The 142160-nt window shown below is 46.3% G+C and overlaps 3 protein-coding genes across 3 annotated transcripts; 1 reads left to right on the top strand and 2 right to left on the bottom strand.

The window, feature by feature from the left end:
- Window positions 1–21548: 21548 nt before the first annotated feature.
- On the top strand, window positions 21549–45488 carry LOC132329369 (exocyst complex component 3-like protein 2). The gene is made up of 12 exons (XM_059850392.1): window positions 21549–22045; window positions 23380–23974; window positions 25610–25715; window positions 29278–29352; window positions 31493–31593; window positions 32594–32686; window positions 33990–34122; window positions 35065–35175; window positions 36955–37110; window positions 40109–40230; window positions 41700–41885; window positions 43733–45488. Exons 1-11 carry the CDS (start codon window positions 21760–21762, stop codon window positions 41878–41880), a joined length of 1959 nt encoding a protein of 652 aa, XP_059706375.1. The 5' UTR covers window positions 21549–21759; the 3' UTR covers window positions 41881–41885; window positions 43733–45488.
- A 22197-nt stretch (window positions 45489–67685) lies between these two features.
- Window positions 67686–85204, bottom strand: TNFAIP2 (TNF alpha induced protein 2). The gene is made up of 12 exons (XM_059850391.1): window positions 85073–85204; window positions 79154–79502; window positions 76912–77539; window positions 75538–75652; window positions 74194–74319; window positions 73377–73477; window positions 73189–73287; window positions 72890–73013; window positions 71810–71932; window positions 70781–70936; window positions 69602–69723; window positions 67686–69183 (listed from the first exon to the last, which is right to left on the bottom strand). Exons 2-12 carry the CDS (start codon window positions 79488–79490, stop codon window positions 69042–69044), a joined length of 2073 nt encoding a protein of 690 aa, XP_059706374.1. The 5' UTR covers window positions 79491–79502; window positions 85073–85204; the 3' UTR covers window positions 67686–69041.
- Window positions 85205–97905: 12701 nt separating this feature from the next.
- EXOC3L4 (exocyst complex component 3 like 4) lies at window positions 97906–121782 on the bottom strand. The gene is made up of 12 exons (XM_059850390.1): window positions 121443–121782; window positions 119517–119907; window positions 115910–116561; window positions 113210–113327; window positions 112084–112209; window positions 110723–110823; window positions 109260–109355; window positions 107139–107253; window positions 105048–105170; window positions 104614–104766; window positions 103107–103228; window positions 97906–100957 (listed from the first exon to the last, which is right to left on the bottom strand). The coding sequence occupies exons 2-12, from the start codon at window positions 119848–119850 to the stop codon at window positions 100795–100797; spliced, it is 2103 nt and encodes a 700-aa protein (XP_059706373.1). The 5' UTR covers window positions 119851–119907; window positions 121443–121782; the 3' UTR covers window positions 97906–100794.
- Between the last annotated feature and the right edge of the window lie 20378 nt (window positions 121783–142160).

The raw sequence follows: 142160 nt of genomic DNA, 5'->3' as shown, positions 1-142160 counted from the left end.
GAGCTTCTCTGCAGAATACAAACCAGTGTTTGATGGCAGTGAAGTTCCTGCCTTGGAAACCTATCTTTTCTCTGTATGTCTCAGCAGTAAGTGGAAATGCTGGTGTTAGGAATCAGGGAAGCCAGGCTTTCTCAGTTTGTCTTGGTAGCAGCTTTGGCTATGGGCCTAACTGGCAACCACTACCATTATCCAGCAGTTGCATGCCTGTGGTTGGCAAATCTGCCTGCTACATTTATATGGTTGCTGAAAGAAGTGGATGTGGAAGATAAGGAGTCCCTGGGAATACAGCTTCCAGCTGAGAACATGCTGTCAAAGCTACCTGCCTGTTCATAATGCCCATTAGTAACCACTGCATTTACATTTCCCTGCTTCTTGTCATAGCCAAGCTTCAGACATCAAGATCTGCCTGTGTGTTAAGTTAAATCTCTCTTCCAGTATCGTTTTAGCAATCTGCACTTCTGTTTTGTTAAAGAAATTGCTCAGGCCCTCTGCAGCTGTTGTGCTTTGCCAACACATCCACAGATTAATCCCCCTTCATCCTTTTTCTTTGGCTTCTGATGGTCTGTCTGGCAACCAGTACTGTGATTATCACTACAGATTTTCCAGCAGATTTAATTCTAAGTAGTAAAAAAGAGTCATGAGTACTTAGAGTTACCTTTTGGCTTTCTGCTTTTCCTAAGGGAAATGTATGGTAGCCCCTGCTACTGAGAGCCTATCTCCAAACCTCCTCCCAGTCTGGGGACACCCTGGACGTCTTAAGTGCTCTCACAGCCCTTCTTGTGTGAGCTAAAATGTGGCTGCTGATCTTGTTTCTAGGGGTCTGCCCTGCTGAGTGCAGCAAGTTTTGCTCATTTCTTCTGCCCATTTGGGCATGGAGGAGTTTCTTTGCTGTAGAAAAATACAAGGCATTGCTGGGAGAGCTGAGCTTTGGAGGCAGTACTGAGGCCCATGTAGGAATTAATCTTGTGCTTCTGCTGCCAGCTCTAGGAAGAGGATAAGACATCCCAGATGCCTGGGCTGAAAAGAAAGCAAAAGCCAGTGTTGAAGGCAAAGGAAAATTTTATGTTCTCCAAAATAAAACCTTTGAAGGTGCTGCTTGGCTGGTGCTGTGCATTTGGAACAGACAAATCACAGAAAATATTTTTTTTCTCCTAAATCTGATTTTAAATTCCCAAGAGTTGCCTCTCTTGCAACATTGAAGGTATTTTTCAGGGAACGACAGGTCCTAGAGGATAATGTTGAATTTGTACATCATGGCTGAGAATTTGCTGCTTGTTTGGTATGTTTAACCAGCACCTTGATTACAGCTGGTGCCAGCTTCTTAATAAAAACACAAGGATTACCTTTTGTAATGAAGCAAATAATACATGACTGCCATGCAGTGCCAAAGGCTTTGAATACTTTGGTGGTTTGCAGCTCAAATATTTATATTACTAAAATAAATTATTTGCCAAACTACAAAACAAAGCAGGGGGAGTGGTACTTAAATAGGAAAATAGAGGCAAAATCTTTGTCCTATGGTTTGCATATGCTAAGTGTTATGTATGCTTAGGGTATTACACAGACTAGTAGCAATACTTGAACAGCTAATAACACACATGGTTTCCAAGACTGCTGTAATAAATTAAGTCTGGTTTTGGCTGGTGGGGATTCTTTGACACCTAATAAAAGCTGACTTGAAGCACTAATAATGTGCTCTGCCTGTGAATGTCAGTGTGTTTGGAATTATGCAGGGGTTCAGGAACAGGTAAAGGTGCTGAAGACACAGGCAGGTGCATACTCACACACAAACACATTCACCACCATTGCATAAATCTTGGTTGTTTAAAAAATGAGGCTAAAAATATCCTTGAATATGAATCCGGGTCAAACATGGTGTTGACTGTAAAGTCTAGCATGATTTTATTGACCTAATGTAGACTTCTGTTTTTGAGAATGACCCAGGGGACACTGAAGGGAAAACATTTTTACAAGGATTTTACTGCATTAAGTTGTTTCCAAAATAAGTTTTTCAAAAGTCTTAAGACACAGAGCTGGGCAAGTGGAGGCTCAAAGGCATAATGTCTGGCGAATTTTCCCTTGAAGCTCAAGGGTGTTATTTGAAGAAAAAATTCTTAACCAATCTTAGTGATTGTTTTTGAGCTTTTTACTTGGGATAGTCTTAGGATACAAGCTTTCCTGAAAAGGTCTTTTCATAGAGTTGAAGAGATCTAAAATAAATGCTAATGATGACATGATTTGTGGCTACCACACTCATTTGGGAAACTGTGGCACCCACAACTGAATTACATTATCTGGTAGCTGTGAACATTTTGACACTGTAATTCTTTCAGAACTTGATTTTGGGATTCCAAAATGATTGTGTGCATGTGAGTGAGATCACATGTATAAAGCATTATTTGGCACTTAGTCTAATTTATACTTATTTCACCAGCGTCCTTAGGATGCATTTTTCTTAAGCCTTATTTGCACAAGTAATTTTAAGTCCAGTAGCATTTTTGCTTCAGTGCTTGATGTAGACATGAGACATCTGAATAAGCTGCAACTTGTTGCACAGTTCTCCATGGATTTTGTATCTGCTATGTCTTTTTTGCAATAAATGACACAAAGTAGGACTTCCTAAAGTTCCTCAGAACCTCTCCAACCTCTAAAAGATGAGATACTCAATACTCTGGCTGTTTTCAGTGTTGTTTGCTGCATCTCACCCACATTTAGTTTTTAATCATTCTCATGAATGATTTACTGTTCCCTTTCTATCATGTTACTTTTTCATTGTTGCCTCCAGCAGACAAAAAGCTTTCAAAGTGTTCTTTAGGGCTTAATGTATTGTTTGTCCTAGATATTTGGCATGACTTATTCAGAAATGTGTAATAAATACACAGCTCCTCTCATTTCTGATTGTTTGCACATCTAAAACATATCCTTGTACTAGCCCTTGTGAAGAAAATTAACTCTACCCCAGCTGAAACCAGCAGAGACATTTGACAGATTAATGCATGACCAGATGATGGATGAGAAGCCTCTTCTAGAAGAAGTTAGGAAGAGTGTGTGGGTGCAGGGGGGATCTCGAAGGTCATGTGTAAATACATGTGAGCTCATTCAAGTGTGTGGGGATGCAGCATTTTATACCAGTGGATAATGTGCTGGTTTAACTCACAGTCTTTACTTCTGAGGCATCTGTCCTGGTACCAGCTTTGTGCACTTACCCCTGATAAGGGATATAATGCTTCTGTCTTCAAAGACATATGCTTATAAAAGGTTACTTTTTGTAATCAGATATCCAGTTCTTTTGATTGGTTGAACCTAACGTGGCTAAAGAAAGCCTTTACTTTCCCTGCTTGTTTGTTTCTTTTTTTCCTGGTGCACTGAGACAAGGAGTATTGGTACAAGGGGTTTTGATCGCTTAGTCTATCTGCTTTTGATGGTAAGTCTCTGTGTGGATCTGTGTGCTCTGAAGGATGTTTACTAGTAGAGAGTTGCTAAAACTTCTTTTATTTTTATAGATAATGAATTGTGAATCTCAGTGCCACTGCTGCTCCCACAGAGATTTGCAGTAAACACCTGAGTCATACAGATGAAGCCTGAAATTCCTTCTCTCACAGCTGTGATGGAGTGCCACTGAGTTCCTTTGCAGAGAGCTCTGAGCTAATGAGTTCTGCACCCTGAAAAGCATTAGGGTGGGCAGGAGGGTGAACAGCTTGTCCCCTGCACCTCGTCCAGGTCTGTGCTAACTCTGGTGCTCAGGAGGCATATGCTGGGATGTGTGCAGGCAGATTGCTCACAGCTCACTCACATCCTGGAGCAGCAGGGAATCAGGAAAAGTAGTGGTGGGCTGCCAAGTTTCAGCCTGCTGGCCATGTTGCTTGAGAGTCAGCACAAACCTGCTGGAGAGTGAGCCACTCAGGACTTCTTTTACCCTAGCAGAGGTCTTAAAGGCAACTCTGTAGCTGACTTTAGGTTGTGGCAGATTCACCTGATTTTTGCCTGTTTACCTATTGTGCCACAGATCTGCAAACAGTGTTGTGTTTTCCATACTGGTTCTAACCCATCTTAGTATACCTCCTGAGAGATCTTTGGGAGACATTATGAGTGTTGGGGAGGTCTGTCAGTCTATATCCATGGACTCTGCACAGGGCTGTTGCACAAAAGGCTGTGCAGTATATTCTTCCAAAGACCTGCTAATGAGAATACATGAATCAAAGGAGAGTCAGTACTCATGGGTTTCCCACAGCAGCCTCTTTCATACCTGATAACTGATGACTGCTTGTCAACAAGTATATAAAAATATCAGATAAATCAAAGAGTCTTAAGCCTGTACGCAGAACCAGCTAAGCTTCAGCCATTTGCTCTGACCACTTTTGAAAGCTCATGGATTGCTTGCATGGGAGAGCTGTGCCAGAGCTGAGAAAAGCTGTATATGTCTTAATTTGTGTTCTGTGTCTTTTATCTTGCCCATTTCCCACAGGCACTGGCTGCATTTAAATCTTTCTAGAGGTCCTGTCATTGTCCTGTCTATGCTGCTAAGGTAGGGACAGAAAGTATTCTGTTCTTAAATCCTGCTTTGAAAATCTCTTCATAATATGTCCCTAGAAGAAATTTCTGGTTTGTTTATTTTGATTTGTCCTTTGGCTGTGGCTGGATGCCCAGTCATGGGCCAGAATCAAACTGGCTGAGTACCAGCACAGGGTAATTTGCAGCTCCTTGTAAGTGACTTCAGTTCATTTTGGCTGTGTCTCTGCAGCATTTCCCAGAGCCAGTCATCTGTGCTTCAGCTGATCAGGGTGCAAGCTGAACTCTGACTTGCCTGGCGGAGCCTGCCAAGAAAAGCATTAGCTAAGCAGAAACAGTGTGTGGCTAGGGGCGAAGGTGAGCATGCATTAAGTATCCACATCTTGATACTAAAAGGATGCAGCTACAATCTAAACAGTGTAAAGGGCACCCAGCAGACAGACAGCTGCCTGGGGTGACCCAGGAGTGCTCGCCATGTTGCTTGCTGAGAAAGGCCTCTTTGTCTCCCTGCATTAAGCCTGCCCATTTTGAGTGAGATACAAAACAAATGCAAGAAACCAAACTATATGGCCTTCATGACATTCTTCTGTTTCTTGGCATTGGTTTGTTGTGCTTAGAAAGGCCTTGAATGCGTGTATCTCATCCCCGGGCAAAACAGAGATATTTGTGCAGCTGGATTGAAGTTCCCCTCTCCCTTATATCCCAGTCTAGGGGATGGAGGGGGTGTCTGAATGCTGGCCCACCAGGTGAGAGACAGGATACAGATACTCAAGTTCTTCATCTGTGTTTAGGAAGGAGTGAGGAGCAAAGGTGGGGAGGAGACCTTTAACCATCACCTGCCCCTTTATCACCAGCTGTTGTCTGCCAGTATTTGTACTGCTTCCCTCTTCCCATTTAGATTACAGTTTGACCAGTGTGACCTGGATTTTCAGACCTTATTTTAAACACAGCTAACGCAAGTTTTGCTTTAGTTGATGCTCTGCTGTGTCCATGAGTATCTCTCAAAGAGACAGGAGAGTGTTTCTTATCAGTTTTAGAGAGATAGTCTTACCGAAGTTCTTGTACTTCACCTGGATATGTGCAGTTCCTTTTTGTTGTGACAAGGCTTTACCACTTTGATAAAGTACTCCTGCCATAGGCTATAGATAACAAGATAAAATAGACTTCACTTCAAGTTACAACTGGTTTTCTTTTCAGACTGTCTTTCGTATCTATTTCTGCACTGACAAAATGGTCAGACTGTGGACCTTGAAGTTGTAAGACTGAATGTGAAAGACACCAGTTCTGTGTTTCCCTGAGCTTTGACAGCATTCAAAAGTTTGGATGTCCACCTTGACTTCCATAACTACCAAATACCTGTTTGGCTAAATATTTTTCTTGAATGGCACATCCCATATCTGTATGCAGCTTGGCACTGTTTGGTGGGGCTGTTTTGCAGGAACAAATAACTTCGTGCTCCTGCAGTGGGTTCAGATCCAGCCAAGGGACTTGTTGGGTGAGACAGCAAAGTTCTATAGCAGTCCTGGCTGCTGTCAGTGAAAGGCAATTCTAGCAAAGTAAATGCTTATTTCTTTTAGTTGCACCCTGCTTTAGTGTCTGGTAGTGACAACCTCTGAGCCTATTGGCATGGCAGTAGCTTTGGTCACTTTCGGAAATTTGGGACTGTGTGGGCTCAGAACCTCTGCCCTTTCATGAGAAGGCTGAGAGAAGCCCCACATCTGAATTTCCTGTGTCTTACACAGGAAAACTCCCATTTCACATTAGCTAAGGAGCTTTATAAGTTAAACAGCAGGCAGACTCTCTTCTTCCTTTGTACCTCTCATGTTCGTTCCTATTTCAGCTCCCTAAGGGGAAAACCAAATGTCATTTGCAGTTCACTGCTGTGTATTATGTTTATTGCTCCTGTCTTGCTCTCTTTCAGAGCATGAACCCAACCAATCAACTTCTTATCAATTTGACAGGCTGTGACTGTTGTCCTGGTGACCGGTGTAGTTGCACTATCATCATGTACAGAAGGCAAAGAAAGAGATGCCTCAATGTGTGGGTGTAGCTGTGCATGCACATGACCTGCCAGGAAGTCACTGGAATACGTGAAGATAAGATCCAAGTCTTGGGCTGTGTATGTGAAAGATGAAGCAAAAACAAAACGGAGAATCCTGAGAAGTTAATAGCTGTGAGAGAAGAAATGGGATTGTGTGTAGGAGTAGCAAATGCTCTGCTCTTCTCAGCATCTGATCTATGTGCCCATAACTCAGTGCAGTTGTATTTCAGAGATACTTGCCCGCCAGCCTGCTGTCATTTTCTACCCACTCCATTTACCCCATTTCTTACTTAGGTTTATGGACATGAGAAAGAATAATGTTAGTAACACTTATGAGTCATGTTTTCCATCCAGACACACCATGCTTAACCCATTCATACACATGACCGTGTACAGTGTTGACTTCAGTTCACTAATTACTTACATGAATCAATCAGACTGAGTTTTGCAGTGCCCTGTCACAGATTATCTCCTACGTGCTAACAGAAAGCCCTGCTTTGAGCAGCATATGATCCAAATGGATGCCAAGGAAAAACAGATGTAAAGAGATGGGTAAGGGAGCACAAAGAAATAGTGAGACATCATTACTCAGCACATAGGCAACAGTGTCAGCGCACCAGCTGCCTAATGCTTGGGACTGCTTTTGCAGGCTACGTGGTGTATTCTTTTTTTAATGTTGGCTGGTTCATGTAAATGCCATCAGCTTTCAGCCAGTGAAGAAAATGTGGGATAGGGTAACCTAGATAAAACCTAGATGAAGCAGATCCTCCTTGTACAGGCTATATGGAACTTAGGGGATAAGAACTTATTCAGGTCTTATCTTTCACCTACAGGTGAAAGGATTGTTGGAAACTTGGCAGTTTCTGTCCTGAGTGGGGACAGCTTTAACCTGCTAGGGTGAAGGTGGGGCACAGCCCAGGGGCTTGAGTTCCATGTGTGGTGCAGTGGTGCTATAGCTGTGGTTTCTATGGGGAGGGAGTGTCTGGTTAATCCCCAGCCCAGCTAATCTTCCATAGCTAAATGAGAATTGAATACATTTCATTTACTGTAAAATCTGGGCTTTCTGGACACTGATTACCAAGTATAACTCCAGAGTCATCAACTGAGTTCTGCACTAGAAGCAAAAATTAAAGGAAGACATGTCTGATCTGCTGCCTGTCTTGTTTTGCTTGCATATCTATGCCCCCAGCATTGCCCTTGCCTGGGTTTGCTTATCTGTGACCTCCAGAGGCCTTGAAGCAGATAGGATGCTCTGCTAGACCTGCCAAATCTCTGCTCACATCTGTGTATTCCAAACAGCCTGCTTGGGGGGGCATTTCAGTGGCACACATTGCAGGCAGGAGCTGATGCAGCAGATCTGTCTCCTCCAAGGCAATGCTTCAGGGCAGGCTGTGTTTTAGGGGTGGTCAGCAGGGAGAAGGAATAGGCCTGAGAACAACATTAGTCAGACCCTGTGCCAGGACTCCTGGTGGGATGTGCCATATCTTCTGGCTGAAGGATTAGAGTTCTGATGACTAACAAGGAGAGGTTTAAATATGCTGTGGGATGGAGCTTCTGTCATGTAAAATTCATGGTGCTGGCAGGCCATTCTTTATAAATAATCACCCTCTCTGAGGAAGCCACATCTTATTTCACACTTATTAAAAAAAAAAAAAAAAAAAAAAAAAAAAAAAAAAAGGTAAAAGGTAAAAGGGATATTTAAAGAATGAGTCTGATGTGATTTTGAACTTGTTCTCCCAGCAGCTTTGTACTGGAATGACACATGGACACATGAACATTCCCATGAGGAAAGGTAGAGTGAGAGGAACATCACTTTGGTGAGAGGAGGAGATGACTGGAGTTTTCTATTTAACAGGAATAGAGGAGTTGCATTTCTTACCACTGCAACACCTTTGCCTCTGCAGTGGCTCTGTGATCTTCAGAGACATCATGCACAGTGCTGGTGGGATACAGAGCAGGCCTGCACCAGCTCTCCTGTTACAGCACAGCTGATAACCCAGCTCCCATTGCACATTTCCTTCTCCTTTTTTGGTTGGCTTGTGATTATTGTCCTGCACTCATTAGTACTTCTTCTGTACTTCTTCTGCTACCAAGACCAGACTGTTTTCCTTTGGGCTACTCATAACTTTCATGGGTGTTGTGAATACTGAAATTTCTAAGATACTCATGGAAGTCCTGTGTACCTTGAGCTAGTAAAACATGCTTATGTAGCCCTTCCTTTGAAACATGAGTTCTTCCTCTTAAGGGAAGCCAGATAAATGAAGAAGAAGCTATTGTTTGTTGTTGTTACAAAGGGCTCTTGAGTTAAATGGGACTCTGGCACCAACCACCAACTGTGTAATTTCAGGAGTGTGACTGAAATGGCTGGAAATCTGTTTTTGCTGTTAATGAGTGCAGTGAATAATTGCTGCTTTCAGTTCTTTTTCAAGGCAAGATAATAAGATAGAGAATGCATGTGTCAGTGACAGATTAAGTATATGTGGATTAACTGATCCCCCCCAAAATATGGTTACAGAAAATTCAGTGCAACATCACATGCGAGCTATTGCAGGTTATAGGTAGCTGAAGTCATCTGTATGTGAGTATTATATGAGGGATGGAAAAAAAAACTGGAAAATTTGGGGTGTAAGAAGCTGTCTTTGTAATGTTTGTCCCAAACCAGTGGTTTCCCTGGGAGCAATATTAGAAACATGTGGCATATCAATGTTGGATGATGGGGTAGTGAAGCATGGCTAAGCCTCCAGCCAGCTTATATCAACCAGGCCATTCCAGCTTTCAGAATATTCCCCATGTTCTTGAAACACTCCTGAGTATGCCTGAGTGTCATTATTCCTCTCTGTGTCTTAGACTCAGAGTGGAGTTCCCATGCTATGCCATGTGTAACAGGGCCTGTCCTTTCCCTGTTCATTTGTGCTGCTTCAGTTTGCAGGAGAACCTGCTGCTGTCTGCCCTGCGTGGAAGATGGGTAAATCCATCTGCAGGCTGTACCTGATGCTCTGTGGCAGCATGGTCTCACTGGAGAAAGAAATGTTATTTAGGGTTTGGAAGGTGAGTTTGGTCTGCACCAGTTGTCTTTGCCTATGTTGCTTCTTTTGAAGTTCTTGTTTCCTTTTGTAGGTACCTGGATGGTACCAGGTGTTACCTGAGGGAGGCAGGATGCTTGGGATGGGAGCTTCAGGCTTGAGATCAATTTCAAAGCACAGATGAAAGTAACTTTAATGAATTTTAGTGTGTGCAATGTGTTTGTGGATTGCCAAAGAGGCACTTGAGACCCCCTTATTCTGGGGTAGCAAGTCTTGGGCAAGAGACAGAGACAGAAAAGGTGTCAGCAGACACCAGACTCTCCCAGCCAGCTCAACATCTTCCCTTCTTCAGTGACAGGAGAAGATTGTTCCCATACTTTCTTCCTCTCAGCACCACATTCTGATGTTCCTTGTGCAGCTTTGAAACCAAGAAGCAGAGGTGTTTCCCAGTAGTGCAGAAGCTCTGGGCTGGTGGTGGTGTTCTGGGGAGGTTGGCAAAGAGGATTCTGTGTGGAACTTCCCTCCTGCTGAGGTGACTCACCCTAGCAAACAACCTCTGCTTGCACAATCTGCAGCCCACCATGGCCATGAACCATCAGCCATACAGCTGACCCCGTGCCCTCATAGATAATTTACATCTGTTTTTTTCATAAGAATGGAAAGTCAGAAGACCCTTGGGCCTGGAGATGGGTTCCTGACATTCTTTGTTGTGGTTAATTTCTGGAAATTCAGGCTGTGGTTCATCTGTTCTGACATATGCATATCAGTGGCTGGGCTACTCATTCTGAATTCCTTCTGCTGCTGAAGAAGAGAATGAGGCAGTGCTGGTGTGCTACTTGACTGGCCTATTTTAGATATCTGCATTCATTTGAGAGGAAAGACCCTGCCTATTCCTGTATATTTTTCTTATAGAAGCAATTTGGAATATCCACAGAGATGTACACTTCTTCACACAGGCCATTCACCTCGTCAGAACTTGAATAGTCTGATGACTTAAGCACTGGGCAAAAACTCTGGATTCCCCAGACAGGCCAGGTGAAAGCCAGGCAAGTAGAGACCTGGACACAGAAGGTCCTGGCTATAGGGTCCCTCTCTTCTGGCTTGTTTGTCTGATGGATATCTGCCAGGGTTGTGACCTCTAACCTGCTAAATGAAAAGCTGGTGCAGGATTTTGGTTTTGACTTGTTTCATTTGTGTCAAGGAGATAAGAAGAGCCCTCAGAAAATAAACTTGAATCTCTGGACAGGTTTTCTGTTCACTGAACTGGGTTTTCCTGACTTTTGTCTGATTGCTGAGATCCTGGGTATACACTTTCAGGAGTTGTGAAGATATGCATTTCCTATTATCCTTCTAACTCTGCCTGATTCCCCATCTCCCACAACCCTCAGCATCTTTTCTTCTCCACATCCTCATCCCTTGCTACCTGTGTCACTATCTTGCTTTTTCATATTCTCTCTGTGCTCTTGTCTGGTTTCATTTGCTCATTTCTGCTTGTGCTTTGTTTCACTGGTGGCCGAGGCATGCAGCCTGCAAGGTCTCTCAGAAGTCTGAATTTGCCTTTTAAAAAGAGGCCCAAGATCTCAGCAACCTACCCAAAAAGCTAAAAAAACAAACTACCCCAAACAAGACAGTCAGGAAAATATACAGTGGATCTTTCAGTGTGCTCATAAATAAAAGTCAGACAATCACATGCTTTTTTAAAAATAACATCCTTAGCAAGTGTTTTGGTAGGAATAATACTGACCTAGTTTGCAGGTTGCCCACGTGCAAAAAAAAAAAAAAAAAAAAAAACGTTGGTGAGGAAAACCCATTTCCTGAGAGAGTATTTGCATTTGCTGAACCAGATCTGAATTGAGAGGCTGTCAAACAGCTCTTATAGTCTCTGCTTTGGGCAATACTCTCAGGCACATGGTGTGACGCTTGAAGATTTCCTGTGCAGGGCCAGAAGCTGGACTCCTTGGAGGATGATCCTTGTGGGTCCCTTCCAAAATTCCATGATTCTGTGATTCTTGGTGGCCCCTCTGGAGGTTTCAGAGGAGAGAGGATTGGGAAATGCTCACTGGCAGCATGGCTCACAGCAGTCACTTGTCTTCTGTGTGGGCTGGATGTGTAAGTTGCATCTGTGTGGTACAGTCAGCAAGGGTCCACACAAGCAGAAATTCTTTTCTGCAGCCTCAGTCTGGGATGTTTATGTCTGAGAAGGGGCAGGATATCTCTGTAATCTGTGGACCTGAATTTGTGTATGTGAGTTTAGATTTCTGTCTTTGTCTGTGGCACAGATTGAAACGTTTTGGTGTTGAAGGAAATGATCCTTGACTGCCCAGCTCCTGCCCACCCCACAGACTCAGTCTGTGCCCCTGTCCTTGTCCCTGTGGCCAGGACTGCAGGAAAGCCCCAGGGCAGGAACTGTACCTTGGGGCATATGAGAGAGTCATCCCTGTCTGCCAGCTCCTTCTTGTCCCTTCTGAGTGGATATTGTTCAGGTCCTGGCCTGGACCTGGAACTGCTCTCTGTGGGCAGCTCAGCATCAGTGACAACAGTGACAGCTGCCATCAAGGTAGCATCCCTCACAGTGATGGACACCTTTGGATTTCCCGGAAATCACCCTAGGAGATCACTGGTCTTTTGAGTATTATTGGTTAATAGGCAAGATTACTGAGAAGGGCATGTGCAGAGGCCTGATAGGATCTCAGGGAAATGAGGGAAAAGTGGATCAGCAGCAAAGGCTGGATGAAAAGGTCCTTTTCCCAGGGCTGACCCCTCATCCTCTCCCCCTGAGCCTACTATTATCTTTATATTATTGAGTGCCACAGGACATGCCTCCCCTGTGTTGGAGAACAGGCAGAAGGAGAAGTGTCCTGCAAGGCTCACCAGCCTTATTGGCATTGCCTTATGGAGGCTCCCAGGGGTGATGATGTGCTGAGTCTGCAACTAGATCCCAGCACCCCCTGGCAGGGCAAGCTCAGCAGCCCTCTCTGGCCCATTTCCTCCTGGTGTGGTGTGAACCAGCAGCCCCTGATCCAGCCCAGCCTCGCTTGTGGCAGGAGCTGCTCCGAGCGGCTGGGAAGCTGCAGTGCCTCGGGAGCAGCAAGGTGGCCATGCTGCTGTGTGCTCCTGTCCTCCACAGCCTTGGCACATGCAGCCTCTCCTCGAGCTTGGCTGCCTGGCCTGTCATCTGTGCTGCGAGGAGGGCTGTAGCCCTTTCCAGACTCTGAAATGAGAGCAGAAGTGTGTCAGGGAGTGTTCTCTGGGGATATTAATAAAGATTTTAAGGCAAGCGGATGCCATCGCTGTCCCTTAAGATCATATCCTCTTCCTTATTTTTCCCATCTCTCATGATAAGTGATATATGAATTTCTGACTCTGAGCAGCCTTGATGCTGGGAAATGCTCTCATTCAAGCAGAGAATCTAGGTCAGCTGCTCATGAGAATAGATCAAGCCTTCATTGAATGCAGTGGACAGACCTTCAGTTGGATGGGTTTTTCCCTGGCTTGTTTTGTTCACAGTGAGCTCCAGAAGTTGACAGGCATTTTGTGGACAGCAGCTATAGCATCCTGCCAGCAGGCTCGATGCAAGCTTTATTGAATCAATGCATCATAGGGGAAAATTAATACTGTGAGGTATTAATTGTGATTTTAAATTATTTTTAATCTAAGATAGGGCCCTCGGTAATGAAGATCTGTAGCTATGGTCAAGAGGATCTGATTGGTAAGAACATATATAATAAAACGGAGTTTGAACTTTTTCTCTGATTTTGCACCTCTAAATAACTGCTCTTACATATGGCATCTAATTATTTAATTGTATATGCAGATTAGACAGTCATTTACATGCTGTCATCAATGACTGCAACTAATAGCACTGGCAGTTATTTCCAAGAACACATGGTAATGCCAAAGGTTTTAAATATTAGTCAGTACCTGCCATATATATCAATATCTCTCCCCATCTCTTCCTTTCAAAAATGTTAGAATAAATTAATAATCACAAGGTGCATCTGCTTCTTCTTGGAATTAGTTGCAGATCTGTTGTATTATATATTTTATAGAAAGTTGCAGTCCATCTTGGAGTTTCTGATCTATCTGGCTGTGATGGCGCCTTGAGACTGGGAAGGAAGAGGAAAGAAAATGTTAATATGTCTTTTCTCCATTTTATTTACATATGCAGAGGGAGGGGAAAGACAGTTGCAGACATGAAAGACTCAGGTCCCACTAGAATGAAGTGTGATCCATAGACATTTTTATCCAGAAGATATTTAGCAGCTATTTGGCCTTGCTTTTGTGTAGACTAAATTGTTACCCATGGTAAGGTTAATAGGAGCAAGGGATAAGGAGTGCCCAGTTCCTCTTCTTGTCCTCATCAACAAAATCAGTGCAGCCATCTTTTTCTTGATGTAAAACAGGTTTTGAGCATGACAGCTTATATTTTTGCTGCCATTTTCCATGTTTTGCCCACATGTGTAAGGTACACTGAACTGTGGAGTGTGGGGTAGCAGCAAAGGAGACCTCAGTGAACATACACCCATTATTGGGCTTGGGAGCTCCACATTAAAACCTTGTGCAGAAAATACTATTTTTGACCCATTTATTCAAACAGACAAGCTCCAAGGCAGCTGCCTGAAAATCCTGTTCTGTGTCAAGATCAGCTGTGTTAACTTGGTTTGCAGTTTGTGTGGATTTCAGAGGTTATTGACTCCAAGGCATTTGTTGTCATGTAGTCATGGAGTGTACAAACACCACGCTGCACCACTACTTCCTGCTCACTAAACAGATGTGTACAGTTAAGAGGCTGAATTTGAAACAAAAGGAATTTGTCAGTAACTTAAATCTTTTGTTGCAATGTGGCCTTTATGCTCTTTTTTTAATTCATTTTCAAGAATGGCTCTTGGCTATTGACAACCAGTAAATAACATGTGCAGGAGATCTAAGGTCCTAGCAGTGCAGATAATGTGCTTGTCCATGATGGGGAAAAAATAGCCATTTCTTTTTAAATTTGCTCAATAATTTAGAAACATCCTTCCAAGTCACCTAATTTTAGTTCCTCGAGGACCACATCTTCTTTCTTTGCAGGGAGAATCTTTCTGTGAGCAATGAAGGAGGCAGAGTGGCTGTGAAGGAGGCGGCAGGGGAACAGTGCCAGAGTGCTGGCAGTTGGTGCTGTGCAGCTCTCAGGAGCTGGGGAGTGTCTCTGGATCTTTATATAGAACAGCCTCTACTCTGCTGAGACATGGGAGGAATTGGAAAGATGAGATACATCCTGATACTGACAGCAGATGCAAGTGTTACAAATTCTCTTCCCTTCCCTTTACCTTGCCTGTTCCTGATGCTTCCCTCCCCAGGTTTTGCCCACCTCTTGTTTTCTTGGTATTTTTTTTCATTTCTGTAAGACAGGAATGGGTCTGAAAATGTTGAAGACCCTCAGGCAGCTTCCACATCATGAAACAGTGCTGAATTTTCTAGCGCCATTTCTCCTCTAAATGCTTTTCTGGTTTTGGAAGAAAACCCAGTGATGTAGTGTAAACGTTTTACCACCATGTATTTGGGAAGCCTGCTTTATTCAGCCTGAACTGATGCTAATAAAAATTTAATGCTTTTCTTTGTGCTCATGAAGAGTTCCTCCTCAGGGTATTTTTCTGAAGTAGTTTCAGAGGATGATTGGCTCTCTCCTAGGACCCTTTTGGGTGCCTCTTGCTGCAGCAAGTCCCTCACTGTAGCTAGCAAGCTCCAGTGCTAAGATTGCAAAAATCTTTCAAAATGGACCTTTTAACTGTGTGATTTGGCGTCTTGAATATCCTGAGCTTTACCTGGGCTAGTGGCTAAACCAGACTGCTGCTCACTGTGGGGTGGGAGTGGAGTTCTTGTTCAGGTTGTCCAGAAGTGACAACAGGAGACACTTTGTGCTGAACATTTCTGAAGATTAAGTGTCTCTACAAAAGATGTTCTCTTTTCTTCTACCTCCTCTCCTAAATAACCTGTTCAGCCATGAGGATGAGGGCCCTGACTGGTGTTGTTAATATACCCCACCCCACACTAATAAATATATTCATATATTGATATACTACTACATTACATATTTATATGTCAATGTGGTAATATTAGACTATATATTTATTTAAATGTATTCATATATCAATATGCCCCATACAATAGCTCCTGTGTCAGTGCAAGTCCATGGGGCATTCCTGCCTTAGTTTGCAGCCAGACACACTTGCAGTGGATGTTGAGGGGAGAAACAGTTGAGCTTTGATATTTTGTCAATATTGAAATACACCTGGCTCCTGTCAGAGGACTCAGGTCTCTGCATATGCTGCTCTGTGTAGGGCTGTGGGTACAGACGTATGAAGGAAGTTTCCTCTGAAGTTGAACTTAAAGCTTTTACTGCTGGAAAGAATTGATGTGAAAATGCACAGAGGAATCCTGTTGATCTAAGGCAAGTGAAGAGACTCAAAATTTTAGGCTTGTCTGTCCAAATATAGATGGAATATGCATAATACAAACGTTCCCAAAAAAACCCCAAACATTCCCAAAAAAATCATGGATCGTCTTGAAATGAGACATGGTAGTGGTTGAGGTAATCACACTAGCAAACAATATCCATGATTAATTTTTTTAAAAAGCTCTTTCCATTCCTAGGAGACCAAGCAGCATTTAAGTTGTAGATTTCCTCTGGCAAGTTGCCCTTGGAGTTTTCCTTGGATAATTTCAGATAACTCATAAGATTATAAACCAAGTTGGGTGACAGCTCTTCAACGTAACCAGACTGGCAGCCTGCAGTGCTGTGGTGTTTTATATGGCAGAAAACCTTGCTGAGGACTAAGCTGCTACTCTAAAAAGTATTGTTTTATAGAGTTGGTTACAGCAAGTCTTCTCTTGCTATGTGGATTAAGATATTCTCAATGCAAGGGTTTTTATGGCCACATCAACCTCTTCTATTGCCTGGCTCTCTACAGTTCATCCTTACAATTTTGGGGATTGTGTGTTCTATTTATTATTACTACTATTGCCATTTTTGTCAAAAGAGGAAGCATCTTCCTTAAAGCAAAGCTTGTTTCATTCAGAAAAGAAAAAACAGAATTAGGCAAAATCCCCAGGAATTAGCTAAAAATGTTCTAAAGGAACAGCAAAGTAGGTTACTAATTAAGTGAAAATTGAGGTCAGTACAAAATGGGGTCCTCACGATCCAGGGGAAAACAGAGGCAGTACAAAATTTTATATCACATCCAATGAATGCTATGTTTCAGTGTTCAGGGCAGGGGAAGGAGTAGCATCCAATTCTTTGGGGAACATATTCTTTGGACTTTAGTGTTGTTGCTGAAAATACTGGGACCATACAGTGTCTCTGTCAACCCATCTGCCTGCCCTCTCCTCGGAAACCAAATTCCTCCAGTTTCAGACAAATCCAGAGAAGGACAGAAGTTTCAGATCAACTCTTCCAAAATGGCATAAAAATGAGCGGCTGAGCAGAGAAAAGCTACTCAAGCAAACACACTCAGAAAGAGAAAGGAAGAAGCTTTCTTCTTTCCCTTTTGCTCCAAAATTGGTGGCAAGTTTGGGGTAGCACAGACCTCAGGCAGTGAGAGGTTGCAGTTTGGGGCAGGGAATCACTCTAGGGAAGCAGCTCTGTTTCATCTGTTGCTATAGGAGAGGCTGCCTGTATTAAATATTTGTGCTGCTTTATTTGCACATGCACACAGGTTATCTGGGGAGTGCAGGGGATTTGGTGAGCACCAGAGGCAAGGAAAGCGGGTTTGTGTACCTTCAGACTGAGCTGCTGGGTGGAGCCTCTGATATCAAATAAAGGCTGAGTTCATGCTGTGTTCCCTTCCTTAGCAGGGGCACTGGAGGTCTATTCTCTCCTCAGATGTGTATGTTTATGAAGTGTGTAGGGATGGACTATTTTGTGTGAGTCACCTTCTCTCAGTTTGGTTTAAACTGGCTTTAAAACTGGTTAAAACTGACTTCAAATCCACTCTTGTGCATTAGGGCAGGGGATCACATGAGTAGAGAGATACATGCAACCTCTGGCTGTGTTGTCTTGTTTCCTTAGGAAGTGGAGTTATCCTTAGGAAATAAGAATTAATGTATGTTTTTCACAGATGATAAACATCTGACTGTGCACAATGGGCTGTCACCTCTTGCACACACCTGTGATGGCAACTCCAGCTGCAATGTCAAATGTGAGGGGAAGGTACTTTTGTTTCTTTGTTGGTTTGTTTGTTTTGTATCTCTCCGAAAAAACCTACCTTGCTTGGAATAGAGACTTGCTCTTCTTTGATTGCTGATGAAATCAAAGGTGCTGTGTGTGAGTGGAGGAACACCTTGTCTGACTGCATTATAGCTTCACAGAGTGGTTTTGCATGGATTGATATCCTAGGAAGCCAACATCTTTCTGTGCTATATTCTGCACATTTTATCATCGTAATTAATATTCCTTTCTGCCATGTTTCATGCCTTTGGTTCAAAGCAGTAGAAAGTACCAGCATGTTCTGGAAACAAAAGAGGCAGGTGAAAAACCCCTCCAGATACTGCAATCCTGTCTCTCAGGACAAAGTGTATTTCATATAACAGATGCTACTGAACACAAAGTTTCCATTGTCTATGCCTGACTGTGCTCATGTAATGTCCCTGCAAAGCAAGCAGAGGCATCACTGCATTGCTGAAATTGGAATATTAATGTAATTGGACTCTTGCAAAGTAATTTAATTTGTAGTGCTAATAGTCTAACTTCGTCTGATTAGCATGAAGATCAAACACCTATTGTTCAAGTTAGGCACACAATCCACTTGTTATGAAGAGATTTTATCTATATAGGCAGAAGAATTGGGAAATAGCAAGATAAAGAGTTAAATCAACAGGGAAACAATATAAAAATTTCTCCAAGATGTTCACTTGTTTAATGGAAAATCCCAAAGACAAAGAAGTTACAGTTTTTCCAAGATAGGAAGACAGAGTCTCAGTGATGTGGGGAGGCTGTGGACTTTTCTAGGAGCTCCAGGAAATGAGGGAAACTCCTGAATGCTGGGGATGTTCCTAGGAGACAAATGGCTTCTCTTTCACAGTAAGCATAGTAAGGGTCATGGCAGGGAAAATGACCCTGCTAGGAAAATCCCACTGTTGATAAATGGAGGCATTGAAACACCAGGAAGAAGGAGAGGGCTGGCTTCCAAGAAGTGGCTTTGGAGGGAGAAGAAAGTCATTTTATACACCTGACAAAGGAGTTTGTTCAGAATCAGAACTGTCCTTGTTCTTGGTCCTGTGTTTTTCTGGTTTCCTATTGCCCTTCTTTCCTTGGAATGGCTCCCCTTGGTTGAGCAGCTCAGGAGCCTGTGGAAGGAGCAGATAAAATGTGGCTGTGCACCAGTTGCTTTGCCCAAACCAGTGGTTTTGGACAGCAAAAAATCCCCTTTGCATTATGCAAACTCTTTGTGAAAAACCTCTGCTCTAGTTTGATCTCAACACTTTGATGTGAAGGTGTAGCTTCCCTGTGAGCTTTGCCTGTCTCAGCATAACAGCATCCATGGGAGCTCTGTGGTAGATGATTCCTAGAGACTCAAATCATCCCCATGTTTTAGCTGCAGGATTTCAGCCTGAGCAGTAACATATCATTAGAGGGGAGAGACAGAGGGGAGAGACCTGTACACCCTGTGTGTGCTGCTAAGGCACACAGGAAAGCAGGCTGCTGGTGGCCTCTGGGCAGCTCCCTTGTGCCATGTTCCCTCCTGCAGGAGTGCATTCCCCTCAGAGACAGCATCCTTCAACCCAAAGCCATTGTGGGCAGGGCTGCAGAGTGGGTGACAATGGATTGCTGGGGCATCACTTCTTGCTGCTGCTGGGCTCAGCACCTTGGTCAGACTGACCCTCCCCTCCCTGCTGTCCCTTCACAGGGTGCTCCTGGCCCAGCACCTCCCCACCCTGCAGTTCCTTCACAGGGTGCTCCTGGCTGCCTGCTGCTGGAGGCCATGGCCTGCTCTGCCTCTGCTTGCCCTGGTTTGTGGGTGAGGGAAGGCAGGACACAGGAGCCATGTGGGTTGGTGGTGCTGCAGTGCTCGGTGGACTGTGCCCTGGGGGCACTCTCATCTTGGGGAGTGCCTGACGTTTCCTTGATTGAGTGGGTCAAGCGGTGCATGAGGTAAGAGTTGGTCCTAGCCTCAGGATGTCAGTCCATCTCTGCAGTCACTCCCTGTTTTCCACAGGCTTGTATTGTATTCCCTTGAAAGAGGCTTTCTGGGAAAAGACAGCAATTCCCACACATCATGCTGCCACAGCTTAGGGCGCGATCTGCAATTGTAAGTGTGCTCAAAATCTGTGTACTGAAGGGAGTCGTGCCTTCAGGACTGGCGCTTTGACATCTAATTTCCTTCCACAGAGAAGTCTAAGGAAATGGTTTTTGTTAGAGACAGGCTTGGAAAAATGCTGATGAAGTGAAACATAAACATATTCTGTTGGAATTTTCATGAGACTATATTGCTGAAGGGTTTCAGCATGCCTGGAATGCTTCTCTCAGTACTGACCCTCTTACTCCACTTTGTATTCATATACTGTGCAGCTATAACATTCCAAATGAAACATTTTAACTTCAGCCAATTAAAAATTAAGGTCAAAATGGAATGTGTATAAAACCTTTAAATTTTCAACTTTATTCACGACCTGGGGAAACACTGTATTTTGCAACCTCAGTAATTCCTACTGGCAGCAGCTCAAATGTGTGACCACTGCTGGAATTTCTGTTTCTCTTTCCAAATGAAATGTATTTATTTCCTTCTCCCTATTGTTACTAATGAATCAAATGGCTTTGTGATAACATGCTGATGGAATTCAGCACTGATAAAAGAGCCAGAACAACATAACATTCACATGGTTTCCAAGAAGGAAACTAGTGGAATTTTACTGTCATGAAAATGTAGAAAATCTTGGAAGAAACTGCAGGCATTAAACCCAGTAATATGAATTAACATATTTGAAACAGTCTAGATGGCATGTGGAAAAATCACCCCTGAAATTCATACCCCTGAAATCATTGTGGCATAGTGCATGGTTTTGAATCAATGCAGCTTGTAATGATTAACAGAAACTATCCTCAGCTTATGAAAATGCTCAAATTTTTGATTTGATTGTTATAATAATGGAATGGAGAATTAAACCCAGTTTGTAATTGTCTTGCAAGAGGGGCGTGGTAAGGACATTTCAACTCCTCTCCAAGTTCTCACAGCAGTGTAGGGACTTAAAAAAATCTATTTTAAATGTAAGCTCCTGGATTTAAAGGATACTTTCTGTGGAGGAATTTTTTCTGTGGTTTATGGTCAGAACCTTTAGCAGCCCAATATGGACCTCGTGCTAAGCAGAAAATCTCCTTTTTCTTCTCTTGTGGATATTGGCTGGTGAACAGATCCATATGTGTGCCTACATGTATGGACACACACACACACACACACACACACACACACACACACACGCTGGATTGCTGCAATGTTATGCTGTTTATATCTATGTGTGTGTTTATAAATTTAAAATAATACATAATAATGTACATAGTTGCTGGAATATTGCACATTCCAGAAGGCTGAGATCCCTCTCATCTCCTCTGAATGGTGTTATTAGAACATGGAAACCAACACCCATTCTCTGAGCCTTTACATCCCTGGTGGCTCCCACTAGGCTTGCTGGGAGGTGAGGGAAAACTTGGCTCCAAACCCAGATGTGATCTCCCTGCCAAAGGAAAACTCAGGTGCAGCCTGGGCCTGCAGGGTGGGTGGAAAAGGATGTGTGCTTCATAAAAGTTTTTACTAATCAACTCCCTTAAACTGGTAGGATTGTCATCAAGATAACTGGCAGTGCAGGGATATTTTAATCATTTAGAAAATGCCAAAAATCCCCCGGCTTTCCCCCAGTGGTTGTGGTTAGATTATGTATGAGGTTTTTGACATTATTTACCCAGAAGAGGGAAGGATTACATAAGAGGGCTGGAAGCCTATAAAAGTGTCCTCACTTGGCACAGACAGGAACCAGGTTAGACTTTTTCAAAGGCAGCTGAAGCCTGTAGCTGTGCAGAAAAAAAAACAAGTCAGAAGAAGAGAGAACTTCTCTCTGGGAGACAGACACTAAGATAACTTTGCTTAGAACTGTTTCTCATGTTTTCTTCTGATAGTATTCCCAGTTGGACAGAGAGCACCTGAATCTGCTTGGATCATGCAGAAGAGAAAGCATTCCTGGGCAGCCTTTGTGGGAGGAGGCAACAAGAAAGGGGAGGAATTGACTGGGGAAAATGCAAGAATACTGCCCAAGGCCACACATGAGGAGAGAAAGAAGCAGGAGGCAAAAAGGAAAGGGAAATTGAAAACCTTGGCAGGCAAATTGCTGAAGACTGTGGTTGGTGGGAAGGAAACGGTGGAGAAGGCTGGTGCTGAGGATGTGGCAGGGAATTTGCTGAAGAGGCCAAGCAGTAGGAAAGGAGAGGAGAGAGGGACGCCCGCAGGTAACCTTGAAGTTATCTCTAGGTCCAGGCCTGGACCTTCTTTGCCCCTCCCATCCCACAGGCTCTTGTTTTTCATCATTTTCTGGGTTAGGTGCTTTCCACTCTCCTCCTCCTCATCCTTCACCTGAATTCTTGTCCCTTCTGAACTCTACACTTGCTACTCTGGGCAGTTCTGTATTTCACTTTTTATTTGCTTCACAAATGTTTCTCTTTACTGTTCTTATTTTTATCTCTGCAAAGCTCCTGATGTGTCTTGTGAGAAAGATGATGTAGGTGTGACTGGCACCCCAGCCATGTGACTGTGCTGTTCCTCCACAGATGGGAGGGGGATGTGGGTTGCACACAGGCTGGTTGTGCCAATTAAACATTTCCCATGTGTTGTATGTACCAAGGCAGGATGGGTGCAGCTTGGAGGCCCCTCCTGAATAACTTGCCAATTGCTTTGCTGAACATCCTTGCATCAACCCTTCTCCATTTCATGTCATGTTCCTCCCTCCAGTCCTGTTTGATTTAATTCTTACTTCACATATGAGATGTTTTCATAGAGGAAAGCTAGGAAGGATATAGGCAAAACATAGCGGAAGCTCATACTCCTTTCATTCTTCACTCTACATCCAAAGTTGTATCCTGAATTATTTAAGTCCCGCTGCTTCTGGTTTTGCTTAACTTTCCCTGCATTCTCATCAAGTTCAATTTGTCCTCTGGGCTCTGCTCCAGATACCTTTGGCAAACCTTAACCCTTCATTGCTCAACCTTGTAATCTATAAAACACATGAAAAAGCACTGCAGCTCTGTGCATCTGTTGTGAGAGGACATTTAACTCTTGTTGGTTGACTGGATGTGCTAGGTAAGACACATTGGAAACAAGCAGCACTGAAAATCTTCCTTCCAAGGGAGCTTGCAGCACTTTGGTCCTGCCAGGGTTTCTGTAGAGGAGGCAGAGAATTCCTTCCAGGCTTGGCTTTCAGCTGTTGGCTTGTTCAGAAGATGTCTTTTCTTTTATCTTTTGGACAGATGGTACATTTCTTATGGAAAGATTGTATTTAATGAACCTTCATTTCTCACATGAGGAGGTCTCTGGAATGATGGCAGAAAGCTGCAGATTAATCTTCAGGCTTGGTTAACCTGGAGGCAAAAGGATGAAAGAAATTTAGAAACAAAAAAGTGGTTGCCCTGAGGAAACTGAGAGGTGATAGTGCTAGACCTTAAGTGGGCTGATCTTGAGTAGATCCTGAGGAATTCTGGAATAGATATAAACTAGATACTTCATAACTTGGATATCAAAGTGATTGTCCCATAGACCTGTAGCAAGTTGTGTTCTTATTCCGTTGCAGAGGAAACCATCTGCAGATTCATTGAGCAAGGAAAATTTTTGGAAGCTTGTGATCAAATTCATAATCTGGAGCATTCTGGCAATGATGGTATGGGAAATTCTGAATCACTTTATGAGCTGCTGGCTGAACGAATGTGGACTGTAGTGGGAGAAGCACTCAGTGGAAGTGATAGGATGCTCCTGGAGCCATTGCAGTCAGTGGGGGAATCACTGAAGTGGGAGAAGCAGAAGGAAGCAGAGAGGCTTGGCAACAGCCTAGAGAAAGATTCTGTTTCCACCTGGAGCCCAAACTTCTGGAGAAAAGATCTGGAAGAAAAGCTAATGCAGTACATGACAGCCCAGATTCCCCCATTTGCTTCCTCTACTGACACAGATGAGACTGCACTAAGACAGCACCTGAGTCACCTGGAAAGGACATTTCTCCCCAGCCTGGAGCACAGAAGTGATGTCTTCAGGGAAGCAGGACTGCTCGTCACCTATGCCCGCTGCTGTCATGCCTCTCTGTGTTCTCACCTTGCCACACTTACTGACAGTAACTGTTTCAGCTTCAGCCAGAGCCTTTTAATTTATGGATGGAGCATTAAAATGTACAAAAGGTATGTCTGAAGGACTTTTTTTCCTACATTTTTTATAGCTCTATTTTTTTTTTTTTTTGTTTCTGAGGACAGTCCCCGCTTCCTGATAACGCAGGGATGATCAGGACTCTTGCTGAGTTTAGCTTTGCCCACTGTCTCTTTTATCTTCTGTGTTCTCAGAACCAGAGCCTTTTTTCATTGCAGTACTGCCTCTTTCTAAATCCTTAATACCAGATTCAGGGGTTTACCAGAGGTGGGCAGGTATTTTTCTGCTGGACTGCTGTTGGACATGCATGGTTTTCTGCTTTATTGAACAATTTCTTTCCTTGCATCAAGCCTTTTTTAACAAGGTACTCTAATACTCTAATTAGCCCAGAGTAATTTTCCCTGGCCTTTATGTCAGCATGGTGCTCTGTGGATTTCTCTTGTTCTGCCCTTGGTTCTCCCACTGCTTTATCCAGCTTGTAGTTTTCCCAGTTGTTTCTCTATTTCCTTCATTAGTGTTCAGATCACAGGAAAAACACAGATCATTAAATTTCTGCCCAAGTCTGGGGAAACAGATATTGCTTTCCCTCTGAAGAGTGGCACATCTGGGGCCCTTTGGCCCAATGTGAATTCAAAGCCTATGGGTGTCATCAAAGCCGGAAACTTTCTTGTAATTTCTTTTTTCATGGTGGATTCTCTGTGTCTGTGGTTTAATTGCTACTGGGCAGCTCCAATCTACTTGTGCCTAATAGTTCTCAGCCTTTTTTGGATTATTTGATTGCTTTCATCCAAGCCCACAGCTTCTCTGTTCCTTGTATTAATTACACTTATAAACCCTTGATTAGCTCATTAGCAGTTCATCAGGTGGTCTCTTCCCCCAGCCAGCTCCTGAAGGAGGGAAGCTGTGTGGTGGGTACACACTGGCCGTCATCAGGCATATGGTAGATGTGGTCAGGAGGCACCCCTTTTACTGCTGCTTTTAAAATGGTAAAACTTTGGAGTAAAGAATTTATTAAATATTGAAAGCTTTAATAAAAGTGGAGGTGAAAAATAATGTAATTTAATTATATAAAGAAAAGTAGAATATAGGAAACAATGTATTATATAAATGCAGAATTTCTTCAAGAAAAAAAAAAACCCTAACAAATAAGACAGTGACTCTATTAGTCACATGGTAGTGAAAAAAGTAGAAATGAGAAGAGCAGAGATGCCAGACTTCAGCATTTGATTTTTCCTGTCGAAATACAGTTACAACCTCTATGAAGGCTCATGCATAGATGCAGTTGTCTTGATATATAGCTGCTTCTTATTCCATTCAGAAAGAGTATGTGACACTTGCAAAATTGTGCATTCATGCAAGTGTGCTTGGGAGACTCTCCCTGAGCTTAAGAAGGAATTGAGCAGCAGTGAGGGGAGAGGGGAACAACAAGCAAAAACCTTAACTTGGGCAGCAAATGTAGGAAGAAGGAAAAGAAACAGCACAAAAGAAAAGCTGGCAAAAGGCCATTGTCAAGATCATCTACTGTACTGTGGCTGCCCAAGCTCGGCAAACACTGCTGGGTTCTTGCAGGGCACCCTGTTTGCTTGGTGGGAGGCTGTGGTGCCAGGCAGGCGCTGCTGCGGACCCGCGGGAAGCTGCCCCTCCGGCTGAACTCCTGTTTCTGTACACAGAGGCAGCCAGGCATGTGAGAGACCCGGGCACAGCCTTTCCCTTGGTGCACAGTGCCTCGTGTGGATTCTTTTGAAGACTGAGGAAAAGTTACTTGCAACCGCACAGGTAAGAACTCAGGAGTTTTACCTGCCGGTTTTATTCCCATGGGTTTAAATTAAGGGGTGCCCTTGTTAACCAGCCAGCCCTGCTCAGGCATGTGTGGGTCCCAAGGTCTCCATCTTGACCGAGTTTCATTGCCAAACCCAGGTGTGAAGATTCATGATTGTCTGCTGCCAAAGGAAGGCTGCCTTGTCCTTGTTCCTTAGCAAGGAAATGTTGGGACTTTTGCAAATCTCTCTTCATCCCATTGCTGTATGTTCAGAGAGCTGCAATCTGCTCTTCTCAGAAGCCCATTTATCTGGAAGAAAGAGAGACTATGGGTGAAACCCACTTCCTTATTGAAGGCCGTTTCAAAACGTTATTCCTCTTCTCTCCATCTGTTAATGATCCCATCGTGTGCAAAGCTGGGCTGTTTTACACCCCCTTTGCCTCAGCTGTGCAGGATATTGAGGCTGCTAAGTTTGCCTGTGTGTGGACCCCTCACAGTCCTCTCCAGCCCGTTGGACTGACACTGCTGATGTTAGAGCAAAGATTATTTCCAGAGCTCAGCACAAGAAAATGTGCAGCTGGTGCCCACCCAGCAGCCCTCTCTAGAGAACCCTGCCTTGTGATCCCACAGGTGACCCCAGCCCTGTGGCAGCAGTATCTCTTTCTCTTCTCAGCGAAGTTCCCTCTTTGAAGAATTCTGTTGAGACATGTGGAATACAAATGAAGCAGGGAAGATGTGTTGTGGCAATGGGGAGTTCCAGAGGAAACCACGTTATTTGGAAAACTCAGCATGGCCTCATTTATCCAGCTAAAGCTGAAATGCAACAGCAGGAGTTACCACACTCAGCTCTTTTGCTTTCCATTTCCACCAGCCCCTGGGGAGCAGAGGAGGGGAAATTCCATGGCAAATTGCTGAATCATCCCTGGGAAAGTACTCTGAATTGCAGAGATTTTCCTCAAGAATTATTCCCTGAAGAACAAGAAGGTAGTCACAAACATGCAAGTAGAAGCGCCAGCTGGTGACAATATGCTTAAAGCCTACTGGTTTCAGTGTTTAAGTATCTTTATGGGCTGTTTTTAATCATTACCCTGGGGAAAACCATGTGTTCTCAAGCTCTTTTTTTAGCATTTGTTTCAATGAAGGAAGTGACTTAACTCAGGGTAGTGCCACTGAGGTTATCCTAGAGCAAGTCCCTGAGTCATTGACAAGCCCTCAAAGATGCTGACTAACGGTGATGGGAAATTTAACTTTTTTTTTAGCTCCCTCTAACGTAATAGCTGAAGAATGCTTTGCTTAACTGTGGGCTTTCTGTTTTCCTGATAACACCATGTGCTGAGCAGGCTCACCTCAATCTGGTTATGAGCTTCTGTGCCATGCTGCCCTGAGTTTTCATGCCACCTTGGATCCTGAAGCATCCCAGCTCTATGTGGTGCTGAGTTGTACAGAAAGAACAGAGCTGGAAGTGCTGGACAGTGTAGCACAGCATTGCCCCAGCTCACTTCAAACCTGGCAAGCTTGGGAACAGCTCCAGATTCAAGCTAATGAGCTTAAGTGGACATAAGCTGACTCCATATGGAAAAATTATGGATGTGTCTTCAGCTCAGTGGCACAGCTTATAAAACCTGCTTTATCCCTCTATTTCTGCTTCTAGGGTAATTCAGCCCTTCATTATGCTAATATACAGGCAGTTGTTATTGAGCAAATATCCTGCTGTTATCTCTTAGCAATTGTCATGTATTATTGTGCCTAAATCACATGGTGTGTATTTTGCCACTTCAGTGGATGACTAAAATTTCAGAATGAGAAGATCCTGACCAGAATAAGCCATGGTCTGCTTTGCTTATGAATACCTGGCTTATCTTTGGGTGTGGCAGCCTGATATCTGTGCAAACTGAAAGCACTTTAAACAGAAATGAGTGCTGAGAACTGTGAGCATATCTGAAGGTGCTTAACTCCAGATGCCACGTGGGGTTCAAAACCACTTTGAAACTCCAGTGTGAGGAACTCAGCTCTGCATGAAGGCAGCATTCCCTTCAATCTGGACACACCTGGGGCAGGGGAGCTTTGTGCCTTTGAGGTTACAAAGCTGGTGAACTGAAATGCTGTTGCCATCAATTGGGTTGCCAATTTGTCACCTCTGCCCTTGCTGTACTGGGGAATTTGACAAGAGTGCAAGGCAGACTTTCCAGCATGATGCCAGGGCTCATTCTCATGCTCATCTCCAATGGCCTGCAAAGGATCACTGGGATCTGTGTCTTCTCCCCACCACCCCTGTATTTTTTCAAATGGACAGAAGGAGGACTGAGAAGTTTGTGCTCTGCAGTCAGCACAGGTGTACTGACCATCCATGGATTTGAAGCCTTGCAACATTTTGGTCAGATAGGAAGAAATAAGAAGTAAACTGGGCCTGTTTATTACAGCAGAAGTTCTGGTTCTCTCCCCATTGGAGCTTTGGTGCCTGATGTGCTGGTATCACTACAAGAGCTTCATACAAGCAGGCTGTTTCTAATGCAGACACGTAATCTGATCCAAAACAACTAAGTGCTGTCCTCAACAAGTTATTAACTGCCTTGCAGTTCCTCACTAAGCCATGCTTTGTCCCATGGTGGGGGGCAGGCTTGAAGTGTTTGTGCAGCTCAGCAGGGATGTGCTATCTCAGCACATAGTGTTCACACATTTGGTCACAGTCAGGTGACGGCACTTGTGAGGAAAGAAATTTTTCTCAGTTGTTTACAACTGCTTATTTGTCTTTGATTAACGCTTTTCAGTGAATATGGGAGAGCAGTTGTTTTGAATATACTTTTGATGAAATTCTTCAGCTGACAGCCACAAATTTCCTAATTCATCAGGCAGAAAAGAACAAAGACCAAAATGGGAGATGAGCTTTTATATTCCTTTGAGGAAGATTCAGAAATGAAAGAATAAATAAGCAAGCCAGATTTTTGAGTTTAAAGCTTCTATAAAGGTCAGATCATGTTTTAAGCAAAAAGCCCTTTCTCTGCAGTGCTAGTTTTGTTTTTACAGCCATTCAAACTAGCATAAGCCAGCCAAGTCTTGGGAAATTTCCCATCGTGCAGCCTCATGGGGCCCGTCTCACCATGACAGTAGCTCTAAACACTAAGCCTGCTCCTCTTTGCACTCACAAGTCCCTGGCTCAAGCAAGGGAATGATTTTAATTAATGCTGGCTGGTTTCTCTGGATGCTGGTTGGAGAGAGGAAGGGTGGAAAATCTCAGCTACAGTAGCTGGCAGCATGGAAGTGTATCTAAGCATTGTTTTGTTGTGTGGGCGCCTTCATTGGAGCTAAGCTAACTAGGGAAGACTGTAGATAACCCAAGCTGACACTGGGATGAAAGAAAGCTGCAAATAATTTAAGCTCAAACAAACAATGTAGAACAAAACAGAAAAATGTTATTAGGTCAGCTGGAAAATAGCCAGGCTTTGGGTTAAATGAGACAGCCAAAAAAATGGAGGCAGAAATTCATCGACTCCAAATGTCTAACGAGAGGCTGGGAAACCTAAGTCATTGTGAATGCCATTGTATCTTAACTGTACTTTTTAATTTCCTTTTATCATTTAGAAGGAAGTGGGGAAAGCACTGAAAGAAGCCTTTGATATTGGGAAACCACCTTGGGCAGATGCTGCAGTCATTGAGGTAAACTGGGGGGAACTTAAAAGCTCTCAATCTTTGGGGCAGTCGTGTTTTTTGCACACAAGCACGTGGGTATTTCGCAAGACCCCGTTTTGCATGTCTCTAAGCTCAGTGTGTTAAAAGCCTGCAAGCTGGCTGCCATACTTAAGCTGTGTCTGTTTGCTCCCAAACCTGTTTTTGCTCTGGGCATACATAAAGAAAAAATACCCCCTTAATAAGGGGGTAAACTAAGGATAAGCCTGAGCTGATTCAAGCTAAAGCTGCATTTTCATACATGCTCCTGGATCTTTATGTAACCTTTGGAAAGTGGTGGTGTGTGCTACCCAGCCTGTTCTGTGTGAGCTCTGCAGAGCACTTTTATAAAAGCAGGGAGAGCTGCTGAGCCGTGGCAGGGCCCCTTGGCCGGCAGAGCAAACTGCAGGCAGGCTGCTTCTGCTCATCCCTGCTGGGACTGCTGCCCCGGAGGTGCGGGGGGTTCTGCAGAGCACAGCACAGTGCTCCAAGGGCACTGCAGGAGCACACCCTGCTGACTCGTGAGCAGCATGTACTGTGGGCAGAGGGGGTGTGGATCACGACCTGCAGAAGGATTAAAATAAATCCTGGAGTTTACATGTGGGTTTAAATGATGCTGGAAATCAGGGGCATGGCCGTGGGCTCTCATGACTGTATCTCTCTTCTCTGCTTCCACCACCCTGGTGACTGTCCTGTTTCAGGCCATGAGAGAGGCAAAGTAGCCCTATGGTCCTTTGGGATGGCAGACAACCTCAGGCATTGTAAGCATTGCAGATCATCAGCAGCTGGTTTTCCTTGTGAGGATACAGCTTTAGCTGGCAAGCACAGGCTCTTCTGGCCCATCTCAGACCGGGGCACCAAAAGCAGAGCTCACATCAGGGACTGTTTCCTCCTTGCCTTGCCCTGTACCTGCTGGAGCCATGGAGCAGTGATGTGCCCAGTAATGTACCTGTGTTAAGGTGATGTTTAGCTATCAAGATGTTTTTTTTTTTCCTTCTCCTGGCTCACAGTGGAAAGTTTTCTAACAGGAACTAGGACAAAACATGGTTTGAATCCCATAGTCCTCATATCTGTAACATCTGGCCATGCTTCAGCATGAGTGGATTCACTCTGTTGTGTATGCAACTGACAGTTTTGATTGCTCTGGAGTGGGTGATGGAAAAGCCTGGATTAATAGGAAAGCCGTATAAAATTACCACCTCCTCAATTTTCTCAGGCTGACACTTAAACTTCAGATCGAAAATGATCAAGGTGTCATGGAAACTCATCAGCTGTGGTTTTCTGACACTTTGGGGTGGCTTATTTTATCCAGCCCCTTTGGGTAAGCTTTTGCATCTTTGATGAGCAGTGGAAAAACCCATTCATGATGTGAGTCACGCTTTGTCTCTGGCTGATGAGCACTGTGAGGGCACAGCATATGGGTCCATCTGTCTCCTTTTATCCATCTGGCTCTCCTCTCCTTGCAAGCTTTTGTTTCCACAGAGCAACTAATGGGCAGCATTAAGTTGCCACCTGCTCAAGCCTGCCCGATATGGGGTGAATTTTGAGCTGTCTGGCACAGCCCACCTCCTGCAGACACCTGGGCCACCCAGCTGGGGTCAGTGGGGCAGGACATGTGCTGTAGGGTTTAACACTCAGAGCTGTGCCAGGTGTGAGTGGTGGTGGCTGGGAAAGTGACACCTCCCCTCTTCAGGCATCCCATGTAGAGAGCCTGGCAGAGGTGCAGGGCACACAGATAGGTCTGCATAACCTTCTTTTTAGTGGCTGCACCCAAATTTATCTGCCAGGGTGAGTCAGGTAGAAGCACAGATACTCCTGCAGATGGCAGGTCTGTGTATGAGCTGAGCTGCCAGGCTGGATGTGGCCAGCAGGGAACATCTGCAGGGACAGGCTTTTACACAAGCCTGCTGACCACAACAAAAGCAGTGGTAGCAAAGGTGTAGGGTTAGGCATTACAATAAGGCTGACAAAAAATACATTTATTTTCATGAGGACTCTCAAAACTGAAGCAGAAGTTGGTGCCTAGGGCAGAGGGATTTGCTGCAGGGTGACCAGTGGGATGTTTTCCTGTTCACTGCATAGGGAACAAATTACTTTGGCCAGTTCTCCTCTCACACATTGAAATCCACAGATACTAACAGAGAAGACAGAGGCTGCCAGGCAAGTCAGTGAGAGCCTGAGTGAGAAGGTGGAAGCTGAATGCCTGGAGGAGTGCCTGAGGTTCCTGGAGAGGTAGGAAGGATGCTGTTTTCCTCCTTGGTAACATTCTTCATGCTCAAAAGAAAGAAATCCCAAGGAAGCAGCTGGTGATGCTGTGTTCACCTGGATCTTGATGGCTGTTTCCCATTAAGCTGTTACTGGAGACATAGCACTTCACTGCTGTTTGAGTGCTCAGTATTTGTAGTTGGACTAAAGCCGAGGGAACAAAGTGCCCTGGAGTAGCTGGGCCAGGATAAAGACTTTGGGGGAGATCTGGAGAGGCTCAGACCTTAAAAACACTTGGGAAGAGGGGCAGCATAGAGTCCAGGTCCCAGGCCTGGCCCTTCCTACCCTGGCTGTGCATCCCAGGTGCAGTGCTTTCTTCTGGTTCTGTGTCAGGGTGGGGAGCTCTGCTCTGTCCTAGTTCTCATAGCAGAATGAATGCCTTCTCACCTAGCCTCTCTCTTAAGGGAACCACTTCCTCTGGCTCTCTTAATCTGCTTTTTGTTCTTGGGTATTTCTCTCCCCATGTATCCCCCTCAGCAGAAAATGCCAGGACTGCTGGTTTAGGTAGTTATTTCAGATGGAGATTTGATTTAAGATCCTTGGCCCTCCATATGATGAAAGAAATTCCTATAAAATGGAGTTATGCAGAAGCCCTTTGTGAGACTGAGACTGACAAAGCAGTTCAGAGACCTTGTGGGTTATTCATACACACTGCAACTTTGTTCTGCAGCTTTGTTAGCAAAGCCTGAGTTGCTTCCCAGAAGGAAGTGTTACAAATCAACCTCCTGCCTCTTGGTCCCTGGCAAAGGTACCCAGGCAGCTCCAGGGCTCTCCCTGCTGTTCCTGTGTTTTTATTCTCCATCAGCTGGGCAGGACAGAGACTTTGTCATGCTGTAGATCCCACCTGGGGGATTGGAACTGTGAGATAAAAAGACAAATAATCACACAGTATTTCTTCAGTATGCTATTGATGTTCGATGTTATGGAGCATGCCAGATTAAAGGTGCTTCTTCCTGTTTTAATTTAGCTATGAAGATGAAGTAAGAAGTTTTATCCAGCTTGATGACTGCCCACAGATCTACAGCACCTTACAAATCCTGGAGAGTTGCTGCCTTCTCAGGTTAGAAAGCAGAGCCTCATGACATGGGGAGTAAAATGAGTTTTCTGCTGGTCTGATCTCCTTCTGATTCTAGTATGAGCCCAACCTTGCCTCCAGCTGGGTATGGTCATCCAACCCTGTGCACACCAGCCTTTAAATGTGGAGGAAGCCAGCTGCTGTCAGCAAGACTCCTTCAGAACTGCCCTGGCTGTCCCAGCAAGAGAGGGAGGCTGAGATGGGGGCTGTGACTGTGGCCAGGGCCACAGGGCTGTACTGCCACTTTTTGCCTGCTCTCAGGCCCTGCGGGTGCAGGGGTTGCAGCCATCTCCCCCTTCCTGCACTGAGCGGGAGGCAGGCAGCAGTGCTGTGTCATGTGTGGGGACACTATCCTGGCTAACCCCACTGTGGGTTGTGATATCCTTCTTCTCCCTGGCCTGATCATGCTCCAGCAGGAAAGCCTCATAAAGGTTGTGCTGAGATGTGTGTGCTACTGCACTTGGTAGGTGCAATCTTAAGTGCCTGAATGAAACCCCAAGGAATATGCCAGGCTTTCCCTGGGGTTGCTAGGAAGGAGGGAAGCAGTAAAGCACAGAAGAGTGGAGGAGGATGTTTGCACTTACAAGCTAATTTCAGAAGCACTTGCAGCATCGGAGAAAACAAGGTTGCATCTCTTCTTCCTGTGTAAAGTTATCCAAGAATCTCTGGAGTCAGCAAAATGCCAAAATCCAACATATGCACAGTGATTACTTGACATCAGAGCCTTGGGTTGAGCCTAGGTAGCTGCTTTGTTTGTTGTATTTGCATGTTGCTGATGCTGGATCCTAGACTGAATAGTTATGAGTTTCCTTTATGTAATCCTTCACAGCTTTACTTAGAATGAAGTAGTACACTGAGCCTTTCCACAATGTAGAATGTCTGGTTTCAAGCTGGTGATAATTTTAACCAGGATTTGCTGACTGAAAGACTGTTCTGAAGGAAGAATTGTTTGTCCTGTATTTGTAGATTGTCAAAGGCACATGGGATGCTCACAAAGGCTCTGTTTATCAAGGCTGCTTCATGCTTGTTCATTTTTGAAAATACTAGAATTTTTATTGATCTGATCTCACTAGTGACGGGTACAAGTGGCATTTGCATGCACTGAGATGTCGTGCCCTTGTGGCAGTGTCTTAAAGAGCACAGAAATGCAGCTCACTGAGCTAGCTTTGGACCTGAGCATGTGTCCATTCAATGACCCAGGCAGCTGTGTTGGTAGAAAGAGTTTTGATCTGAGAGAATAGCATGATTTGATCTGATCAATACTTTCCATATTTATTTTTTTAAACAGAACTGTCTGGCATAAGCTAACATACATTTGCAGCGTCAGCACTCAGCAGAATGTTAAGGTAAATGGATTTCTACACAGGATGGAAGATGACATTATGGAGCATTTTCTGCAGACCATCACTACTAAAGTCAAGGTATGGAAGACCCATTTTAATTCTGACTCTTTGCAGACCATATGGCTGGCATGCACTTCCCTCTCACATCCTGATTTGGAAAAGGTGAAGCCATAGTTTGACCATCAAGCCTGGTATTCTCCTCTGCCTCATCAGAATCTGTATGTGGACAGCTTCACATTTTCCAGTTTTGGGATCCCAGTTTCACTGTTTGTAGTGTTTGCTGTTGTGCTGCCCAGACCCCAGAAAGTTGAATTTCACCTGGTACCTATTAATTCCCAGTAGATGGGCATCTTCCTAGGATAGTGATAACTCACAGAGCCCAGAGCTGTGCTGGGTAGTCAGGATGTAGAGAAGGCTGACCAGAAATGCGTCCCTCCCTTGAGATAAAGTCCCCTCCTTTCACACTTTTTAGTATCAGTCTGTTAGCCCAGGCACTGTTCACCCTTGTGTCTGGAAAACACAGAATTCCAGGCTCCTGACAGTTTGTGATCCTGTGCATTTCCCTGGGAAGCTCCTCAGAGCATCTTCAGCCTCATTGCACAGGCTCCCTCGGGCATGCTGGAGGCTGCAAAAGGAAAATGATAAGAGAAACTCTGGCTACACTGTGCACTTTTGGTCTCCAGAGCTCATTGACAGCCTGTCCCATGGGCCCACACATCTATTTGGGAACTGGGGGTGGCTCTGACAGAGCACCAGCAACCCTGGAGGGGGGACATGAAGCCCAGGGCCCAGGTTTTCAGTCTTCAGGTTTGGGCTTAAGAACTTAGCACATCCTTCCTGAGCTGGAATTGTTTCTTTCTTTCATGTTTTGATTTTCTTTGAAATAAAAACACAGGATGCTGCAGTTGGTGGTGAAGTCTGTTTCCAAGAACAGAAAGAGCAAAGACACAATAAGCTGTGTCTGTTTGTTTGCTGTCTCTACATGTGCACTCTTTGACTCTGTCTGTTTCTTTTCCTCAGGGAACACTGAAGGACCACTTCAAAAAGTGTGACAGTGGTTTTGACCACATCCTTGAATCCTTAAAGCAAAATCTTTTGACCTTTGGGAAGAAAAAAACAGATATATATGAGGTAAGAAATAAGTAAGAAAGTGAGAACAATATGTTACCTAGGAAATCATTCTACAAGAAAGAAGGAGAGGGATTTTTTCCAAGGGCATGTAGTAAAAGGACAAGGGGGAATGGATTAAAACTAAAAGAGAATAGGTTTAGATTAGATTTTAGGGGGAAGTTCTTTGCTGTGGGAGTGTTGAGGTGCTGGCAGAAGTTGCCCAGAGAAGCTGAGGATGCCCCATCTCCGGAAGTGTTGAAGGCCATGTTGGATGGGGTACTGAGCAACCTGTTCTGGTGGAAGGTGTCCCTGCCCATGGCAGGGGGTTTGAACTAGATGATCTTTAAAGTATCTTCCAACCCAAACCATTCTGTTCTGTGAAATCACTAAAACTAGTAATTGAACATTTGGATGGCACTGTACTAGAAAATTAATCTAAACTGCAGTTTTCTCTGTTGTCAAATGGGCTTTTAAGTATCTGGTGGTCTCAGTCCAATACCTCTATTCACCAGGGTTGGGTAGTGACAGCTGGGACCTTCCTGTAATTTCAGCAGAGAAACCAACAGACGAAGAAATGTGGAAACTGATTGTACCTCCCAAATACAGAGGGGATAGCTGGGCTCCCTCCTCTCCTACAATTGCCCCAATACCATTATATTGGAAATCTTCTCAGCTTCTAATGTGTTTCAACCTTATTTGTAAGGATTATTGATCCCTTTGATGTAGACTGGACACAGAGGGGTGAAAAGTCCAAATTCTTAAAGGGCACAGCATCTCATGCAGAGTAATTGGCAAACAACCTCACAAAGTACCCAAGTTTTTTCACCTTTACAGTAGCCTAAACAACTTGTCTAGGATTTTACAACACCCTTGAGTCTATCTCTTCAGCAATGAGCTTGTACCTGGGGAATCCTCTCTTTTGTGCAGGCTGGACTTGCTGCTGCTACATGTGCCATGTGTACTCCTAAGCATGGGACTCCCAGGTCTACAGTCTCTTTGTCAGTGATGATTTTAATTAACATTTTGCAATATGGAAAAAGTAATGGAAGAGAAAAAAGTAGGATCTATTCTGCTGTTGTTCAAAGCCTGTCACTGGACATTATGTCACATTAGTGCTGGGGCAAGCAGCAGCTCAGTGGTAAAACGCTGTGCCAGAGCTCTCTGTCTCTTGCTTTGTCTGTTTTGGACAGAGCTGGGGATTTCCTGTACCTTTGGACTGCAGCCTAACCCTGTTCTGATTTCAACTGCTAACAAAATGTGGTTTCTGGGCAGCAGCCCGCCCCCCCAGCAGAAACACTCACAGTCCCTGTCAGGCACTGCATGGCCTCTGCACTGGGGTTCCTCAGCTGGTAGTGGGAGCTAAGAAGGAGTTGCCCAGGTGACCTCTCTGTGCTCAGCCATAACTGTGTGCCCAAGGGCCCTGTGTCAAGTGTAGATGCTGGAGGGAGGCTGCATCTGGCTGTGTCTGCAGCCCAAGCTCTCCCCAGGTGATGTATTTGTTAGCCAAGCCAAGTGTTGCTGCAGCTCTGGAGTGTGAGTGACCTCTGGCTCAGGTAACTGGTCCCATTGCTTTTGATTTGATGTCTCCACATTTACCATTGAGGTTTGTCATCCACATGCAGCTTGGAGATAGTCCAAGTGTTACCAAGTGTTAGATCAAGCAATTTAAATTAATACTTAAGCAAAGAAAAGGGACAGCCATCTGCATGGGCAGAATATCTGCTCTCTGCCCTGGTACAGGTGTGGCTGAGCCTTGCTTGGTGCAGGGAAGTTAATCTGGGTATCTTTGCTCTGGAACAGGCCCTCGTCAAGGCTGTCAATGCCATCATTATTACAGAATACATGCAGGCCCTCCTGACCACTCCCAGGAAAACATCTGCTGTGCAGAGGAGGAGGATTGTCAACAAGATAGAGGAAGATCATAGGATGATGCAAACCATCTTTAAAGAGTGTTTAGTAAGTCTTTGATATGGTTACAGTTTTGCTCTTTGTCATCAAGAACAATACCAGCAGAGGAAGAGACTCTGAAAACTACAAAAAAGCTTAAGAGTTTTTACCACAGGGGTATCAAGCTTCACTGAAGTGACATTCAGATGTGCTGACAGCCCTTCTGAACTGTCAGAAGCTGTTAGTTCTGATGGTTTTGAAATGTGTGACTGGAAGATGCAAGTTTTGCACTGCTGCCACTGACACAAGAATGAGGCATGCTCCTCTGAGCTGGTGAGACAGCTCCAAAGCTGCCAGCTCCACCATCAGGCCTCTGGTACCTGGCATGGGGTGGCAGTGCTTACCCTGGAGCCTCTGGAGTGATGAAGCAAACAGGCACACTCCACCTGCTCTGTGGATTGCCCTGCAAGGCTGCTCCTCCCTGGACATGGGGTGTGCATTGCCACCCCTCCATCCAGCCTCCTCCCTCCCCACAGGCCCTTCCCAGCCCCTCAGAGCTGGGATGATGACTGCCTGAGCCATTTCCCTGTGCTGTGGCATTTCCTCATGGCAAAAACATGCTGATGCTGTTGTGGCTGCTGACAGCTGTGGGGAGGAACGAGTCTTCCTTCAGGGCTAAACACCTCACACCATTAGGAGGTGAAGGCACATTGCAGAATATTGGGTGTAAAAGCAGAGCCACACCCCTGAAGAAAACTTGTGCAGAAATGCTGGTTCTGATTTGCAGAAACAACTTCAGAAGCTTTAAAAAGTCTCATCGCATAATCTGGTGTAATTGACAGTGCAGCAGACATCATCTGTGGGTGCCACCAGGTTGTCACATGAGTCCCTTGGTTACCCAAGGGCCAGGACTGCACTGGCAGCAGCATCCCCTCCTTCAGCTGGTGCAGTTGGAGAATCACTGCTGTGCAATGTCCCTGGCATGGCTTATTAGCAGATGCAGGCTGAGAGTGCCCAGGCATGGTGCTTCATAAGGGGCTGGGCTGAGCAGCACAGCAGTGGTTGCAAAGTCAGTCTGGTAACAGGACTCAGATGTGATAGCATATAAACCCCCTTGGTTACACTGGTTTTAATAATTTCACAAATGCTGAATCATTCTCACAACTTGCCTATTTAAGTGCTAGGGACTGAAAATCTATTTTCTCACAGATGAGTCCCTTGCAAGCCATATGTCAGCAATTCTTACCTTGTCCAATGAATAAAATGAAATAAAAATGATCATCTGTAGGCGTCTCTAAATCCTCTTAGACCCATTATAATTAATGCATTAGATTCACGGCAGAAAGCTGGGAGCTGCCAGTGCTTTTAGCTGAAGACCCACCTCTCTTGGAGTGATCGATCACAGATAAATTAATGCTTTCAGCAACTGAGACATGGGGAATAGCAGGAGGGTTCTCTAATCTTAACTCTGAAGTTTACCAGAAATGCTGTGCTCACCATCAGCTTTGGATGTAACGTGCATGGAACACTGCAAAGGAAATAGAGGAAATCTAATTATCTATTAAAACCCTACATTAAGCTTGGGTGAAAAAGGGCTCTATCTGGTTAGAATGTTTTCCCCACTGTCCCCAGTGTGTGCACTTTCTTACTTGATGTGAGAGTATTGAAAGCCTTGGAGGTGAAATGCACAAGAAATTTTCAGGGGACAGCCTGCTCCTTAGTCATGAGGCTCACGGTTATGCATGCCAAATATGAACTCTGCTGCAGACTGAATTTATCATGCAGTTGTTGCACAGGCTGCACCTGCTCCCTGCCCTGCTCTGCCCTCTCTCTGGGCTCTTCCTTCCCCTCTGCTCTCAAAACGCATTGGGAAATACCTTGGTTCTCTCCTAAGAGCAGTACGTGTCAAAGGCACTTTAACACTGCTGACAAAACTCTTTTTTTCCCCTTTAGACTGCAGGCTGTTTACCTCTGACCTTGCCTGACTATGTAGCGCTTAACTACATCTGACGCCTTCAAGTTAATTAGCATTTTGTAATAGTGAGCTTGCCAAGTATGAAGCTGTACAGTACCAGTGCCTCAGGAGCTGAGTACAGCTTGTGCACTGAGCAGAGCTAGACATGCTGTGTGCCTGCAGTGCGGGGGGAGAGGGGGAAGGCTGTCTTCAAATATTATTATTATTTTTAATTTATGTTCATTGCAGAGGAGCTGCATGGAGAATATGACCAGCTGTTTCTAATGCCCCCTGCAGACCAGGGGAACCTGGGCTTCTCCTGCCCCAGTTTGGCAGCCTGTTCTCCAGGTTTGCTTTGTCACAGAGTCTCTGTTGATGTGGTGGCATCAATAATTCAGGGAAGCAATTAAGTTGCATTACTGCACTGATGAAAAATGTGAGCAAGACCTGAAGCTCTCTTCCTGGTGGTTCATCTGCATTCTGCTTCTCCAGCTCTGCTAAAAATGCCATGTGTTTTTTGATGAGACTTTTTTCTCCTATGTGCTCCAGATTAGAGGGAGATCATTGTGTGCAACATCTACCAACCATGTCATGTTTTCTCCACTGTCCAGCCCTGTTTCCTACTTTTTTCCATTAGAGGATCTGTGTTCTCTCATCCTCTCCCTAAGGTTGCTTTTCTGTCCCTGGGCTTGCTTTGGGGTGGCAGAAATGCCAGCATGTTTGGCCAACAAGACTTGTTTTCATACAGGTCAAGCACAGGGCTGTGCTTACCTCCAGAAATAAACCACATTCCACGAGGTGAAATGGCCCTGAAAGGAAAGGCAGTTTAGGGAAAAATGAGGTACATTTGCCAGCTTTGCCAAAGGAAGAGCAGGAGGGGATTCTGCACTGCTGAAGATGGTTGCCCAGCCACCCTGGAAGCAGTCTGTGGCTACTCCCCAGGTTCTTTTCTGCTATCCTGGGGGAAAATCAGATTTCTATACATGCACTTCTATACATATTCCTGCAAAGCTACTAACCCACACAGAGAGGTCCCCAGTCTGACACGAGTCTAGCTCTTAATGTGCTGTGCTGTTTCTCCTGCCCTGAACACAACACTGCTTTTCTCCCCAGGGCCCTGCAGCTGGTTCTCTCAAGGATCCCATCAAAGCAATTTTAGAGCTTGTTCAAACTTCTGATCCTGAGGGGATGAAAATAGCACTTCTGCCCATTCTAAAAGAATTTCCTGACCTCAGGTAATGTCTTTGATTGCTTTGACTTCTGTACTTTCTTACATGATCACTTGAAACCAGAAGACTTACAGCATTATTAGTCCTGTAATACTTTTGCAGTGTGTTGGGCCAGGCACAGTGACCCTTTGAATGTACTCACTGGTGCCTGGTTTATATCCTTGTCAGACATGAACTGCTGAAGTTGAGATGTGCTTCTGTAAAGGTGGAGAATGGATGAAATTGCTGTCAACAATGCAGAAATGCTGCAGGAAAAGTACTACCTTAATGCAGAATTTACAGGAGCATATGTATCAAATGTAGGTTTCAAGAACCTCTTTAATTTGGGCATTTCATAACTTTCAAACACTTGGCTTCTGGCTTCAACACTTCACCATACCTTCTATGACTATTTTCAGAAGTTTCTAGGTGTGTTCAGCAAGAATATACACTTGTATTTCTTACAGAAAATTTAACAGAATTGAAACACAGGTTTTATTAGGAAGGAGAGATCTTAGATAACTGCATTTTTTCCAAAGCCTGTGGTTTACTGCATCTATCTTTTGTTCTGATGTGCTGTGCCTGTGTTTTTCCAACTTAACATGATTGCAGTGTAAAGCTCACTGTCACAGGATGCTGTGAAGGCCAAAAGTGTGAATACCTTCAAATGTGGGGCAGACAATCTTGGCAGATAATTACTTCACTGCCTATTCAACATGACAGTCATCATATAAACCTGCAACAAGGGAAGTCTCTAGACTTCTGTAGGAAGGACTGCGGTAGGCAAAGAAAAAAATAGAAAGACAAAGAGATTATGTTATGCTTCATCTGGTTTCTTACTTCTTTTTTACTTTACTACTTTTGAAGGTGCTATTGAGCTAAAAAGCTGCTTATCTGATACAGCATAGCAATGATATATATATGTATATACATAGTATAGGAAGTGGGCATAGAAAGTTCTCAGAAGACCCAGATCTCAGAGGAGGTCATCCTGGTGTGAGTGGATGCACTGTTCTTGACTACAACAGATTTCTCTGTTTCAAACTGTTTGGCTTGGATACATTTGCCTTATAACCAATACAGTATTTCCCTGCTGAGGGGAACAGTGCTCTGTAGAACACAAATCCCGTAACCTTCTAATGAACAAGAATTAGCTGCATTTGAGGGGAGAAAAGATATCAAAAATGCCTCCAAATGGTCAAATGTAGAGTTATCTGAAACCTATTATGATAGATACAGGTCTTTTTCTAGGAATAACCTAAGCTGAACATTTTCAATACATCACAGGGATGCTGTGTGCTCTGGGCTTGGGACCCAGGAGCTCAGCCCTATCCCACACAGCTCTTGGGATGTGACCTCCCCCTTGGATAGCCAGAGGGTGTCAAGAAGCAGCTTCCAATATTTGGTCTGGTCCAGCAAAACTGAGGGATAGAAAACAAAGGTTGAGGTTTTTTTCTTGACTCATTCACTTACTGCCCTCTTGTCCTTTTGGAAAGGAAGGAACATCTGAGTGCAGTGCTGGACATCAAAGATTCGCTCAGCCGAGAAGACAGAGCTGCTCTCTTGAAGGCATTTCATGATAATTGCAGGGAATCAGAAACAGAAGCAAACTTGCTTTTTGCAGATATAGAAGTAAAACCTAGAAAATGTGGACTCTGTGGCTGCCTCTGCTGTTAGCAAAGGTGGGTGTGTGTGAGTGTGCTTGTGTGTAAGGTGTATCTGCCCAGGCACAATTCTTACAGGGAGGTGAAGCTGTAGCCTCACCTGCCCAAAGTTGCTCCATACACTGGCTCTACTTCCCTCTCTCTGCCTGCAAACTTCCACACCTGGAGGATTGTGTTGTAGGCAGTGCAGGGTGCTGAATTCTTAGATGAGTGATTCAGGTTACATCAGGAACAAAGGAGAAGACAGGGCTGGCTCTTCCTCCCCATCTTTCGCTCCTGTCTGTGTCCCTGCAGCAAGGTCTCTCTGCAGCATCCCGTCCCTCCAGCTCTTACCCTCTGCCTGGGCACAGTCTCCCAGGCAGGGGCTGTTGCCTCCTAGCAGGACAAGCCAAGGAGGATCCTCTCAGTGATCCTCCTGCTTCTCTGGTGCAGAGGGGAGGGATGTGTGAGCCCCACCACTGCCCCCTCCATGACAGCTGCATTAGTTCAACCAGGCTTGGCCCCATTTAGCTGACTGTGCTGTGCTGTGAGAACCAGAGCCAAGTTTGCCCACTGTGTGCTGGCAGAAACAGCAGCTGATGGCAGAAGGGAGGAGGGTTAAAAACAGAGGGGTGGCTGTCACTTCAAGGAGTTAAATCCGATGGTGAGAATTGCCAAGACTCATTTGGGATACTTGCAGTCACTTTTCAGTCTCCCAAGGGACTTCTTCATAATCACAAATGAGCTTTTTTTCTTTTTTTTTTTTTTTTTGGGGGGGGGGGGGGTGGGACAGGCTAAGCTGCAGCAGATTTCAAATTTAAGCAGTTCCTAATGGATTTAAAATACTGCCTAGTGGAGAACATGCATCTATTTTCTTCACTTCAAATAATTGACAACTTCTTACTCCAGCTCAGAGGTGGAGAATTTTGTTTTATGTTGGCCAGGTCAGAGCCCTGAGCGATCAGAAATGGTCCTGCTCAGTCAATAACTACAGATTGTCAGCAGTTACATTCTGTTGCATAAGCTGACTAGACTGAGGTTGAGAAGCGCAGTCCCTTTCCTCCTCCCCTCTCAGGTGTCACTATTTATTTATAGTTACCCATGTTAGCAGATCAGGGATGAGGTATGCAGGACTCTGCCCTCCAGGCACAGGCAGACAGCAGGCTGCCCTGGTAACAGGGAGAGAAAGCAATTAGAGAAACAATTAATAAGCACAAAAGCTTCCCGTCCTAATGAAAACTGATTCTGATATAATGAACTGGCTGTCAGCCACCCATGTTTATACCCTGCTTTGAAGAAATTACCCATAGTGTCACCTTTGCTTTAGTAAAGATATCGAAGAACAAGTTTTAAAGCCTTGTAAGTCCCTGAATCTCCTGTTTGCTGAAATTCCCTGGGCAAATAGGCTCCCAAATCCCAGCAGACCCAGCTGAGCATGCAGTGTGGTAGACACACACACATGCCTAGCACAATTTGGTGGCCTCACCTGAGTTCAGAGGTGTCAGTAAAGGTGAAATCAGTTATGGGATGTGGTGTGACCTGTAGGGTCTCTGAGAATCAGCTGCTTCCTCCTAGCCAGAAACACATTTCTCCCTCCTGTATATGGAGGTGGCAGGACTTTGGAAGAACACTGGTTTTGGTTGTTTCATGTTAGCAAGAAATGTCCTTCCAGAAGAGACGTGAGAAGGTTTGGCTGGGGAGGGCAGGTAGCAGTGGGGGTGCTGCCCATGGTTTGTTTAGCCCAGGAGGTGAGGATTTCAGCAGGTAAGTGTGGATACAGCTTCATGCAAGATTGTGCACAGGAGGGATATTTCTGCTGATTGACTCTTGCACATGTTCTGACGAGTGCTATTTAATTATCCAGCTTTCTTCTTGGCTTCCCTCAGGCCTGCTGGGAGAAACATGAGGCCTTGCTCTGCTGTGCCAGCATCTGCAACCACAGCTCCTTGAAAGCTTCACATGCAGCTGGAAGCATGGAGTAGCCTGTCAGCTGTGGAAGACAAAATTTCTGCACTTTTTGCAGGAAAACCGTGAGGCTCAAATCCCAATCTTATATGTAAAGTCCAGGAGGAAGATGAATGGGATATGGTTGAAAGACATTTCTTCAAGATTTCCTAGAGATTGCCATTCAGCTGAGTCCTGGTGGCTATTCCAGGATGTGGCAAGTGTGGAGGAGGGTTTCCTCTCACTGAATTCCTCTCTGTTTCCACCCCTTGTTCCATGAAAACTCCAATGAAACCAGGGACTACTGCACAACATGGTGTCCCAGCATTGCAACCTCCCGAGGGATCCAAGACCTCTGTTAGGGAATATTGCCTGGCTGATGGTGCTGGCAATACCTGCAGATCTGAGTGCCTCAGTTTACCCCCCCAAAAGCCTGACCTGCACCAGGAGGGTGCAGACAGAGCTGTCTCTTCCCTCTCTCATGAAGGCTGTGACCTGCTTTGGGGACAGCCTGCGATGGTGAGGTGTGAGATGGGGAGCTCTTTCTGTATGAGTTTTGCAGCTGGCTCAAGAGCATAGTCTTGCATTAATTTTTATACCTCGGTTACTGGAAGTTTCCTCTTGGAGAGAGAGGAGAAAACCTCATGGGAAGCAGACAGTAAAATGAGCTGTGTGTCCCAGCCTCTGGTCTTTGCTAGTTTTCAGATGTAAATAGGCAGTTCTGAAGGAAAAACACTGATTTTTCTTCCTCGTTATGTATGGACTGGTCACAGGCCCCAAGCGGGATGTGCTTCAAGGCCCTCCTTTGCTGTTGTGTGAACATAGGCCATTACTGCTCCTCTTTGACACCATAACCAAGCAAAAAACTCTACCTCAGGATGTGCCAGTGCTTTTCTGAGCAGCTATTCCCCCTCGGGTCTGCTACCCTAACAAGAAGAAGGAAAATTTGTGCATAACCTGCCAAATTGTATAGCAGGGGACATGTCATGCCCTGGTACCCTGAGAAGAACAGATCCAGCTGGGTGCTGCCACATTCTGCAGTGCTGTGCCATCACCCAGGGACACAGGTGCCCCATCCCAGAGCCCTCAGTGCAGATGGGGTCCTGTGAGCTGGAAAGGAGCCAGGGCACGTTTGAAATTGTCATTAACTTTGTTCCTGGTGCAGTGCTGAGCATGAAGTGAGTGTCAGAGGAGAAGGAAGAAACAGGTTGCTCCATCTCCAGGGAGTCCTCTGCATGCTTTCAGGGCACCAGGAGACCTTGGCTCTGTTACACTTCATCTCTCTTATCACTGTAGGGCAGTGAGAGCATCCCATAGCCTGACTGCCTGGCTGCTCAAAAGCCCAGTGCTGGTGTCCCTAACTTTTCATAGCTGTCCATTGTGGCTTCAGTGAGACCTTCCCTGGGATGTGGGAAGGCTGGGGAATCTGGAGGAGCTGCAGCCTTGCTGGGTGGGCATGGGTTGGGCTGCAGGGCTGGATGAGCACCTGCCTTCTGAAGGTTGCCAGCTCTGCTGGGCACTGTGGGCCAGTCACCCTCCCCTCCTGCTGAATTGCACAAATTTTCAGGGAAGGGATGTCAGACCTGGATGACAGACCCTATTGTGATGGCAGGGTCAGGGTCAGCCTCTGCCAATGGGGATTTCAAGCAACAAACCTTCCAGAGAAAATAAATAAAAGCCTCTCTGACATTTCCATCACTGTTGGGCTAAAAATAATCCTTCAGCATGTGGACAGCTCTGGCCATGCACATGTCAATGTGTGTCTGTGCTGTTTGACATCTGCAGCCAGACAAGGGTGTGTTCGGCTTGGAATCAGCAGCTGGGAGCCCTGAAGGGCATCAGGCTTGCCATTGCTGTGTGCAGATCAATGAGGTTTGGTAACAGCAAGTTTTTGCACCATGTGTGAAAACATCCACTCATGGAGAGACCAAATGAAGACTTGAGTTTGTTCATGAGGTTTAATGAAGTTTTGCAGAGCCAGAGAGCCCAGGGATGTTGGCTGGGGGTGATGGGGAGAGGCAGGCAGGTGTGGAGGAAGATGGTGTGGGAGGGATGTCCTTGGGTACCCACAAGTCACCTGTGGAGAGCAGATGGTGTGTGGGGAGGCTCCCTGGAGGGGAGGCAGTGGCAAGGCAATGCTGGGTCACTCCCTAGGATTGTCTGAGGTGATCAGCGAGGGAAGGAGAGGCTGCAGGGAAGGAGGATGAAGGATTTGCCTTGTTTGATGGAATGGATGAGGGATTTTAACCCACTTGATTGTGTGACCTGAACTTCCCAAGTGATCCAGCCTCCTCCTTTCTAGCTTTCACCCTAACCTGGGGTTAAAGCGCTTGTGTGGGATTTGTGCCGCTCTCTGAAGAGGGCCGGGAAGCAGGGTCACACTCAGGATCCTCCTGTAGGATTATCCTGTGGCCTTGGGATGTGGGCAGGGACAGCCCTGCCATTGCCACCAGCTTGCCAGCGCCACCATGGAGCTGTGCTATGCATTTCCCACTTGGCCTTTCTTCCAGTGACTCCACCTCTGTGAACAGGACAGCATCACTCAGAGGCTCCCTGCACAAAGTCTCTATCCCACTCTCTTTTCACTTAAGGTTTCACTGGGATCCCCTTGGCACAAGGGTTGTGCCACTGCCATGCTCACCCATCACCCAGACACACCAAGCTTGGGATGTGGGCAGAAAGGAGTGACAAGCTGCTCTGGCTCTTTTGGAAGCTGTGTTCCATCACCTCTCCAGCTCTGCTCTGAGCAGAAGGGTTGTGTCATGAGCAATGATTTGTCACCTGAGTGCCCCACACTGCTCAGGGCCAGGGTTTGGCTGGCTGCTTTGAAGTGTTGCTAAAGGGCCTTGCCAGCATTCCCCTCATTTGAGCTGCCATTTCTGAGGGTCACCTTCAGGGCTTGATGCTGAGGGCAGTGGAAAGCAGATGCTCCTTAATTATGCTGCAAGGTCTGAGGAAAGACCTGACATTTGCTGAGGTGCTGTCTGTGCTTCCCTGGTTTATCTAGTGGCTTTGCCAAGGATGTGACAGGGAATGGAGGGCTCGATAGTGAAAAACACAGATAATACTCTGGGACATGCTGAGCTCTGCTGGATATCAAATGTGCATGAGGAGAATCAATCCCTAAAACTGTGAGACCTCAGAGAAGGCAAACCTTCTGATTGCAAAATTAAAAAGTAAATTGTGTTTTATTCCTGTTCCTCCCAAGAGGAGCCTGTCAATGATGGGAAACTCATACATTAATCCCAATATTAATCAAAATAAATTCCACCCACGTTTGAGGCTTTCCTCTCCAGCACCCAGCTGGGAGTGATGCCTGGTCCACAGGTGGTGAAAGGGAGGGTGTGTGTGACAGGCAGCATGGCAAAAGCCACCACAGGCTATTACCCCCAGCACACGACTGAAGGCTGAAATGCCTGCCTTTACTGCAGCACCTCAGGTCCATGAAGAAAAGACGAGGAGGACGCGAGTGCTGAGGTCTCTGATTCTGTAGCAAGGAAGGGCTGGGCTGGATACCCGCAGTTTCCCCCAGTGGCCCTGGGAACACCCGGGCTGGGAAGGGTACACTCCTGGTGCCATCTAGTGGCACTGGGACATGGAAAGGGCCGTGGCTCTTTCATGTTCGTTTGTGTTATTATTATGGGACATTACAGGGAAATATTCCTTCGTGATGTATCAATTGTGTGGCCTGTGAGTGGCCCCTTACCAGAGTGTGAGACTTGCAGGACAACAAAACGCTGGGAACTCAACTCTGCCGCAAAGAAGGAGGCACAGAGCACTTAGATGTGTCTGCCTGCCAAACAACCAGCAGGTTTATAGGAAGGTTGTGAAAGACAGTGATGAGCAAGATAAGTGGGATGTGTCCTGTGCTTTACAGAAAGAGCTGGAGCTTGTGAGTGTGGAGAGGAGAGGTTGAGAGGCAGTGCTGTAGAGCCAGGACCCAAGGACCTGATTTTTTCTCACTCCACAGCAGCTGGGCTTCCTGCTGCAGTAAAGGGCTTTAGGATAAGATTTTAACTGGCTTAATCTGACCTAAGGCCATATGGGCACCTGAAGATGGGTTTCTGCTCTCACCCCGGGGTGACTCCCCACCACTTCATCATATGGGTCCACTTACAGCAAATTAGCAGCCAAAAGAAATAATCCCGCATGGGTTTGCCTTTCCTATTTGCTTTTCAGGAGCCCTGGTTCCATCTCTCTGAGCTCCAGCTGCCAGTTTCACACCTTCTGACTCTCCTGTCTCCTACTGCTATCCTGGTTTTCAGCCTGGTCCCAGCTGCCATCCCCGAGCTGCCCCTTGCTCCAGGGGCTGTGGTTGCCTGTGCTGTCCAACTTGGCTCACACAGCCTGTGTGGGACCGTTGCCTATTGCCCCAATGGGCTGTTCTAAAAGTGGTGCCAGTCTGCCAGCAGTTTAAAAAAAATGGACTGAGTTTCCCAGCAGCTGCTGGGAAAACCCCTGTGCTTCAGGGCTGGCACAAAGTACTTGCAAGAGCAGACTGTCTGGAGCTGTTTGTTCTATCATATACCCTTGCAGGGTTTTGGAAAAATTATAAAGCCTATCTTGGTTCACAGATGAGTATTAGGCTTTTTTCTTCTCTGGATTCTATCCTCTGAACTTCTCCACACTGGTCTTTTGTGCCTAACAAAATGGGTTTGTGCTATGAGGAATGATGTCATTTTATTTCCTTCCAGGCTGCCCAGTGCTGAGAAAGATTCAAATTTTCATTCCCAGACACTTGCTGCGGCTCCTGCTGATGGTGCCACGTGGTCCATGGCCCATTGTGCCCATGTCTGCTGGGGTCTCATCCGGCACGGTCCAAACTTTGGAGGGGGAGGAGGGTCCGGGAAGGGGGAGGATAAGGCCAAATGGAGGTGTTACAGCTCGGGCAGAACCTGGGGTAGAGATTAAACATGAGTTTTTCACTGAGAGCTCTGTGGGAGAGGAGGGAGAACCCTCCAGAGCGCAGGCTGAGGGATGACCCCTTAGCCGTGCGGGTCCCCTGGCAAAGGGCCCCCTCTCAGGGCAGCCCCGGCCCCGCCTGTGCCCCCTCGGCAGCGAGGGACTCTGCCGCGGCCCGAGCCGAGCTCCGGACACCGGGGTGCCTCCTCCGGGCTGCCGAGCGCCGTGTGGAGCCGGGATCCGCCGCTAGATGGGAGTAAAACCTGCGGGAACGGCCGAGCCCACGCGTGGGGCCGCGGAGCGGGGCATGCCCCTCAGGGCTGGCAAAGGAGGGCTGGCTTCTCCTTCCGGACACGGCCCAGCGCCAGGGCCGACTGGCGCCCTTTGGCAACTGGTAGCTGATGTTCCTGAGCCCTGTCCCACCGACTTTCTGCTTAAAAACTCAGGACAGCGGAGCTGGACTCGCTTATGGAGAGAAATTTGCCTCCTCTTCAGACCATCGTGAGTTCTGTCCTAACACCCAGCTGGGCCCTGGGGTGGCTCCCTGGTCCCTCAGCCTGGGGGAGCTTCCTTCTCCTCTCATGTTTACACCTAGGTCTCCCACAAATTCCCACCAATTCACTTGTCTTTCCTCCCTGAGATATCAGCCCTGGCAAAAGTGCTGTGCCCATCCTTGCTTTGCCTCCGTCCCTGCCGTGGCGAAAGCCCTGCAGCCAAGGTCCCCTCCCTCATGGACTCTGGTCACGCCGGGGCTGCTGCAGCTGTCCTGGCTGTCCTGGCTCAGGCCTGTGCCCAGAGCACAGCAGGTGTCCCGGGGAGTCCTGGGGCAGGAGTTTGTGCTGCAAGGGGAGAATGCCATGAGGAACAGGGTGCACGGTGTCATAGCTCAAACCTGTGGTAGTTTCTTTATAGAGGTTGTCCAGGGCTAGTGGGGATGAGCCTTCTGCTCTTTCATGTTCTGCATGGTCATTGGTAACTGCCCTGTCAGCAGACCTTTCTTGGCTCCTTCTTAAACCAAACAAGCCCGGGCTGGTGGAGCTCAGGCCACAAGATTGTAATCAAAAATATTCATGCCTGAAATGTTTTCCACAAGAGTGCCTGATAGCCACATGGACAGGGATTGCTGTGGGCACAGTGGGAAATGTCTCTGCATACCCAACACTTGTAGTGGGGAGGGAGGAGAAGTGGCAGTGACTGCCAAGTGCCCGTGCCCTTTGAGGCAGACTGAGGCACAAGAATCAGAGCTCTGGCATCATCTTCCCTACAGCTTACCTAAAAAACAGGACCCTGGAGGAATGTGGAGTTGCCAGCAAACCTTGGGCATTCCTAACATATGAGGAAGAGTTGAGTGAGTGGTTTCTGAGACTGATCAGGGAAGAACTGCAATCACAGGACAGGGCCTGGTGTCAAAGCCATTGTGGAGCTGAATTTCCCTGAAGACTGCTTTGCCTTCCCTGCTTTGCCTGCCCTGCTTTGCCTTGCCTTCCCTTCCCACTTCCCATTTCTTTCTAGAAGCAATTTTTAGGTCTTTGAGGGCCAACATAGTAGTAGTCTAGGCCAAAGTAGTCTAGAACTACTTTCTTTTCTAAATTGGTGTGATTCTACATTTTCCGTGTTGGTTCCTTCAGTGCTTTCTCAGACATCACATTTCTGGCCTGTCAATCATTCAGCCTTTAGCCTTTAGCCAAGAGTAGATGCTGCACAGTAGCCGAGCTCTGGCAATAACAGCTGGAGCAGGGGAGTTTCTTTCTATATTGTCCTGGTGTCCCTCCTTTTTGCATTTCCCAGTTGGAGGCTTCCTTTTTCACAGCAGTGTGCTGACACAGCCCGTTCATGACCTGTCATTATTGCAGAATGTGTTTGAATTTTTGCAGAGTTATTACTAAATGGGCAATTTCCTCCCTGTGTTTGTACAGTTGTTTACTTCTCTTGCATTGCCATATGCTGTTCTTGTTGTGTTTGAACTGCATCCTCTTGTTTTTTTTTATTTTCCTGGATAATTCTAAGATCAGATTCTGTCTCCTGCTCCTGGTCACCATGCTTGCAGTTCCTGGATCTCTCATAAGCATTCTCTGCAGTTCAGCATTCAAATCACTAATGAGTTTGGCTCAGACAAGGCTTCTGTGGACTTGCACTCAAACCCCTGCAGTTTTGCTCTGATCATGAATCTCTATCCAGTTTTGTGTCTGCTTCCCAGAAGCTTTACAAGAGCAGACCCCCTAGCCCAAGGTCTCCATGCTCAGAGGTGTGGCGCTTCCCAGACTTGTGCCAAGCCACAGTCAGCCCTCACTTATTTACATGAATGGTACTTGTGACAGTGTAAAAAACCTTGTTAAAGTCAACAGTCCCAACCATCCCACCTGACCATGAACAAGAACTTCCTTACTGTGAGGGTGACTGAGCGTGATTTTCAAAAGGAGCCTGGACCCAATCCTGAAAACCATGGTCCAGGTCCTGCTTGAGCAGGCAGATTGGACTGGATGACCTTCATGGTGCCTTCCAGCATTCTATGATTCTGCAATCCACAGCTGCTCTGCTTTCAGGGAAGTGAAACTCCTGCCCTGGAGGGAAAGCAAATAGATTTAGGCAGAACAAATTTAATTTAAAACAGTCTTGTTGTATTGTCTTGGTATCATTCTCATGCTGAAAACTCTTTAATTCTACTGATATTTTTCTAGGAAATGTCTTTGAAGATCAGCACTGCTTGCTCTTGCCTAGGGGAGCTGCCTCCCTCTCAGCCATTGAAGTGGATGGCTGCTGGAGGGCTTTTCCAAATACACTGTGCTGGGACAAGTTGGGTAGATGAAATCCACCTCTGGAAGCCTCTGGTTTATTTAGGCTGCAATGGGGACACAATTTGTTAGTATTATCTTATTTAATTTACTTTTTGTCAGCGTCATTGGCCTAAGCAGCCCCCTCTGCATGTGTGACCTCTCCTGGACTAGTGCAGCTTTTGGGGGCTGGGCAGTTGGGGAGGGGGATGACAGAGGTTGCTTAAGCCAAGGCTGCTGCTGGAGCAGATGTACCTCTGAGCACTTAAAATGGTGTTCCCGTGGTGTTTCTCATGCCTCAGTACCAGCATCTGTGCTTCAGCTTCCCAGTTGCTCCCCAGATGCCTGTCCCACGGTTTTACATTCATCTCCTGGAATTTGAATAGCTTGTTTTCTTCATGTAATTCCTTCTTGAACTTCAAGGGATTAAGGAATTTATGATTCAGCTGAATTGCCAACATGCTGCACATCCTCCTACTGCACTGGGAGGTTTCTTCATGCCTTTAATATTATGTTCTGAGGAGCTGCCTGCTCATCTAAATTCCTCTTTCCTCTTAGACCAATGTGCCCCAGGGTCTTCCCTGTTTTATCTGTGTCTGTAATCTGCCCTCACTTCATTTTTCCTGTTCCTTCTGTCCTGAGAATTGACATTTCTCTGGTCTTCCTGTACCAGGTCCTGTTTTCCTCTGCCCAGAGCTGGATCCCCACCCATGAAGAGGGGGATCAGAAAGCAGTACTGAGCCCTGTGTACTCAGTGCAGGGGTGAGGAGTTCTTCCAAGGCATCTGTGGAGGCTCAGGCTCACAAGGGGCATTCTTAGAGTTGAAGCAGGGCAGCCCCAATGTACAGCTAAATTGAGCTTCTCTGAAAGGAGTGAGGGGGACAACAGCCGAGCAGGGGACACTGGAAGAAAAGTGTGGTCTCTCCAAAACATCAGACTGGGGAATATAAGAGGTCTGAGGAGGAGGATAGCACAGAGGCTGAGGGCAGCCATGCCTCAGCCACATGAGTGCTTCCAATGCTGACAGGCTCTGGCCCAGCACAGGGCTGTTTTGGGAATGGGAGCTATCTTGAATGGGTGAACTCCAGATAAACCACTCCTGCAGCTGAGCTTCAGGCTGAAAAGTCTGCAGGATCCCTGGGGACACTAAGGCACATGGCCCTGGGCATAGCTGTCACACATCAATGCTGTGCCTCAGTTTGCATTCTAAAGCTGCGGTGCTGGTGTTGCATGTCCTGCTGTGTTTTGTCAGGTGTGTCCCGGCTGTGGGAAGGTGCAGGGTTATGTCTGTCCTGTCTCACTGCAAGGTCCTGCAGCAAACCTAAGCTGGTTTCTGGTTCATTTGTGTCCTGGTCTTCAGCAGACTGAGCTGCCAACCCCTGGGGTTAAGCTGTTTGTTTAGGGCTGTCCCTCTCCAATACCAGCAGAATTCTGGGGCTTTATTGAAGGGCTGTAAGGATGCAGGAAAAGAAGCGATTCTGGTAAATCACGTGTCTCAAGGATTTTGAAACTGTCCAGGCTGCCAGATATGACACAAGCTCAGATTTCAGCACTGTGCTTTAAGCACCGTGTCAAAAGCAAGGCTGCAGCTCCCAACAAAGGCAGAGCATGGCCTGAGTAATTTGCTTGGAAAATCCAGATCCCAGTTCTTCCATTTGTGGACAAATGACAGAACACTGCCCTGGAGAAACAGCACCAGTGGTTATGACACTGCACTGGAGGAACAGCACTCTGAGTTCATTTAGATGCCGTCTGATTTCTATTTTCATAAAAGCAGAGATGTTTATGTTAGCCTCAAATGTTTTGCACAATGCTGGGCTGCTATGTTTTCAGCACTGATGAAATTTCCCTTTCACCTCAGAGAGGATGCAGATGGGTGCCTCTCTCCTGGCCATAAGTGAGGGCTGGGGACAATTCCTGGGCTGGCCAGGTTCTCCTGGGACTGCCAGGCTCTGCCAGCACAGGCAGGGCAGCACTGCTGTCCCGCTGACATGCTGAGGCTTTGATACCAAGAGCAAAGGCTGTTCCCCAGCCTGGGCTGACACCTCCAGCATCTCCCCCAGGGCTGTGCTCAGAGCTGATGTCAGGGGGCCTGGACACAGGGCTAGCAGCCTGTCCTCTCACAGCCACTGGGTTGGGGAAGGCACTGTTGTTGGCCAGAAGGATCTCTACTGAAGTCTCCACTCAGTGCCTGTGTGCAGAAGAGACATGTCCCAGTAATGAATGTGTGGTCAGTAAAGGGTGCAGGATGGGTCTAGACCATGAACAGAGGTTGCAGATGCTGGGCTTACTTAACTTGGCAAAAAGGAAGATAAAGGAAAATCTGACAGCAACCCACATGAAAGGTGTTATGATCGTGACAAGTCAACATTTTCTCAGTATCAGCAGGTGATACACCAAGGGAAAATGGGCACAGGCTGTAGTTCAGAAAGTTCAGGTTAAACATCAAGGAAAAACTTCTTTCCTAGGAGAGGATTCAGCCCAGAGAGGTGGCAGACTTGCTGCCTAAAGGTCTTTCAAGACTTCTCTAGGCAAAGGCACAGGATGACCTGAGCTAGTGCTGGCAGTGGTCCTGTTTTGAATGGCAAGGTGGAGTGGAGCCTCCAGAGCCCCCTTCCAGCAGTGGTGTCATCCTGTGAGACCCATAGCCAGGCCAAACTGACTTACAGCTTGTGTATTTATGTGTAATGGAGCATCACTTCTCACTGGCCTGAAAATAAACAGGAGGTGAGGGCTCTGTGGACTTTTTGGCAAGGTTCTTCCCAAGCATGGTGCAACAGGGTGGTGGATGGAGCAGAGGACTGGGGTGAAGGACACATCTGTAATTTTGTAACATTGACCTGTTGTACTAAGAGAAAGGACAAACAAAGAGAGGGAAAACATAATAGACTAGAGGGGTTTGCATCTCCTCAAAGGCAGGAGTCTTTTTCTTCACTCCACACCATGTGGGACAGACAAAGTCCCTACCAGGGACCATATAAGAGCAGAATAGAAGGATAGGAATTTCCTTGTGTCACTGAATGGTCCTTCCCAGTCTGAGGCATGCTGGCACCAAGGACCTCATTTTTGTATTGCTTCCTGGGAAGCAAGGCCTCCCAAGAGGCTGTGGCAAGGCTGGAATTTCCCACAAGGCCCTGCTTTCTAAGTCATTGAACCAAGAAGTGGTGCTTGCTTGGAATGTTTGTTCTTGTCGACATGACTGAAGAATAAACACATGTCCCAGCTGCACACAAGGACATGAGGCAGAGCTCCAGGCTCCCATTAAGTCCAGAGCAAAAGATTTGGGAGTTTTTTATGAGGTAAAGTTGACTGGAATTAATAAATGGAATTTATAAAGGGTCTCTTGTAAAGACATTTTCTATATTTAACATAGCATCATCTCTGTTTTGTTTTTCTACTGGGTGACAAGAAGAAAGAGAACAGAAGACAATTTTTGTGAAGAAATATGGGAATACTGATTTACCAATGTGGCTTCTTACACTGCTTTTGGAATTGAAGATGAGGTTTGGCAATGTCTGAGAGTGACCTTTCACAGTGTCACTCCCTGCTTCACTTGAATCTCTGGGCACTGCACCAAAATTATTAAAATGAACACAAATTTCAGATAGTATGGAGCCAAATGACCCAATCTGCAAATCTCAAACATTTTGGGTTTCTGGGAGCGGGTGCAGAATGACAGCATGGCTCAAGTCAAGCAGCCCAGCATCCTCTTCATGCTAGTGTCAAGAATAGGTGCCCAGAGATAGCTGGAGTGGTGGGAGAGGCATAATCCACCCTCTTATACTCTCCCATACCCCAACACTTTTCAGCTTACACATTTCCTGAGCCAGAGCAGTGTCTGTATTTGAGAGCTCTCAATGTTGTTTTGTTCCTTCTGTCCCTTCTCCATCCCTGACTGTTTCCTGCTTTCAGCTGAGCTTTTAGTAACCACAGCATCCTGCAGCAGGAGATGCTGCAGCCTAATTATACCTTGTACAAAAAAAAGGCTTCAGTTTTCTGTTTTTGAATTATGCACCTACTGTCTTCATCTGAAACCTCTTGTGTGGGAAGAGACACTTTTCCTCTTTTTATATTATTTAGTCTTCCACTATTCCGCAGCCTCCCATCCTCAGCTGGCCCATTTCCAGCCTGAGGAGTCCTGTCCTGCTCATGCAGAAGCTCTGTCCTATCTCTGAACTTTCTCCTCTGCTATCACATCTTCAAGGCAAGGGGACCCAAATGGCACAATTTCTGAGCTGGTGCTGCCATGAGTTTTTGTTATGACATAATTTTCTGCTCCAGATTTGTTCACTTCTTCCCCCTCTCTTAGTAACTCCTCACATTTAATTTGAGGTTTCTTCTCTGTTCCTTGCATTTAGGTAACATTTCTATGGAGCTAGAAATGCTACCTAATGCCCAGGGTCTCATTTGGCTCCCCTGTTTTGAATGTAAAACAAGAATTTGTTTCCCTTTACATAATCTCCTCTGCCACTTGAACACCTGTTTGCTAAGCATCATAAGGTCACCTTTACTGCCATGAGCCATTTGGTATCATCTGCAACAGCTGTCACCTGCCTGTCCACCTTGCCCAGGTTTCTGCAGACATCCCAGCACAACCCTGCATTGAAGAGCAGCCCTCCAATATGAAAATTGCACCGTGTTTCCCATCTTTGCTCTGTTACTTGTCCTTGTGAGAACCTCTCACTCACCAATTGCTCCCCAGTTTCTCTCTGAGCCTATGGCAAGAACTTTCCAAATGCCTTTTGGAAACCTCAGTAGGCTACAGCTTCTCCCCTATCCTCCCTTGGTCTCCCCACAGAACCCCTGGGGGTTGCTGAGGTGCCAAGCTGGGCTGGTTCTTCCCTGGTGAACCACCATGAGACAGGCTAGTGACACCTGACACAGGGGCCCAGACTCTGTGGGTGTCTTCCAGGTTATTTGAAGGCATCCAGGAGCTGCCCTTGCTGCAGAGTCTGTGCTTGCCACCCTGCAGACCCTGATCTGGAGGAACCTTGCTGATCCCTGCTCCTGTGAAGGACACTTGCTGGGCTTGGAGCCACACTGCAATGGGGATACTGATGCTTTGTGCTCCTCCAAGGCTCACCAACAGATTTAGGTCCTTCCCACTTGAATCTGCTCCAAAAGGAGACAGATCTGCCAGGTTTCCTAAGTCTTTGACACCTGTCTGTCCAAGCATATCACAGACCTGCTCTTTCTCCTTCCACACATTACATTTGAGCTTTGTATCTCAGGGCAGATGGTTCCCTCCTTGCCGTGCCCAGTGTTTTGAATTTTGTTTCATGAGAATCATGGAGCAACAGATGGGGACTTGCTGTGAGGCTGCTGCCTTACACTACGGATGTCCCAGATGTGGTCTGGAGGACAGCCCATGCAGAGAACCCACAGCATCTATGACAGTGGCATTTCTCCTTCCTTCTGATGATCCTGGAGGTTGTTCACTCAGTTTCAAGCAGACAGGCTTTGAAGCTAAAGCTGTGAGTACAGAGAGGGTCCTCAGGTTTAGCTCTTGTAGATGCTTTTTTTCAAATTCAGAAGTCAGTGTGTGAGGGGAACGTGTGGCACAGAGTAAGCATGTCTCTGGAAGTGACACACAGATGATAGCTGAGGAAAACAGATTATTTTCTGGGGTTACTTAATGGTAAAACCACTATTTTTTGTTGTGGTAGAGAAATGACCCATTTGTGAGTGGGAGGGAGTGCACATGTTTGGGGCTGCTTTTCATGTGACAGTCACCCTCTCTTGGTGTGTCCTATGTGGGGCTGGCCCCTGCTGCTGGCTTACAGCAGTGCAAAGCCCATGGGTTCCAGGGCGGCCTTCCAGAGTGAGATGCAGACAACTTTGAATATAGAAAAGTGATTTAAATTGCCAGATTTCCAGGAGCTGCCAGAAACAAAATTGTTCCAAAGCTGTAGAGTTTCTTTATGTGGGTCCTGAGGCCCTGAGCAGGAGTGGAGGTGGCCATCTGCCCTGGGGCATGGGATAGAATTTGGGTTATTTCCTCCAGGCTGGCTTGGCTGCAATGTTCTCCTTGGCCAAGGACACAATGACCTTTCTTCATCCCTTCCTTTCTGTAAGGTAGTTTAAAACTTGCTTGTTCCAGTCTGCAAAAGCTAATTTACAAATGAAGTAAAAACCTCTAGGGCTGTGAATCCAGCCTTCAGCAAGACCAACACCTTTCTGGAATTCACCAGGGAGTTCCAGGAAGAAAATTCTGCCTCAAAGCATTGACTTCTTGGAGGAAAATACAGTGTTTCCAGACCTAATAGCCTTCCATATCCTGGTCTTTTCCCAGCACAAATAGTTGCCCTGTATTTTCTGGCCAATTAACCTGTGTTGATTGAGATACAGGTTCAGCTTGGCAACATGAATAGACATGGTCAAGGAGAATGGAAAATTTTATGTTTAATCCTGTGGTAAGAATTCACTGACTTTATTCAAGGCTGGAAACTTTGAGATAGAAAAGTGAAACTGAAACACGTGAAACAAGAGAAAAATTAGAGTTATCCACTGAGCAACAGGGAAAGTATGGGGGAAGTGACCTGTTGTGGCAGAGCTGTGGTCTTGCTGCACCAACAAGATATTGCAGGATCTTTACATTTTCTCTGATTCCTGTGTCCATAATTTCTGTTATTCCCCGAATATGACTGTTTTGAAAGGTGAAGACTGGCACCAGAGGCATGTGGGCCAACAAGAGCAGAAGGCAAATATTATCTCTAGGTCCTTCTGCAAGGGTGGTGAGGTGTGTTTCATCATGCTGGAGCAGGAACAGCTCTTCCAGGTTGACTCTTCATTTTTCACACAGATCCCATCATGCATCTGGTCAGGGATGATGATAGAGGTGCTGGAGGAGAGGAGATGAACAGGAATGGTGGCAGTGTATGGTAACAGCATCGTCTGATGAGAGTCCTGGAATGGCTATGGTCCAGAACAACTGAAATCATCCATGAAATGTGATTACAGTTTTTGGCACTATTCATGAGCTGTCTGTTCCTAATTTGCACTGCTGTCCCTGCCACATCAGTTTTGCAACAGTTGAAGAAAAAGGCAAACAAAACCCAGCCATTCATGGTGGTCAGGGAAGGAATGTGAGACTCAGAATTCCCGCAGGGATGCTCTCTGCCCTGTCCATGCCCCAGCAACATGCAATACGGGGACTTTCCAAGTCACATCTTGCATGTCCTTGCTGGCGCCTTTTGCATCACAATGCCCCAGGTGTTGCACAGGAGATATCAGAAGAGAGGGTGGTGGGAGAATTTGCTCCATTTCCAAACTTGTTGCCTTAGCCTGGTTGAAAATCTAAGCTGGTCTGGTGGACAAAAAGTGCCCAGGGACCTTTGGGCAGGGCTCAAAAACCAGCTGCGAGACCACGACTGATCCTCGGACCGGCCACATCTGTGTTTCATTCCTGCTCTGTGAAATGCAGAACAGCCCCTTTTCCCAGTGCACAGACAGAATAAGCACTCATCACTGAGCTCTGATCCTGAGCACAAGGGACCATCTAAATAGACAGTTGGTCCAAGGAGGGACGAGGGCAAGAACCTCTTCTCCCACTGAAACAGCAGTGGGGTTTGAGTTGGTGGGAGCAGAGTGTGATTTCTGCAGGGCTATTGCTGTGCATCTGGTCTGAAAAAAAGTGTAGTCCACTTCTTGAAGAAGTTTTTGGCTTGGCTTGATTCCATTTATATTGGCAGTTGAAGCATGTTTCAGTGGTGCCAGGCAAGTGCTTTGCACTGGAGATATAAAGCAGGGAGCATCTTGTAGCAAAGATTTTTAAGGCTAGTCCTGTCCAGATTATCTATGTACTAAATCTATGCAGAAAAAAATGACTCAAAATCACTTGTGTAGCTAAAACCAAGTATAGATATAAAAATATGGATTGTATTATATTGAGCCGACTTGCAAGTTTTAGACTGAACTATACAGGCTGTTTGCATCTGGTTTCTCCCAGCCATTGTTAAGGAGACTTGAGATTGCTCAAAGTTCTCTTGCCAGTGTTTTCTTGTAATGAGGCATAAGTTAAAGCAAACAAACTCAAAGTGAGGCAAACACAATTCAACTGTGTGGAGAAAAGCCAGTAAAAATAATGCTTATGTCCTTATTTTTGGCTTGATGTGGGCTGACCTATTGGACACACATTGTGATATCAGCTGGATCGGGACATGATGATATATGTGTGTACTGCTCAGAGACACTGGACAGCTCTGTGCTAAGAAAGGTGGCTTGGCTGGGGACCAAAATGGCCTCTTCCCCACAGATATACAGGCTAGAGAGCGTGTTGGGCAGGAAAGGAAAGTGAGAGAGCAGAGGAAACATGAGACCAAGGGCTGAGAGGGCATGTGCATTCCTGGGCTGATGAAATTGCCATCTGTCTTGGTTCTCTGCAGGGTAAACAGTGCCCACAATGCCAAGGAGGCTGAGGACAGCAACTGTGCAGCTGCTGTTCACATGGGCTCCCTGTGCACCTCTGAGCTTTGTTTGTCCATCAGGATCTCTCTAGGTAGCTCTCAGGAGGAGTTTTTTAGCCAAATGTGCAATTGCTACCTGTGCTCTGTCAGCAGAGGTTTCCTCTTCTTTACAGGTGAGCAGCCATATTGGAGTTTTCAAAAGGTCACACCACTGATGAATTATCTGTTTCCTCCATGTGATAAATTAGAAAGTTCAGTCTGCTTTCCAGAGCTGTCAGGTCCCCTCTGGGACCAACACTGTGTGTCCCTGACACTGGCTTCAAGAGGGAACTTGGTGGTCACTTCTTCGTGCAGTGAGCCCCAGACCAAAACAGGGCACTGTCCAAGCTCCCCATGGCCAACCCTCCATGCAGCACAAATACAGTTCATTCCTCTGTTTCCTTTTCTTCTTGGCTTAGGTGGGTTGTTGTCAGAAGTAAGCAAGGTAGAAACATCCATCAGGACCCCATGGGGATGGAGGCTGCTGATCCCCATGATCTCCAGTCCATCAGCTGATCCTGTGCCAGCAGGGTCAATGCCCACTGGGAGGGGTTCCTTGGGACCCCAGCAGACACAGCTCAGCATATTTCTGGCTTGGTGTAAGTCAGGAACATTTCTGCCCCAGCATTGTGCAGTGCATGTGAACACTCTCTGGTTCTGTGGTCATCTCCTTCCTGCTCCCCCTTCAACTGATCTTCATACTGTGCAGCACTTAGACAGTTTAGTCTGGCTACAGGAGGTGATAAGTGATGCTTGATGACCTTCATTAGTGGCATTATTTTAATTCAGCTACATGAAGGACAGATGGGAGAGCAGTCCTATGCTGAGAAACACATGCCTCTGCTTTAAAGAAAAGGCTCTGATCTGGGTAGATGGCAGCTAAAATCAGGGCTAGGAAAGATCTCTGGCCAAGCAGCTCAAGAAGGGCCTCTGTTTTCTGGATGCTGTGACTGAAGGCAGGGCTGAGTTTAGGACAAGTTGCTGTTTGTGGGACTGATCCCTTACAGATTGGTGAAGGTGTGTCTGCAGGGCTGTGGTTCCTGTGGCAGAGAGGCAGTGGAGGGCTGGGTAGGGCACTCCTTGCTCCATATTCTCCTGCTATGTAGCTCAAGCTTTTGGCTTTTCACACACTGTTACCTGAATCTTCACCCTCAGTAGAATTCTCCACTTGTGTTTTTCCAAGAGAAACGAAAATGCATTAAAGAGAACAGAAACACAGGAGAGTCAGATGGTCGGAGCATTGACAACATATCATCTGTCACTGGTGGTGCTCATGTGAGCTCTGGCAGCCGTTGCCTTGCCTACGGTTCAAGGCAAAGAGTGAACACTTCCAGCTGATTGCATCGCTGCCAAATATAGACCCACATGTCCTGGCTGGTCATCATCTGACCTTGCAGGCTGTGTCTCCCTGGCTTTCACTCATAGTTCTGATGTCCCTCCCATGGCTCTGCCTGTGCTATCCTGGACACTTTCCCCAGCTCAGGTCCTGGAGACCCCCGCCCAAGCCCCCAGGAGATACCTTTGCTGACGTCATGTGTCATGCCCTTGGCTAGGAGTATCTAGGGGAGCTGGACCACTGTGTTACAGTGCTTCAGCCCCTGACTGTGGTTTTGTTGTGTCTTTGGAGATGGAATGCCATGGTCTGTTTGGGATAGCCCATTGCTACCCAGTCACCTCATGCTGCAGTGACCCAAGCAAGGTGAAAGTCAACACAAGCACAGCCAGGTGTTCATAATCTGTTGTTGCACCTGAGAGCTTCATGGCTGGTACTCATGAGAGATGGAAATGAAGGTACAAAAGGCTTGCCTGAGTCACAATCTCCATGAATGTTCCACCAGAGAGGGTTCCTGCCTCTTCCTGCTGCTGTGCTGTAGTTTGTACCCATCCGGAACCTCTGACAGAGGCAGTATTTAAAGAGCTTTGCTCAGAGTCCCTTCCTGGTGCTGATGCAAGGTCACTCTTTCCTTCCACAGCACAGCTATCCTCCTCTGACATCCTCCCAGGATGTCCAGACATGTATCACCTTTCTCCTGGGAACTCCTCCAGTTCCCTCCTTAGCAAGGAGATGGACAACCACTTGTTTGCAGAGCTGGTTGTTTCCCATCTTACACACATAGGCAGAGGCTTCCCTCCTGCAGCAGCTGTCTGACAAACAGCTCTGCTGATAGGAGAGGTGACATTGCCCCTGGCCCTGGTGACTTCTCAGCCTGTCCTAAAGAAGAACACCTCTTGCACCAGACCTTACAGGCTGCTCCAATGACACACAGATGAAACACCTAAAAAAACAACCACGTAGTTCACCACTGGCTCAAGAGAACAGCCACCTGAGCTTCTGAGTTACTGACATTCACCTTGTCCTTTTGGGCATACCCTGCATGCATTTGTACAGCAAAAGCTTCAGAATGCAGAGAATTCAGAATTTCAGGACTGCCCATTTGACAGTCATGAATACTGGAAGTAGTGATAGTAGAGATTGTAAGATGATAGCATGTTTTCTGCTTTTTGAGTAATTTTTTACATTAGGCAGGAGCTGTACATCAGGACCACTGAGGTTCTTGATGGCTCATGGACCTGGACAGGACAGAAGTCTTCTGCATGTTGTTTGCATTTCTGTCATAATATGTTAAAGCTCCTACAACACTGTGAGCTCTTATGGCCTGAATTTTCTGATACTTTCCTTGCAGAGAAAGTTAGCAGAAGGAATACTACCAAAACCCATGCTAGGACTCAGATATCTAAGGCCACGCTGTGGCAGAGCATGGGAACAGAAAGGGGATTTCACACGTCAGCACAACCAGCTCTTGGGTCCCAGACTTCACAGTTTGAGTTGCCAAACAAAATATCCTGATTAGCCCACTTTCTGTGGAGGAAAAGTCAAGTTTCCAGAAAACTGTTTTTTGAAGGGCTGAAACTGGGCAAAAGGCTGATACAGAATGTCTGTAAGAAAAACAATTGTATGGCAGTGGCATGTGTGGGGCGCTGTGTGTATGCGTGATGCACGAACCTTTGGCTAGTAAATTATCTATGTATTTCACAACGCCAGTTTTCTGCTCTCAAAAATCTATAGATTGTATTTTCTCCATTTCTGCCAGGAAAGCACCCCTACAGAGGATATTTCTGTGTATAGAGAGGTAAACAGATAGCAGAAATCTGCTGTGTGTTGATTCTCTTCATGATAATTTGCACGTTAACGTGGAAGCATTGCTCATGTACTACTGAAAGCAAGAATTTGCTTTTCAATTCGAGCTATATTGAAATGTATGAAAATGGGCAGTTCATAATTTTGAATAATAAGCTGAAGTTTGCAGTATAGAGTTGTTCATATGAGATAGCAGAAAATTACAGTGGAAAGAATAACATCATATCTGGATAGACACAGTGTTACTTTGTACAGAAATAGGCTTTTATACAAAGATAATGTTACATGAAGAGATGGGGTTCTGCCTGTGGTCTACAGGGAACATTGAGGGGAGGGTTTTGAGGTAGGTGGAAGGTAGAACTTGTCCTTTTCTTAAGTGTGGTTTCCACCCAAGAAAAGTTGGCTGAAGAGGTTGTTCTGGAAAATGTATGAATCTGGTCTTTCTTCAAAAGCTGCTATTGATTTCATGCTGTACGTGCTGATCTGACAAAATGTTCCCCAAGTAAACGCAATCTGAGCCCTTTGAGAGAAGCTTCATAGAGAAATCAAATCAAACAAAAATGGGAGCTTGGGCAGTTCATGCATTCCACAGTAATACTTTAGTCTTAGTGATATTTTTAATGGATCTGAATGGGATGCTGAGCTGGACAGTTAAACAAAGACTTACAGAAGATTTTTGAACATGGCCAGAGGCATGGCAGACACTTGAAGGCTGCACTCCCACCTCAGTCTCTGCTTCTGCAGCCTCCTGTGTTTCCCTTACTGACACACAGCTAAGGTTATCTGGATTACTCCTCATGCTGGGTTTTTTTGCCAGTTCTAGGACTAACCTGAGGATCTCACCTGTGATATCTTCTCAAGCTGCCAAGGCTGCTCCAGCAGCAAGTCTAGCTCACGCAGCATGTGCAAGAGTTTCCTCCCCTTTTTCAGAAACTCTTTTCCAGTAAATCTTAGGAGGGGTCTTTCTGCATCCTGGTGGAGGGACACAATGCTGCTCAGAGCTGCTTTCTGCAAACCACCTGTGTCCAGGCAAGGCAGCAGTGACACCTCTGAATGCAGTGTGACCTCTTCAGGTAACATTCCCTTCACACCCACTTGCCTCAAAGCTGGTGTGGTCCACGATTGTGGTCTAGTACAAGCTTGTCACAAGCAGGTGGCTGCCAGGATCCTGCTGGGCTTAATGCCTCTCTTGGGGCATTAGAAATACCTCTGGCAGGGGGAGTGGGTAGCTTCAGCCAAGGCTTTTGGTTCTGTGTAGTCCCTTGCAGATTGTGAAGGGGCTGTGTCAAAATGAGTGAAGTTGGGGATGGGACCTGGGCTGAGACAAGGGATCTACTGTGTGGCAGCATGAAGATGACAGTCCCTGTTCCACAGGTCAGATGATTTTCAGCACTTCTTACAGCCTTGGTATAGAGTAAAGGGGGCTGCAATGAAACCAAAGAGCAGAAATAGCCCTCTGGTAACTAGGACATAGCACTGTTAACTTTATCCTAAACCGTGCACTTGGTTGAGCTCTCAGCTACAGTGCTCTTGCCAGTGGGACTTGGGGGTTGGCCTCACGCCTTTGGGATAGGGCTCAAAATCTCTTGAAGACTCCAGGACCAATATTGTTCTACCTAAGGACTTGTTATAACCTCCTCCCATTTGAGAGGAGTAATTTTGAGAGCTCAGCTTTTCTGCTAAATAATAAGTTTTCCTCTTTTATTAGTCCATTATGTGACTTATTACAGCTCAAATGCTCTGTCCTATTTGGATAAAAACTACTTGGATAAATAGCACTGAATTCCTTGACCTCAAATGATGGTTTTTCTGGGCGCTGGTACATAATTTGCCCTGGTGTGTCCTATCTGCTGGAAGGTTGAGAGAACTGAGAGAATGTGGTCCCAGGGCCTCATTGGGTAATGCTGGGAGACATCAGGAAACTTGTGGAGAGGTGAAAGAAGGAGCTGAATACCTGAGGAGAAGACCCAGAGAAGAGATGAAAAATGTCTCTGTAGGGGAGCCCCCAAGCTGGTCAGTTCAAGTGGGGTTTTTAAAACCTGATTTCAGGAGGATAAAGCCCCTGGTAGCAAGGAGAAATGATGCCCAGCAGATGTGAACAGTCACTTCACAGTAACCTTAAAAACTTCATACTGCTTTAAAAAAACACGGTTAACTTTTCCTCTGTAACAAGCCCCTGAGCAGCCTAATGGGTGTGTCTGCTCCATTGCATTTCCTCTCTTTCCCCCTAGGAAGTGGGATTCACCTCTCTTCCCATTACTGTGGATTTGTTTCTTTGCTAGGGTGGAAGTCCATGTTTCCTGCATTGATGAGTAATTCTTGAAATCCCCTGACATTAGCTGCCATTTATTATTGCCGGTACAGGAAAGCTCTTTTGTGTTTCAAGCATATCAGCATGGTGGTGTGGCCACATCCTCTTGTAAGTCACGCAGGAAGGCAGCAATTACTCTCGTGGGTTTCAATCTACAGCATGGGAAAGGATGATTTTGCTAGAGCCACACTCAAGCTCACTTACCTCTAGCCTATTCCCAAAACATCCGTCCTTCCAGGTGCTCCTGCCTGTTTGGTCCCCAGTACTGGCTTTTGACCCAAGCAGGAGGCAGATGATGGAGCAGCAAGTGAAACCTTTCTGGGAGATGCTGGACTTGCAGCCCATGTGCCCTAATTCCAGTTGGGAAGGAAGCTCTGCCATCCCGCTCCTCACTGCAGGTGTGCCTTTCCTCTGGGATGCTCCATGCATTGCCAGGCTTCAGGTCTCTTCCCACTGGATTGGGGTTTCCAGCTTTTCTTCTATTAAAGTTCATATTAGCTATGCTAAAGGCAGAACTTGAAATTGGATGTTGGCAAATTGTTGCCACATCCTTGGTGAAGATGTAATTGCACATAGGTTTCCTGCTTTACAGCAATTAGCAGGTGAGGAATGTGTCATCACCCAGGCACATCACAGAAGCCAACACTGTTCACCTAGAAAAGCCCACCTACCAAACCACTTCGCTCTAGTGTGTCTCTCTCTTAAAATCAGCACATCAGTAAATCCTGTGGCCTTTAGTTCAGTGCTGTCATTTCTTAGTGGATTTTAGAGAGAGAATCCAGGCTCAAAGGGAAGGAATTGCTGGCATTCTGTCTTCTTAACCCTTTTATTTCCAGGTCAGCAGTTCCCAAAGTTTCTCGTAAGGCCCTATCAAAACATTCCTACTCTTTGTTTTCTCCCCATCACACTCACACTTTAGTCTGTGATCTCTCTGGAGGTTTTGACTTTCCCAGAGGTTCCCCAGGTGTCCCTGGGGACTTGGCATATCCCAGGTGGCTCCTGCAGGAGCAGAGGAGGGAGTAATGCCTCAGACCACCCCCTGCTATGCCGAGGTTTGTGTCCTTTCATCTTTTGCACTTCAAATTGCAAGTCTTCTGTCAAATGGTGGAAGTGCCAGGTGGGATGGATGGGTAGGGAGCCCAGAGTGTTGTGAGTGTATGTCTGAGCTCAGCCTGTGCCCAGTGTGGTGGCTGTTGTGCACTGATGTGCTGGGGACACTGATGACAGTAATGCCACAGCAGCTGTGCTCAGGAACCAGCTTCCCTAACTGTTCTGTAAAATTGATCATATTTTTTAAATCTTGGCTATCTGCATTGCCTCCAAGGAGGGGCAGGCATCAGCATCAGCAGAGATTGCATGATAAATAAAGTCGAGCGAATCTGACCTCAGAAAATTTTATTTACTTAGTTTTTAGAAGTGCTGTTTATCATATTGAACTAACACTGTTATCAGAAGACATTTGTGCAACTTCCTGAAACTACCTGGCTATGTGTAATATGCCACCTATAAATAAATGCCATTTTAAATGTCGAGTCATGCGGGAAGATAAATAAATTAGTTTCCCGGGCTCATTAGAGATGAAAGCTGGGGTTTTATAGCAGGATGAAGAGATTGCACAATGCACTTCCATATGGCTTATGAAATGTGTATGAAAACCATTTTCTCCTACCCATGCTAATTATGATATATAAATAGATACTGTTTCTCTTTGGGCACTTACTTAGCTGGATTTTTTTTTTAAAGATCAGTGCAATCACTTATATGATGCATTTCTGTAGGCCTTTAACAGATCTCTAAATCAAAATACACATTTTTATAGCAATAAAGTGACCTTTCACTAATTGGGAAACAAAATGTTACCCAATAGGTGACAGTTGTCATGAGTGCTCAGCACAGTCAGAAGTCATTTTGGCATTTGCCTTTAAACTGTAGCTGAGATGAATGTTTAAATAATAATTTTTTAACCCTTGTGTCTATATGAGTTTTGTGTGAGTGTGCTTAAGGAAGGAGAGAGTGACTTGTGCTGCCTGTGGCCAGGCTGCAGATTAAAATCAAAGCATTGTTTTTCACTCAGGGCACAATTTTGCTACAGGGTATGTTGGCAGAAGACTCCTCTGAGCATGTGCCACTGGTCACTGCTACTGAGCAGCCCACACTGCTCAGTGGATGTCTTACAGGGGCAGCAGCAATGCTTTTCCAGCCTGTCTGTAGTCCAGCAAGACCCCCTACTTGGAACCAGTGGGTGACACTCACCAGAGTGGGCTGGGAGAAATAGCCCTTTGAAGGACAACATAGCAGTGGCAACACAGTAAACCAGTAAACTGTCACTTTTCTAGCATATTTGAATACTGTTTATTATAAACATTGCAAATTAGTATCTCTAACTGAGAAAAAAATAAAATTGGATGCAAAAATACACTGGTGGTATATTGCATATGCATATAAATACATTATATAGTTTGCATAGTCATCAGGCATCTTCCTTCCGGACTGACTTTCCACAGACTGATGCAAAAGTTGAAACAGACAACAGAAGGGAAAGGTCTCCAAATATACACAGTGCTGTTTTGGCAAGTGATTAAGTTCCCAAAAAAAAAGTGCTGTTAGAAACAAAACACAGTTTCACAAGAGAGATATTTGTATTTTCACATCATATCTACCTCACAGCACAAGGGGAAAGAGTGAGCAAGAGAATCGTGACACATACAGGGTGCTCAGTATGTATTGATGACATTTGGGACCAGTTTCACACCCCATTCAAAGCCTGCATTGTTAATGGGGTCTGGAAGTCCTCTCCTTGGTAAGGACTTCAGTAATATCCAAAGTGTTTTACCAGATGCTGGCTTAACCCAGACATTCCATTTCAGTAGGCAGCTTGTTCCCAGCCTCTGTTTGAGGGGTCCCTCCATGCAGGTGCACTGGATGGGGTCACTGGAGAGGGGCTGGCTGCCAGGGGTCCAGGTGCTCCCACCTCACAGAGGAGGAGGAAGCACACGCTCTCCAGAGCCAGTTCTCCACTGGAAACCCCAAGTCCCTGGGCAGTGCCGCTGCCCTGGATCAGAGCCTGCAGCTGCTCCAAGGGGGCTGGCAGGAGCCCTGCCACAGCTGAGCTGCAGCTCCTCCTCCCCAGGAATCTCGTGCCTCTCCCACCAGCCTAACACAGCTACCCTGCCTGGCTCTGAGGAAGGCAGATGGATTGCAAGCATGCTCACATGGGATTTTCCCAACATCTCGAGAGTTCATGGGATGCTACACATCTCTGAATGTTGGTTTTGGTTTTTGTTTCCCTTCACTTCCTTAGAAGATAAAAAACTACTTAAATGGTGCCTGCTTGGTCTGTGATGTGGCCTTTGTGGCACCCTGAGAGGTAGATAGAGTTCAGAGCTCCAGGGCAGTGTCCAGGCAGAGAATGTGGTGGCACCAAGGAGACCTCAGAGGGAATCCATGACTGGTGGGAGGAGCAGCCCCAATCTTTGTGGGCACTGCACCTCCCATGGGTGCATCCTGTGCCCAGCCCCACAGGGAGGACAATGATTCCCACAGGGATGCTGAGCACCAGACTGGGACAAAGCACTTTCCATAGGAAAAGGTGGCAGTGTGTGCCATGCATTGCTCCAGGAGATGGTCTACATCCCCAGCTCACCCCACAGTCCAGCACAGGGCAGTGCCAAGGCATGCCTTGGTCTAGGACACATTGATGTTGGAGAAGAGTGGGGCCCTGGGCTGTGTGGATGCTGTGCTGTCTGCCAAGTAGCCCAGGATGCTCTTGAGTTCACTGCGTGACAAATTGGCTTTGATGTGCAGGAACGCTTCCAGGTGCCTTTTGCTGTGGAAGAGAAATGGGCAGGTGTTATTTCCTCCCGCACACCTCCACATGTCAGGGCCACTGCACCAGGATGTGGCTCTCCCCCTGTGGCGTGTGCTGTCATCCCCTGTGGGTGCCAGCTCAGTATCTGGCAGTCCTACACAAGACCCTGCACTGTCCTGGGATGTCTGGGGTAGGGAAGGGAATCTCCAACATAAAGGAGAAAATCAGGCCAGAATTTGGAATATATCAACAGGCTTTTATTATTATCTTCCTTTGCTTTCTGATAGGACTGGGATTGCCACAGCCTGGAAGGCAGCCCCCACCCAGGTTTATAGGCTCAGGCTGTATGAACCTCACCTATATTCATATTTGACTGCTTTCTGGCTCAATTAAAATTCCTTATGAGTACCAGCAAATCTGTTTCAGCATCTCTTACCGGATGTCTGGGTATGTTGTGGCGAGTGTTGCAACTTCAATTTTAATAGCACCTAAATCCTGAAGTCGGATTATTTCAGCCAGTTTGGGGAGTGCTGAATTCAGCCACATGGCTTGAGATCCCTGCAAGAAGAAAAAGTGGTTAGCAGGACATCATGGGGGTGAAAACTGCCCCCCACCCCAGGAGCTGCCTCCTGAGGCTGTTTCTTGGCAAGTGGAAAGGACACATCAGTGATTTTAGGTGCCTCATTGTTTTCAATGCTGTTTCTATCTCAGGCAGCCTTGGAAAAACTGGATTAGGTTTTTGATGGTTTTTAATCCTCTCACACAAGTGGTGTGTGGTTTGCCATAAGACTGAGACTTCCACATCCGCCTCAGCAGATTCTATCTGCTCATTTCCTTTTCCTTGGGTTTCTGCACTGACTGGTGTGTGTACCAAGGTCTGATGGCCCAGGTGAGTCACTGCCACATGCTGCTGTGCCCCAACTCCAAATACAACCCTGCCTGTAGCATCTCCAGGTATCGCCAAAATTGGTAGAAGCCCCAGCTAGAGCTTTTTCTGACCATTGGAATTTCCAAGGTGCAGCTGCCTGACCTCCTACCCACTCTATGTGAAACTCAGACTTGTTCCTTCTCCAGTCAAACATGTCTGGGGTGGTGGAGGACAGGTTTTGGCTTAGCTGTTAGCTTTTTTTGCAGGCAAAATTAGAGGCATGGAAGGAGGAAGATGATCTCAAAGGACAGAGCGGGGTGGGTGTTCCAGCTGTGGCTCTCATGGAGAAATTCCTTGCATACCACAGACCCCCACACTGCCTGCTTTAGCCCCTGGCTGACCCAAAAGCTGCAGCGTGAGGGAAATCAAGGGTGAGAGGAAACCCAGACTCCATGGAAGCTGTACTGAAACCAGAAAAGATTATCTAAGTCTTTTGACCCTACTAATATAAACCTTCAAAAGGGAACTGCCTGTGGGAGAGAGGAAGATGAAATCATGTCTCTCCAAGCAGGGAGGGGCAGGCTGCTTACAGGGGACACTTTCTGCCTACAGGCACTTACTTAGAGCTCTTTCTGCCTAAGGTCCTGCCTTCCAGGAAATCAGGCTGAGTTGAAAAGGTTAACAAAAGTTCCCAAAATTACTTTCCTGTTTTTCAGTCTGACATGTTCATGGCAAGCACTCACGTACATTGCTGGTGCAGAAGGCTTCCAGGTCAGCAGCATTCTTGGAGATATGCTGGGCCAGAGTTTGCTGCTGTGCTGGAGTTTTCAGGCTGACCTTCCTCTTCAGCAGCCGCACAATGTACTCTTTAACCAAACGGGTGTGGATCTTCTCAATGATAGCCTGTTGGGAAGGAGAGGAGGGAATCATCATCCATCTCTCCTTTGCTTGGGGACATAGCAAACCATGTGTGTGGATGGAGGACAAAACCACCCTGGGTGCTCTGAGCCATGCCCCACCAATGCCTGCCGCGGATTACACAGCAGGAACAGCCCTGGTTGTCAGCCTCCCAAGACCGGTTACGGCACATCCGAGATGCTGAGAATTTCTTTGTGCTCTAATAAGAATGGGAATTTCCAAATGTTGTTTCCTTCTGGGAAGAGTTTAAAATGCAGAAAAGATCTCCATGTGCTGCTAGAGGAGTAACAGTATTCCAGAGAAACAGGAATTCATGCTGTTCTTCCTGTTCTTCTCTCTAACATATAAAATATCCTCATTTGTCTCAGCTACTAAAAAGACAAAGACAGGAAATCAAATATTGTCTTATATTATGATATTTCATATATAGTCCAGCAGCAACGAGGATGTGGTTCTGGCTCAGTTCTCTGGGATTTGTCCCATTTGCATCCACCTCCTCCAGTCCTTAGGGCAATCAAATGAGACTGAACCATGCAACTGCATCTGTTTTTCAAGATTGCTAAACCAAATCTGTAATCAAAGCCACATGTTGGGTGGTCTCTAAAGCACTTTCTCTGCATCAGGGGTGGTTTGCTCTGCAAACTGTGCAGCAGAGCTGTAGGAGTCTGCTTCTGTCAGAGGAGGGTGAGATTTATGTGCCTTATCTGGGTAAACTGCATGCTGATGGAAACCCTGCCTAAGAGGCTTCCTGATGCCAGGCCAGCTCACCAGAGGTCAAGGCAGCTTAAGCTACAGGATCAGAGCTGAAAATGCAGCCCCAGCGCCCCAGAATCCCTCCAATATTTCTCTTGGACTTACATGGTAAAACGGGTCCTTTAAGGTTTGGAAGTCTGAAATATGTTTGCTGGTGGTTTTAATGATCTCATTCATAATTTCACCGCTGGAATCCCACTTATTCTCCGTAAACTTCTTGTACATTGGCTGAAAAAAAGGAAAATCTGCTAAGTTACCTCAAACAAATTCTATGCACATGTATATTTGTCATTTCTACATGCAGAGTATCCCATGTAGTGAGAGCATGGTGTGTAGTCCTGTACAGGGGTGTGTGGTGATGCCTTGCAGGGACAGGGGAACAAGAAGGGGCTGTGTCCCCTTCTTGGCTCCTCATGGTGAATAAGACCAAGGACATGAAAGGTTAATCTTGGAGGCTTTTTTATTGTTTCTGCTTTTTTTTCCCTCACCATCTTGTCTGATTAAAGAATTATGGAACCATCAGGGGAAAAAAAATGAATCCTTATGAGATGTTTTCAATCATAATTTTTCTCAGCCACAGTAAATAAATATGAAAATGAAAAAAATCTCACCCCTGTTCTCTCATGCTGTCCAAAAGGCTCTACAGAGAAAGGAGAGATTATGGCTGATCATTCCTGACTCCTACACTTCCTTTTCCTCCAAAATTGCTTAACTCGAAAAGATTGTGTTATATATATATATAAACAAAACAAAACAAAAAAAAAGACCAAAAAAAAAAAGGAAGCCAGAAGTACAGAAATGCCCTTCAGGTCACCTTTATGGGGAAGCTAAAAGCTGCGTAATTGCAGTTTATGCCATTAGTGATGGCACAGTGTGGAGAGCAAACAGCTGCAGGTTGAGACTCTCCCTGCTGTAGCTGTTGTCTCAGATGCCATCAGCAGGTTTTATGTTCACCTGCACAGTCATGCCTATGTCACTGCACCCATTTTGCCTGCGGGCTTGAGGACCAGCTCAAGGAGAGCCCTGTGGGAGTTTTCTACCAGCACTAGGACCAATCCTGGGCCTTCTGAACTTGGCTGATTTGAATCAGAGATGTGAACAACAGATAGCACAGCAGGAGAACATGCCCTGCCCTGGTACCAGCTGAGCCATGGGGCAGGAGGATGTGGGGCACAGATATGGTACCTTCAGCTGGGCAAAGAGCTGTTGAAGCAGCACATCAAAGCCGCTGTTTTCAATATCAGCGAGAGTGCTGAGGATATCGGGTTTACTGTCGTCCTTTTCTGCCACGTATTTCTCTGTGTAGTCTCTGCAAGAAAATACCAGTCAGGTCAGAACAGTCTAGCCGCAGAGGAAAGAGAGAAATTCAGAGGTCTCCAAACCTTCTGCAGGCAGATGGACCTACCTCTGCTCACTCTGGAGTACCTCCCCTCTATATATTGCCTGCAGAGGAAGGAGCAAAACCTTTTCTTTTAGACCCTTACCTAAAATTCCAGCAGTTGTTAATATTTGCAATCAGTATAGGCTTGTAGTATCTGTGCTTCTTGCTTTTCTCCTTGAAGTCTTCAAAGGCATCCCTGTAGCTGTAGGGGATATGTGAAGAGGAGAGGTAGGTTTGTGGCTGCCCAGGTGCTGTGCCAGCCCCACTGCCCACAGCCCCTCCCCAGCTCACCTCCTCAGGAAGGCTGGCAGCTCCTTCAGCAGCCGACGGGACAGCTCCTCACCCACAGCCTTGCTGATGTCCTCAGCTCGCTTCTGGCTGCTGTAGATACTCTAACAAACAAGTGAGATCAATTTGAAAAAATGTTGCCTGCTCCAAAAAGGCCAGGTTTGCTGATAAAGAGGCTGTGCATCCTTTGCTGAGAGCTGCACCCAGCTCTCCAGCATCCCCCACTGCAACTGATCCAGGGACCACACAGAGCAGCTATTCTTAGCTGAGAGGTTCAAAAGGAGTATGAAGAAAATCTAGAAAACAGCTGAGAAAGTAGGCAATTTGACACATGGTTTTGTTTCTTTTTTTTTTTTAAATATCATTAGATTGCATTTTAATGAATAATTTAATCACAACAACCTCAACACATGAGTAGTTTATTTTTTAAAAATAAACTCAATTAATCTTCTGCTGCCAGAGGATGGAAAGGGGCAGCTCTGCCTGTGGCACTTTCCCTGGGAGGAAGAAAGAGACTCCCTATTTCTCAGTCAACTGAGCTTGTCTCCTGTCTCTCTGCTGCTAGGGATGCAGAAGAAATTGCAAAGGAGAATGAAGGCAGTTTTTCTTCTTGTTTTGCTTTTAGAGGCGTTTGCCTCTGTCCCATGGTACACCAGGCCCAAGACAGACCATGATTTTGAGCTTCCCTGTACCACCCACCTCTGCTACCACTCTACACAAGTGACTTGGCCTTTTCCTTTTCTGCATTGACCATAGTTGGTCTCAAATCCTAAGTAGGTAAAAGATGCAATTGTTTATTTTTAACATAGCTCTGTATTACCTGGATAACAAATATTCCTAGCAGTTCACTTTGAAAATGCCCATTTAGCTTCTCTGGTTCCTTGTCTTCTTTCCATATTTGGATTTCTTTATCTAAACATCTGCTCAGTGAATTTTTGACAGAAACCTTTAGGGAAGGAAGAACAATGGCATTTACCACAACATGGATGCAACAGCTCCTGCCTTTTGCAGGTTTTACTCACCCACCCACCTTTTGCCTGGCTCAGCAGCCTTTTTCCTCAGCCCTAGCTGGGATATAAAGGTTCCTTGTTAGGAGATGCATGACCCATGACTTCACAGCAACAAGGACAACCCCCTCACCATACCCACCTACTTAATAGTGAGTTTTTTTAAGGTGGGAGTGAAGATCCCATCACACCTCCACATCTGGGGGATCAGGAGGGCAGGGAGGGGAGCAGTGCAGGAAGGTTGCAGCAGCTACATATGCCAGAGCCCAAATTCCCCCAACCACACACTGTGTGTTTGTCACACTTAGAGCCACCTGCTTTTGCAATCCTTTTTCGTGAGCTCTTCTGACACAATTGCTGGAGAAGGAAACAAAGTGCTCTCAGGTTTTTTCTGCTCTGACCCCTCTGTGCTGCAGTGAGGCTTTGGAAATGGTCTGTGCAGTGTCTGGCACATACTGCTGATCCCCCAGTGTCCCCTTCATGTTCTTTGCAGACCTCACACCACCTCTCCCATATGCAAACCATCACAGACTACAGCTAAACTTGGAACTCATCTTCCATCTTCTCATTTTCCAGGAATTCCAGCCCCAAATGCCAAAAGCACTAAGCTATGGGAGGGAGTACTGTAAAAGTGGCTTCTTGTTTCCATTAAGGGAAGAATGATACAAAAACCAGAGCAACTTTTGTTTTCTGCAGACTAGGCAATTCTCCATCAAAGAAACAGATTTGTCAAGACCAGAACTCCAGGCTTTGCGCTCACCTAAGGTCTGGCACCTCTGCAGATACCAGGAGTAATCCAAGATCCTTCAGAGATTCCTGTGAGAGGGACTATGAATCCCTCTGGAGATTTATCAGACAGTTAGGAAGTTGCCCATAAAGATCCGTTGTTGGATTTTCCCCCTGCTGCTACCACATGATTTACAAGAACAGAGCAGTTCTTTTCTCAAGGCTCCCAGGGCTAAGCAGGTTTGCTCTGCAAGTCCCATCTAGCAGAAAGGTGACCTGCTCCCCAAAAACAAACAAAAGCTTTTGCTTCTCCCTGGAAGGGTGTGTGCTTCACTGGTGAAAAAGTGTGTGTGCAGGACAAGTCACAGCTTCTTTGAGGAGTCATATGGGAGCAGTGAAGGGAAGAAGAGGAGTGTCTGAATCTTTCTTACCTCTTCACTGTCAAGGTATTTATTTTCAAGCTCTTTGCTCAGACTTGAAGGCAAAAGGCTTCCAAGCTTAACTTTATCCAGCTCCATGGCTAAAGCATGATCTTTTCTCATGTCTCTGGAATGAAAAAAGCCAAACAATTGTATTTTCCAAGGGCAGTGTAATTCAAGACAGTTGTTGATGCAAATTACTAACACTTTTTGAGGGTGTCAGTGAAAAAACAGATGGAAATGTACATTGTCCTCAATCCAGGCAGGACTTGGAGAGGCTGAATGAATATGTGCCAGGGGTAAGACCTGTGAGGGTGGGACCACAAGCAACCCTGTGAATGGAGTCATGGTCTGTCAAACTCCTGAGTACCAGCCACTGTGCTCTGGTGGGGATGGGAGACCTGAAGCAAGCAGGGGAGTCTAGCCCCTGGACATGAGCTCTCCCCATCAATATAGAGAGACAAGCAGATGAAAAGCTGGTGTTTGATGGCTGGGAGGTGGTCCCTCAGCAGACACCTGGATGTGGCCTCTGGGAACACTCCCAAAGCAGCTGCTACCCTGGCCAGCATTGTCCCCAGTGCTGGGCTGAGCCCTGCTCCTCACAACTGCTCACTTCCAAACACTGGCTGGTTCAGGCCTGAATATCCTGATCTAGAGCACAACACTGGCTGTGGAAGACTTCTGGGATCAACAATGAATCATTATGATCATCAGTGGAACACAAAAAGGAAAAAGTGGAGCTGAATGACTTTGGGACAAAAGAAACATTGCTGGTATCTTTACTGGTTTCCATCTAAGAAGTGAAAGCCCCCAGTTGTCCTCCCAGTACTATTAGCCACAACAAGCAATGTTTTCAGTTCAATAACATCCAGAGTTTATGGGGACCCTTGGATTGTGTCCTCTCACAGGGGGGCACCCCTGGCTCTTCCAAAGGTGAGGAAAACATAGACTGTGGGTAACACCTAAGCAGCATCCTCCATGCCCAGAATAATTGCATCTCAGGTTGTTCTATTTATTGTCTGTCCTCTGGTACAAAGGGCTAAAATTTCCAAATTTTCCAAGAATGAGCCCAGGTCTGCAACTGGAATAGATATCAAGGCAACAAGCCTGACCAATTTACCCCACAGATGAACTTGTGTGTAGGTTGCCCAGAAGCCAGAATGGTGAAACAGCCCTTCATTTACAGACCAGCAGCCTTGAGAGTGTCCCTTCTGGCTGTTCTGGCCAGGACTGTAAATCAGCACATCATCAGTAACACCAGTGACTTAGCCAGGTGCTGGACTGCACCGCAGTAATACTAACTCATAAATCAAGCAAATGCCTGGGTTTGCAGCCAATGAGCCTGTTTTGATTTCCAGGGGTAAACATGTATAAAAGCCCACTTACTTTGGATAAAAGTTGTGCACCCACGAGAGAAGAAGGTAAATATCCTTGTCTTCCAGATGAGACTCAGCATTTTTCTTTGCCTGGGAGGCAAAATAATTGTGGTAGAGTTCTGCATATATGCTGAACACATTAAACTCAGGAGGATAAAGCTTGTTAATATACTTGGCGACCACGGTCAAATCTTCTTTCATTGTCTTTCCCATGTGCAGGAGGTTCTGGCCAACTGCAGAGAGGTTCTCAGTTCTAGGAGTACGGCTTGTGTCTTTCATTCGAGCCTCTACTGACTCCTTTACTGTAGCCATCCAGAGCTCTTTCCATTTTCTAGGTCTAAATTGCAAATTTTGGTCAGGTGGGTTCTCTGACAAGTAGTTCTGATCTTCTTTCTCCTGTTCTTTCAGAGCCTCCACTGCCTGCTGTAGCAGATCTGGGTTTGTTTTTGCAAGCAGCACAGAATCTTTCAAGGTGCTGAAGACTTTGTGCTTCAGAACTTCATAGACAGACTCAATGTCTTTCTGACTGGTGTTCAGTCCCTCCTCACTTTTGCTTGACAGGCTCTTCTCCAGGGCAAACAGATGTTGAATAGCATCACAAAGCTTTTGCTCTCCAAGGAGATCCATGACTTGTTTGACTGGTGAAAACAGAACAGCCTTTCTTTAACCAAGGGTGAAGATTTAGACTTCTGTTTTACAAAAAATGATGGCTCTGGAATCTTTTTTAAAAAATGCTTATACTTCCAAAATGCTAGCTCTTGGGCTCCTATACCATATAGAAACTGTTTAATTAAAGATCAGATTATTTCTAGCTTGCCTTTAACTGAAGCAATGGAAACTTGAATACCCATCACCAGTGTGTTGCATATGGACAGCTATTCACGAGCCACCTATAATTGTTTCCAAAATTTAGCCTTGTGGAGTTAGTTAGGTATTGCTCATCCCCCTTCCCTTAATATGACCTCAAGTCAGAAGCATGGCATTAGAAATAATGTAGACAGAAAGATGTAACTAAAGATGTGCTGAAGGAAATACCATATGGGTTTTCCAGAAATAGATTTGGCACAACCTGACCTGTGAAATTGTTTGGGAGGACACATTTAGAAAGCAAGACAAATAAAATTGAACTATCTTTTCTGAACTACAGCCAGTTACTCGAGACAGCGAAACCTGGGAAATTATTAGTTAAAATGGCGAAGTTATATCCCAAAATAAGATTTGTTAGGTGTGTAATGGAAGACCCTGGGTGGAGAAAGCTTACATTATTCGTGAAACTCATCTTACTTCATTTATCCTTAAAGACTGTGGCACAAAAGCTGGGAGTGCCCTTTTGGCATCTGCTGATTGCACAAAGTTCAGAGACATTATCGAAACTGAGGGCTCGGTGTATTTCACAGGAACAATGGGATAACTTGAATAGTAAATGGGCTGAAATTTAATGGCACAAAACGCAAGATACAAATGCAACAGAACAAAAGTTACTTAGCAACAAACAGGATTTTCTGCTGCAAGCTGGATGTGAATCAGCTTGAGATGGAGAAGGAAGAGAGACACCTGGAGAATTAGTAAATCCTTACTGGGAGGTGGTAGTGAACATGTCAGTTATGACCCCAGGATGTACTCAGTGAGAAAGATCCAGCTGAGATAGGAAAATAGGAATATATTGTACCACATATTGGTGGTGTATCATCTGGAATATTTTCTGCAATTCTAGTTGCTTAAAAAAAAAAAAAAAGACATTGAGGCAATGCAGTGGTAAGAAGAAAAGTACAAAAGGCCTGTTTTCATCAGCAAATTCAAGGCCAAGAAGGAAAACCACCAGTTAGGGAAAGCATTTGACACATGGAGAGAGAGATGCCAATTAGACAGGTAAAGGCTTGTCTGGAAATGAAATAATTTGTACTAAAACAACGAGACTTTGTAGGAGGAGATGGAGGAACAGAGCTGAGAGTTACACCTTGGTTTCTCACCCACCCGCAGTTCTCTGTGCCCCCATGAGAAGCAGAAATAAGATTGTTTTGGACAGAAAACCTGCAAATGGACAGTTCCTCAAGGACTGTGTCCTTGGTACTAAAAGACTAGGACTTGAGGTCATATCTCCCTCAGCCCAATTTTCCCCAGGCTTCTTGGTAAAGTCACTTCAATCTATCAGCACCTTTGTTTCCCTAGCGGACAATATCCTGCCTCATACAGCCCCTCTGGAGGAAACTATGGCCCAGGAAGTGGTGCAAGGAGGATGGAGGAGCACTTACCACTGGGTGGCTTGGTCTTTTTAACTATTTTAAATGCACTTTTAAGCATTCCCTTTATTCCTTTGTTTCCCTTCTCAGGGCTGTCCCCGGCAGAGATGCAGCTCTCATTGCTGGTGATGGAAGAGGCACGTGAGGCTCTGCAGGCTGCCTCTGGCCTTTCTCTCATCTTCTCCTGGTCCCTGGACCAGATGTCACCTGCAGAAGGTTCAGGACAGGCAGGGACTTGCTCAGCTACTGATGGTGAAGTGTTTTCAAAAGGCCTGTTTGCATCAATGCACCCCTCTGATCCACTGCGTATTCCAAAAGGACTTTGGAAAAAAGGTAACATTTTCATCATTTTCCTTCTAGCCTGTAAATTTCAGAGAAAAAAAAAATCAGATTATAACACTTAGGAAGAAAAATACCAAGGAGAAAGTGTGGCAAGGCGTATGTGTGGGCAACATGGAGAATGTTACACATCCGATGTGAGCACAGGAGAATTCCTGATCAACACCATCCCAGCTAATGTCCAGTCTAAATTAGAGAAAAATCAAAGAGCCATTTTGAGGGTGATTCAGATGTCCTGATTGGAGACCTTGATCTTGTCAGGCTCTCCCATGGGATGTGTGTGTCTATGGATATGAGCATGGATGGGCACATGAATGATGTGGGTGGGATAAGTGTCCTGTGCCTTCAAAGCAACCACAAAACTCTCATACTCTTACATGGCATCGGGATCAATTCCCACCTTACTCAGGGCCTTTTTTCTTGATCTGTGCTGAAGATAAGTGGGAACAAGGCACGAGGATCAGGGTAGTTTAGCCTTGTTTAAACAAACATGATCCTGCCAGAGTCCTGCATTACCACCAACACTCTTACACTACAAATAATTAACAACAAAAATTTGTTATTGTTACAGCTTCTTCTCAGAATTCATATTTAGAATTATGTTCCTCTATAATTCAATAGATTGCAAAATATTTATTTGTATAACTATAACCATTTGTATAATGATTATAAATATGCAATTATTGTAAATAAATAAAGTGACTCATAGTTTCCAATCCTTATTCTAATAATGCTTTTTTTAAAGTGACTTTCTAGGAGACTGAAGCACATCTGTACAAAGAACTCTCAGTCAAGTTTTGGTTTGCTTGTACTGAGTAATGGCAGAAAAATTAGACTTCAAACAAATGAAGAATTTGGCTTCAGTTATACAGCCACAATGTGGTGATCTTCAAATACCTTTGTAAAGTTTATAATGTTGATATGTGTCATGCTGATACAAAATTTGATACTTATCTCTGGGAAAACTGGTTGGAAGACTGGCTTTTCATTCTAAGTTATACAGAGAGCAGTGAGAGCCTGGCTTTGCTGAGAGCTTTCCTTCTCCCTGCTTTGGATTCCAGGCCATGTTCAGGATTAGTAATGCTATTACCTTCTAAACACAACAAATATGAAAACTCATTTGGGAAGGAGTTCTGCTTGCATGAGCAAGCAAAGGGGGCCTGAGCACAAGAGCTCAGCTGACAGGACTTACAGAATAGTCTGAGCTGGAAAGGACCCAAAGGATCTCCAATTCCAACTCTGAAGTGAATGGCCCATACAGGGATTGAAGCCACAACCAAAGGCGTTATTAGCACCATACTCTTAACTAACTGAGCTAATCCCAGGTTAGCCAGCAGCTGTGCCATGGCTGAATCTGTGCACATATACCTCCCTAGCACATGTACTGAGGAGGGGAGGGGAAAGGAAACCCCCTGCAGTTCACTCCAGCTATGCTAGTCAGGATGCCCCACAAGAATCCTGAAAGCAGTGGAAAAAGAGTTCCTTTTTGTTACATTTCCACTACAAAAATACCCAAAAATACAACCAACCAACCCAAAAAATTCATGGCAACAGGCATGCTCTGCAAGTGACCTGGACTTGCTTAATTTTTGTAAGGCTCTTTTCGTAACCTGCGTTTCCCAACACAAAACTGTGCTTAGATTAATTCTGCCAAATCCCTTCCTTCCTGTTTGTTCAAGCACAGACTCGGACTCAGCTGAGTGTTTTCTCTCTCTCCTATTATTTCAAACAAAGCATTATTGGGTTTTTTGTTTGTTGGTTTTTTTGTTGTATTTTTTTTGCTAACCAAGGAAAGTACCTCATCCCTTCCAAAAGGCTAAGGTCTTTCATTTTGATGAATGATGATCAGAAAGGTGGACTTTGAAGTTTTGGTTCTTCTTCAATGCCAAGATAAATGCACTAGATCTTTGAAAAGCATTGAAGTGACACTACACATACAAGACTCCCTAAGGGAATGATTAAGCTGGTTAGAAGCTGAGTTTTTAACATCTGTCACAACTTTGTCATGGTAGTGCTCAAAAAAAGCCAGCCTCAAGCACCTAGGTCAGACTGTCAATGCAAAAGCTGCCATGCTCTCACATTTGGCCAGCTTGAACTCTTGCTCAGGGATTATCATATGCCACTGCTGGTAGGCCTGTGTTTGTATCTGCAGCAGGAAAAACCAGTAAACCCCAGGTCCCACTTCTGCCTTGAAATGCAGCCCCAGTCTTAATGTCAAGGGGTACCAAACACTCCCTGTCCATCTCATTATTGTTAGATAACCAAGACCTTACTGTAAGAAATACTTTTAAGAAACTTACAGAAAAAAAATGCCAACTTTCTACAAGAAATACTCAGCTAAAAGGAGGTGGTCCTGGTTACATCTGGAGTGCACAGGCAGGAGATGCTGTGCTAGCACTGCACCTCCTGCCTCTGTCAGGATATGCTCCTGCCCACGCAGCAGAAAGAACATGGCAGGAGATGGCTCTGGCATGGAGGGCTGCAAGGCTGCTCCTCTATGCCTGTGCTCTTCGTACAAATGAAAGCCTGCTAAAACTCCATCAGGCTTCTGATTTTTTTAGCAGGAGAAATGCTACATCATTTCCCAGAATTCAAATTCAAGTATTGGGAAATGTAATGATTTGAGGTCAAGAGCTGACATTGTTCCTAACTCAGTATTATTACTAATTTACTGTTATCATCATCATCATCCTCATTATTGTTATGTGGCAACATAGTTTGTGCCAGGGGAGCCTTTAGCTCCAATTATTTCTGACACAGCATGTTCAGCTTGTGGTTTCAAACCAGAAGAACAGCACAGCTCAGAGAACACCCTCTGCCACCCTGTCCAGAAGCCCTGCAGCACTGGGACTGTGGTGCTGTGACTGCTGGTGTTGCTGTGGTGGGATACAGGGAGCTCTCTGCTGATCACAGCACCTTCCTCTGAGTTGGAGCTTTTCTGGGGTGGGCAGCAAGGGCAAGGGAAACACTTGGAGCAGAGTCAAGGCACACAAGGACCCAGCCTGGACTCTGGGCATAGTGGCTTCCCATTTTCTCCTTTTCCTCTTCAAAGGAAACAGCTTTCATGCAGAATGACCTCATTGGTCAGGGGTAGCTAATGGTGTGCCAGAGAGCACTCAGGGGAAGAGATTTATTAATTATCCCAATTCTGAATTTTTTTGCTGAACTTTTTCTTGACTTCTTTCTCCTGAGCTGCTGCCAATATTAACAAGCATTTGTTTGGATTTTTGGTCCTCTCCAGCCTGCTGACCTTACTAGGTCATGAGGATTTATCTCATTTTAGTGAGTATCTCCCTTTCTCCCACAGCCTCTCAGAAATCCAGAGTAATCTAGCAGAGTTATCTAGCAAAGTTATCTATCTGCCCACAAAAGAGAATTGCACTAGGCAAAGCAGTAGAGCAGTGCAGGCAGTTTGAGTTTAGTGTACCTCAGATCATGTGCTGACACCTAAACAAACTGCTAATTCGTCAAAGCAAAGAGTCCAAAAACTTGCCAGACTCAATCTCTGCAAGTTGGGAGTCCTCCTAGGAGGTGAGAGGTTTTTTCCTACCATTTTTGTTATCTGGGTTGAGTAATAAATGGAGACACCACAAATCTGAGGGCTCCCACTTGGCTCTGCCTGGGAAATCACAGTCTATAGAAGAGCTGGGCCACCCAGTGCCCACCTTGACCCTCTACTGTGCTGCTCAAATCCATAGTCCTATCTGCAGACTCCTGTGAGACACCCACCACCCAATATGTGCTCCAGCAGCATCCTGATGGTGGCCAAGTTCTGCTCCTAATGGGGAGCTGAGAGAAAAAAAAAAACTTGTCTCCAAAGAAGCCAAGGCAGGAGCAGAAATTCTCTAGAGGACTCAATCCATGTGCCTCAGCATCACCAGGCAGCCCTACAGGGCTGGGGGTGATGGGGAACCCAAGGGATTCAGGGGAATGGCAGTGGCAGAGCAGGGAGAGGACCCCAGGGCATCTCACTCGGCATGAGAGAGATGCTTTAAGCCAGCATAAAACCATGTGTAGATACAGCTGTGCAGTGCAGCAGACATTTCTAAACAAGACTCTGATTTCCCTAAATTACTGACACACACCTGAAAACCATCCAGAAACCATCATTTCCTGTTGTTACTGAGAATCTTTCAAACAGAGAAAGAGAAAATTCTATGTATACACTGTTATGGGGAAAAACCAGAGAGAGAATGCACTGTAATACCCTAATTTTTTCTTCTTGCTTCAAATCTGAGCAGCATATTTTTGAACTGTTGCTGCTCAAAGAGCAACCAGCTGCTGCTGTCTAGAGTTATGTTTTCATGATACAGTTCCAAAGCCAAATCCTTCTTTAAGGCCTGGAGTTTGCAAAGTTCACTGCTAGAGCTAACAGCAGCTGAGAAGATAAACAAATTCCCTGGGAGCTTCTCTCGGCACTTTCAAATTCTTTGGCTTTCCAGGCATCTTTTATAGAGAGGGTAAATGAAGCAAACCCAAACCTGAGCTCTCTGCTCCCCTGTGATTTTCTTTATCAGAGCTGAAAAGCCTCGGAGTCCCTTGCTGGGGGGCAGGCAGCTGACACTTTGGACAGTGTTTCTTTAGGTTTTCTGTCCTGAACTTGGGTGTCAAAGTGAGGCACAATGGCTTCTAGATCAGCCATATGCTCCAGTCACAGAAAGTCTCTTCTTCACTTTGCAGCAGCCTCAAAAAGAAATTCTGCTTTGAACACACCAAGGATCCTAACCCTGGGGCTGAACTTTTCAATTTGTGCTGAGGAGCTGATGCAATGGATATGGGGCAGCTGCACAAAGACAGAAGGGAATTTCTACAAGTTTTTCAGTGCTCTGGGAAAAGGCAGATCCCAGGAGCTGTGGGACATCCCTGACAAAGAAAAAGCAGTCACAAAAGGGTAAGCATGGCAATGCAGAAATGTGCCAGCTTGGCACAGTGACCCTGGCAGGGCGCAAGTCCCAGGGGCTGCCCAGGGCCATCCAGGGTCCAGGCTCTGAAATGGTGTTTTTTCAGTGCAGCCAAACTGAGTGAATTACAGTCCAATTACTTTCCTGTGGTTTGGGGGAAAACCACTTCCTTTAAATAGAGACAAAAAAGAGAGGGCAGAAGTGCCACACTGAATCTGGAATCTAGTGCCAGATCTGGGTTTAGGACACTTTGGTGCCCAATACCTACATCTGGATTTTAGGAAAGGTGTTGAAAAGCAGAAGGGTAGGAAGGAGGTGAATGGTTTACAGTAGTCACGACTTGAGTCTGTGCCCTGAAATTTAGGGGAAAAGCCGCACAAATCAAACCCAGCTGTCACAAAGGAATTACCAGACACAAATCCTTGCGGTGCCCAGCCCTGGGATATGCCTGGAGCTGCTGTCTGCCAGCGGTCCGATTTATTCCCCATTCTGATAATTACAAGGTGGGGCTGAAACCCGTCCCTGTGCCCGGCAACCCACCCTCCGTGGGTGCCCCTCGTTCCCCACTTTCAGACCCAGCAGAGAGCCCCCAAGCTCCCCAGCAAGTGAGCCCAGAGCGGGGCAGCGGCTCGGGAGAAGCGGGATACGCCGGCCCGAGGGGAGGGGAAAGACCCGAGACTGGCGGACTTACTCTGCAGCGGCTCCCGGGCGGCTGGGCTGGACGCGGGCCAGCAGCACTGTCACTGTCACCGGCACTGTCAGAGGGTCTGTGCCCGGGGCGGGGGCAGCCCGGCTATAAGGGGAGGAAAGCGGGGGCGGGACCAGCTGCTGGGAAACTCCAGTTGCACCTCCTCCTGAGAGAAGGGAACTGAGAAATCCCCTGCGCGGGGAAGCGGCCGGCAGCGGAGTGTCTGGTGCTGAGGGTCGGTCCGTGCGGAGGGGCTGAGCCCCGGCACCCTGTCCCGACAGAGCGCTGAACGCCGGGCCCTGCGCTCCCTGCCCGAAGGCTTGGCTGTGTGATGTGTCCCATTGAGGACTTGGAAACGCGCCGTCGGGATAGAGCAGGTGCCTCCAAAAATGCCTTGTTCTGCACCTGAGGTGGTCATCTCTGGGTGTGCAAACAGCCTGGGGAATGAGGAAAGGGACCTGAGACTCTTGGTCGACAGCAGGTTGAACATGAACCAGCAGTGCCCTGGCAGCCAGGAGGGCCAGCCGTGTCCTGGGGGGAATCAGGCACAGTAGGGCTAGCCGGGCAAGGGGGGGATTGTTCTGCTCTGCACTGGGGCCGCCTCACCTCATGCGCTGGGGGCAGTTTTGGGTGCCACAATGTAAGAAAGGAATAAAGCTATTAGAAAGTGTCCAAAGGAGGGTAACAAAGATGGTGAAGGGTCTGGAGGGGAAGCCATATGTGGAGCAGTTGAGGTCACTAGACTTGTTCAGCCTTGAGAAGACGAGACTTAGGGAGACCTCATCACAGCCTACAGCCTCCTCACAAAGGGAAAGAGGTGAGGCAGGCACTGATCTCTTCCCGTTGGCCACCAGTGACAGGACCCAAGGGAATGGAAGCTGTGTCAGAGGAGGTTTAGGTTGGATATCAGGAACAGGTTCTTTACTCAGAGGCTGGTTGGGCCCTGGAACAGGATCCCCAGGGGAGTGGTCATGGCATCAAGCCTGCCAGAGTTCAAGAAGCATTTAGGCAATGCTCTCAGACACATGGTGTAACTTTTGAGGCTGTCCAGTGCAGAAATGGCTGTTGGACTTGGTAATCCCTGTAGGTCCTTTCCAGTCAGGATATTCCATGATTCTTGAAAGCTTTGCTTTCTGAGCAGGGCACTGCCACCAGCAGGCTGTTGGTGATGAGGTGTATGCCTGAAAGCGCAGCCGCCTGTATCCGGGTCCTGCATCGTGCCTTCCCCAGAGCAGGGCTCATGGCACTCCCAGGGGACATGAACACCCTCCAGCACCTTCAGAGTGGGGATTGACTCCCTGCCTAGAGACTGAAAAGGACAGGTTGCCTTCCTTACCCCAAAGCCTCCAAAAATGTGTTCCACTTGTGAGTGGGAGACCTTCTTGAGCCTTTCAGTACTTGAAGGGGGCCTATAAGAAAGAGGGGGACAAAGGTTTTAGCAGGGCCTGTTGCAATAGGACAAAGGGTAATGATTCGGAGCTGAAGAAGGGTCGATTTAGATGATAGAAAAGGAAGACATATTTTATGATGAGGGTGATGAAACACTGGAACAGGTTGCCCAGAGAGGTGAGAGTTGCTCTCTCCCTGGATACATTCAAGGTCAAGTTGGACAGGAATCTGAGCAACCTGATGTCGCTGAAGATGTCCCTGCTCATTGCAGGAAGGTTGGACTAGATGACCTTTAAAGATCTCTTGTAACCCAAACTATTCCATGATTCTATGACTTGTTTTCCTTATTTCTGTTCCTGATTTCTAGCCACCAGCATCCCTGGCCATGGAGTGTGGCTCCCCTGTTACCTGGAAAAGCATGCTGCCACAGCAGGGGCTCGCTGGAGGGCAACCAGGATACCTGACTGACAGCAATGACTATGGGGGGCCTTTGCAGAGGGTCTGTGAAGGCTGTGAGGGCTGTGCTGTCCCTTGCTTAGATAGCTTCAGTGGGAAGCATCTTCTGCACACATCTGGATGAGATCTGGGTTGAAGCAGTTGCACTGCAGGCAGGAAATCAAAATATTGTGGTCCTGCAGAGCCTACCTCTTCCCCCTTTCCTGGGAAGCTGCTGTAGGGCAGGGAGTAGGGCAGGTAGAAAGTCCAAGTGCCTGGTTACTGTGCTTGGGAGAATTTCTGTTTTACATCTGATAGCTTTGGTCTAATGCAAAATGTAAAAAAATGGTCCAGGGATTTAAAGGTGAGTGTGAACAATGAGCTTACCTGGTGCTCCTGATGCCCTCACTCAGCACTTGTGTGGCCACACAACTTTTGAAGGGGCTACTCAGGTCCTGTGTGGGGACATCCCCAGCAGCAGACATGGTTGGGAGCCATGGTTTGTGCTGGAAGGAAGTGCCCAGTTGAGCTGGCACAGTGCTGGAGAGCAGATGCCTCTCCTGGTCTGTGCGTTTTGGCAGGCATCCTATCTGCTGGCACAGCCACTTTCCTCTCTGGCACTCTTTTTCCAAGAAGTCCATAGTAGCAGGGAAAAGCATCACCCTCAGCAACGTCTGCCAAGACAGGAAGCAGAAGCAGAGGGGCCGCCCTGATGGGCAAACCCATGATCTTGAAAACACTGATTCATGTCATGCCAGCCTTTGGCTGTGCTGGGCAGAGGGTTCCCCTCTGGGATTGCCCCAGGGTTGGGTCCCCTTACTCCTTGACAACCAGTGACTAGGAATAACCGTGGTCACGGGATGGAAATGCTGGGTGCTGCATTAGCCTGAAAATCACTGGAAACAGTCCAAGATTTGGCCCTGGAGCGCTGAAACTTCCTCTGTATTTCATCATGTCCTCTAATACCAGAGTGAAAGGGAGAGGAGGCAGGGTTTGAAATCTGCGGTTAGAGCTGGTTTGGGGACAGCTGGAGGTGAGCTTGATGCTGCATCTAATGACCTTTTCATGCAGGAGGTGAAGGAATATGGCTCCTGGGAGGAACCAGGGTGCCAGGGTGTCTGGTGTCCTCCAAGGGTTACACACACACACACACACACACACACACACACACACACACACACACACACAGCTCTGGGCATGGCTGGGAAGGCAGTGTTTGTGACTGTCTGAAAGCATAGGATGCTGTTCTGGATGCAGGAGGGAACCTGGGGCTGGTTCCTCACATCCTCAATTATGTGATCCCTGAAGGATGCAGGGATGTCTATCACAGATGTGCTGGGAATCTGCATTGGGACGTGGCTCAGTGACGCTTCTCAGACCCACTGAAACCTTTCTTTACATATTCAGAGGGTCTTTGCACTTGGCTCAGACATATGTCTCATCCCAGGTTACCCACTGGGGGCTCTGACTGTAGGAGAATTGCAGTTAGGGATGGGGGAAGTCAAGGGAGTCTGATGCTAAACTGGTATATATGTGCAGCAAATGTAGCTGCAGATTTTTGGGCATCCTGGGTTATTTTCTTGAATAAATGTTTATATAGAATGATTTATGTGGGATCCAAATTAGATTCATGTAATGGGATCTGTTGCTGGGCCTCATCTCCATCTGTTTTAAGTTAATTTCAGTGGGGTCAGGGCATTTCTGCCAGCAGAGATGGGAACAAGAAGCATCTTGTAATTAGGTTTTAAATTAAAAACACAGTTTGGGTGTCATCCCCTGGTTGCCCTTGTTTACCCGAACCAAATGTATCACAGCAGTTTGACCTCCTGCTGTTACAGCAGCATGACATTGCTTGTCTGTGTAACCTGGTTCCTGACACAGGTATCTTGTACCTACTTAAATAATATTGGGTAGTGGGTAACCAGGTTAAACCAGGCTGCACATCTTCCAGTGCTGCACAGGAACTTTTCTGTGCTCTGTAGCTACTCAGTGTACTGCACAGGGCTACACTGATATCTGTGTTTATAGCTTATGCTATCTTAGAAGTTAACTGAGGTCTGGAATCCCTGGAATCCTGGGGTTTATGCCTCACTTCTCTAATACACAGGATATATTTCTCACCTGAAACTTACTTTAAAAGCAAGATGTGCTTCAGAGATTTGTAACTTTATTTTCCAGTTGCTTTCTTAAATTTGAACAGTGACTTACCTAGGATTGTTTCCCCCTTCTCGGTTGAGCATCAAAGTAAATTTTACTGTCAGTCCTAATATCCAAATTTAGCTGAGCAGGAGCCTGCAAATGGGGTGTGCCTCTACTAGAAAAAGTTGTGAATTCTTTGCATTAGACAATGAAAGATCTGCCTGTAAAAATTAAGATACTATCAACAAGAAGCATTTATAAGGAAATTAATTTTGAAGTGCAGTTTTATTTCCTCTTTCAGGGTCCTGAAGAGCTGTTATCCTCATTGTTAGCTAAAGGTGTGTCAAGAAGCAGATTGTCATGAGGGTAAAGATGTTCTTCCTGGAGTCCATAAATTCAATATGCTTATTCATTGAATGATATTTGAGATTTTTGTTCAAACTTGTTTTCATTACCTTTATTACCAGACAGGAAAGATAATAATTTTCCTGTGGGATTTTTTATGAGTTTAACTCATTTGCACCGAGCAATTCCAGCTGTGCACATTTCAGAGTAGAAAAGCAGCAGGTCTGGGTGCAGGTGGCTGGCAGCAGCTTTCTGAGTAAGCAGGCGCTCCTTGTTACCTTCTGCTGGGAATATGTGGCTATCTCCTGGTGCTGGGGAGACACACAAAGCCCAAGTAGAGGGGCCTGAGTTGGTGCTTGGAAGAATCAGTAAATACTCTCAGTTGGGGTTGGACTGAAAAATCAGGGTCAGGTAATATCCAACAGCTTTTCCATGTGGGATGGGGTGTGCAGCACCTTGGGGTGGGAAACAGGGAAGGATGTCCCTAGGGTGGCTGACCTTCCTGCAGTGCTGGGGGAGGCATGTGAGGCAGCGTGGGGTGAGGGTTGCATGTGCTATGACACAAGCTGCTTGTAGCTCATTGCTTTTCATCCTCCTGTGCTGGGAAATAGCTCTTTTATTTCTGTGCACTGTGGGATAATTTTATAGAAGTGGGGTCACGTGCCTAAAAGGGTTGCAGAAGAGGATTTGGGGTCCTCATTAGAATGTGAGGTAAAAGACCAAGAAATCACAACTGCCACCTTTCTCTGGCTCTTTTCAAAACTTTATTAAGTTTTAGGTCAGCAAAAGAATGAAAGTTTGAGTTCTGAAGGCTGGCTCAGCTCTGCAGACCAGAGCAATGTCAGCTGAGTCATGAAGGGGCCCAGGTCTTCTCCATGAATACAGGGACATGACAGGTCAGTAAGCTGTGGAGAAACTTGCTGGCTCCAAAGGCACTGTCACTGCTCAGCAGCTGGGGCAGAGCGCCCAGTAAGTGGTTGGGGGTCTGGAAGAGGTGGATCCAGCTTTCAAGACTTTTGTGTGTTTTAACTCTGATCACTTGGGTCAGCTTGCAACAATATTATTTCCAACTGAGGTGTCTTCCTCTCCCCTGTTTATGATGACTACAAGTAATAAAAAGGATTTATTTTTCTCCATTAGCAACCAGGCTGAGAAGAGCTATGTGTATATACCCAAATGCTGGCCTTACAGCATAGGGACAGGAGCAGAGTCTGGGCAATGGGGCTCTGAGTTCACCAGCAGATTGTGTCACACAGTGTTTACCGCTGAGGGAAAAGTTCCCGTGACAGGCCATGCTTTGCGTAAAAAGAGACATAACCAAGGAGTGATGGGCAAAGATTGGATACCCAGGACTTCCCAGACAATAGCAGAAATCACTAGGATGAAGTTTCACTCTCTCTTCCAGTTTCTGTATGTGTCAGTGAAGTGAGAACCTCCTAGACTGCAGCTAACTGGACTTCCTCTTGGTGCCCTAGAGGAAGGGGAGTGAGTGGAGAGCACCTCCTGGGGTCCAAGTCTGAAACCTTTCAGTCTGAGGGCACTTTGTTTCTAGCCAGTCTGAAACACCTGTGAGACCACAGGATACAACCTCTCGCTTTTCCTCTTTTTTTGTGACCACCTTCCTGGCCCCAACTTTGTTTTCATTTGTGCTTTACAAGCCTTGATAATTATGCATGTGTTAAATGATATGCTTTTAAGTACATCATCTTTTGTCTTTCAAAATTATCACAGAAGCACACCAAGGGATGGATGTCTGCTGTCTTTGAAGTCTGCTTTTGGCCTTCTCCAAAGAATTCCATGCAGGCTATGTTTTGTGGTAGGCGGGGAGCAGACTTTTCAGTCACACCTATGGAAGCTCACTCTGAGGTTAGAGGGAGCCCTCAAGTTGGCCAATTCTAGTATTATCTTACTACTTGAAAGCAACATGTAAACCCAAGATCTTGAAGCCAACCAATATGAAATATTTAAGTACTAAAGCACTTATCTAACCTAATGTTCTCAGATCCAAAAAGTTTCCTTCCTCCTGCAAAATACTTTGTCCTTTCCAACATGGACCCTTTTGCCACCGGAAGAATCCTGACCTTGTGCTGAGAAGATCAATCTGCTCATGATATTTTACTTCTTTTTTTGAATCCAGATGTGAAAGCCAAGCAGAACCATGTTCAGCAGAAACATCCTTGGCAGCAATTAATCTTCATCCTCTTGTCATAGTTCTGCCTCTGTTGTCTTCCTCTCCAAGTGATGAAAACCTGTATTTTCCTTGGTTTGATGGATGAAAACCTTGGTTTGTTTGAAGAAGGTTGGTGTTGGAGGTCTGACCTACAGCAAAACTGTGATTTGATAACTTCAACAGTGTGAACCCCACTGGGGAACTTTTCTACCAGTGGTACCGGCCTCACATGATGGTAGTTTTGTCCTCTCTGGTCATATCTGGTCCAAGATAACCCCAGAGAACTTTCCTGATTTTGGTTTCTTCTGGCATTACAGATACTACATGCTTGAGTAATGAACCAGGAGTTCAAACCTGACAGGAATGTCCTAAACTTCATCAAAGAAAAGGCTTGTATTCAAGCATGGTCTGCATCCCCATCCTGGTATTTCTGCTTGAGGAGTGGTCACAGCTAAGGCTGCTGACACCTTTGCTGTGATATTCTGGTGGAGGAGGCATCTGTCCCTGAGGCTCCCCTGGCATTTGAGCGAGGGAGGTGTGCATTTCTGTGGTTGTTCTGACATGGATAGGAAAGAGGGATTCATGTCAGAGATTTCTGGCTGGGGGCGGCTGTCCCTGACATGCTCACAATGGGCAGGAGACATCACGTGCTGGAAGGGAAATCCCCTTGACCTATCAGCCCTGGCAGCCAGCTGTTCCCAGTTTGCTATCCCTGGACCTTCAGCCAGGCATCTTCATAGCCTGGGAAAAGTCACCCTCCCCCATGGGTCAGAGGGAGTGATATTGTCCCTGTGTTTGGTGCTGCTTGCAGTCTGATAGGCATCCTCAACACCTGGCATGTGACGACTTGGGGAGGAACAAGAGGTGCTGAGGGAAGGGTGTAGCTTTTTCCTTTTCACCTGAGAGAAACCAGAAGTGTTCTTCCTGTGTGGAAGTTCAGTTATCTAAGCACAGCTCACCCCAGAGGAGTGGGAACTCCTTCCTTCTATCCCGCTCCTGTTGGGAAATGGAGGGCAAGTTGTGGGGTCACAGCACCAGGCTTGGGTTTCAGAGCAGATCTGGAAGAGCTCTTGGCTGGGGCCATTGTGGGGGATTCACAACTGCCTGTAGTACAGATGTTCTGAAAAATATGGCTGCTTTGGAGATGGTTCAGGGATCCTCTGACTGAAAAGCAGCATTATTTTTAGCATCTCATTTTAAAGGTAGTCCAGTGTCCCATAGTCCTTTCTTTATATCAACTTACACTTGTTTCTTTCTATAAACACTGCTTCTCTGTTTACACCTTCCTAATGCCTTTGAGGTTCAGCATGAAGACACAAGGGGCAGCTCCCTGTGAAGCCAGAAAAATTTGTATGTGTGCTTCCAAGATGCAAGTTGCTTTTCTTACAGTGCCCCTGCATTAAATAGGGGTCTCTAAGTTGGGGACGCTTTTCACTTGTATGTCCTCAGAGGCTAGCATAGCCATGGGCTGAGGGAAGGCATATGGGAACTGCCTCATCAGTTAAGCTACTAGAAATGGTGCAAGGAGCCACATCCTGAGCAGCATCAGAAACTTGTGCTGCCTGCAATGTGGCTCAGAGCTCCAGATGTGATAGCACAGCTGTGCTGCACAGCACAGGGCTGGGTGTCCTGACAGAGCTGCTCTGTCAGCTGAGCCCAGAAACTGCCAAACCCACCCTGTGTGGTTTCCTGACACCCAGCCATGTCAGCAGCTCCCGTGGTGTGAGAGGAATGTGTTCATCCATATTTAAGAGCTGGGGCTGGGCCATGCCTGTCCTCACCAGTGCTCAGCTGGTGGATCCTGTCCAGTCACCCACGGCTGTATCTGGGCTGGCACAGGGCTTGTGTGCAAGGGATGAGAGGCCTAATTTTAGATCAGGGAATGCAACACTGGAAAGGTCACTGGATAGGACCAAATCCCAACTGGTCCTCATGATGGCAGCAGCATTGTGTTTAGGCCTGGTAGAACTAACCATGACCTCTTTTCACTGCAGTTATTTTACCCTAACCCAGGTATCTCCCCTGGCCCAGGGCTCTCTCCCTTGAGGCCTCTCTTTTTGCCCAGCAGGAAAGGCTGTCCATGAACTCCCCATCACAGGATGCTGGAAAGTACTGGGGGAAAGCACCCAGGAAACTGCAAAAACAGTATATCTGTTTGAGGTCTTGACAGTGAAACATCAAGAAGTTCTTCTGTTTTGAACTTCCCTGTGGGTCCTCAAGGTTTGCCCCTTCCTGTTCCTCGCCTCTCTCCTGTGGCATTATGCTCATGTGCCCTAGCAAACTTGGGCTTGATAAATGGTGCAGAGGGAAGTTTCCAGGGGAAATCCAAGTAGCCATGAGGACAGCCTGTGTTTCAAGCCCTCTGACTCAGCAAGGAGCTTATTGCTTATATTTCACTGTTGAAATCAACAGTGTTGTTGCTGCCAAGTTTACTGACAGAAGAGAACAGCCCTTCATTTCTTAGTAAATAGGGACATATTTCTGAAGGAGATTTACAGTTCTCCTGATGACTGAAATTCCCACTGATCAGGCAATGAAATATTCCTTTTCTCAAAAAAACATCTGAGGAATCTTGTTGGATCTTCAGGGCAATAACCTTTTCTTTTGCCTTCCCTGCCTTGGCACAACCTGCACCATAGGGCTGGGTAAGGTGCTTTGCTCCTAGGATTTTTTCCCAATAACACAGTGGCCAGACATGGATTCTTCCTAAACCACTTCCTAAATGGATGGGGTTGTCATAATTATTTTGAGCATCACCTTCAGAGAAAAGATGAAAATATCTAAAGTAAATAAATGCGAGTGCTGGATAGGAAATCCAGTGTTGCGATGTAAACTCAATAATTTGGATGCAGTATGTAAAGATAAGTCCTGTGTGTGTGTTTTTAACTCCTCCAAGCTTCTCTCTACCTGCATCAGAAAGAAGCTGCTTCACTCATCAGAGGTTGAAAGGGCAAGCTATATATATATTTTTTTAACTGAGGAAAATAATATTCCTTTGAGGGTTCTGTATTTCTGGGAAAATGCTTGCATTTTCCCAGAAATACAGCTGCAACAGCAACAATGCAATTCATTTTTCTTGCTGTGACAAAAACAATGGCATCTAAATCCACTCACCAAGGCTGAAGGTCGACTGATTGTGGAGACATAGCAGTTCTTGTTTTCAATGGATTGTTTATAACTTTGGGAAATGGAAAAATATTGCTGTGAGTTGTCACGCCTGCCTACAGGCAGATTTTTTAACTCAATATTTTCTTCTGCTTTGGATGTTTAATAGAACAAAATCAGACATTCATCCAAGTATTCCCACCCAGTTGCAAGGCAAAGAAATCCTCTTTTTTAAAAAATTGATTCACTTAGGAGACACAGCCTTGAGCTGTCTTAGTATTTAATCACTTGCAAAAGGCATTTTGGTGGAAATGAGAAATCCCAGACCCAGGGGTGAGGGCCAAAAGCAGAGGAAATTGTGTGTTCAGGTTCAACCTCCTCCCTGCAGGCAGTGCTGAAATGTCACATGCGGAATTCCATGTGGTGCTTCCAAATAACAACTCCTTCCTGAGCTTGCTGGGACAACATCTTACCACAGGCAAATCCAGCCTTTGAGCTGTTTGGGCTTTTGTTTCTCTCCAGTCTGCTCGCAGACAGCGCTTCCATCATCCCAGGAATGGTCTTTGTTTCAGAGGGTGACTAACAGCTGCTTAGCAAGGCACAGGGTGGATTCAGCCTTGAGATCACTGAGGGAAAGAGGCACCGTGGGCTTTTGCTGGTGCTTTGGAGGCTCAAGGCCCTTTTGTTTGAAGAGCTCTCAAAATGAAAGCATGAGAAATTCATTCCTGAGCTCCAGCTGGGGCCATGAGGGGAAGATGACAGTCCATGAGTGCATGACGTGCTTTTGGAGACGAAAGCCACCAGACTTTTGGTCTTGTGCTGCCTCATGAATCCGTGATGATTAATTCCATGATTGCCTCTTACCCACTCAATGAGTTTCTATTCATAGTACACTTGTTTTGGGAAATATTTTCCCCCCAAGTTTTGGAAAAAAGTATTGAAAAGTTGTGAGCTCCCTCACTCAGAAAATGATTCCCAGGACTTTGTGCCTTGCTCAAGGCGCCGGACTTGTGTGATTAGTTTGATTTTCCCTTCATTTCAGTTCTGGGATTATCCATGATGTGCTTCACCAGGAAGTACTGTTGGATAGGAACCTGGTCTTGTGGAAGGTGTCCCTGTTCATGGCAGGTGGGTTGGAATGAGTTGATCTTTGGCATCTCTTCCAATTCTAACCATTCTATGATTCTGTAAAAGCCCCTGGTGGTAGGGATGACATGGTGTCCTCAGCAGTCCAGCCCTGCCAGCAGTAGTGGTGGTTTTGCTGCTAATGTGGGTCTACTTACTTTGGTAGAAGCTTCTCTATGCCTGACCTCCACAGAAAATGGTGAGGAGCACATTCCTTCCCTTTTGCAGCCATTTTTTAACCAACTGGAAGACAATTATCACATCTGTCTTCTGTGCCTCCCCTGGGAATACCTCCTTAGTCCATAGGCAGAAAAAAGTTGAAGGCCACTGCTCTGCACTAACCAATATTAAGCAAAGCTCTCATTCTCTATGAATGCAGCTTGTGAAATCATTCCTGTTTTCTGGGCTTTCTTCTGATTCTCAGCCTCTCTTTCACAGCTGTAGTTTGCCATCCCCTTCCCTGGGGCTGAGTGCAGCCCCCTTTCTGTCTTCTGGCTTGGTTTGCTTTTTCTGCACTTCTGCACTGTTCACACAAAAGCAGGTCTGTCTTGCCTGGCGCCAGTCTCCCCACAGTCCTGGTAACCAAGGCATAATCCTGCATGCCCTAGCAAAGCCATGGCATGTCCCCAGTGCCACACTCATTATGGAGCTCAGGCAATGGGCCTACTCATGCTGCCAAGCACAATTTCATGCCTGGCCAAACATAAACTATGCCTGGTCAAATGTCTTGGGACTTAGGTGCTTGCATTTAATCTGCCCTTCACTCTTTCTGCCTCATTTAGAAACAGCTGCAATCTCTGTGGAGCTTGTAGGAAAGCCTTACACTGACAATTCAAGACTTTCAGGTAGAATGAAGATGGCAGAAATACTACAACAGCCTTTTTCTGGAATTTTCTGTGCCTTACATATTCTTTTCTGGGAAAATGTATTCTATTGGTGTCATATGAATTTACAAATACAAATTGAGAGTGCTACACTAGGAGAGTATTTGCAGTGCTCTGTGTGACAGGGATCAAGGGAGGCAGGCAAAGTTCGTGCGCTCAGTGTCCTCAAGCTCTGGGACTAGAGAATGTTCTAGTAGTTTTTTAAAAGTTAATCCACTTTTTCTACCCATTAATGTACATCAACCTTCACCTTTTCCCAGTACTGTCTTTTTGCTGTAACAGTGATAGCAAATAGTTTAAATCAATGCTCCAGCAACCTAACTGCTCTCTTGCTCAAGTTTCATGGGGGAAGTGGGCCAATCCCAGTAGTAATGTCAGGTGTCATTAGCAGTATTACATAAAATTGTCCTCAAAGAATGCAAATGCACAGTGATGCTGAGCAGAGCATTCCTGTATCTGTCCAGTACCAAAGAACCAAAATTACTGGCTTTGGGGCAGTAAATCCAATCAAAACAAGATTTCATGGAGAAAGATGGAAAATATAGAATATGAATGTTTGCTAACCTCCACTGCTTGGGAGAAGAGTGATATATAACTACTAAAGCAGTGAAGCCTAAAACTAAAATAACTGAGATAATAATGCCCTGGCACCTCTTGTCATCCCAGCTGTGTGTGTTGGGGTAGTGTCAGGTCACATCACCCAGCCTGTAAAGTGGATGCAATACATCATTCCTCTTCTTACTGATCATCCTTAATATTTTAAACCAACTGAGAGATAATTTCTGAAAGATACCACATGACAAGGAGCTAAACATTTTAGTGGTGCTGCACTAAAAGGCTCTTTTCAGGAGTATTTTGACTGATTGATTATGATCCCCAGCTGAGGGACAGCCTCCTGGGCATTCACTGGTACTTGGTACTCTTGGTACTCTTCCTTTCTTGCTTCAAGTGAGTCTCTTTCCCATATCTTTCTTCCAGGAAAGAGCAATCTCACAGAGCAAAACTGGTGAAATGGTGGCATCTGATGGCTGGTCTCAGATGGCAAATGCCAGCTCATGCACCCTGACCGCTGTCACTGACCTTTGCTTTTCACGCCAAACCAGAAAAAAACAGTATTGTGAAACATCAGAGACTTCTGAAACAAAAAAACCAAAACATCTTTCACCACCCACACAGCACTGTCAGCTGTGCCAGATCTGCCTCCCCGCTCCCCGAAATGCAACATTCACTCCTGAGAAGCTGAGTCTGGAGAGAGTTTGCCTTTTTTATTTAGTTTGATGCTTTTGAGACAGCATTATTCACCAGAGATGCATCTGCACATAGTAGTTTGGGCCATTTGGGGTAAAAGTGAGAAGAGTGTCATGGAGGGAATGTAACTCTGTGCTGGGATAGGAATAGGGATGATGGTGTTTTTCTTCATAGAGAAACCACAAGCAGAAGGAATTAACAGGGTAATAATTGAGCTTCTTGGCACTTTCCTACAAGAGACACATATTCCACATTTAAAAGCCCTGGGAGGCCTTTCTTCTTTTTTTTTTTTTTTTTTTTTTTTTTTGGTATGTGAAATATGGCTGTAATGAACACTGGGTCTTCCACAGAAGACAGCTGGACAGCAGCAGCTCATTTTGGAAAGCCCATCCCTTCCTTTTTCCTTGCTCAGCTGGCTCCAGGGTCTGCTCTGCAGCCCAGACCAAGCATCTCCCTGCCCAGAGGTACCCCTGCTCCTCACCTATCCTGGAGCCCCTTCTCCACTTGCACAGCTGTTGGGGCAGGGCTGAACCGTGGCCTTGATGTAATGGGGTTAACCTTAAACTGGTTTGCTCAAGAGCAAGCAGCCAGAGAGCAGCAGCTCCCAGAGGAAGCTGTCTGTGTGCCTGGCACTCACTCACAGGATGCCAGGCTGCAGGATCTGAGTTTCCCAGGAGAGGCTGTGACAAAAGGCAGACATTGTGCCCAGCTTTCCTCTATGACTTCAGGGGAGCAACTTGCATTTATTAGGAAACGGAAACCGAGCACCTTATCTAATCCCAGGGACAGGCAGCTGGGGCCTGAGGAAAGGCAGTGGCTTTGTGGAGGTCTGCCAGTAAAATAATGTGATTGAAAACCACAGTATACATTTAAATAATGCACTTGGGAAAATGCCACAGCTGCCTTGCATGAGGTGCTTAGATGAGAGATGCATATGCGGTAGAGGGAAATTTCTGATGAACAAAATCTCTCACTGAGGCTTTAGTGCCTCAAATCTGGCACTCCAGGAGTGCAGCTTTAGAAGTCTCAGGCCTAGCTTGCAAAATTCAAAATCCTCTTTGTATCTCTCCCACTCAGTCAATCCTTCTAACAATAAATGTAAGTCTCTCAGCGCTGATGCCCTTCCCTGCTGCTGGGAGGGGGAATGTAGCTCACAGACCCATGGGGGTGGGTGTAATTACAGGACTCCCTGCGTGCACCATGTCCCCAGCTCAGGGGAGGGGAGCTCCAAAGCGTTCATGTGTTCTGCGCACCTAATGGGAGACTCAGATGATACTTTACTTCTCCTTCTGCATAGCAAATACAGGGAGTCACCAAGCTGAGCGTTTGTGGGAATTGTCGTGAGATGTATTGAAGAGTGGTGCAGGGTAGAAATTCTGCCCAGGATTTCCTGCTTCAGGCTCTCAATTTATACCTGATATTTCAAAGCCATCTTTAGAAAAACACCTTATCTTGACTTTGGAGGTAACAACTCTTCCTTAGAAAAATTTTCATATGATGATTGTGAATTAAAGGTGCACTCTGTGCTTCTTTATCCATCAGAACTTTTCCCTTGGCCTGCCACCAGTGCCTGCTGCTCACCCAGGCTGAAATTTATACTCATGCAACCCAAAGCAAAGAAAACAAAAGAGACGCACTGCTGATGCTGAAAGCTCTGCTGCCAGAAAAAATAGTGTTCAAGGCTATGCCATGTCCACATTTATCAGTTTAGTAGGTCATAAACACATCTCTGTAAAGTCTTAGATTAAATCCTGTGGAGGGCAGCCTAAAGGATAAATTGAATTAAATAAAATCAGATTTATACAGCTTTAGGCTGCTGAATGCTTCTCTCAGTCTTCCCTGCAGATGCTGGATGTAAAGCTTTGGATCCTTCATGGAGTTAACCCTGTAGTGATCCATGCCCATCAATGGGATGATGCTGGTTTCCACCAGATGAGGATTTTATCTGTAGCACTGCCTGTCCACCTCACATTTGGTTTCATACTGCAGTCATACTGTAACAGATTTCTTAAAATGCATTTAAACACACATGAAAATGGACTGGAGGCATGGTGGCACTTTCCCCAAGTCAAGGAGAACTTGGAGCCTCTCTCCACATGGCATATCTGATCCAGACATGTCTGTACATGTGGAGATGTGATGGCACGAACAGATCTTCAGTCCAACAGGAGTTTGGCAAGGCAGCCCTTGACTGAGGAGAATCTGCTGAAAGGCCAGAGGGGCCGTGGGGGCCACCCTGGAGGGGAGAGCGTTCCATGTGCTGCGGGTCCTGGCCATGGGGTTTGGTTACCCGGTGTTTTCCTCCCCAAACAGGTTGTGGTTTTTAGCCTCAGGTTACAGCGTCATGACCTTGTGTCATGCCAGCTCAGCCAGCTGGTTTGTGGGGGAGGAAATAAAACTTGGGTCCTACCACATCCCTGCCCAAGCTCTGCCCCTTGGCTGCTCATGGGCACTAATTATGAGGGAGGCTCTTGCTCTGCTGCTATATAATTATGCAGAGCACAGTCCAAGCCTTAATATAGGGCTGAGGCCTTAATATAGCTCTGAGTGAACTGCTTTTGGTTTTCTCCTGTTCTTTGAAAGTATATTTAATCTTGTACCAAACAGTGGAGCAGCCTCCTAGCAATAGAATCCATACAGAACATGAGGTGGACACCGTGCCAGGGCTGGAGCTGCTGCCCAGGTGCTCTTACAGGAGGTTGATGTCTTGATGCATTTGTTATCTTTGGGTTCTGAACTCGGGGTAGCAAGTTCAGGAAACTACTACTCCTTTCTCCACAGCAGTCAAAAATCTGGGTTTGCAGAGGAGCAAGGTGGGTTAGCAGATTTTGGATCATGTGTAGAGGCAGTGTAGGAGGAGGCAGGATGCTGACTTCGGTCCTGTGTTAGAAGCAGCTGCAGATTACTGGAACATCAATTTCAGCGAAGAGTGTGCCACCCTTCTCTCTGCTGGAGCTCTCCTGTGCATGGCACACTTGCTGAAAAATCGCTGCTCTCCTGGTGCGCCCCAGCCCCCGGAGCGCCAGGATGGCCAGGATGTGCTCCTTCCTGCAGAAACCAAACAAGACCTGGCTCAGATCTCGCCAGCAAAACCAGCCCAGAGGAAGTTGGTTGTTGTGAGCAACCAGCAGCTGTGCTGGAGACAGAGCAAGGCTATAGCAAAGTGCCAGGGACCAATCCCTCACCACACTGGAGGAGCCACCAGGATGGGAGACTGCAGCCTCTGGAGGTAATAAACCAGCGAGCAGCAGCTCCTGCCACACCACACTGGTGGGACAGCCTCCTGCTGCTGTTGCTACAGGGAATTTCCTCTCTCTCTCCACAGCCATGATGCCCTTTGCGTGTTTTCCAGAGTGGCTGTGGACCTTTTGTGTAATGATTATTTTGAGATGAGTAATGGAAATGCTAATATTTAGGAAGCTGATAGGCACTAATTAGATTAGAGCTGGAAAGCCAACTTGGAAACATACCCTGTTCCAGTAATCTCAGTGTATTCAAATTTATAATGTCTCTGAGAGCTCAGGGGAAAAATTAACAGGGACCTGAACAGGAAGTAATGCAGGTCCAGCAGGTTCCGCCACGTTTTCCAAACTTCATTGTTAAAATAATGTTACTCAATAATGGAAAAGCAGAAATTAAATAAACCAAAAGGACAAGTCTTTAAACCTGGCTTGGATCTGAGGCTAATGATAAAAAAGTAGCACAAATCACAGCCTTGTAAATGGCTTTTCTGACTGGAAATTTGTTTTCAAATAACCATCGTTGATGATTAGCCGTTATTTACCTCCCCCACCCTTCCCAGAACAGGCATGCCTCATTCAGCTTAGTCTGGCCACTGGGATTAAACCCTTATTGGGGTTTATTTATTTGTTTTGTTTGGTTTGGTTTTTTGTTTGTACCTATCTTTTTTTGTAAGATTGGTATGGTCACCTAGGAAATTGCTCAGGAACAATTGTTCCTTTACATGTCCATGTCTTGAATTCCCTCACACAGATAAGCTTGAAGAATACCTGAACCACCCAAGTTAAATCTAGTTATGAAAAAATTTGAGTCTCAGTTTTGGGAAGTATATTTAATGTGATATTTTTTCTCAATATTTGAGGGTCCACTACAATATTCTAGCAATTAGTTAAATCTTATGGATTATTTTGATTGCATAAATGTCATCCAGTGCTGAAACTTTTGGTGCTTTTTGTTGTGGTTTTTTGTTTTTTATGAAATTACTCTGATGAAATGGAATTTATTACAGTCTGTACTACTGATATTCATTCACAGTGTTTGAAAGAAGAGCTGTAGAAGAGTAGGTAACTTCTGATTTGCAGCTGCTTAGCCATGCACAGAGCTAGTCACTTTCTTTACTTTTCCAGGAGTTTTAAATTTTCCAGATGCAGCCTTGGAACAGAAAATGGAAAGTACAAAAGAAAGGATTTGTAATTTATTCCAAAATTTAATGATTGTGTTGAGGCCGTTTCAGAAATTGCAGCTGAACTGTGTCAATGGCTGCCAAGCTTTGAGGTCTGGGCCTGGGAACAGGAGACAAACTGTTTGCTCCAAATCTGGAGCCTGCAAATTTGCAAACTGCTGATACTGGTAATGCAGTGGAAAACAAACTGGAGCTTCACTGTGAAATAAGGTTCATTTAGAGCAATAAAATGGAATTCAGTGATAGAATGCATGGGGATGGTTCAAAACTATTTCAGGAGAGCTCTAGACTTGACATTATGAAGCATTTTTTAAATGGGGTGCCAGAGCAGGCTTCCTAGAGAGGTAGTTGATGTCCCAGGCCTGTCAGTGCTCAAGAGGCATTTGGATAATTTACATTAACAGGCCTTTAATAATTTAATACATTAACTGTTGGTCAGGCCTGAAGTGATCAGGAAGTTGGACTGGATTATCACTGTAACTCCCTTCCTAATAGACTGAAATAGTTCTATTCTGTTCTATTCCATTCCATTCTAAGATGAAAATACTTTGAAGGTAATTTGTGTGCATTATATGATACAGCACACAGGGGTAAAAAAAAAGTATGTAGCCATAAAGAGAAAAAATAAGTTGGGATTCCCACTGTTGCTGGCATCCTGATCTCTAATGTGTGGCTACCCACAAACAGAAGCTGAAGAGCTCAGCCCAGGCACAGGAAAAGCTGGTGCTGTTTGGGATGGAGCCCAACAGTTCTGGCATCTGCCACTTCACGTACCTGATATCTGGATAGTCCTGGCACAGCTCCTTGACATATGACTTGATCTTGTCTTTTTTCTTCTCCCCAATGATATTGGCAATGTGGTATATGACAGGGAGGAGCCAGTCAGCTTTGGAGCCCTGTGGACAAAGAATCACATGGGGACATCAGGGACAGCAGCACCTGCTAAATGCCTTTTTCCCTGTGGCCCGAGCAGGGCAGTGGGATGTACTGGAGTGAGCCAGGACTGGCGCAGGCAGGACAGGCTGCCTCAGGCAGGCAGCAGGGTGCTCAGTGGCAATGGCAAGCACCCCTGGGGGCTCTCCCAGACCTGACCCTGCACTTCCCCATTCCCATGAGCACCCAAGCAAGCCAGACCCTGAGCAGGGCATTGTGGCTGTGGTCCAGCATAGTAGTGGATGCCAGCATTGCACCCCTGCTGCCTGATAGTTTCATGTGCCTCATCTCTGAGATAGGATTTAGTGCCCTGGATGCCTGACTTTCCACAAAATCCCATTAATTCAACTCTGATTTCCCTGAAAACCCCAAACTGTTGCTCTGAGAGATGGAAATGTTAAAGGTTAACGACTCAACCAACTGCAGTCACTGTTTTTGACCAACAGACCCCTAAACTGCAACAATCAAGTCTTGTTGCTGTATCTACAGGTGGTGATACCTTCTCCCTCCTATCTGCCTTTATCCTTTCTTTCTTTTCCTTATATATTTTCTTAAGTGATATTTTTATACTTTTATAATGTTATATTACTGTACATAATAACCAAAATGGATACATACCTCCTTTCCATTGTAATCAAATTGTTTTAAAATAAATCAGCCATATATACACACACACATCCATCCATCCATCTATCTATCTATCTATCTATCTATCTATCTATCTATCTATCTATCTATCTATCTATCTATCTCACACCAGTCATTCAGTGTTGTGCCACTCTAATCTGGCCCAAGGGATTTATTGACAGGAACCTCAGTTACCCCACCTTCATGGCTGGGTTGTAACAGTTGTCCAGCTACAAAATGCTCAGACTGCCACCACTTTTTCCCCACACCCTGCTGTACACAGACTGTGTACCCAGATGGAACTTCACATAGGACTCAACTCCATGAGCTGTATCCAGGGCAGGGATCCTTTGGTGACAAAGTGCATCCCATGGCCTGAGGGAACAGGCCCAGGAAGAAGTTGCCACAGGATGAGTGTGATCCTACAGCACATGAACCACCCTATGCAAAGCTCCCTGGGAACACATTAAAACACCAGGTGCTGCCATCAGAGAGCTGCTGGCTGAACATGCACAAGCTGCCAATGCAGAGAGGCTGCCAGGCTGGAAACCCACACCATGAACATGCAGTAACACCCTGCTCACTCTCTTTTCAGTGCTTCTATATTTCTTGAGGCTTGTCCTCCTCAAGAGCCTGCTGTCTGGTCTCTGTGAAGCCAAGTGGGAAAATTGCACCTCTGGGAGTGGGGCAGCCAGGGGATGCCAGGAGACAACTCCCATACCTGATCAATGAGTGCATTGTGAATGATTGCAGCTTCCTGGCTCATCTTTCTGCTCACTTGCTGACGTGTGTCCCCGTTCATTTTCCATCTGGGTTTGATGATCTGTGTGACATATTCCTTCACCACATATTTATGAACTTCATGTAGAAATTCCTGGTTAAAAAGAAGCAAACCTCATGGGGTTTTTTGTTCATTCAAGACCAAGGCAGTGAGAGAAGGCAGGGAAAGCCCTCAGGACTTTGGCAGCACCTGAGGGCATGGAGAAGGTACAGGAAGGCAGCACACCATCAGCACACACTCACTCATATCTGCAGCCCCCAGAGTTATAAAGAGCAACCACTGTTGTAGAGGAGTCTGCAGGTCTTACCACAGCCTGAAAATGATGGTGTGGCTCCTCAGCATTCCTGTGCCCAGGTGTGGGACTGGCTGCCTACCTGCCCCAGAGGCTCCCTCATGTGCTGCAGGTGCTCGGAGAACTGCGAGACTGCCGACGCCAGAGTCTCCGGCCTTTCCGTCGCCAAAATCCAGTTCTTGGTCAGGATTTTCTTAAGGAGTGGCTGAAAAAAGACCAACTCACTGATGGCATGGGTATGTTCAGAGTAGCTGCTGATGCCCTAGCTGAGGGCACCCAGCTATACACCTGATCTCAGGCTCGAACTGAAAGCACAGAGCACCCCCTCTGCATGAAGGCACACCAGGAGCAGGCTGGGTTTCTCTTTCCACGCCAGGGAATTCACACCCATGTCTCCCCTTCCTGTACGTGTCCCAGTGCAGAGAGGAGAAGCATCATACTCTGAGCAGGAGATGTTTTGGCATTAAAGGCTTATTTAGAATACCTCATTTCCTTGCTCTGTGACACCTTCTGATCCACCAACTCTATTTCTTTAGGTAAATAAATGTGTTTTTCTAAAATGTTGGGGAAGAAAGAGATGAGAATGTTAATCACAAGCAACTCAGGCATGACTAGAACAGGCTGTGGTGGGCAACCATGTATGCCACTGTTACATGGAAACAAAAATTCACTTGGTAGTGAATCTCTTGGAAATTAGCCCAGTAATCCACCACCTCTACAGCCTTCTCCATAAGGAAATCAAGCTCTTTGTGTTCACAGTCCTTCTAGGAGGCTCTCTGTACTCCTGCAGACCTTCATGAAGTCTTGCTGTGATTTTCCTTCTGCTCCTTGCTCTGATGTGGTGGTAGGGGGAATGGCAGCTGGCAGCATCTCCAGCTTTATGCCTCATGGTTAGGGATGGCATGGGAGTGATGGCGCCGTTTCCCATCTGTCCTGGGTACAAGGTACTCTGACCAAGTGTCCTTAACAGGTTCTTTTCCTTTGTTGGGTCCCTAGAGCTAATGTACCTTCATATAGAAACAGCAATATCTGCTAAAGACTTCTGGCACCTGGAAGACCCTTCCCTAAAGGTCAAATGCAAAATATCCTTTCTCTGGCATGTCCCCTTTTCTCTTCCTAGCTCTCATGATCTCTGTCTTTAGACTCCTGGCAATCTCCTTCCCAATTACCTCCCCCCTTGCTGTGCTCCCAGCCTGCCTGAGAGCTGTTTAGAAATGCTTTGACTTGGCCTCTCTCAGTTCTCACGACATTTCAGCTCTCTTGCTCAATGCCTTGGCTCAGGGCCTTTCCTCGTCTGCTGCTTAGGCTCCAAGACAAGATCTGCAGTCACTGGAAAGTCCCCTTGGCCAGGAGGGCTTGGCTTAGGTTGGAGAAATTCCCTGACTGTCCTAGTTTCTGGAAGTTATGTTTGGGGATTTAGAAAGTGAATTAGGATAAGTGAAAAGGGGTGGGACCAAAGGCTTGATTTCCCCCATCTCTTCTATAATACCAGCTGGAGCTAGCAGACCCCAACTGGCTGAGGGCAGGAAGGTTCATCTATAGCACCTGAGAAGCACAAACTTCATTGCAGCACATTGTCTTTTAGACTACTTAACACAAGTCAAATTTTATCAGAGTTTTATCAGTTGATACAAGACCTTTAGCATTCTCATTCTGGGACAATCAGTCTTTTGTCACCATGGGAACAGCCTGGAAAAATCACCCCTACCAGAATGAATTCTGTTCTATCTGAAGAGGTTTCTGACAGACTGTGATGGTAGATCTATGAATCAGTAAATCAAAGTCCTGAAAAATCCAAATTATTTGATAGAAAGAAAAGTGTCCCATTGGTGATGTTCAGCTGGCCTCTCCCGTGCTTCACTTCACATAAAATTTTCCCCACTGCTTTTCCTGAGAGACTTGAAGCTGCTAAATATCCTTTTTTTTTAATTGCTATTAACATCTTGAAAAATGTATCATTGCTCATAGCAAAAAATTCCCAGGATGTTGGAAGTGTTGCTTTTTAAGGGGGATTTCCACAGGTGTTAAATGCATTTTGGAAGGACCATAATGAGGTTTAGTTGGTGAGGCTGCAAAATGAGGTTTAGTTGGTGAGACAAGGGAAGGACAGTGACCCTCATCTGCTGCACATAAACTTTATAATGAGGAAATAATGTGGCCAAGATCTTCTTACCTGAGTTTTTGTTCTTAATTTTGTTAAAAAAATATTTTTGAAGTTCCTTGTCAGAGCTGCCAAAATCTTCTGCAGTTCCTCAGTATCGACTTCAAATGCTGTTTCCAACCCTGACCTACAGAGAGACAGAGATCACCAATGAGTTAATGTTAAAATGTAAACTATTACATGGCCCTAAGCATCTTATCTGGATTGGCATGTTGGATATTAGTTTTAAATAAACTTGTGTTTCTACTACTTCCTCTTGGAAACACTTAGTGAGTCAAAGTAATGGCTCTTTTTGCACAATCCTGTACATTGAAAATTAATCATAGATGAGTAACTGTGGTTAAAAACCCCCTCAGATTTCCTGCAGTGACAGTGCAGCCATGCAGAGCAGTTGTGTAGGCCAGTTGCTTTTTCACTTGAGCAACATCTCTGCAAAATGATTTCCAGGTACCTGGGAGAGAACCGAGGGCTGTGGGGGAAAAGTAAATAATAAAGCCAGAGAAGGGAAAGCTGCTGACCCTGTGTCCCTCAGAGCCTGTCTGATTCACTCCTCACAATGTCTGTCAGCATCAGCTGGGATGGTAACTACAGGGATGGAAACCTGTGGAATTTCCTAAGGATAGTGCATACTTCTGCAATGTTTCACCTTACGAGAAAGAAAACTTCTGAGAGGTGGATGAAATTCTGTGTGTGTGTGTGTGTGTGTGTGTGTGTGTGTGTGTGTGTGTGTGTGTATGTGTGTGTGCTTTTGGGGCATTGTGACCTCCTGGCTTTCTTAGTTTCTATCCCTGTCCCACTGTAACATGCTCAGTGTTAGTGAGGAGGGGAACTGAGGCAGCACCACCACAAAAAAAGGGCATCACCTGTGATGCCTGAGCATCCCTGGATGTGCCACATCCACTGCTGTAACCACAGAGAACAGCAGGTTCCTGTCACAGCCCAGATTTATATGTCTGAGGCTGCCCTGGCAGGTCTGCAAGGCACCCAACACCATCCCTGAAGTCTGGGTCCAGCATCCAAAAAAACTGTGCTGTTAGGAAACCTACCTCTGCCCCACAAGTCATCATCCCAGGCTGAGGAATGTTTAACTTGACTCAGGAATAAACCCATCCCTCAAACACTTCTAGCTCCCTGCCCGGGGCTGGCATCTCCCTTCAGCCCCTCTCCATTGCCCAGCAGGGAAGGGGCAGCAAAGTCCCGCAGGGGCAGCAGGAGACAGGGAAAGCCAATTCCTCGGCGAGGTGAGCATTGCTGGAGAGACCGTGCCATCTAGAGACTTGCTGGCGGTAGTGCTCGCTGCGGATGGAGCCGTCGGCTCCTGCGAGACCCAGCACGAAATCCCCTCCATCCCCTGAGTAATTCTTGGCATATGCGTCCCTGCCGGAGCGGTGCAGCAGCAGGGGCTGGAAATCACACCCCAATCTTTCTGGTGGCCAGAGCCCACGCACTAATCCTGTAGTGTTTTGCCGGGCTGACAAACAAAAGCATCACATCTGCATGGCAAAGATGTCGCCAGGTGCTGATGAGCCCCTGGACTTCAGCACGGGGCTGATGGACCAAACCCTGGGACATGCACTCACTGGCACCATCCTACATAAGGGGGAGTGCTGGATCTTTGACAGTCAGCCTGAGGATACCTGTTCTTCAGAGGCACTTTCCAACATGAGGCTTGAAGTAACTAATTCATGCAAAACCCTGGAAGTTCCAGATGCCAGCAGCAATGGCAGGCATTTATTTTTGGGTTGAGTGCTTTCATGGAATCTCCTCCAACCCAGTGCCAAAGCCAGCCTTGAGGCCATGTTTCAGAGTTTATTCTGCTAACCTCCAAAACCAAAAAAAAAAAAAAAAAAAAAAAAAAAAAAAAAAAGGAAAAAAACTCCCCATAGGATGGAAAAGATGCTCTGAAAATTAGTTCAAAACTCACATGCAAGCACTGCATCCATCCATATTTCTGTCTCTTCACCCTTGTGGCTTTTATTTGCATCCCTTGGGGGAAATCCTCCTGTGAAGATTTCCCTCCGTGGAGGCTGGGTACCCACCAGGGCACCTCAAGGAGAGCTTGGTCTTTCCTTTCCAGATCCTGCCCCCCCCCCCCCAGACCCCAGGAAAGTGGCTCAGGGGGAGCAGACTTACACCAGGTCATGGAAGTTGTTGATGTAGGCAACAAGGTGGGGCACAAAGATGGGGCTGTCCTGGGCAGTGCTCCATGCCATGAACTCCTGCTCAAACCTGTAGGATAATGCAGCCAGGTATCATTAACAGTGGGGCACTGAGAATTCCCTGTCTTCTGTGTACATGGTGGTGTCAGGAGACACCTGTGGCTGGCCCAACCTGTCCCCTCTGTATGCAGACAAGTTTTTTTTCAGCTGTCATAACAAGTGTGTGCAGTGGAGGGAATAGATGGCAGATAATTGTGGGTTTAGGATGTGCTCACTTGAGCAGGTACGCAGCACTTTTGGAGAGATGCCAGGGATGTTGGGAGGCCAAATCTCTGACTTTTCCTCATGCTGAGGGTTTAATTGCAGGTGTGGTACACAGGCTTATAAGTCTGAGCCTTCATTTTGCTGGCTTTTGGGGCAATATATTATGTGCCTTTTGAGAACACAGGGCTGATTTTATAACAACAGATGTATAGGAATAGGGCAGCACACCTACCTTCCCTCCCCGCAAAACCTCACTGCGGTTTTTAGGTAGTTGGGTTTTTTTTTGGTAGCACCAATTTCGTGGGGTTGACAGCTGTTTCACAGCCAGCTCCATGCTGAAGGTAGGAGGCTGTGTGCTCAGGCAGGCTTTGCCTGGTGGTCCCATTCTTTGTTAGGGTAAAGGAACCTGCTTGAGCTGGCCCCAGCCACTTGCATCTCAGGTTTGTTTAAGTAAAAGCTTAAGTTTCAGTGTTCCCTTAATCTGAGAGCCCTGGCTGCTCCAGCTTGCATTTTACATAGTTTTTGGTTTAAAATTAAAAAAAAAAAAAAGAAAAGAAAAAAAATTATGGAAAAAAATTGAAAAAGAGAATAAAGAAAAGGGAAAAAAGAACAAAGAAAAAAAGAAAAAACATTATTTCAACAATTTCCTTTGGACACTGGGGAGATTTTAAGGCACTCGGGAGGTAACCCAGCTGTGTGTTTTGCCAGGGTATAGCAGAGAGGGTCTCATGAGCCCTTTTTTATGCCCATAGCCAGAGAAAACCACTCAGCAGGACTCATCCCAGGATACCCTTTTGGGCAAAGAGGCTTTTGGTCTGAGGGGTCCATAAACACTGCTTGCTCATGATTGAAGCTGCAAGCGATCAGTATCCAATGTCACAAAAGTCCTGGGTGGATGGGACTGCAGTGATCCTTTCCAGGTGGCAGCTACTTCCCAGACCTCTGACATTAGATATTTGGACTCACAGAGTCCCATCTGGGTCTGTTTATGTCTCCCTCCAAGTTGTTTTGCAGCTTGCTTTTTACTGGGCTCACTGTGATCTCTAATTCTCCCAGGAGCAGCCTTGTGCTGCTCAGTGCCAGTGTCTGGTCCAGTGCCTGGACCTCTTCCCTGTTTTTTTTACCAGTGTGGGACTCATTTAGAAAGAAAGTACTGCCCAGAGCAGTGATGACCTTGGTATGAATTCAAGCAGCTCTGCCATGCACAACTCAAGCATTTTTGTTTCCAGGCCTCCACTGATAGCTCCAGATGACTTCACGAGCTGCCCGATGATCTAGAAAAGGGAATGAAGAAACTCCAGTGAGTGGTACAAGCACTGGTGAAACATCCTTCGCAAGGATCTCAGGCAGCTTTGGCTGGTAACAATGGCTCACCTAGCAAAGGGACAAACAGCCAGATTGTTGCCAGGAGGTTTTCATTAATCTCTGGTTGTTTTAAAAATTATAATGCAGAATGGGCCAAGAAGCATCAAATGATTTGTGATGTTATCATTCACCCCTAATGGCCTCATGCCCTTCTGCTGTCTGAGTGTGAGTTAGAGGCAGTGTTGGCTGGAGCTCTGGCATGTCCTGGTGTCATCCTCCTCTTTTGGGGGAATTGCTGGAATTCCCCCAACCCAAAGCCCAAGGGGAGCTGAGCTGTCCCGTGTAGGAGCCCATGATAAAGGTGACTATAAGCCCCATCCCTGAGGCCCCACACAAGCCCCTTTCTCAGGAGTGATACCAGGGCAGCACAGAGGGTCAGGCATCACCCTGAACTCTTGTTTGCACTGGAACTCCTCCCAGATTCCCATTCCCACAACCTCAGCTGCACTTCTGGACTGAGGTGTGTTGCAGTCCTACTCTGGTACTTCTGTGGCTTCCTATCCATCTGCTAAACCATTTCAGACCTGCCTTCCCTGTGATCACATAATGTGTCATATTCCTCTATGGAAAAAGAATCACATCAGCGGGCAAAACTCTTTGATTTTCTTTCTTTCTCTCTCCCTCTCTTTTTCTGTTAGTATTATTTAATTGAAGTGACTCAACCAATTGAGTGATGAGAATTAATCCAAACCCCTCCTGCCTTTATTAGCCTGTAGTCCCTAAAGCTAGTAGGGGCTTTTGTTTTTGTACTGTTTAAATTGGAGTGGCTGTCACTGCCTACAGCCTTTCCCCAGCTTCCACAGCCCTGGGACAAAGTTGCTCTTTAAGCCAAAGGCTTTTTCAAAGAAACCTTTTCTTTCCACCTTTTTTTCAATTCTCTTTCTTCTTCCTAATCAAAGAGGTTTAGGGACTTTAAAATCAGTTGCCTATTATGTTGCTGACACAATTGACAGCAGGTTTAATTTGCAGCTAGAAGGCAAGCGGGAGAGCTAAAAGTTGTAATAAACGGCATTTTCTGCTCTAATGTATTCTGCCAGTGTGTGACTTACATAAATTATCGCAGGAGGCGGTACCTCCACCCCAGAAGGAAACGATCCAGTTTCCCTGGAGCCACAGAGACACCTCCCCCTCCTCCCTCCCCCCCCCCTCCCCCCCAGCTAATTAAATACCGTTTGAATATCAAAAGAGAGTGAGGCGTGGTAGAGGTTTTCCTTCTCTTCTAAATGAACTTCCTTCTCCAACTTCTCCGTGACCTCTAGTCTCAGGATGTTTCCAAAACAACTTTTGATTTTCTCCTAAATGTTAAACATAGGAAGGAAACATGCAGCTCAGGATAATGAAGCAAACACAAGTGCAGCACCTCGCTGCATTTTGCTCCATCAGCACGTGGGTGCGGCCACCACGAAGGGCATGGAAGGGTGAGCAGAGTCACGGGCTTTGCTCCAGACCTCAGGAGAAAACAGGAGCTGTGCTCTGTGTGTGCAAGGTACTCCCAAATCAAAGGAGAGCCATTCTCCTGGCAGGGAAACAGTGGATCAGCTGTTTGTTTGATTGCAAAGTCCTCCAGCACACGGAATGCACCCGGTCAGGATTAAAGATCAAACCAGTGCTTTCCAGGGTACATCCAGTCAGGCAGGGAGCAGCACTGTTCAGTTCTGGCCGAAAAATCAATCTTGTTGCTGGTGAAACAAAGTGATCTTTCACCAGCACGGTGGAGCAATACTGATTTCATTCAGCTGGGTACCTTGAGCTCACCTTGAGCTGTGCCTTGATTCAGAAATGATTTGCAACAAAATGTCTGAGCCCAGCAAAGAGCCAGGAAAGTCTTACACAGGGTGCCAGGCAAGGACTGCAGAAAGACAACGGGGAAGGGGCTTCATCAGAGGACACAAATGATGAGTGTATTCTCTGGTGGGGATACCCAAAGTCTGCCAGTAGCACACCTCACATGGGCTGGAGGAGATCTCACACAGGGACGGACAGTAGCTGCTAAAACGCCTTTGCCCCTGACTTTGCAATGCAAAGTACAATCTGCTGAAGCCCAGCGATGACCTTTCATAAGTGTCTGCCATACTGAGTGGGTCTGGTACAGCCCTGTTGGCTCTGCTTGGGTCCCCAAGGTGGTATTCAGGATTGTTTTGCTTTAGAGTACAGGCCACTCTGTGTGGGGCCAGTAGGACTCAGCACCTAGTGGGGCTGGAAGTCACAATGTAGTCATCCAAGACCTCTGTCTGGGAGGCTGGGGCTCCTGTACCTTCCCTGGAGGGCACGTGGGGACTAGGTCAAAACTCTCACCTTTGCAGAAGCAATGTAGTTGTTTTTCAGTTTATCCCAATCCGCTGGTGTTAACAGCAAGGACAGGTTTTCTGTCTTAACCTCTGGTTTGAGCTCAGGATGACCCAGAAAGAATTCACTGGAAAGAATCAAATGAAAAAATTGTAATGCCTCAGAGTGTGAATAAACTGATAGAATATTCATGCAGCATGAGCTACATAATTACTAAGCCATGAGAAATATACTTAAAGCTTAAATTGTGCCGCTTGTTTTCAAGGTTTAACAAGAAAATCTTTCCTTTCTATTCAAAATCCTAATTATTCAAACCCAAAATGATCTAAGGTTCCAGCCCACTTCAGAAATCATGAGACTTCTGAGTTGTTTGGACATGAAAAGTGCTATGAGAATTTACTTTTTAAAATAAACAACGTGAAGGTGATTCATTTGACTAGAAGCTTGCAAAATGCCTTTCAGGGTAATTCCTGTAGTAGCGTGTTTCTTTGGAGTTAGCCCGTCTCCCTGCCTCCCCTGCAGTGTCATATCACAGCTCATGTCAGCCTGTGGTTTGTCTCTGTGCACTGTCCTGATCCAGGGGAGGTGGCAGAGCAGGACCTGGAAGGCACTGCCATGCCTGGGACACGAGCCATGCTCCCCTGCAGATGGAAGTGGTGGGTGGACGTGCAGCTACAGAGTCTGACTCCAAAGAGGGCTCAGCTGACACCAGACTTTAATCCTGACCTGCTCACTTTCTTCTGGACTGACATGTAATCAGGCCAGCTGATTAGCACAGAAGCAGGGGAAGGGAGGGAGTGCCTCTGTTCATCTCTCTGGGGCAGGAAAAATGTTATTACCCTGCACAATTGAATGTGCTACTCCTGCAACCTGCCACAGACTGTGGAGGCACCGCATCTTGCAGGACAGTGACAGTGGAAAAGAGAAGGAAGAAAATATTTATGCCCTTGATGAAGGTGGGGCCTAAAGTTTGAGCTGTCATCTTGTTAATGGAGGAACACGCCTGCAATGTCCTGCACACAGCCTGCACATTTGCTCAGCCACCAAAAAGGGTTCCCATTGCCACACCAGCACTGTGCCCACCGCTGGATTCAGATACAAGTGAGGACTGTAATGTACAAGGTCAGGCTGCTGCAGAGTGACTGCTCAGCATAAGATCAGTCCAGCCTGCTGGTAGTGTCCCAGAGTCAATGGTTCCGTGGTCATGGTTCAGATTTCTCAGAAAGGAAAATCTCCACACGCGGAGCATTGCGCAACCCAGCTGCTACCAGAGTCTGCTGCTCCTTTTAAAGGAGAACACAGATTTAAATATGGACTCTCCACTGCAAATGAAAGGACAAATGTGTACTCAAGGCTCAAGGGGCCTATTCCCACCTCTTTCTTTTTTTTTTTTCCATTTGTTTGAATTGTAACATCAAAATGAGTTTGGGTCAGTCAATCTTTTCCTTTTTGATTATTTACTCCAAGAGAGAATGAAGTTTTTTTGAATGGGAAAATCAAATGGAAATAGCCCAGAACAGCCAGGTGACTGCAAGCAGTGCCCAAAACAACTGCAAACTCCCAATAAGCCCTTTCACAGCAATTTAGAGAAATATGGCAGGGGCATTTTTCTTCGGTACAGAACCTGGCTGCTGACGCTCATTTTTTTCCTTGCTCTCCTGCAATGCCAGGGTGGGGCCATGCAAGAATTTCCCTTCAGATGAGATCTGCAGGGATTTGTGATGCTGAGGGGGTTACATACATCATTATGATCACCACACTCTAGGTGGGGTTTTAAGAGCAACTGGGTTAAGTTCACAGAAGAAACTTCTTGAGGGCTGTTCAAAACAAAGACCACCTGCAATGGAAATGTTTCTTACCCAAAAGCTACCCCAGGTTAGGGGTGTTCTGGGCAACAGTGTGCTGCTGCTTGCCCCTCTCTGTCACTGCCTCCTTTCTGACCATTTTGACCCCCTGTTTGTCTCAGTGCTGATACTCCTGTCTTCACTCCTTCTTTGTTTTATTTGAGGGCTGCCAATGGGTTTGTGTTTCTCCCTTCCTTGAACATCTGGTTCAGACCATACCTGGAGGCCAGCTCCAGACAGACACAATTTTGCTTTGACAGAACTGTTTTCACATGCTTATTTTCCAGAACCCCTGAACTGCAGGGAGCTATGTCTTAAACCCCTCCCATTCAACCAACAGACACATCTGAGACAGAGCCTTTGTTTTCATGTGTCTAATTACCCTTGATGATGTCTTGACTCCTCTTTTAGAGGACTCTGACCCCATGCATGGGGGTTAATGTGGCCCATTTCCAAATGTATTACAATTTTAATTAAACAGGAAGAAGACATCCCCCACAGGCCCCTGCCTGTGCCTGGAAAAGTCACTGAACAGCTGTTGAATCTTGCAAAATATATGCAGAAAGGAGCACGTTTATCACAGCAGGTTTATCAAATGCGGGGAGGAGCTTCCTGGCACATGGGAACAGCAAGTAGGAGATGGAGGGGAAAATGGAGTGATGTAGATCTGTAAAAAGCAGTAAGTGCTTTATCCACAGACCTTCGTCCCCACCTATTAACAGATTTGCTATCTGGCTCCACTATAGTCGCTGCATCTCGCTTGCTTGCTTGGAAAACTGAAAATGGCCTGGTGCTTTTGGAGTACCCCACAGCCCCATGGCTCCCCAGAGGAGGCAGAGGCATTGTGGCAAACACAGCAGCTCACCTGTGGTAGGTGTTGGCCACCCAGTTAAGCAAGGTGTAGAGCTCGTGGAAGTCCAGTGGTCCCTGGGAAAGTTCTTGCAAATGTGAGGCAATGGCATTGTGAAAAGCTTCCACATATGTGTCACACACCTGGTACTCCTCTGGATAGCATTTTTTTACTGATGACTTGATTTTCAGTAAATCTTCCTTCAGGTGTTCCTGGAGGAAATGTAAGTGGAGATCAAGCCAAGAAGTTGCTTCTTCCCTTGATGCCATGGGTGCCTTCAGGACTCTTTTTCTTGCACTCTCATTGATAGCTTCCCTCCATTGCTCCCTCCACTTTCTGGGCCTGCCCAGCAAATCTGAGCCAGGACGAGCAGCATTGTCTGTGCTGGAATGAGCTGCTTCTTCAAGGGCAATTAAAGTCACCATGGAGGTCAGCATGGTATGCTGTAAAGTGGGATCCTCCAGTGTTCCCTCTACTATGGACTTGATTGCATTTGTGATGGAGTTATAAAGCAAATCCACATCCTTGGATTTCCGTACAAGCTCCTGGGGGTTATCACTGTATTTCTCAGAATCCCGTTCAGAGATGGTCTCATCTTCCATTAGCTTGATACTTGCAAATGCTTCCAAAAGTTGTCTTTTCTGAATAAGTTCATTGATTTCCATTACTGCAGAAACAGGGGGAAGGGGTTGGGACAAAGCAGGCATTAGGTTATTGACAGGTTGGTAACAGGACAAGATGCCTGACAGGGAGACTTGCAGGGGCCTGTTCAGAGTAGTCAGGTTCCAGCAGTACCTCTGACACTGCCCCTGGGCCTCCCTGATCTCCCCAGCTCCTCTTGGACACAGGAGAGGAAAACAGTGGGAAATCAATCACTGCAAATTGAGCCACATCCTTAAACAGCTGGTTACAGAGACTGGAAATATCAAAAATCCTGCTGATAGCTCTGCAGGAAGGCCTCAAGCAATGGCTGGTGAGGCTGCACAGAGGGACACTGGAGGCTCAGGCTGCATAGAACTCTGCCCCTCTGGCTCTGTCCCTCTGCTGATGTGGAGATGAGGTGGAACTGGTAGCAGGAATGGTTCAGGATATGCCTTACCAGCAGGATTTCCTTTAGCATGGGTGTCTTTGTTTTCCTGCATACCACTGTGCTCAGCACAGCTCTGCTGCTGTGTTGGCCATGGTGATGTAGCCCAGCTCAGGCACCTCTGGCTGAAAGGGCATTTCAGTGTGCTGCCCAAGAGGGCAGGGAGAGTGCCCAGGGTTCTGGCAGGGGCAGGGGCAGCAGGACAGACCCCTTTGGGTGTCCTGAACTCTTGGGTTAGGTCTCTCTCTCTGGTTAGGTCCCAGCCTACCCTGTCCTCAGAGATACCAGGGCCCTGAGAGAGCCTCTTATCTGTAAGCCCACAGACAGGGGCCAAGCACTGCCTCACACCAGTGATGTTTTATCCCAAGTGCTGAGCACTGCTGTCCCTCAGTGGTTTGGGGAGGTATGGGCATTGTAGGGGCATCTAAACCTTTGGATCTGTGGTGCTCCACTCAGGTCTCACATGGGTTTCTCCACCTCCTTTGCTTTTGGCACCCACTGCCAGAACGGGCTGGTGTTAGCTGGGGGGAAGTCACCCAATACTGCTCCTCCCAAGGTGGCTGAGGTCTACTGAGTTTCCCACTTGTTTTGCAAATTCTTGCTCATGCAAGAACCACTGCCTATTTGCCAGTAAGATAATAAGTATTTGCCCTGTGTTGAGGACATCCAAGAGCACTTTTAGCTTTTGAGAGACCCTGGGAAGCTCTCACCATCTCCCTAACAGATGCTTTGAATGGGAGATCCCACTCCGACACTGGGCATAAGAAAAATACTAAAGAGAAGGGAAAGGGTGTCTCTTAGGCATGTGTGGCCACTGCTTCTGGGACATACACAGACAAAATGATACAGAAAAATTAGAGAGCACTCAGAGAAGGATTGGTTCATAGCACATCATTTCTGCCCTTAGGCTTGTCTGCACACAGGTTTTATGCCATATGTACCAAGTGATCTTTGTAGCATAAGAGTATTTTTATGAAGACAGAAATATGCCAAATAACCAAACTATTGATGCCTCACAAAACACATAGATCTTTGAGTGCCTACATGGTGCTACAGTTGCTTCTGCACTCAGAAAAGAGGAAATTCTACCAATTAACTTAGTCTCTTCTAGATAAATTAATATAAAACCTGTGTTTACACAAATGCTTGCAGTGAGAGACTAGAGAAATACATTCTGTTCTGTTTATCAAAGTGAGAAAACACCATTTAATCACCATCTAGGATAATTATTCAGGGAGGTGATGTTGGGTGCTAAATGGATCTTTAATTCAGCAATACAATATCAGCCAGCTGGTGGTTGAAGGAAGACAATTGAAAGGCAATTAACTATTATGCAGCTTAATGGTGCACGTGGTGGAATCTCCATCACTTGCCATATTATCTCAGGATGGGATGTGTTTCTGACAGAGCTGCTCTAGTCCAGGCCAAACACAAGCTATTGGGCAGAGAATGGGCCTTATTCATGCAATTTCTCAGCTTGTTTATTTCAGGAGATCAGAAAGCTTGTGATAACATTTTCTACCACTCCTCCTCTCTGACCCTTGGAGATCAGACTAGCCAAGTTTATGAGATGGGCTCAGATCCAGCTTACCAAGCTCACAATGTATCAGTGTAAAGCAGTAAATCACTTCCCAGCACAGTAGAGCACATTACAGCAGTGAGGCAGTGTCAGCCCATGATCTGATGATCCCTGTGGCACCCTATGCAGTGCACCAAGAATTTCTTTCTAGAAATTTAGACTGAGGAAAGGCCAAGTCATGTTTCACCTCAGTCTGTCTCCACATGAATGCATTGTAGCACCTCTGCCTTGAGAAGGTGGAGAACAGCAGTGCTCAAACCATTATCAAAGTCACTGCAGTCTGCTCACACCTGGGGAAAGGTGAGAGCTGTGCTACAGGGAATTGTTATAATTTTTCTGAGACCTATCTATAAAATTCTGACAAAACACATGAGAGTAACCAGCCTGAGGAAGACCATAATCAAATACTTGCAACATTGCAAGTTGTGAGGACAGGTGGAAAGTCAATGCAAGAGAGCAAAATATCTGTGGAAGTCTCTTTGCAAGGCAATCTCTAAGATGAGGAACCAAAATGGAGCTTCTAAGCCAAATCAGAGCCAAACCCCTCTAGTCCTTGCAGCATCCTACAGAGCACAGTTGGAGGACCATCAGTCTGAGAGCTGAAGAGCAGAAATTGTCCAGGACAGCAATGCAGGCAATAGCACACTGCACTTGTAGGTATTGTCAGACCAGCAGTTACCAAACTATGCTCAGCAGCTTGGGGACTGATCCGTGTGATGGGCAATATCACACAGACAGGTTGATAGGTTGGCTGCTGATACGGCTGAGCTAATGCAGGGGAGGCCACAGAGCAGCACGTTCAGTGACAGCCTCTCCCAGGCTGGGCTGGGTGACACACCAACATGCAAGGGGTGCCCGGTTCTTTAGCGCCTCTGCTGGGCCCAAGCCTTGCACACTGTAAATTAATGTTACATTTATCCTGACAGGAAAATGGTACTGGTGGTTTTGTGTCTTACCTGAAAGAGGTTTTGCTTCAATGGGCTCACATATTTCACCAACCTTCTCCACGCTATTACAGATCGTGGGTTTGTTCTCCTCGTAGCTCCTGAGTGTTTGCAGAAGCCTTTTTGCATTCCAAGTGCCAGTATCTTCCTTCCCTCTCTCTTTCTTCAGACTTCGTTTTGATTTCCGGATGCTTAACATTGTTTTAATGCCTCTTTCAAAGAACCCACTGTCCCTGCTCTGCCAGTCTGGGCTGCTCAGTTCAGAAGCAACCTCCATCTTTTCCTCCCTTGGATTCTTCTGGGGAGAGGCTGGTTCTGAGGTCACACTCCTTGTGTCTAACTCCATATTTCTATTTATCTGGTCCTTCAACAGGAGGCTTACCAAAGAGGTTGATGGCAATCACTGAAATGCATACAACAGCAGAATTAGAAATGTCCTTAACAGGGCATTAGTGTGTCTCCAAAGTCAGTCCTGGACTGAAAATCTGGCCCATTCTTTTCCTGTGCCTAAATACAAGGACAGAGCAAGATGTTGTAACCTGTAGCTGCTGAAACAATCTCTCTACCCATAGACAGCAGATGCTGGCCTGAACCTGGTGCTCTGGAGAATTTCACTTAACTCCATAAAACAGGCAAGTGGCAACTATTTCTCCAGCACCAAGAAATCATGAGATATCAGAGAGGTTGAAATTTGTGTAAACATACAATTTCAGTGAGTAACCAGATATGGTTTTACTTTCCATTCTTCTAGGTGGATTTCCAGCCATGCAGGAATAATAATCTTCCTGAATCTCACTGGGTTGTTTCCACTTTCTGATGTGAATATGGCATCTTTGGGTTTTGTTGCTACTTCTGCCCTGCTCAAACCCTGAGCAGCTGCTGCTGCTGCTGGAGGTGGCCCAGGGGTGAGTGGCTCCCAGCAGGTGGCTGAGCTCTGCTCTAGCCCCCTCCACCAAAGCCACAGCTGTCTCTGCACTCTGAATTGTCATGGTTACAACACAGGAGGCAATACAAGGCAGGAAGGGTTCACATCACTCATCCTGCCTCAGAGCACTGCGTCCCAGTATGCCAAGGATGGGTATCTCCAAGGTCAGACAAACTCTGCACAAGCCACAGGGGATGCTGCAGGAGATTCCAGATTTCTTGTCAGAGCTGCTGGGCTGCAGTCACAGCCTCTGCACTTGCTCAGTTCCTGCCCTGCTGCAGACAACCTCCCCTCTGCCCACCCTGAGGGCTGCCCAGGTGCTTGGGAAGAGGGAGGAGAGAGGTTTTGCCTTTCTCCCTTGCAAATGGCTCCCAGACCAGCTGATACAGCCCATTCACAGAGCCATTGTACATTGCAGTGCCCTGAGAATGGAAAATGTCACATTTCTCCAGAGCAGGCTTAAGGCAGCTGAGTGAACAGTTCAAATGATTAGAAACACCTATTGCTTGAGGTGTCACAGGACCTGCCTGTCTTGGGTCTGTCCAGCCTACAGAAGCCAGAGAGTGAAAAATAATTGCAGTCAATAGACATGTTGGGACTCTAGAAATAGATCTCATCTTTCCCCAGTCAGATTTTTGCTCCCTTGTGCAAAGTTGCTTCACAGGCTGTGAAGTGCAGGGATGATATCTTCCCATGGGTTTGCTGAGCTGCTCGCCCAGCGGGGCTCAGACCCTGTCTCACACACTCTCATGGGAGGGAGTATTTAACCATTCACTGCCTTGCTTAGGAGCTCACCATCACAGCCCATACAGAGGGTGGGAGGGAGAGGAGGGCACCCCACTGCCCAGGGATTTCAGTGAAAGGAGGCTGAGATCTCAGCTCAGACTCTGCAGGAGGCTCTGCAGCCAGAGCAGAGCAGCAGCAATGCTCAAAGGGGTGACCGACATGGTGGAGACAGCCAGAGGAAAAGGAATAAAAGGCGTGAGCCCATGAGAAAGGAAAGGAATACATACCTCAGTACTGACAGAAGTGATCCCCTCCACAGCAAGCTGGGATAGCACAGGTGTGATCCACAGAAACTGGGAGCAGTTCCGTGCTGCAGGAAATCCAGGGCAGATGCAGTGGCGGGTGAGCAGCTCTGCAGGACAGAGCTCCGGGCCCACTCACCCACCTCAGCTGACTGGGGCACCATCCCTCACACATGTGCTGGCCAAGGGGCTCCCTCTGGGAGTGGTGCTGCTCTCCATCCTCCTTTACCCTCTGAAAAAGGCTGTTAAAAGTAGAAAAAAGGGCCTGTCTGCTCCTGCCCAAGAGTTGCAGCACCTTCACTTGTTTGATAGCTGGAAAAGACTCAGCTCTGTTTCACTTTCACTACGTCTGAGCATTTAAAAGAAGAGGTGGGGAAAAAAATTCCAGGTTAATTATTACCTTACAAGAGGAGATAGGACCTCGAACCAGGGGTTCTACAGTGGGGTGAGCTGCTGCCTTGAGATGGCATGGGGCAATGAAGGGAAGGAGAATTTCAGGATGAAGTCCTGTCCGGATGGGCTGAAGCCCCACATTATCTGGGTAGGGGGGTTCAAAAGCAGCCCCAGAGCTGCTGTGGGATGGCTGCATTTCACCCCCTTCTGCAGGTCAGAGTTTGTGCAGGTCACGGGTGGTTTGGTCCCAGTAATGATTGTCAGACTTGGATGAGGGACGGGGAGTAATGTGTCCCCTGGTTAAATATTTATATATTCACGTCCTCACTTTGCCCTGTGGGCACTTATTTCCATGGGGTTGCTAGCCCTGGATCCCTCCATTCTCATAACATTTGGGAACTTTAGAGGGAACTCAAAGCAAAAGAGCACTTGAAGGTTTAAACAACATTAAACACAGTCACTTGGTTTGCCATGGAGTTGTGTAGAATGATTTAACTCTGGGGCTTCTTTAGTGCCCAGATAGAGGCAAGTCAGGGTGCCAGGTGTCCAAGGTCCTGGTGTAAAGCAAGAGGGGTAAATCAGGAGGTGCTGCCGTGCCATAGGCAGTGTGCACTTCTTTGCTTTAGGAGCCTGCCAGCATGCCACCTGTCAGTGTGATAAGGGACATCAAAGGGATTAGTGATTGATAGATGCAATAAATGGCATTTGGACTTTGTGCTGTGCAGAGGAAAACAGAGGGAGAGAATGGAGGATAACAGTCTCCTCTACCTCTGGGAGAGACTGTGTATCCAGGAGATGGAAAATGTGTGGGATGGGAATAATTATGATCATATTAAACAGGAAAGCATGGCAGCATGGACTTTGTGTGAAGTTGCCCTGATGGTGAGATGGGACTGGGCAGAGCATCGTTTGTGGCTTCCCCCTGGTGCAGGGGGAGTCCTGCCCGAAGCCTCCCTCAGCCAGGCAGTGCAGTGCTGAGCTTTCTGTCCTTGGGCTCTTCAAAGTCGTGTGTAAGCCAGACACTGCCCTGCTGTACTGGGGAAAACCATTACTGATAATGCTTCTGCCACCTGGCAGGCTGACAATGTGAACAAAGGAATGAGCTATTTATTCAGACACAGGTTGAAGGGTGGAAAGCCCCTTTGGACACAAAGTCCAACTAAACATGTTTCCATTCCACAATTGCCTTATTCACAAAATATTCAAATGGTGTTGGTTTGTACAGACAGGCTCACTGTGACTGGTGTGCTGCCAGAGTAGGCAGCAGGTCCAGCATGGTTGGGGTCTGATCTGGGCCTCTCTGGGAGCTGTCAACTACCCCAAGACACAGCTAGCACCAAGGCCTGCTGGGATGTCAGACAGAATCCTGAGGGAGCTCTGAATCTCACAGTCTAGGTCACCTCTTTCCCTACAAGCCTTTCTGGTGCTCTCTCCTAGCAGTAGCTCTCAAGGAATGTTCCTGTTCTTGGAAATGCCAACAGGGCAATGCTGTTTCTAGGTGTCTGTCCACAGAAGGTCATGGGAAATGAAAAATGTACTAGGTTTTGCAGTTGTTTTCCATTTTTCTTGGCTTTTGCAAAGTGTTCTGTCAAGTTGTAGGTGCATTAAAATCTGCAGGGGTGTTGCTGTCTAACTGTGTTGCTGTGGGTTGCCCTGCACCCACAAACCTTGGTGAGGCTTTCAACTGCTGCTTTGCCTCCTGACCCTTTGGAATATTTGGTTTGGGGTTTATTTGATCCCTCATCTCTTCTCTGTGTCTTTTGCTCATATTTGTTGTCTTTCTTATTTCTTTTCCTGCAATAACGCCTGTGGAGCAGTGTAGCACTCCAGAGGTGCAGTGCTCCTTGCCAGAGGTGAGGGGCAGGGAGAGTGGTTTGGGGGAGTCCTGCGATTCCCTCCATAGCATCAAGGTTTTCATCAGCTCTAAAGACCACGAAAAAAACATACTGCTGAGGCTCCAGGGGAATACTGACATGATGCATGTTCAGAAAACTGCACCAGATGCCCCCTCACAGCCTCAGCAACCCAACTGGCACAGCCCTGGTGGGGCATGTTGTGACCCACTCCCTTTCTGCAAGTTTCACTTGAAATCTCACCCTGTGTGGGTGGAGGAGACCCCAGAGCTGCAGTGATTTATTGCAGCAGTGAGGTTTGATATTTTTAACAGCATCACCAATGATGGATGAGGCAAAGACATTCTTGGAGGCTGCACATGCCTATGCAGCCATTTCCTCCTGAGAGGTGGTTTGCAGGGAAATGAGAGATATTGTTTCACCTGAAATATTTTTCTTTCTGCTTTTTGGTTGAGGGAGGTTTGAGCCTTAAGGTGAAAAGTCCATTTGCAGGAAAGAAGTGGGTTGTGATTTAGAGGCTGGCTGTTACAGAAGGGATGCTGGCCCCCAGGTTTGAGTGGAAGAATTTGGAAGGTGCATTTCTGCCAAACACAGGAGTGTTACCACATCTGGGAGAGGATGTGGTCCAGACCTAAGGATAGTGTCCTACAGTGTTCCTGTGTAGCCATGGGAGGAGTCCACTGAACTAGTACATATCACACCAGGGAACAAAATCACAAGTGCTCATTTTGTTGCAGAAAGGTGGCCCAGGAAGATTTTCCATGAGGGCTGCGACTTGCTGTGGAAGTCCATCCTAGGTGCTTTTGAAGGTTAGACATCAAAGATTCCCTTCCTCTCCTCCTAGAAGAGGTCTGGAACAGGCCTGTTCAAGCAGATCTCTTACATTGGTTTTCTTCTTTTGAAGTGAAATTGTTTTAACACCTTCAGCAAGCCATCAGCCCTGTGTGCTATGCCAGCTGTGCTGAAACATGCCAGGACTCATGTGAGCCCAACAGGAATGGCAGGGCTGGGAGACAGGCTTTTCCACTCTCCTGATTCTTGCTGCAGCAGCCCCAGAAGCATGTTTTGCCAGCAGGCACACAGCAGCCCCCACTGGCTCCAAAGCTGTGTGGTGCAGCCAGGGCCAGGGCAGTGCCTGTGTTCTCCTCCAGCCTGGCAGCATCTCTGCTCCTGAGGATGTTCAGCTGGTGCATGAGGGATGCACTGTGGTGAGCATTTCCTTCTGCTTGTTTGTGACTGCTGTGAGCTGCTGGGTAGATGAAATAGCTGGCTCTGCAGGTTTGCATTGGTTTGCAGTGGGCATCAGCAAGGCCAGGGTGGAGTCCATCAGTCCAGCCTCGAGACTGAAATGTCACAGCTCATTTGCTTCAGGTGGAAGCTGCTGTGTCCTACTGAGTAGGGTGCCCTCATCCCTCTCATCACAGAAGCTGCCAAACCAGAACTCAAAGAGCAGAAGTTCTTTGTGCATGACACTGACAGTGGATTATCTGTGATTATGCTTCTGCTCTTAATTCACCCTACGCTTTGTCAAAACACCAGCCTGCTGCCACGGCTTTTCACTGTGGTGTGACTCCACTGGCTTCAGTGGGATGGAGTCTGATGTCCAAAAGAGCAGGGGGTAACCAGCCCCATCTCCTGGAGATGTGGCATTGAATTTAACAGTGAGAATTTCCCCTTGGAGCTGGCTAGGGCTGAATATTCCCAGTGGATAGCAGCCTTTGAGCAGGAATAAAGCCCTGCTGAGCAATTCAAGAAAAGTTAGACTACTCTGTCATTTAAATTAGGTGACTAAGAGCAGACCACTTCTGGAGCCAAGGCACCTGCCTGCTGTGCCTGTCACCACAGCTAGATGTCTGCTGTTGAAAATGTGTCATTGAGGCCAAGGACTGAGCTCGGAGCTCAGCACTGCCTCTGCTGCAGATGACGGGGAGGTTGCATAAAGCAGGAGCTTATGCTTCTCCTTTATGGGGTTTTGCTTTACTGCACCAAAATTTCCACTCTACAGTGCTCAAAAACTTTATCAAAGCCAGGTTAGCAGTTGTTTGCCACATCGCTGCCGGACATTCTAATGCACAAAGACCTTGAGAGAAATCAATGGAGCCTTGGGAGAAACCTCTTTGGTATTTTCCCAGCTGAACTTTCTCCAGGTTAATCCCAGGCTTAGATTGATAGAGGGAAGAAAGGTGCAGACTGGTTCTTATCTGAATAACACTTTGAGTCCCTGGCTTTCTTCCAGTGCTGAAGGGCTCTTGTATCACACCTTTTTTTTGCCCACACCAGTGTGAGCTTTGGTGCCCATAGCAATGCCTCAGGGAAGGGAGAAGCAACTTTTACTGAACATCTCCCTGGATGAAGCCTGACCTCTGGAAATCTGAATTTTCTTTACCTTTTGTGGATGGGAAAAACTGAGAACTAGTGCTTTATTTAAGTATATACTTCTGTACCATTTTTTTTAAATTAGTGTTTTTGAAGTTGCATTGAAGATGTTGTCACTGTAATCATTATATTTCTATAGAGATTATAATGACTCCTTTTGAAGAGTTAGTCTCAGTCAGTCAGTGCTTAATTCACATATCAATGACTCCATAAACCCTGAACCCATAAATCTGCTGAAACTGCTCAAATCTATTGTGCTAATGAATGCTTACAGGGGCTCATCATTGCAGAGATAATTCACTTAAGGAACTGCCCGTAGGAGAGTGGGTGGTCAGTGATGGCAGAGGGGCCTCATCTCTGTGAGGCAGTTGAAGGTTTTGTAACCCAGCCACACTCAGAGTGAGCATTAGAGCCCAGACACTCTTTTTGGCTGATATTCTCCAGAGTATTTAATGTGCAGTCCATCAGTCTGACCTTCAGAATCTTTCCCATCATGGAGAGAGCTGGGCATCATTTCTGTGTGATGGTGGGATGGGTGGAACCAGTTGGTGCAGAAATCATGATGTCATTTTGTTCAGAGTGAACTGGTTAAGCCATAGCTGGTTATTAAGCCAGCAAAGGCAGTAGCTCCTAACCAGTTATTAGAGTGTTTGCAAACCCTTGCTCCTGCTGCTGCAAAACACTGGGCACCTCTTCTGGCTCACTGGAATCTGTCTAATGACGCTATTGTAAACCAGTCCTAGGAGCTTGTCCTTTATTTTAATAAATGCATAATCTGTATGGAAAACTGGAGACCAGTAGAAAACAGTGCCAGAATCCCCTGGAGCAGCAGGAGTGTGGGCTGCTGCCAAGGAAATAGGTGGGAAACTGCATGTCCTTGTGGCAGTCAAGTGATGCAGATGTATAATTTGAGTAGCCCCAAAGCACTCAACCCTGACAGGTATCAATCCTGCTTGTCCTTTCAAAGGTGCCAGTTCACTGGCAGTGTCTTTCTTCCCCAGTCCAAGGGGATTTATATAGCCATGTTTTGAAACCTTTTGGTGGGGGGGCCTATAATGGATCCCTAATTGCTGCAGCATAGCAGGTGCTGCTGCAAAAACACCATCTTCTTTTTTGTAGGGTCTTATTTGGTTTAAAGCAGTGACAGGAACACTGAGCATTGCTTATATGTGCTGGCAGACTGTGGCCCCCTCCTTGTGGTTCCTGCAGAAATGGGTGCAAGGGCGGTGTATGGCAGCGCATGTGCCACTGGAGAGGCTGCCATGTCTCCATCAAGTTCCAGCTGCAAGGACACAGGGGAAGCCCACTCGTGTGCAGGCATCCCCGTGGGGACTGGCTGGCTTTTTGGGGCCATGGGCCACCCTGCTGCCGAGCAGGGGCTGGCTGCTTGTGGGGAGCGTGGCCACCAGCACTGCCCTCCCTTGCCGTGCTTCACGGCCACCCTTCGCCCACGGGCTCCCACACATCTCTTCTCGCAGGGCAGCAGCAGCATCCCGGTTCCTCCGGCACCGCTGCCGTGGCAAGCACCCTGCAAGCGGCTCAGCCGGCCCTGCCTCCACATGCCCGGCCGTGCCCGCCTGTCCTCCGGGAGCCGGTAGAAGCGATGCCCCGGCCGCTGAGCCCCGCAGGTGGCGCAGGCTGTCACACCAAACCGGACTGTGGCGATGGGTTCCCGTGTGCCGTGTGGCCCTTTAAGAAAGCCTATACATCCCATTTCCCCGGGGAAAAAAACAAGAAGGCAAGTGGAGCAGATGCAATTCTGCAGTGCTGGGCTGACTGTGTGACTATGTCAGCGGGAGGCCGGGCTTTATCCAGGGTGAAACAAGGAGAAGCTGCCGGGAGTGCGCTTGCCTCCGCCACGGGATTCGTGCCGCTGGGAGGGCAGAGCTCCCACTGGGATGTGTGGGTGTCCCGGCTCCCAGGGTGCTGCTGCAAAAACCTCTCAATGCTGCAGCCAGAACCTGAAAGTAAAAGATCTGCTTAATTGCCTCTATCTGCCTCAGGATCAAAAATCAGTGAGGCGTTGTTGGACCTGTGGAGACAAAACCGACTTTCTTCCAACTTGGGAAACAAAGGCTTCAGATTTACAGTGTTTCCCTACCTCCACATGCTACTACATCACACAAATGCATGCTGTAGTTGTAACCTGTCTGCATGTGCTTGCAGAGAGATGGCTGTGTTCACACACGTGTGTCACCGCAGGAGACAGCAAAGGACCCCAGGATATCCCATCTCCCTTCATTCCAACTCTTGTGGTGAACATTTCATCCTCCTGTAGTGTCTCTCTCTGTTTCTTTCCTTCTGCAATGTTCTAGTGCCAGCAGGGTGAGGATTAAAGCACAAAATAATTTTTTATTTTGCTCTCTGTATAGGGTTCATGAGACATCTGCTTCTGCATCTGAAAGTCACTGAAGGTCAGTCTGACTGCCTAACAAATCTTGCAGGAATGGAAGCAAACCACGATACAAACTTAAGACTCAACCTTTGTCTGTGGAAGAGGGACGAAATCCAGCACTTGCAGAGCCACAAGAATCAAAGGTAGAGGTTGCAGAGATCCACATTTGTCAGGGACCTGACAGCCCAAACCCTACTGCTCTCCTAGTCCTCATGTCCCACAGTGCCTTGGACCACTCTGCACCCCTCTGCTGAGGTGGGGTCAAACTTCAAGGCAACACAGCCGTGGCTTTATCCCTGAGCCCACAGAAAATTCTTCCAGGCAATGTTTGTGAGGTTCCTGCAGCGTCAAACACACTGTGGCACAGATGAGATTGAGCAATTGGCATCATCTGCACCACCTCCTAGCTGGGCAAACCCTGCCACCCTCTCTCCTCTTTCACCAGCAGATGTAGTTTAATTTGACCTAATGCTACTGACACTGTTTTGAGGACACAACACGCTCTACAAGTCACAGCACAGCCTTGGTATGCAAAAAACTCCAGTTCCCAACCCTCCTAGGACGGAGCCAAACTTGCCTCTGCAGAACTGAGGGTGTGCTGGTAGTCTGGTGTGAGTTGGAAAGCTGGAAGATGGATGGAGCTCTCAGTGCTCTGTCAATGGATCCTCCACAGCTGCGCCCCCACAGAGCTGGCCTCTCCAGGGAGCTCTGTTCCCACTGCCTGGACAGTGTCCTGGAGCCAGCCCTGCAGTTTGCAGTGGTGCCTGTGTCCCTGCTGAGCACGTTGCTGTGGGCACAGCACTCATACCACCCCAGGGATGGGGTCCCCAGCCCAGAGCCTGGGACTCATGGCTGCTTCTCAGTGCTGCCAGTGTTACATGGCTTTTCCACTGCCACTACAGGAAAGAAAGAATAATTTAAAAAATAATTTTGAGCTCATCAGAGGGGAGTGAATTGATCTCTCTGTCTGTTTTTATGGAGCCCCACATGAGTTCCTGGCTCCTGGTGGCTGTCAGCAACATCCCTTCCCAGAGGAAGACGTTCTCCTCTCTCCCTGCAGGGAAGGAGCAGCTCCTTCCTGACCACCCAGCTGCTTCAAACACTCATCCCATGCACTGAGCAGCACTGCAGATGGACACCTTTGAGATGGGCAGTCCCAGAGTGAGCAGCAGCACCCGTGGCAGGCTGGTGCCATGCCCAGGGATATCCCTCTTGCCTGATTTCCCAGACCAGCAACCACACTGAGGAATCTGATGGGTGAAATGGAGAAATCAATTTATGATTCAACTAAATTTTAAATTTTTCAATGTTTTGTATTGTTTTATTGTTTTGTTTTGGTTCTTTTTAAGTATTTTTCATGAAATCTTGCCTGATCTTTTCTGTCCCTCTCCACTTTTTGCTTTCATTCTATGGTTAGAACTGGCCAGCAGGAGGTGGCAGGTGATGCCTGGTGTCCTCTCTGGTGTCCCCCTTTATGCAAGCACACCTTGGCAGCCAGACCCTCACCCAGATATGTACAAAGTTGCCCAGCCAGAGGTGGCTGCCTGGCCTTGCACCAGGGACTGCTTTGTTGGCTCCAAAAGGGATACTGGCTCCATCCTCCCATGGCAGTGCTAGGCACACATGCTGGAACCACAGAGCTTTGTTCTGAGTCAGGCTGCAGTCCTCTCTCAGGCAGGAATTTGGATTTTGGTCCATATCTAGCAGTTCTCCAGAACAGCAAACATAGATGTGTTTAAATTAACCAGATTCCAAGGGCATTGACTCTTCTGCATTGTTTTCTAATCAGCCATTTGAGACACATTTTCTTGGAAGGTGTGAATGAGGATGAGAGATGATGACATGAAGGTGTGTAAATCCTCCTCTCTACGATTGCAAAATAGCAATGGGAGCAATAAATCACATTTTAAATCCTAGCACAAATATCCCAGACTGCTAAAAAATCAAAGGATAAACAATGAAGCCAAATTTGTATTGCTTCTGTGGCTATGGCATATTTTGTGTCCCACATTTTAATTGCCTCTCTGGCCTCATCTGCTAGACTGATGTTTAGCAAACTTGGCCTCGTGGTGATTATCTTTGTACCACATCACAGAGAAATGTCAGTCATCTCCTCTTCTTTGACCTATTAAACACTTGTCTCTAATATCTTATTGACTTTTATCAGATTGAAAGAATGTAACCAATGAGCCTTTTTGATTTTCCTTACTTGGTTTCTCTGTTCCTTCCCTATTAGGCTTTTGTTGTTTTTTTTTCACCAGCATATTCTGTCACACAATTCACACTCCACTCAAGCTGCAGTTGTGGGCTCTGAGTTACTCACTGCAAGTGTAGTTTGGCTTCAGATTTACTACACACTGCATCACCTTGTACAACCCACAGTGCTATGGCACTGCACTGAGATGGAAATAATCTCCCCCACAAGCCATGACTCAGGTCATTATGTGCAAACCAGTAATTGCACTGGTATAATTTATTGAATCACAGCCTCCAGTCTCTCCATGCCTTCAGCAGCACTGATACATGGGGATAGTCCTCATCCCTGTGAGCAGCCTAGCAGCCTCTCCAAAGTCTAAGGACTGCTTCTGCTTCAGCTTGATACTTCCTATAAATTTTTTATATCTTTGAGGAGCAGGTGGCATGAAATTAGTATGGATTTGCCTCATGCCCAGCAGCTTTGGTGGGAGCACAGCTGCCAGACACTGGGAAGTCCTGTTACAGATCACTGAGTCAGGCTTCCATATGTTGTGGAGTCCAGTGGCAACAGAAAAAGTCAAATAGACGTGTAAAACCTGACCTTGAAAAGCCAAGCATCAGAATACACTGTAGAAAGTTAGAATTGTATATTTACCTGTTGTGTTGCCTGTCAACAACTGAGGAGCATCTCATTCAAATGCTCTCTGTATTTAAATGCTGTCGGTGCACCTGACAGCATTTAAATACAATGGTCAATAGCCAAGATCTCTCAGTAAGACAAAAAGCAGGACTTGGCCATGGATGTAGACCAGGACAAATTAATTGATCCTGTTTGGTTCTGGTCACAAGCCAGCTGCTGAGTCACAGCCCACATCCTTGAGCTTTACTGACCCGGACTGTGGACAGATAAGCAGGATAAAGTCTTGCAAGGCGAGTTGTGAAAAAAACATTACTTGGGACAAAGGTCTGTGCCTTGTTTTTCTGGTTTACATCGAGGTCTTAAAGAAAATAGGGTGTGAAACTGGTGCAGGTAGAATGCTTCTGCTTCTTGTGAGGTGGAGCTGACTCTTGGTGAAGGCAAACCCTGGATTCAATGTTTTTTTACAAGGGATGTAAGGTCTGGACCACGATCTGACAGCGCTGATTGGTGTCACCCTACCCACGTCTGCTGCAAGAATAGCGAGTTCCCAGACCCCTCCCACGTGCCCCCAGGATGTGCACAGCCCCTGCCAGGAATCCTTCCCCATCGCCGCCCAGTGTCGAGCAAACACGCGGCAATGTTGACACAAGCGGCAGCCGCGGGCACGAGTGGCTCCCGCGCTGATCCAGCGGAGCGCGGTGCCAAGGACTCCCGGCTGTGCCAGCAGGCACCGCCAGCAGAGGCTGCACTCAGCTGAATCCGCTTCTTTTTGTAGACGCTCAGGAGTCTTGTTGTGCCTCAGCACACCAATCCTACGCAGGTTCCCAAAGAGGTGTAGGAAGTTGCAGTCACATCCTGCCCCCAACCTCCTCCCTGCAGCCCCTCTCCTTTCATACACGCTGCCATCACTGGATTTTCCCTGGGAGAGGCTACAGCATCCATGCTTCTTGGCATTGAGTGGCTTTTAATCCCAAGACAGAAAGCAAAGTGCACTAAATTTAGGGAGACTTTTAGCTCTACCTCCAGGAATATTTAACACACCAGGTCTGAGAGGCAAAGGCTTTCTCATGTTCGGGCTGAACTAGTGCATATTTGACATTGTTACTAGTATGGACAGCTAATTCCCTGCTTCCCAGCATCCTTCTGGTGGCCTCCACATCTGCTCCCCTGGAGGGCTCACACTCTGCTAGGGGGCCCTAGAGATGATGGAGAGCAGAAGAGGCAGCACTGAGTGGGGGGTAGAGACAGGAATATAATACATTTTGTGAAGGAAAACAAGTAAAGACAACAGAGGGAAAAAAGGAAAATAGCTGTCAGAAATAAAAATCCTTTCAGCAGAGGAATGAAGACAGATGGGAAGGCAAAGAGAAACAGTGAACAAAGAAAGAAATGCAGAGAAGTCAAGGAGAGGTTGGGGGAAGGCTGTGCAATCATTTGGCACCAGCTCCTTGCATTAGTTCCCTGAATATTGTGTGAAGCGGGGGTAGAGAACTGCGGATTACTGGAGTGTAGCACCACAATATCGTGGGCTGGCCACTAAATTACCATTCAGAGAGTCTCTTGGCTTAGCCTCGCTGCTGCCATGAGAAGGAGCAGGATGTAAGCTGAAAAACAGATATATGGAAAATAGGGTTGAGGCTAGAAATTCCATTATATTCTTGGCACTTTGACATTTTTCCTCCCCTTTTGTGAAATCTCAAGGGAGAGCTGCCTACTCTTGCAATAATAATAATTAAAAAAAAAAAAAGGTAGCATATGAGTTGGCATGGTAACTTCATCTGCTAAGTAACTAACATGTAGGATTTGCTTCTTGATCTAGAATAATAATGTCAACAGCCCCCAGGAAGATGCTTCCTTGTGACTGCCTATTGTCACCTGGATTTCATGCTTCACTCATGCTTGGTGCCCTTGGTGAGACTCGCTGTGGTGCAGGGACAGACCTGTGCTACTCTGACACCAGACACACATTTGCTGGCTTCCTACATTACACCCTTCAGGCCGGCAGTATTTGGACATGTCCACATGCTGGATTACATTTAATCACTGTTATTCTTAATCCTGAAAGGTCAAAGTGTTTCAAAGGTGCCCATGCTGGGACCATTGGGCTGCTGCTGAACATGGTCACCAGTAAATCCCAGTAACTCCTGCTTCTGAGTCTTCCCTGCCCATGGGAACAGGCCAGGAGGTTCCAGTACTCCTACTAAGCCTCCCCAGGCAGGACAGACGTCCTCAGAGTGATACTGACCAAACAATTCCTCCTTTAGTGCCTCCAGATGGGGTATGTGCTCTGCTACCCTGGAGAGCTGAGGTATGGAGAGCTCAGTGGAAGCTGTAGCAACACAGGGAACAGAAGAAGTGGAAAACACTTCTTGTTGCCAGTTTCAAAAGATGGGGAAAAAAAAAAAAAGAGAAAGCAGCCTGATACTTTATTTTGCCCATGTTTATGGCTGAGGATTAGCTGTATGGTTGGACTCCACACACCTGTGCCCCTCTGCTCCTTCACCCAGGGCAGGTGCTTCCAGACAAATATGTACAAAATGCCCAGTGCAAAGAAAAAGGGTTGCCTGTGAGGAGTGGGAGTGGTGAGACCCTGGACCAAAATGGAATTGCTTCTTGTCTTTCTGTATTTTTATGTGCCTACAGATAGTTTTCCTTCTGGGCTGGTGAGAGGACTGTGACCATCCTGGTCCAGGAGCTGGTCAGCTGCAGTTGTCCTCATCAGGGCCCAGGGAAGAAAGGTAAGGGCCAGGGAAAACTTTGCATTCTGTGGCATGGCTGCTCCTAGGAGCTGGCTTCTCTTCTCACTTCTTGTTTTAGATTCCTGCATCCTTCAGCTCTTCCTTTTCATGGGTCCCACATAGTTTATTTTTGTCCCAATGTACAGACACTGTCATACTGGTGTAAAGATGACTTGGATCAGGGTGGCTTGATTTATAAGACCATAAATCTGGCAATACCACTCCTGGCCATAGGTCCATCCAGCCCAGCACCCTGTCTCTGAAGGGCATCATAAATGGGTGTGCAGAGAAAAGCAAGAAGAAAACAGATGCATCAGATACTCCTGCAGCCTCGAATAATTTTCAGCTCAGGGCTTCCTGAGCTAAACATGGTTTGCAGTGTGCATGTAGCAGCATTCTGTAGGTTCCTTTCCCAGGAACTTCTGCTTCCTCCTGAATGCATGCAGACTTTCAGCATGCAAAACATCATCAGCAAGGGGTCCCATAAGGCCATCTGCACTCTGAAGAACAATTTACTTTTGCTTGTTTTGAAGCTGGGCTTCACTATGAATCAGGCTTCAATTTCTGCCCCTAATTCCTGTACTGGAAGAGGCAGAGAATATTTCCTTCAATGTACAGGAGAAAAAGGTTTCAAAAGACACCTATAAATTACTGTGTGGCCTGAACAGTGAGCTGCACTGCCCCAGTGTCACTGATTTCAGTTCAGTGCAGCTAAGCAGCACCAAGCAGGTTGCATGCCAGCCCTGTGTGCTCTCCACAGCCTCTGCAGGCTCCATCCTTGGTGATAAATTAACACAACTGCAAAAAAAGACAAGTTGTAGGATATCCAAACCCTTTCTGGGCCAGTGTTTGTCCAGTTCTTCCAACATATCAGCTGTTACAATATAAGATAAAACCTTCCTGCACTCCTTACCTCACTTACAGCCTGGGTCTGCCACTGCCTTAGCACAGCTGCATGTTACCAACAGTGTGCTGGCTTTGTAGTCCCAAAGAGAGCATGGTGAGTGCAGAGATACCTGAATGAGTTTTAAATGAGTGAACTCTGTTCCTGTTAACAGTGGCCAGCAGCTAACCCCACCAGGCTGAAGTGTCCTTGAGCCCCTGTGTTTCTGCCTGGCACAGCACCCAATGCACCTGGGTTGGGGAGCTGCTTGCCCCAGCCTGCCCCAGGGGATTTCACTGATGCCCAGCTCTGCTCTGCCCTTTCAGAGCTGGTCCAGACCCAGTGGGTCCTCATCCACACACCATCACTGAGGGTCTGCTGTAGGGTAATTCAGCCTCAGCCTCCTGTTGGGGAGGGTGGCTTCATCCATGAGGACATGTGGTGTTTTCCATATGTGGGCCCATGCCTCTCTGCAGGCATCTTTTAAATGTGAGGGATGTCTGGTTTAAAGATTTCGTAGCACACAAAGGTATTTAAAACAGTTGAGTGCTAACCTCCTCAAAGGAAGATTTATAAATATTTGCATCCAGCTCCCAGTGGCACAATAAAAATATATTGTACTTTAGATAAATGCTTTGCCTAGAGTCCCAATAAAGTCAATTATCTTTTTTGTTTGTTTGTTTGCTTTAAGTGAGCAACAAGCTCTAAGGCCCTTTATTTCCTTCACTGATCAGTGATTTAGAAATATTCCTCAGTGCAATCTCTTCCCTGTAGAGCTCCCTTTATTCTTTCTATCTGTGCTGGAGAAACAGGCTATCAAAAGCCAACAGCAGATAACACATCAACATTTTACTTATTTTTTATGGTATCTGAAGCAAGCATGAGGCACACAGGGCTTTCTGAAAGTTCTTTCAAGGTTTCCAGAAGAGCTTTGCAAATGCAGGATGATGAGGCTGTGTTTATACCTTGCGTAGGTGTCTGTGAGGTGGTCCTGTCCTGTGATGCCCTAGCATCAGCCCCTGGGGAGCAGTGACACACGGCCAGCAGAGCGAGGGTCCAGCAGCATCCCTGTGGGAAGTGGTGAATGGCCATGGGACACTGCTGACAGACTGGCACAGATTCGGCAACCTGGAGAACAACGTGGGCTTGGAACAGAGGGGTGGAGAGCGTGCTTTGTGTTACTTTTTGTGAGGATCACTTTGTAATGCAAGGAAAACAATCATGCCTTGTTTGTGCGGGGCCTCCTCCCGCGTTCGTGTGCAATCCGTGCTCCGGCGCAGTGCTGGGCTCGGTGTGTCACCGCAGGCACCACGCACCCTCCACTGGTGACTCAGGGATACTGGGGGAGGCAAACAAAAGGAAGCTCGACTCTGTTCTGTGAGTTTTTTTCCTTCCACAAGACAGGAAAGAGGCCGCAGGCAAGGAGGCTGTGCCCAAAGTCCCACCACTGCCGAGGGAGGAGGTGAGGGAGGTGTCAGACCTTGGGAATAGAGACGGGCTGCTGATGGGGTGTTCTGGCAGGCACTTCTGCTGTGCAGGTACCCTGTGAAACAGCTCTGCCAAGGGGCTTTACATCTCGTTTTGTCTGAGGAAGAAATCATCCTTCTCTTTGCATTGGGGCACCTGTGAAAAACCAGACTGTAACTGGCAGTGAGCAGCAAAGAGCCCTACTGAACAGGAGTCACTAAAGCCCCATTATTTTTGGAAGGTGAGAAGTGATATAGAGCAGATGAAATCCCTTCACAATATTTTTTTTGTGTGTGTGTGTGTCACTAAGAGCTCCTTAAGGTTATTATTTAATTGGTGCTAATGATAAGTAAATATTCCTGATCAGCTGATGGTTTACAGCTGAAACACGTGAGCCAACAAAACTCCTTAACTATGGTGGATGGCGGCACAGCTGTTTTTGCCACAGCTGTGCACAGTAATTTGTAAAGCAAACAAACAGAGAGGCATCTCTGATGACTTTATTTTGTGCTTTGTGATAGTGTTAGAGTGAGGTGAGTTGCGATGCTGCTTGTTTACTTGTGGGTGATGATCCTTGGACTTTCTGGAGACCAGAGGGATTCTTCTCTGACCTTCTGTAAGGGCAGGAGGAGTCAGAGGGAGAACTGAAGCTAAATGCTGGGTGGGAGGGGTGTGCATAAAGATGCTGAAAGCTCTGGTGTGATAGGGCAGCTGGAACTGAAGATCTTGGGGTGAGAAAACAAGACTTTCTGTTTTGCTTTGTGTAAAGGACGTGAGGATGTTGAAATGTCAGGTTGTGAATGTTTTGGTGCTGGTTCATCCACATGAAAGGGAATTTGCTGTAGAATTTTGCTAACTGTTGCCTATATACTTACTTTGGAGTTCATTTCAGAGTGACTACTTCTTCTCTTCCTCACGCCAAATGTTTTGCCAAAGATGCTCAGAATGTTCTGTGAATGAGCCCAAGGAACAGATTTCCTGGCTGATAGAAACTGGCAAGGCTCCTCCAAAGTCAGGCAATATTGGGAGACAATAATTTTGGACTGCTACTAAATAGCTTACAGATCTGTAAACTAGTGCACAAAGTTGTCTAGCAATATTATTTTGTGAAGTTATATAAGTTTGCAATGCAAAATGTTTTAAAAATTGGCTCTTTTTGCTTTCCCGATGCTATACCAGGAGACAGAAGTCAAAGTCAAAAAGGTGGGTGTTTTAGGATTATATTTAACGCTTTACAGATCGATAAAATTAGGCCTTTTCTTGGGCCATATGAACAGCTGAAACCCTTTTTATTGCGATATAATTAACACTGAGTGTCATGAGATTGGACACAGGACTGAGGCATCTCAAACCCAAAAGCTGTCATGAGGAGGCTCTAGCTGTAATAAGGAGGCTCTAGCAGCCCTCAAAGTTCAGGCAGCTTGTAAGAGCCTTGCTGATACTGAAGGGATCATCTTACTTGACATTAGTTTGGTTCTGATGCTCCTGCTGAGCTCCAGCCCACCCCCCTGGTCATCCTGATACATATCTCACCTGCCAGGTGTAGGGGGTAGAGCTTCTCCCTACCAGGCAGTCCTACAGTGGACAAATGCTTTTCATTTTCTCAACCTGTTCCAGTATGAAATCACTGATGTCTTTGCTTTTATATGGCAGGGATGACACTAGGCTGGTTTTCACTTGGGGATTGCCTATAACAGGGTTTTTTCAGAGACCCTTTTTGCCCAAGTTTTCTAGGACAGACCCAAGATGATTCTTTATTCCCTTGCTGCTTGTACAGCTGCACGTGGACCTGTGCACTGTAAGATCTGAGCAGTTTTTGTTGTGCCTGACCCCTTTGCCTGCTGCAAATGTTCAGAATATTCATGGTAAAGGCTATTTCACTGCTGTTGTCTAGATTTACCTTTCCTCTGACACTCTGACCTCTGCTTAGTGCACTACTGCTAAAGAGCTGCAGCTTAGTGCTGGGATTCCACTACTGATAGTGGAAGGAAAAAAAAAACCAAAAGTGCTATCTGCAGTGGATGAAGCTACCAAATTTAGGAAAACTGCTGCAAAGCTAAGTAAATGCATCAGAAACTCTCAAGAATCCTGTTTCTGAGGTCCTTTGAGGACAAACTGACTTTTTCCCCCTCTGATTTTAAGATTTTGTTTGTTGCTGGCTGGTTCACACTAGGCTGGCTGTTGGTGTGCTGTTGCATCCTGTTTATCACTCAGGACATAAATGTTGTTAGATAAGCCCAGATCTCTGTTCCAAACTTGGAACTGCAGTTTCCATGAGAGAGACCAATTCCTTCCAAGGAGTGAGTATTGGTTCCAGCACAGGGAAGAAGTACTTGGTTATGTTACACAGTAGTAGAACTGAACATTTCTAGATGTCTGGAAGTTTCCTCTAGATTTAGATAACTAAATATTTCTAGCTTATCACAAATCTTCTGCCTGAAAGAGAGAAAGGGGGAATATAGGAGAGGTCTGTGAAATCACAGGAGGCAATGGGAGAGTTGAATGTGTGAGGGTCATACCCTTTCTCTTGTCAGTGTGAGAAATGAAGACCATCAAGTGTAATTTACAGGAGGTTGCCTCAGAATGTAAAAGAGGTTAATTTTTTTTCCACACAGTTGATCTGTGAATTGCGTTGCCAAGGGATGTTGATGACAGAATTTTTCGAGGACTCACAAAGTGAGTAGGTAGTCAAGGAAAATTAAAATCCACTGAAGGCAATTAAATGAGAGGGTGGTTTTCTGGCTCAGTGAAACCTTAAATCATAGGTGTTTGGGGTGGGAAATGAGAGTGGGACGTCCTTGGGGGTGGGTGGGAAATAAATCACTCTATGCATTCTCCATACCTGTGTTCTTTCCCTAAGAATCTCTTGTTGGCTGCTGTTGGGGCAGGACATTGGGCTGGGTGGACTTTCCATGTGACTGCTCTGGTGTCAGACAACATCTGCCATGTGAAGTCTCTGACTGCCCTGTCAAAGACTTTCTGAGAGCCAATATGAAATGGTCACATGATAGCTGCTGTTCTTCCATTTGTTTAGATGTGGAAAATATGGTCAATGAAAGAATAGGACAAAACCCAAGTTGCATTGGAAGCCTGTTCTTGACAGTGTTGTGAGCTTTGCTTAGTGCTGGTTTGCCAAGAAGGATTGCCTTGGAACAGGCAACAGCATGCTTACATTCTGATTGTTGCTGTAGATAAAGCCCATTGAGGAAATTTTGATTTCCCCGTCCTTGGGGTAGATTCCTTTCCCAGGTTCAGCTGCGGGGATAAATCTTTATTTCAAAAATTTCTTTACAAAGCTGCTGAGAGAAAATGGCAGGAGTATAATGGTGTGTTGCTCTCTAAGTCTGTACTTTGTTGGCAATCACTTTGAAATCCTCTAAGGTGATATTTGCTCATAATATAAAATTCTACCTTTATGATGATTAAAATGAATTTTGATTCAAGTAATAGCTATTCAACAAAAAGAATTAAAAGGTCTACTTAAAGTATTCTTTGTCCTTCACAGGTAGAATGCTTCCATGTCAGTGGGGATTGAATCACTTTGGTTGCAACTTGGGTTTGGGAAGGATATCACACGCTCCTTTGTGCTTGCCATCTCATGTTCCTGGGCAAAGCTGTCCATAACATTTAGCTTTTTCTCTAGCTGATCTTTTGCAGCTTCAATCAGGAACATACTTTTCATCAGTCTTTTTCTTCTCTCTTTTAATAGTGATGGAATTCTGAACAGCCTGTTTATTTTCATGAGGACTTCTCCTATGGTATTTTGACATAATTTTTGCCTTTTTGTCTCCTGTCCTCACAAAATCACAAAACTCTGCAATATTCACATGTATGTGCCTGGCATACATTATTGAGAACTGGGTCCCATGAAGATAAGTTGTCTGAGGGCTGGAATTCAAGTTTTCTTGTGCATCTTAGAAGTTTTATTTATTTGCTTTTTGCACAATTACTTGGAGGGCAGAAGAAGCATTTGGGTTCCTGGCTATACTGTCCAGAGCTGGCTTGTGCACTTATGCAAGCTCTTTGTGACAATGAGAATTTTTCTAGTAATACATATTTCACTTTTAATTTTTCTTGGGGAGAAAAGTGAAGTTGCCAGTGATTCTCATTGCTTTTGCTGATGCCTATTGATGTTGCTCAGTTCATTGCTATCTGTTCTCACTTGTGCAGTCACCTTGTCTTTGAAAGGTTTGGTGTTGGAACCTCGCTGCAACAAAGTCTTTGACGACATGACAGCACTTGTCTCCATTTTCTGTCTGCACCCTTCTTGTTTATGGGTACTGCTGCATGATTCCAACAACATAGTCCATGTCAAGGGTCTTGCACCTGTTGCTGGTCTTTGTGTTTTGGCGTCACTTGGAGGCAGGGCAGTGTCCCCTCTTCCTCCAGCCAGGGTGTCTCAGAGGTTCATCATTTCCTTGCTCCTCAGTGTGGTGCAACCTGTTCCTGGCTGTGCTCCCTGGTGCTGAGCAGGTCATTGCTCTCTCCACCTTGCTGGTGACTCAAGCTGGATTTCCAGCTGGTATTCCTGAAGGTTCATAGTGGAAAGCAATCTGCAATTAGTCTGTTTCTCCAGGCCTGCTTTTTTTCATCATACTGACTTCTGTTTAGGATCAGTCAGTAGGGGACCACTAACTGGTTCAAGGATCATGAATAGCCATCAGAATGCTTTTTTCTCCATCTAAGAGATACCTTCTGACAGGCTGAGTTGTCAGCCTTGTCCTCCACCTAGAGCCCCCAATCCTCATCTGCATTTCTAAGCCTGAGAAATCAGTTTTGCCCAGCCTGTATAATTGTACTTCCTAAACCCCTGCCACTGTCAGATCAGAAATCCCCCTGCTTCTGTGCACTGTGAGTACACTGAGAAAAGGGTGAGGCATCGAGTACTGCAATGGGTTGAAGTTTAAGTCCCATGTACTCCTTTCTCCTATGCTTATAGTAAGAGAAGTAGCAAAGAATGTGCAAAGTTAAGGAGAAATGGGCACTCAGTCATCTTTGTGTGAAGATGGTGCAAGAATTGTTTTGTTTCTTGTTTTTACGTTAGCAATTCAGCTCTTGTCTGCCCTGTTTGTTTTTTGTTCACTAGAGAATTAATACTATTATGACAGTGCAAGTAAAAGCTGATGAATTTCAACTTGAATTGCTTTTCCTACAAAATGTTTTAAGCAATCTGTATTTAGCTAACATTTATCTAACTCCACTCCCAACCAACAGTTGGAAGAAAAAAAAATCTTTGCAGTTCAACACCTCCTCCTCTCCCTATTTCACTAGAAGCTGCAAAACCTCCCACTCTGCTTCTCTAGATCTTCTGAGGAGACCTCTGCCAAAACACAACTTGATGTTGGATTCTTTTTTTTTTTTAAGTATGAAAAGCAGAAAACAAAATACTTCCAGCTTCTCAAACACAAAGAATCAGAACAGGGCATGAGTCCAGCTTGTTTCCCTGCCTATATTTCCTGAATGTGTACTCTCCCAGAGGCAACCAAGGCTCTCTGCTACACCTCTATCCACCAGCCTTGCCACAGCTCTCTGTATCAAGCTATCTCCAATGTGACCCTATTCTTTAGGGTGGGCATCAAAATTGGGACTTTCCCAGGCTTCTGAATGTTTGGCAAAAAGGAGATACTGTCTTTATGAGCCTGAGACAAACTCCTCAGTGGTGACACCAGCCTACAGCAAAGACTCTGGTTCTTCCTTGTAGGCATTGTTTCTACAGGCGTTGACCATTTCTCATGCAATTTGTGGGTGTAGAGGGTTTTTTT

This window comes from Haemorhous mexicanus, chromosome 6 (assembly GCF_027477595.1).
Source record: "Haemorhous mexicanus isolate bHaeMex1 chromosome 6, bHaeMex1.pri, whole genome shotgun sequence".
Taxonomy (NCBI): Eukaryota; Metazoa; Chordata; class Aves; order Passeriformes; family Fringillidae; genus Haemorhous; species Haemorhous mexicanus.
The sequence above is the reverse complement of the archived record's forward strand: the minus strand, read 5'-3'. Positions and strand labels throughout refer to the sequence as shown.

Coding starts and splice junctions, on each gene's coding strand:
- TNFAIP2 (XM_059850391.1), bottom strand. CDS start 79,490: ATGATGAAAATGTTACCTTTTTTCCAAAGTCCTTTTGGAATACGCAGT. Junction 75,653..76,911: donor GTGCACAACTTTTATCCAAA/GTAAGTGGGCTT, acceptor TTTTCATTCCAG/AGACATGAGAAAAGATCATG. Junction 71,933..72,889: donor AGCTCTTTGCCCAGCTGAAG/GTACCATATCTG, acceptor CCTTTTTTTCAG/CCAATGTACAAGAAGTTTAC.
- EXOC3L4 (XM_059850390.1), bottom strand. CDS start 119,850: ATGGAGTTAGACACAAGGAGTGTGACCTCAGAACCAGCCTCTCCCCAG. Junction 113,328..115,909: donor GTGGCCAACACCTACCACAG/GTGAGCTGCTGT, acceptor GATTCTTTCCAG/TGAATTCTTTCTGGGTCATC. Junction 109,356..110,722: donor CTGCTTGAATTCATACCAAG/GTCATCACTGCT, acceptor ATTATCCTACAG/GTTTGAGCAGGAGTTCATGG.
- LOC132329369 (XM_059850392.1), top strand. CDS start 21,760: ATGCAGAAGAGAAAGCATTCCTGGGCAGCCTTTGTGGGAGGAGGCAAC. Junction 23,975..25,609: donor AGCATTAAAATGTACAAAAG/GTATGTCTGAAG, acceptor TTCTGTACACAG/AGGCAGCCAGGCATGTGAGA. Junction 35,176..36,954: donor AAAAAACAGATATATATGAG/GTAAGAAATAAG, acceptor GCTCTGGAACAG/GCCCTCGTCAAGGCTGTCAA.